Genomic DNA, 144,179 nt, shown 5'->3' with positions numbered 1-144,179 from the left:
GGTCTTTCCTCTACCATCCTGACTTTCCTTCTGGGCAGTCTTCCTCTATGGTTAGAGAGTGGGGGCCAAGGGGTCTATTTTGCTGGGCGGATGTTGTTGATCCTCTCTCCCATTCTCTCCTACCCTTTGACCATCTCCAGGCTCGTTGGGATCTCCCCTCGTCTGAATGCTTTCATTATCTGCAGTTGCAGCATTTTTTGCCTTCTTCCACTGGTTCTACAGCAGAGATTGTGTCGCGGTGGGCCTCAGGCGAGGGGCCTTCTCTCCGATATTTATTCCCTGCTTCTCCCACCTTCTGAGGGCGTCCCAATCTCCCATCGCTATATGGTCCGCTGGGAAACTGCTCTCAATACTACTGTTACATACCCCCAGTGGCTGGTCATCTGGGAAAGAAGGGCCTCTAAGGCTTCTATCTGTACCGCCTATAAAGAGACCCAATATAAACTGCTATTGGGGTGGTATCATATGCCAGAGTTGTTAAATAAACTCAACCCCAACATCCCCCCTCAGTGCTGGTGTTGTGGGGTGGGTTTGGGTACGGTGTTTCATGCGATCGGCTTCATCATTATCAACAAGTGTCTGCACGTTACTGATGTCCTCCTCAGGTTCCTCAACAGTGTCTGCTTCAGGACCCTGAACCCTGGCAACACCGCCTCCCACGTCACTCTCCTCATCACTACTTGGCCGCCTAGTGGAGGAAGCGGCGCATGTATCCTCCCCTTCTTGGCTGGGCAGTAGCTGCTGACTGTCCTCTATTAGATCATCCTCAGTGAATAGTGGGGCTGAACCCACAGCATAAGATACTTCTGTAGGAGAGGGAACAGCATGGGACACAGGCAATGGGAGGACAGGGACTGCTCCCGGGCCATGCCAACTGAGGGTTGTGTCTGAGGAACCCACTGACTGTTGACTGGGGGTGTCAGATGTCACTTGTGATCAAGTGGATGACCGTGTTAACCAATCAACGATGACAGATGGGTTGCTGGTCGAGACACGACCGTTAGCTGATAACGGGAGCTCAGGCATCTCGCTGTGACTCCTGCTGTCACTCGCCCCTAGTCTGCTGCGACCTCTGCCTGAAGTATTTAGACCATTGCCACTCCTCTGTGCACGTCCTGGCACTTCTCTGCCTGACATACTTAGTGCGTATAAGAGGGTATTGCAATACGCTTCACTACTCTTAAAACAGTATTTGTCCAGGACAGCAGCAGGTGATTACTTTTGTATGTCCTTTCACAGTATGTAGGCCCTTGACAGATTAACAGGTACAAAATGGTACACTACTTAGATGTGTGTATGGGGTATGCACGTATGAGGGCAAAAAAATACGGTACAGTACACTTGGAAAATGTATTTTCGTAAAACACCAGCTGGTGATTACTTTTGCCAGGACTTTCCCAGTATCTAGACTTGTTACAGATTTACAGATACAAAATAGTAGACTGCTTTCATGTAGGTATGTGTTATGCACGTATGAGGGCAGACAAATGTACTACAGTCCGCTGAAAAAACATATTTTTGCACATCAGCAGGACACAACAATGCAGCACCACAAAAAAAAGGGGGGATTAAACCCTAAATTGGACTCTGTCAAAGAGTGTTAAGAATGGTGTGAACTGATTTTTATACCATCTACAGAATAGCATAAGCAGCAGATACTTTTTTGTGGAAAAAATACACAGAATTGTGCTGAAAAATCATTCCTGCCTCCTGTGATAAAATTCATGAAGTTCAGGCAGCTTCTTGATATATATGAGGAAACGAAAAGCTATCTGCCCTCTCTGATAAAATACTGAATGAAGTGACTGGGAGCTAAATGGCTGCCGTCAAAATCCTTCTCAGTGAGATCAAGCAAAGCACTGCACTGCTCTCTGTCCACAACGCTGATGTAAATAGCAGTTGGCTGTGGAACACTGCGGTATATTCAAGTCAGCATCTCTGTGTAACAGACACACAGTCCGTCCTAACTCTGCAGTGTATATGGCATGAAATGAGCAGCCGCAAGATGGCTGTCGATTATATAGGGCTGTGACGTCACAGGGGTCAATGAATTCTCATAGGCTGCATCCCACATGTGATTCAGGGTCATTAGGCCTACCTCACTTCCCGCCTCACATTCCCACCTTCCCATCATCCCCTGCCCCATGTAATGACATGTGGATCCGTCATTTTAGGTGTCCTGGAGCCTGGAGTGCTGTAAAATGGAGTTTAATGAAGCGATTCAAGCGATAGAATCACAGCGATATTCGCATTCGTTGCGAATCGAATAAATCCTGAAATTCTATATGCGCTCATCTCTAATAATAATAATGAAAGCTATAATTCAATTAAAATAAACAGATATTATAAAAAATTATAAAAAATATAGTGGCTATATATATATATATATATATATATATATATATATATATATATATATGTACATATCCAATACAATGGTCCCGCAGCACACCAAAGAGGTTACAAACAGGGTGTTTTATTATCTCATGTTCAGATACAACATTTCAGCAGTATCACACTGCCTTTCTCAAGCATGATGCTTGAGAAAAGCAGTGTGATACTGCTGAAACGTTGTTTCTGAACATGGGATAATAAAACACCCTGTTTGTAACCTCTTTGGTGTGCTGCGGGACCATTGTATTGGATACCTCTATACAATCAGCGACTGGGACTGTTTTTACCGGCTTGTACCCATCAACTGCACTTTATTCCAACTGTGCTGCCTTGAACTTTTCCTTGCTATATATATATATATATATATATATATATATATATATATATATATACATATATATATATATATATATATATATATTCATTCAGAAGGCTGGATTGTGAGTCGCTCACCCTGTGCATGCCCACCTCACCACCTGTGCCGCAGACCGGCCGGTACCGCCTCCGGCTACTCACTTGTAAAGGAAAGAACAAGGTCCGGCACTAGGTTGGTTGCAGGTAAAAACGTCTTATTTCTTTATATGAAGATTCTGCAGTACAAGGTAGAAAGTCTGACGCGTTTCGCTAAAGAGCTTATTCGTAGACTGCCGTACAATCACAGAAAACAACTTAAAATACCCCAGGTGTAAGTCACATGACTAACCTCGTCATTATTAGTAAAATGTACATATAAAACCTGGAATTGGAATCCATTTGGAACATTGCATATGGTGTATGTTCACACTTGTCAAACACTATGCACTGCGTTAAAACTGTTTCATATTTATCATTTGCAGGACTGAGCTTTCATAACAATACATTATATTATGTTGTTAACATGGATTTTAACTTCTACTAATTCTATTTTTTTGGAAACCGCAGTGCATATAATTGAGGTGTGAACTAGACATACAAATTATCATATATATAGGAAAACCAAAAGGAGGAGGGAGGGAGGAAAGGAGAAGGGGAAAAGAATCGACTTAGATAGAGGAAGGGGAGGTTTTTTTTATGCACACGGGAAAGGCATACATTGCGATTAATACATGATGTTACATGTTATTGCACATTATGTGAGAAGATATCAATATTTGTGCATGTAATAGAAAGAAACCTCTATGATAATGAACAGTTTTTTTATATAAATATATTATATTATACCGTTTGTATCATTAATAGTATTATTTTTCACTATTATTTTTATTATTTTTTATTATTATTTTTATTATTTATATATTTTAAATTTTTTATTATTATTATTATTACTTGTTATTATAATTTGTTATTGTTATTATCACCACATTATATACTTATAATTTCTCATTTTTATTGTTGTTTCCTCATTACTAGTAATATCTAAATATAAATACTATTATTACTGTTCAATAACATGGGGTTAACCCATAGTTGCCCTGCATTGTTGGGTATATTTTGTCAATAATTACAGTATCAGACTATTACATTATTAATCTATTCTGTATTTTAAAACCTATTAATATTTAGCTTAGTTATGAATACTGTTTTGCAAAACATAACCTGGCAACAATGCAGTTCTATGGACAAGTTAACATCATATCCATTCTTTTATTTAAACCCTCTGGGTACTTAGTTCCCAAAAGTAACATCCAGTAGGTCTCGCGTTTGTACATCCTGTACTTGAGATCTCCGCCTCTTGGCCCCAGAGATATTTTCTCTAATCCCGAGACACGGAGGTTATTTGCCTCCCCCCCATGTGTTTCCCTAAAATGACGGGATAACATGGAGATGCCCGGTAGATTACTCCTGATATCCGACACATGTTTTCTGAATCTCATTTTTAGTGAGTTGCCAGAGCAACCCACATATTGCAATTTGCAAGTTGTGCATGTCGCCACATACACAATATTTTTAGTATTACAATTTATGTAACTCTGTATATTGTGTGCCTTTCCCGTAGTGCATGATGTCACTTGATTTGAAACATTCATATAATCACAAGTTAAACACCTGTTGTGCCCACATTTCCAATTGCCTTTAGCGTTGAGCCAATTCTGGCTATTTGTTTTGTTGTTACTTTTACTTTCGAAAAGGCTTGGAGATATTTTAGACCCTATGGAGGGGCCCCTCCTAGATACAATGCAATGCATTCCGCTACAATATTTCTTAAGGCTGGATCAGTTTCAAGAACTGGGATGTATCTATTTATTATATTCTTTATTTTATTAAACTGGACACTATAGGGTGTAACAAAAAAGGGTCTCTTAGATTTAAATTTGCTAATTTTGCCTCCCGCATTGTGTGATTCTTCCTGTTCTTGTTTCCTCCTAGAATATGCAACTAGGTCTCTCCGATCGATCTCATTGATTTTCCTGTGTGACTGGTTCAGGATTTTAGCATTATAACCTCTGATCTTCAACCTGTCACACAGGTCTTCTGCTGCCACTTTAAACTCCTCATCTCTAGAGCAGTTGCGCCTAATCCTACATAGCTCCCCAAACGGGATATTATCAAGAACATGCTTTGGGTGGCAAGAGGATGCCCGTAATATGGAGTTGGTCGCCGTTTCCTTCCTATAAGGAAGGACTTCTATAACATCCTCTCCTCCCACCAATGTAAGGTCTAGGAAATTAATGCCATCTTTATAAAAAAAAATTATGTAAACCCGAAATTGAGATCATTAGACCCAATATACTTAACTTATTCTTAAATTCATCTTCTGAGCCCTTCCAGATTATTAGAATATCGTCAATAAAATGCCCTAGCCAATGAATACCATTCAGGTATGGGTTATCAATATTGAATATAAACTGTGATTCCCAATGGAACATAAAAATGTTCGCGAACGAGGGGGAGTATTTCGCCCACATCGAAGCTCCCCTGGTCTGAAGGAAATAATCACCATCGAACATGAAATAATTGTAATATAAATATATATATATATATATATATATACACACCGCAAGCATATTATATTAGCAGTGAATACTTTAAAGACCTTTCCAAGTGGTCACTGGGATGTTAAAGTTCCCCTAATAATTCTATAAATATATTAAGACCAGATTAGTGGATTCATTTAGTGGCCTCATTAAAGGGGTACTCCCCTGGTGCCATAAAGTTAAACAGATTTGTAAATGACTTCTATTAAAAAATCTTAACCCCCTCCAGTACTTATCAGCAACTGTATGCTCCTCAGGAAGTTCTTTTCTTTTTGAATTTCCTTTCTGCCTGACCACAGTGCTCTCTGCTGACACCTCTGTCCATGTCATGAACTGTCCAGAGCAGGAGAGGTTTGCTATGGAGATTTTCTCCTGCTCTGGACAGTTCCTGCAATGGACAGAGGTGTCAGAACAGAGCAGTGTGGTCAGGCAGAAAAGAAATTCAAAAAGAAAAGAACTTCCTGTGGAGCATACAGCAGCTGATAAGTACTGGAAGGATTAAGATTTTTTAATAGAAGTAATTTACAAATCTGTTTAACTTTCTGGCACCAGTTTATAAAAAAAAAAAATATATATATATAGTTTTCCACTGGATTACCACTTTAAGACCATATGGTTGTAGGGAATGTAGAGTGTATATCCAGTACATCTCTTTTCCAGCCATTGTTTCAAACCTGTTGGTGGTAGATGGAGGAATATGATCTATCGTTATAACTGAAATGGTATTTGGTTCTCCTTTGTGTGATATGGTGATGTGCCTAGAGAGGACATGGTGCAAGAAACCTTTTTTGATGTTGCTCCGATGATGGTACAGGTTCCGACGGAGTTGCTGGGTCGTGCACCCCACATACTGTTTGCCACACTTGCAATTTATAATATAAATGATATATGAAGATTGACAGGTCATATTAAATTTAATTGTATACATTTCTACCATGTATTTAATTTTAAAGGTGGTGCTTTGATGTTCTATTGTAAAACAGCACAAGCATCTAGTTTTTTTTACATTTAAAAACGCCCTTCTTCAGAGGTGTAGGGATGATCTATATTTGTTTTTCAATACGACTGGGTGCAATGATATTGCACAAGGATTGAGCTCTCCAGTAGTTTAGGCCAGGTTTCTCAGGTAGTACATTTTTTAAATAGGAGTCAGATCTAAGAATGCCCCAGTGTTTTATGAGAATTTTCTGGATAGATTTATGACCCCCTGAATAGGCTGTTATAAAGTTTGTATTTTAATTATGTTGGGGCTGCTCTGGCAGTGGGTCATTCCCCCTGTGGGCACTGGTGTTGCGGCGGTGGTGGTCACCGCCCAGTGCTACGCCATTTTATGCTAGGGACGTTAGGGATCAACTCTAAATAGGTGGCCTTGACGTGGCGAGTGGGCTTGTACTTTTTGATCAAAATGTATACTAACAACCTGTTTTTGAATTTATGCTGAGAAGCAAGTAGATCAAAATACAAATTGTGGATGTGCGACCATGTCTGTTTTCTCTACTTGAATTCACATTGTGTCTTCTATCCCCTTCTTTTGTTGTTGTTTTTACTTGGTCTGCACTCCGTCCCACCCCCTCAGCCCAACCCTATATAACTTAGCAGGAAGCTGCTCAGGGCCCTTTCTTTTCTGGTAGCCTCCCAGTCTGACATGGTAAGTGAGCTTTTACACCTTGTTCCCACTGGTGTGGTGCTGTGCGGCATCCAATGATGCCGTGGCACCATGTCTGTGGGGAGGCGCGGCCCTGGGACTGGTTTGAGAGGTATTGGGGCTTCTCTGCAAGTGGGTCGTTCCCCCTCTGGGCACTGGTGTTGCGGAGGTTGTGGTCGCCGCCCAGTGCTATGCCATTTTATGCTAGGAATGTTAGGGACCCAATCTAAATAGGTGGCCTTGACGTGGCGAGTGGGCTTGTACTTTTTGATCAAAATGTATACTAACAACCTGTTAGTTTTTGAATTTATGCTGAGAAGCAAGTAGATCCAAATACAAATTGTGGATGTGTGACCATGTCTGTTTTCTCTACTTGAATTCTAATAATGTTTTAGATGTTTTGCTTTTTTATGTTTTTATTAAATTTCCTTTATCCTTCTCTTTCAGATCTTCAGATCCCCGTAGTGCGGAGGGCAAGAACACCTCTTAGTTTGAAGAAAAGCATTATAATTGAGCTTTTTTAGGTAGCCTTTATCTGTGAAAGGGTTTTTCAGAACTTCAGCTTGTTCAATGAAGGTGGACTACTTTGTGCAGTTTTTCCTGACCCTGCAAAATTGGCAATACGGAATATTCTCTTTCCATTTCTGATAATGCCCACTTAGAAAGAGGACAAAACTATTTGAGTCCACTGGTTTAAAATAAGTGGATGTAAAAATCTTGTTGTCCTCATGAGCGATAAGCAGATCCAAAAACTCAATGGAAATACTAGAATGATTAGGAATAAGATATATACCCCCAATCATTCGCGTTAATCTGTTGGGTTAACATAATCTGTTCCACAGTTCCCCTCCATAAGACGAAAATATTGTTAATGTATCATTTATACACAATCGCATGATTGCAAAATATTGGATTGTTGGTGATGAATTGGTCCTTAAAAAAGAGGTTTTCATAGGATGGAGCCTAAGGGGAACTCCCATTTTTTACCTACGTTGCGAAACAATGCACCACTTACACCGGTCACAGTATCTACGATGATCCCCAAACAACATCAAGATATCAACAATGTAAATAAAAATAAGAATTACAAAAATGGAGGCAAGCACCATCACAACTGGCGAAATTCTAAATACACGTGATATCGGAAATAGATGGCTCACATGAAGTATACTAAGAGGTCGTTTATGTCACACTTACGGCCCCGACATCCGCCCTCAAGCCCACCAAGAGCACCCCCAGCACGATCAGATGCTTCACCACGTACACCCAGAGTAACTTACCCTAATATTGCAGATCCTCTGTGTGACCCATAGGCGTGCGCAGCCTATTGCATTAGGGTGTGCACCCTAAAGCACAAACTCCCGCCGCGCGCGTGCATATATATATATGTATATATATATATATATATATATATATATATATATATACGCACACATACACACAGTTAGTATAGTTCCCCCACATTAGGTGCAGTATAGTTCCCCCACATTAGGTGCAGTATAAGTCCCCCCACATTAGGGGCAGTATAGTTCCCCCACATTAGGGGCAGTATAAGTCCCGCTACATTAGGTGCAGTATAAGTCCCCCACATTAGGTGCAGTATAAGTCCCCCCACATTAGGTTGGCAGTATAAGTCCCCGCACACTAGGTTGGCAGTACAGTTCCCCCACATTAGGTTTGCAGTACAATTCCCCCACATTAGGTTGGCAGTACAGTTCCCCCACATTAGGTGCAGTATAGTTCCCCACATTAGGTGCAGTATAGTTCCCCACATTAGGCGCAGTATAGTTCCCCACATTAGGTGCAGTATAGTTTCCCCACATTAGGTGCAGTACAGTTCCCCCACATTAGGTGCAGTACAGTTCCCCCACATTAGGTGCAGTACAGTTCCCCCACATTAGGTGCAGTACAGTTCCCCCACATTAGGTGCAGTACAGTTCCCCCACATTAGGTGCAGTACAGTTCCCCCACATTAGGTTTGCAGTACAGTTCCCCCACATTAGGTTGGGAGTACAGTTCCCCCACATTAGGTTGGCAGTACAGTTCCCCCACATTAGGTTGGCAGTACAGTTCCCCCACATTAGATGCAGTTCAGTTCCCCCACATTAGGTGCCACCTAATGTAGGGGAACTGTACCGCACCTAATGTGGGGGAACTGTACTGCACCTAATGAAGGGGAACTGTACTGCACCTAATGTGGGGGAACTGTACTGCACCTAATGTGGGGGAACTGTACTGCACCTAATGTGGGGGAACTGTACTGCACCTAATGTGGGGGAACTGTACTGCACCTAATGTGGGGGAACTATACTGCACCTAATGTGGGGGTACTGTACTGCACCCGTACAGTTCCCCCACATTAAGTGCCGTATAGTTCCCCCACATTAGGTGCAGTATAGTTCCCCACATTAGGCGCAGTATAGTTCCCCACATTAGGTGCAGTATAGTTTCCCCACATTAGGTGCAGTATAGTTTCCCCACATTAGGTGCAGTACAGTCCCCCACATTAGGTGCAGTACAGTCCCCCACATTAGGTGCAGTATAGTTCCCCCACATTAGGTGCAGTATAATTCCCCCACATTAGGTGCAGTATAGTTCCCCCACATTAGGTGCAGTATAGTTCCCCCACATTAGGTGCAGTACAGTGCCCCACATTAGGTGCAGTATAGTCCCCCACATTAGGTGTAGTATAGTTATTTACATTAGGTGCTGTATAGTTCCCCACATTAGGTGCAGTATAGTCCCCCACATTAGGTGCAGTATAGTTTTCTCCACATTAGGTGCAGTATATCTCTCCACATTAGGTGCAGTATATCTCTCCACATTAGGTGCAGTATAGTTCCCCCACATTAGGTGCAGTATAGTTCCCCCACATTAGGTGCAGTATATTTCCCCCACATTAGGTGCAGTATATTTCCCCCACATTAGGTGCAGTATAGCTCCCCACATTAGGTGCAGTATAGTTCCCTCACATTAGGTGCAGTATAGTTTCCCCACATTAGGTGCAGTATAGTTCCCCCACATTAGGTGCAGTATAGTTCCCCACATTAGGTGCAGTATGTTCCCCACAGACATACAGCCTTCAGCCATATACAGTGTATGGCTGGAGGCTGTATGTCTGTGTACTGCCCCACTTCAGTGTTCCGACCACCGGTCCTCCGGTCCGGGGTCACGATCTACTGCTATGGCCTATAGACCATAGCAGTAGGTCCCGGGACTGGAGGACCGGTGGTCGGAACACTGAAGACGACGTGCTGCCAGCTCGTGTTGGTCACTTACCATTCCGGCCGGCGCGCGCGCATCCTCTTGCTTGAATCTCCGCTCCTCCGTTGCTATGGGCGCACGCACGGGACGTCAATGACGTCCCTGCGTGCGCTACTTCCCGGCGGCCCCTGTGTTTTTAAAGTTAACGCGGGGGCCGCTGTAGAAAGGTAACCGGGACATCCTTGTGTGACGGGGGGTCCTCTGTGGGCTGTTCAGTGGTGGCCTCGGATGCCCCCCTGGGCTTGATTAGGGTGTGCCTGGGCACACCCGGCACACCCCGTGCGCACGCCTATGGTGTGACCTCAGAAGTACCTTCACTCCCCTAAAAGAAAAATGTAAAAATAACATTTTATTTCATGTGGAAGATATAACACCCACTTCCCTATATCACTCCCCTTCGCCTATTAAACAACCGGACGCTGTTCTAGAAAACTCCCCTCTTACCATTCATGATATTCTTCTCCCGAATAAACATATCATCACAACAAGGGCGCTAGTAAATTACACTACTGAACCTACCATACCAGCTGTATATTCGACCCTAAGTCCATTCCTCGTAAAGGTTACTACTGCATGTCCCCTAGCACAGGAAACTGAGCAGGATTTCATAGCTTTCTCACCACTATCGGAATCTCTATCTTTTTTAGGGACAGAACCCCCAGTACCAGTGAAACTAAAAACTATAACAGTTTTATTTCACCACACAAAAGCTACAAAAAGAAAACATTTCCTGAAGTCATTCCACGAGATAGTGGCTAATGAATTTAGAAGTCTTCCAGAATCCTTCTCTTATTACTCAAAAGAGGGAAGCCTTACTAAGGAGGAACACCAGGCTTTAAGATTTCTAAAAAAAGAATGAAAATATTGTAATCCACCGATAAGGGGGGCAGGATTGTGATCCAAGATTACTGTGATTACGACGGTGAAGCCTGGAAAATATTGGGCGACACTGACTATTAAAGACAGGTTGAGAATGATCCTTTTCCCCAACTGTAACATGACATCCTATCCCTCCTAAATGAAGGTTTTTCTAACCACATTATTTCAAAAAAAGAAAAGTTTTTATTTATCTCCAATCCAACTGTTCCTTTTTATTATCACATGCCAAAGATTCACAAAAATGAAAAATGCTACCCCGGACAACCAATTATTTTGGGGATAAATAGTGCCACTTTTAATATCTCTCAGTATTTAAACATGATATTACAGACATATGTACAACAACTGACAAGTTATCTGAAAAATTCAGATGAGTTAATCTCCATTTAAAAAAATGTCAAATGGGAAGAAGGCATGGTGTTATTCACCATGGACGTAATGGCACTCAATGCAAATATAAAGCATGACCTTAAAATCAAGAGTACACAGTCTTTCCTACAAATGGACCCACGCATTCCTCCAGAACAGACCGATTTTTTGATCTGCTGTTTAAGACCAATTTTGGAGAATAACTTTTTTGTATATAATGGGGTGACTTTCCATAAAACAAGAGGAACAGTGATGGGGACCCATCCTACGCGAACCTCTTTATGGGGTGTTTTGAGGACAAATTAATCACCAACAATCCAATATTTCGCGATCATGCGATTGTGTATAAAAGATATATTGACAATCTTTTCATTTTATAAAGGGGAACTGTGGAACAGATTAATATGTTAATCCAACAGATTAATGTGAATGATTGGGGTATATTTCTTACTACTAATCATTCCAGTATTTCCATTGAGTTTTTTGATCTGCTTATCGCTCATGAGGACAACGTGATTATTACATCCACTTGTTTTAAACCAGTGGACTCAAATAGGTTATGTCCCCTTTCTAAGTGGGCATTATCAGAAATGGAAAGAGAATATTCCATATAGTCAATTTTGCAGGGTCAGGAAAAACTGCACAAAGGAGTCCACCTTCGATGAACAAGCTGAAGTTCTAAAAAAAAACATTTTGCAGACAAAGGCTACCCAAAAAGCTAATTGATAATGCTTTTCTTCAAACTATAGGTACTTACCCAAGAGGCGTGCTTGCCCTCTGCACTACGGGGATCTGAAGATCTGAAAGAGAAGGATAAAGGAATGTAATAAGAACACAAAAAGCAAAACATCTAAACATAATTATAATACAAACTTTATAACAACCTATTCAGGGGGTCATCAAACTATCCAGAAAATTCTCATAAAATACTGGGGCATTCTTAGATCTGACCCCTATTTAAAAAAATTTACTACCTGAGAAACCTGGCCTAAACTACCAGAGCGCTCCCTCCTTGCGCAATATCATTGCACCAAATCTTATTAAAAAACAAATAAAGATCATCCCTACCCCTCATAAAAAGGGCGTTTTTAAATGTAAAAAAACGAGATGCCTGTGCTGTTTAACAATAGAACATCAAAGCACCACCTTTAAAAGTACATACCGTATATACTCGAGTATAAGCCGACCCGAGTATAAGCCGAGACCCCTAATTTCAACCCAAAATCCCAGGAAAAGTTATTGACTCGAGTATAAGCCTAGGGTGGGAAATACCTCATCCCCCCCTGTCATCATCCAGACCCGTCATTAACATCCTCATCATCCCCTTGTCATCATCCCACACATCCCCCCTTCATCATCCCCTTGTCATCATCCCACACATCCCCTTATCATCCCACACATCCCCCCTTCATCATCCCCTTGTCATCATCCCACACATCCCCTTATCATCCCACACATCCCCCCTTCATCATCCCCTTGTCATCATCCCACACATCCCCCCTTCATCATCCCCTTGTCATCATCCCACACATCCCCTTATCATCCCACACATCCCCCCTTCATCATCCCCTTGTCATCATCCCACACATCCCCTTATCATCCCACACATCCCCCCTTCATCATCCCCTTGTCATCATCCCACACATCCCCTTATCATCCCACACATCCCCCCTTCATCATCCCCTTGTCATCATCCCACACATCCCCTTATCATCCCACACATCCCCCCTTCATCATCCCCTTGTCATCATCCCACACATCCCCTTATCATCCCACACATCCCCCCTTCATCATCCCCTTGTCATCATCCCACACATCCCCCCTTCATCATCCCCTTGTCATCATCCCACACATCCCCTTATCCCACACATCCCCCCTTCATCATCCCCTTGTCATCATCCCACACATCCCCTTATCCCACACATCCCCCCTTCATCATCCCCTTGTCATCATCCCACACATCCCCCCTTCATCATCCCCTTGTCATCATCCCACACATCCCCTTATCATCCCACACATCCCCCCTTCATCATCCCCTTGTAATCATCCCACACCCCCCCCCTTCATCATCCCCACCCCCCTTCATCATCCCCACACCCCCCCCCCTTCATCATCCTCTTCTCATCATTCGCCCTCAGTGGTCTTCAACCTGCGGACCTCCAGAGGTTTCAAAACTACAACTCCCAGCAAGCCCGGGCAGCCATCGGCTGTCCGGGCTTGCTGGGAGTTGTAGTTTTGAAACCTCCGGAGGTCCGCAGGTTGAAGACCACTGCGGCCTTCAACATGCGGACCTCCAGAGGTTTCAAAACTACAACTCCCAGCAAGCCCGGGCAGCCATCGGCTGTCCGGGCTTGCTGGGAGTTGTAGTTTTGAAACCTCCGGAGGTCCGCAGGTTGAAGACCACTGCGGCCTTCAACATCATCCAGCCCCCTCTCACCCCCTTTAGTTCTGAGTACTCACCTCCGCTCGGCGCTGGTTCGGTCCTGCAGGGCTGTCCGGTAAGGAGGTGGTCCGGTGAGGAGGTGGTCCGGGCTGCTATCTTCACCGGGGGCGCCTCTTCTCCGCGCTTCCGGCCCGGAATAGAGCCGTTGCCTTGACAACGACGTATCTGCGTCGTTGTCAAGGCAACGTGACTATTCTGAGGCCGGGCCCGAAGCGCTTAGAAGAGGCCTCCCCGGTGAAGATAGCAGCCCGGACCACCTCCTCACCGGACCACCTCCTTACCGGACAGCCCTGCAGGACCGGACCAGCGCCGAGCGGAGGTGAGTACTCAGAACTAAAGGGGGTGAGAGGGGGCTGGATGATGTTGAAGGCCGCAGTGGTCTTCAACCTGCGGACCTCCGGAGGTTTCAAAACTACAACTCCCAGCAAGCCCGGACAGCCGATGGCTGCCCGGGCTTGCTGGGAGTTGTAGTTTTGAAACCTCTGGAGGTCCGCAGGTTGAAGACCACTGCGGGTGGGGGAGTTCACTCGAGTATAAGCCGAGGGGGGTGTTTTCAGCACGAAAAATCGTGCTGAAAAACTCGGCTTATACTCGAGTATATACGGTACATTGTAGAAACTTATCCAATTAAATTTAATATCGGAGCAACATCAAAAAAGGTTTTTCGCACCATGACCTCTCTAGGCACATCACCATATCACACAAAGGAGAACCAAATACAATTTCAGTTATACTGATAGATCATATTCCTCCATCTGCCACCCACAGCTTTGAAACATTGGCTAGAAAAGAGATGTACTGGATATACACTCTACATTCCCTACAACCATATGGTCTTAATGAGACCACTGAATTAATCTGGTCTTAATATATTTATAGAATTATTAGGAGAATTTTAACATCCCAGTGACCACTTGGAAAGGACTTCTATATATATATATATAGAACAAGAGGGATGACCGCAGAACTCCATGAAGTGATAAAGAAACATGTCTTTATTCCATGAACAAAACTTGGTGCGACGTTTCGGTGTCCTCACAACACCATTCTCATTCACCATTGAGAATGGTGTTGTGAGGACACCGAAACGTCGCACCAAGTTTTGTTCATGGAATAAAGACATTTTTCTTTTTCACTTCATGGAGTGCTGCGGTCATCCCTTTTGTTCTATGCTGTGAATTTGGACCCAGGACCAGGGTCCCAGTGACTGACGCGCACCCCTACTATTTTTCCTATTTTTATTGAGGTGCTGCTCTACCCTTTTTCTATATATATATATATATATATATATATATATATATATATATATATATATAGCCACTATATTTTTTATAATTGATAAGGCTAGCTTTATATTTTTATATTATACCCCTATACTATTTATTATCAGCCCATCTGTTTTTGCATATTGTATCCCATATATTTATTTTACTCTGCCCACACTGTTAATCGGCATCATTTTATATTTGAGCTATATTACTTTGTTTGGAATAACTATCCCCTTTCATTTCATTTGCATGTACTGTCTCCCATAGCGATCTCAGCCAGGTTGGTAGTTGCCCAGCTTCCCATACACTGACAGCGTACGGCCCCGGTTTTCTGACTTTCCATCTGATGGACAAGATGGCAAACATATAAGCACCTGGAGTTTTCTTTCTGTTTATTTTAACTGAATTATAGCTTTATATTATCATTATGATAATCCGGAATATCGTTTTACCATTGTACCCATCTGTGTATTAGTTTTTATTCAATGCCGATAATTGTTTATTATTTTATTTGTCTGCAGCGGCATATTTCATCTTTCTCCTCCGGTGAGCGCCAAGAAGATTTTTTTTTTTTCCTGCATGCGCAGGATATTGCAAGCATTTTCAGACCATCCAGAGGATTTCCTGGGACGTGACCGATCCAGGCAGCAAACCTGGCTATCTAACCATAAAATTGGGTCACTCAAGCTCTACAAGGTGTTGTGCTCTTAGCATAACACCTACAGGTTAGCAAAACCATATCATTGCGGCACTATACCAACTATATCTCAGAGTAATGGCACATGTTTGCGCTTTTGTCTGTTTCTCTTTTTACTATATATATATATATATATATATATATATATATTGAAGCCTTTAATTACATAGGCACTCCATCTAGTGGATGACTTTGCCTGTCAGTGTTTTGTCCCTCTGCAGTCCCATCCCTCCTCAGTGAAGTGAGGCATCCTGGAGAACCCCATTACAGGCTGTGCAAAGATGGGAAAAACTGCATCACCGGTAAGCTTAGGGACTTGCCCCGTAATTATTCTCAGCCACAGCTGCCACCAGCTCCACAGATTCTTATGTTCAGGAGCAGCAGCTGCATTGTCTTTAGTTGTACCCAGCAGACCAGCTCTCCACACGTCATCCATGTTATTACATGTTATATTTCAGCCATCTTGTAATATGCGGATATGTTAGTTGTATATAAATGTCTTTATTCATGTTTCTGCACTATTGTTTACTAGTTTCACGGTACGCTTACATATTTCCTATAATTCAATAAATCTAGACTTCACCATACAGTCTTGTCTATAAAGGGTGGTTTATCTGCATGTCTACCTACACACACACACCAAGGTGTAACATGTAGCGAGGACAGAACACTAATCATCATAATAATGAAAACAAAAATCCCCTCATATCAGTTTTACCTATTTCGTTGGCTCACCCTGCAATAAAAGCCATTGTCAGTGTTGTGTGATGATTAAAGGGGTACTACCGTGCTGACAACTTATCCCCTATCTAAAGGATAGGGGATAAGTTGCCTGATCGCGCAGGTCCCGCAGCTGGTGACCCCCGCGATCTCGCATGCAGCACCCCGCTCTCATCAGGCCCCGGAGCAAACATCGCTCCAGGTCTGATGAATGCCGATCATGGGGCCAGAGTATCGTGATGTCACGGCTCCACCCCCATGTAACATCACGATCCGCCCCTTAATGTAAGTCTATGGCAGGGGGCGAGACAGTTGTCTTGCCCCCTGCCGTAGACTTGCATTGAGGGGCAGAGCGTGACGTCACATGGGGGCGGAGCTGTGACATCACGATCACCGACCCGTCATCAGACCCGGAGCGTGCGAGATCGCACACGATCAGGCAACTTATCCTCTATCCTTTAGATAGGGGATAAGTTGTCAGCACGGTAGTACCCCTTTAAAGAAAATGTCTTTCAAACTGGCAAAAAAAATCTAATATTAGAAAGTTTCTTATTACACAGTATTTTGAGACATTTTACTATAGTTCATAAAAATAACATGGGCTCCCTTTGTCTGATAATATTGGAAAGGATCCCTCAAAATGTCCGCAACCGATACCAACGTCTGATTAATTGTGAATCCTTTTGGATTTTCAAACTAGCTACACTATACAACGTTTAACCCCTTAAGGACGCAGGGTTTTTTCATTTTTGCATTTACATTTTTTCCTCATCACCTTCTAAAAATCATAATGCTTTAAATTTTGCACATAAAATTCCATATGATGGCTAATTTTTTGCACCACCAATTCTACTTTGCAGTGAGATTAGTCATTTTACCCAAACATTCACGGCGAAACGGAAAAAAAATTAATTGTGCGACAAAATTGAAGAAAAAATTTCATTTTGTAACTTTTGGGGGGGATAGTCCAGATAGTGGATAAGCAGCCCCAAACAAGTTCCAAAGATATTCAAACTGTCCTGCAGGCTCAGGGAGCATCAGTGTCAGCGCGAACTATCCTTTCGACATTTAAATGAAATAAAACTCTATGACAGGAGACCCAGGAGGACCCCACTGCTGACACAGAGACATATAAAAGCAAGACTACATTTTGCCAAAATGAACTTGAGTAAGCCAAAATCCTTCTTAGAAAACATCTTGTGAACAGATGAGACCAATATAGAGCTTTTTGGTAAAGCACATCATTCTACTGTTTACCGAAAATGGAATGAGGCCTACAAAGTAAAGAACACAGTACCTACAGTGAAATATGGTGGAGGTTCAATGATGTTTTAGGTTTGTTTTGCTGCCTCTGGCACTGGGTGCCTTGAATGTGTGCAAGGTATCATGAAATCTGAGGATTAACAATGGATTTTGGGTCGTATTGTACAGCCCAGTGTCAGAAAGCTGGATTTGTGTCCGAAATCTTGGGTCTTCCAGCAGGACAATGACCCCAAACATATGTCAAGAAGCACCCAAAAATGGATGTCAACAAAGCGCTGGAGAGTTCTGAAGTGGCCAGCAATGAGTCCAGATCTAAATCCCACTGAACACCTGTGTAGAGATCTTAAAATAGTTGTTGGGAAAAGTCCAATAATGCCCTTCCAATAAGAGAGACCTGGAGCAGTTTGCAAAGGAAGAGTGGTCCAACATTTCGGCTGAGAGGTGCAAGAAGCTGATTGATGGTTATAGGAAGCGACTGATTTCAATTATTTTTCCCAAAGGGTATGCAGCCAAATATTAAGTTAAGGGTGGCAATAATTTTGTCCAGCCCATTTTTGGAGTTTGGTGTGACATTATGTCCAATTTGCTTTTTTCCTCCCTTTTTTGGTTTAGTTCCCATACACACAAAGGAAATAAACATGTTTCCCTTACGTCCTAACTAGCAGCACAAGTGGGGTGTTCTGCCCCTGTGAAGCTGGCAGGACGGTGGAATTTTTAATTCTGCCCAAGTAATGAAATCTTTAATTAGTCCCCCATATAAGGCCTCCTCCCGCAGGCCACATTGCTTTTCTTCTGTCATGTGCGGACAGCAGGACGGTGCAGGCTCTGTATTTTATTATTTTTTTTTTCAATCTTTTATTAAAGTTTTCCATATTAACATACAAACATTGCCTTACATCTGGGCAAATCATAAGTCAAATGCTTCCTTTCGGAAGAGAAAAAGAGTACAAACATATTCAAACATAGAAAGTACCCAGGGAATCACCTGGGAGACACAAATTAAACAACGCTTCAGTACTATGTGAGAACGCAAGGGATACGTCTAAGACACAATCCATGCATCTCAATATGCAGTGTAGTCTCAGCACAAAGAACAGACTAAGTCATTGCATAGTCATATGTCAGTAAAAGGTAGTTAACCAGGAGATAGAGAAAGGGGGAAGAAATTGGGGGAGAGAGTAGGGAGGAGAGAGAGAGGTGCTATGGTGGTAAGTCCCTTAGGGGGAGGCGTAGTGTGGGGAATGTCGCCACAAGTTCCATTGGGCTTCAAATTTTGTGTATTGATGCTGGGCCAAGGCATAAGAGCGTTCATATTCACAGGTTAGATTCACGTGGTGTAGCACATCGGTCAGGCTGGGGATTTTTATAGTTTTCCAACTTCTGGTAATTAACAATTTAGTGGATACGAGGAGATGAGCGATCACAGTGCGGGAGGGTACTGGGAATTCCTCCGAGTCAATGAGTAGCAAGGCCGTTTGAGGGGTAAGAGTAGTCTGATAGCCAAGTAACCTACTAATTATCAGTTCAATACCTCTCCAGAGCGGGCGTAACATTTGACAGTACCAAAGAACATGCGAAAGCGTGCCCAAAGCTCCACATTCCCTCCAGCAATTTTGTGAACATGATGAGTTGACATGGTGTAATCTCATAGGCGTGTAATACCATCTAAACACTGTCTTAGATACTGCCTCTTGGTGGTTAGTGCACCTAAATATTTTCTTCACCCAAAGAAATGATAACTGCCATTGGTTATCAGTGAGTATGGTCGCTAGTTCCTTTTCCCATCTTTTCATGTATTCAAAATGTAGCAACAACTGCTTGTCATTAAGATAATTATAAAAGAAAGTTATACCCTTAATTATTTTACCATCCCTGTGTAGATAGTTCAGTAATTTCGTAGGAATCTTTATAGTGCTGAGAATATTAGTGTTAATCAGACTTCTAATTTGTAGGCTCTTGTAAAATTCTCTATGTGGGATCTGACTCCTCCCTCTAAGTGACGGAAAGTGTATATTCCCATCTGGTTCTAGAACGTCTCCGATTGATGTAAGCCCTAACTGCATCCACTGCAGTAGGTCCAAGTCAGGAATACATAGGGACAAAAAATCAAGGGGTATGTCTGCAGGCTGACAGGTACTTAGGGGGCTGGGTTGTTGGAGAACCTTTTTCCAGATAGATTCTGACACCGACACTGCAGATAAGTAGGACTTTGGAACCGATTTGTTAGCAGCAATGGCTATCAATCTCGATTTCAATGAGTACTCTGGGTTGCACTGCTGTTCCAGAGATATCCATGTCTTATCTGGTGTAGGTTTCCACCAATACTGTATTTGGTCTAATATGCACGCTTTGTAGTAGTCCTCTATGTGAGGTAAGCCTAGTCCCCCAGAGAGCTTATGATGTGTCATGACTCTTTTCTGAATTCTCGGACGTTTGTCCTGCCAAACAAAGCTGTTTATCAATTTATTGATGTCTTTAAAGAAGGAGGTAGGTACGTGTATGGGGAGAGTCCTAAATAAATATAGAAGTTTGGGAAGTAATAGCATCTTGAAGGACGCCATCCTCCCAAACCATGACAGAATGGCTTTAGCATAAGCTTGCATAGACATGGACAGTGACTGTAGTAGTGGTAAAAAGTTAGTGTGGAACATGCGTGAGGACGGATGAGTAAGTTGTATGCCCAAGTAAGTGATGGATGTGTCTTGCCAGTCTAGTGTAAATGTGTTCTGTAAGGAGGATAACAGCAGCTGTGGAAGGCCCACGGGAAGGATCTGTGATTTGGCTACGTTCAATCTGTAGTATGAAATTTGGCTAAACGCGTGAATAGTTTGGAACAGTGCTGGTAAAGATTTTTGGACATTAGTAAGTGAGAGGAGTATGTCATCTGCAAAGAGTGCGAGCTTGTGTTCAGTTGCTTTAATTTGTACTCCCATAATATCTGTGTTTAGGCGGATAGCCTGCGCTAGGGGTTCGATAGACAATAGGAAAATTAGGGACGACAGGGGGCAGCCCTGACGCGTGCCGTTTGACAGTGTGAACCGGCGGGAAAGTGCTCCATTGGTAAAAACTCTTGCCACGGGGTTAGAGTAAAGGGCCTTTATTGCTAATAATATCGGTCCAGAGAATCCAAAACTCTGAAGTGCCGAAAATGTATATTGCCAGTTCACCCTGTCAAAGGCCTTTTCAGCGTCTAATGCCAAAAAAAACGAGGGAATTTTATAAACTTCACAATGCTGGAGTAATGATATAACTTTGCGAGTGTTATCCGGTGCTTGCCTGCATAGCGTGAAGCCCACTTGGTCCGTGTGTAGAATGGTGGGCAATAGCACTTGCAGTCTCGCAGCGAGCACTTTAGCATAAATTTTGACGTCACTATTTAATAGTGAGATTGGGCGGTAATTAGAAACTATTTCTCTATCCTTGCCTGGTTTTGGGATAGTTGTGATTAGGGCCTCCAACATGTCAGGAGGAAAGGAACCTGTAGACATAGCTATATTTAAAACTAAGTGTAAATGGGGCAGGATGTAGGGAGAAATCGTTTATAATATTCATTTGGGAGTCCATCCGGACCAGGGGCTTTATGTGAAGGGAGGGAGCGAACTGCCAACCTAATTTCCTGAGGGGTGATAGCAGCGTTTAAGTCGGTGAGGGATTCCGGGTCTAATTTAGGCAGATGGAGAGAGGAGAGGAAGGTATTAATAGCCAATTGAGACGGTTGTGGGCATAGAGGATCTTCCTTAAGGTTATACAGTTCTGTATAATAATCACTAAAGGCATTGGCAATATCTCTTGGTGTCATTTGAGGGGTTTTATGCTTGTGGTGTTGAAGTGTAGCAATGCGTTGTTTAATCAGAGTCGCTTTCAGTTTCCTCGCCAGAAATGCTCCCGGTTTGTTATCCTGGGAATAGAACTTCAGTTTAGATTTAGCAATGGCCTTTTCATAGTCAAAAAGTAGCAATTTACGCAGGCGCAGTCTCTCTAGTCTAAGTCGGGTGTCTATAGTTCGATCGTATTGAGTTTTCTGTAAGGCCTCCAAAGTGGCAATATTGTTGAGGGCTTCAGTCATATCTTGTTGTCTACGCCTTTTCAGGGTGGCACCCAGCTGGATAAAAGAGCCTCTCATCACCGCTTTGTGTGCCTGCCAGATTGTAGCTGGAGTCACATCCTCAGTAGCATTAAGCTGAAAGTATTCCTCCATTTGTTTTCCTATCGTCAATGAATGGTCTGTGTGTGCTATTATGTGGCAATTGGCTCTCCATACAAAGTCACTATGCATGTCTCGATTGCAGTGGATGGTCAGACTGACAGGCGCATGATCCGACCACGTGGGTACTCCAATGTTGGTGTCCCGTACTTTAGTTATCATACCCCTGTCAACTAAGATTAAATCTATCCTGGAATATGTGTGAAATCTAGGTGAACAGTAGGTATAATCTCGTTCAGTTGCGTGTTGAATGCGCCAGATATCAAATAGATCATTCTCAATAAATGTCTTTGTCAAATAAAAAGATCTGTGACCTGATAACGCTGAGAGGTCTAAGCCAGGGTTTGCCACAGCGTTAAAGTCCCCACACACCATCAACGCTCCCCTCCTCACGGTGCTCACCTTCCTGAAGACTTTCTCTAAAAAGCGGTTCTGGCGTACATTTGGGGCATACAGATTTACCAGCGTTTACTGAACATTGTTTATAAGGCATACCACAATGATATATCTACTTTGGGGATCAATAATCTGTTTCTCTATAGTTAGTGCAATCCTATCACTAAATGCTATCATGACCCCCCTCTTCTTTTTCTTAAAAGAAGAGCATATGACAGTGGGATACTTCTTATGAGTCAGATAAGGGGGATTTTTGTCACCTACATGAGTCTCTTGTATACAGGCTATATCTGCCTTGGCTCGTGTCAACTCTCGCCACATAAAATTACGTTTAGGGGGGCTATTTAGCCCGTTTACATTTAGGGAAAATACCTCCACACTCATGGCGGCTGCGATATATAGATATCAGAGAGGGGGTAGGGGGGGTAGGGACACGGGAGGAAAAGATGAATAGAACGATAAGATAAACAAGTATATAAATATACATACAACTTGAAGCCTATAACAACAGGTTCCCCGTAGCTAAGTAGTTCCAGGTACTAACACTGGTGAAATAGTGTATAATATGACTCAAATAATAAGAAAATATCAACACAGTGTACCGCCAATGGGTGTACACTTCAAATGGGGTAACATGGAGCAAAAATAGAATAGAAGTTAAATGAAAAACAGAACAGTCACAAATGCCAAGTCACATCCAAGGCACCAGTAGTAATTTCAGAGTGGAGTCACAAATATTACCATCTCATCCGTCAAACCGGTTCTGATCGGTTCCTCTGAGCCAAATCTGGAGAGGGCTCCGGAGGGTCTCTGGCTGCTAGGCCCCAGGTTAGGAGGGTCTTCATTCCCTCTGCTACAGAATTTAGTGCAAACATTTTATTCTGTCTCAGAACCAGGACTTTGGTGGGGAATCCCCATCTATAGGGGATGCCTAGTCTGAGCAGTTCCAGTGTCAAAGGGTGAAAGTCTCTTCTTGCTTGCAATGTGGCCGCCGACAGGTCTGCAAACATCAGGATGTCCTCATATGGTTCAGGCATAGATTTGTGTTTTCTGGAGAATCTCAGTAGCATATCTTTAGTATTAAAGAAAGTAAATCTAGCGAGCACATCCCTGGGAACATCGTCAGGTAGATTCCTAGGCTTAGGTATCCTATGCGCTCGGTCGATGCTATATTCATAGCCATCTAGATCAGGCAGTAGAGAGTGGGTTAACTCTTTAATGTATGGAGAAAGCTGGGAGCCAGGAATTGATTCCGGGATGCCACGGAACTTTACATTATTTCTCCTGTTTCTATCTTCAGCATCCACTAGTTTAGCCTGTACTGCTTCCATTTTATTGTCCAAGACGTTGTGAGCGTCAACTAGCTCGTTATGAGCCTGAGCAAAAGACCCCATTTTGTTTTCTACATGGAGGATCTTAGTGTCCATTACTTGTAGGGAAGCTCGGACTGGTTGCAGTAGCATGGTAAAGTCCTTATGGATGGATGAGCGCAGCAGTAACAGCATGTCTTTCAATGTTGACTCAGACACTGTCTTGTCAGAGGTTTGATATGCTGCAAAGATGTCGGACTCTCTTTCGGCCCCCTCTGCACTGTTGTCTCCTCTCTCACTATCTGCACAGCCCCCGTCCAAGTCCATTCTGGGCTTCTGCTTAATAGGGCTAATTTGGGGCGAGTGCCCTGTATTATCTCTAGGGATACAATCCCGGCCGCTGCCGCTGCTGTCTGCCCCATCCTGCAGTGAGGCAGAGAGGGATAGAGGCAATGTGTCATCCGCCATGTCTGGATCTCGGGCGTCCGCTTCCCCCAGGGACACAGGTGAGCTATGGATTCTCGGCAGTTCACAAGACTTAGGGGCTCTAGAGGAGGGCATATCGTATCCTACCTTGAGCCTTTGTTGTTTTGGGAGATGTGCTGCGTCCGCCTCATGGCGTTGGGCAGTAATCGCCAGCGGGTCCCGCTCAGTCAGTGAGGGAGAAGACGCTCCGGCGCCATCTTTATTTCGCCGCTTCCCCGACTTGTCCGGCTGAAAAAAGTGCTTTAAGGACTTCACTTCTCTCTGTTTATCGGTCCTGGTCCTGCCCCAAGTCGCCATCTCGGATCTATGATCCAGTAAGCCGCTGTAGCAGTCGCTGGTGGGCAGTTGTATCAGCTTTTACCGGTGCCTCTAACGGAGCTACTCACTCACGCGGCCATTCAGTGCAGCGGCCAAACCACGCCCCCCCAGGCTCTGTATTTTTCAAACAGAGCCTGCATGGATCTTTTCCCCCCTTTTTTTGTGTTTTTTTTTTCCATATATTTACATTTTTGTATGTTTTGCAGCCTTTGTTTGCTGCCTTATCTACTAGCCTGGGCAGCATCTCTGCACTGCTCCAGGCTGTGTTATCAGTCTCCGGCTGCCTCCTATGCTCTGCAGGGCTTCGATCTGGAGCTGTGGAAACAGCCGGAGCTTTGTTGGGCGACGCTGCCTACTATTCGGCTGGGGGGTCCAGCGTTCCCCCCCCCCCCTGCTTTTATGGGCAAAACCACCCTTACCTTATTCGCCAGGCAGCAGCACTGCCTGTGTCTCTCCAGTCCCTCTGCGTTATGCAGAGCCGCAGACTGGAAGTGCGTCATCTGATGACTTCCGGTCCGGCGTCTGCGCTTTCTAAGCGCAGATTGCATTTGTTTTTAAAGTTTCTTCCCAGAATCTGATGAATTATGCCCCTTCCAGTGTATTGGAAGGGGCACATCAGAAATATATTATATCAGAAATATATTATATATTCATATATTATATATTCATAAAATTATAAAGTCTGTACAGCAGGGTTGAGTCACATCCTATTTTGAATTGTGGCGCCCACTCCCCTATAAAAGGCAGCTTTGGCCATCATTAGGCCTCTTGCTGCTGTCCTGGATAGAGTATATACACTTGTGGCGTTCTACTCCTGCTGTGCTTTGGGTTTTTTGCTAAGAGCAATTCTATTTTCTAATAGGTATTGCTATTTACGTTGCATTGCAACAAATCGGTTAAGGTTCTTTCTAACCTATTATTTTTTTCCAATTCTAGAGGTATGTCTACTCCTCCTTTGAGTGACCATTTTTCTGGGGGTCGCAAGTCTGCCTATAAGAGGCGCCAATTGACCTGTACCGATTGCGGTACCCCTCTGCCAGACGCCTATGAATTTAATAGATGTCCTGGATGTCGTCCACCTGCTAACCCAGCTGAGCCCACGTCCCATGATATGTTTGTGTGGATGAAGGAGTTCATGGGGAACTCTATAACCAAAATAAAGAATTCCCTGTCCACCAAGAGGCCTAGAACCTCGTCCAGTCCTCCTTCGGTTGTGGAAGATTCTGCCATGTTCGTGGGAGATCATTCAGAGCAATCTGTAGAGGAAGTAATCTCTCAGCCTCTTTTTCCCATGGAAAAGACTCAGAGATTGCTTAGATCCATCCGGTTGGGGGACCAGGATGTTGATCAGGGGGAAGTCTCAACATCCACCGCTAGAGGACCTTGGGTTTTCAAGGTGGATGATACACTTAAAAAATTGATGAAGGCTGAATGGAAACATCCGGACAAGCCTGCAGTCCTCACCCGGAGGTTCAAACTGATGTACTCTCTACCGGAGGCTGAGTCAGAATCCTGGGTTCCACCCCCAAAAGTGGATATGGCGGTTAATAAGTTATCTAAAAGGGTCCTAGTTCCAGCTGACGACGGCAGTAACCTTCAAGATCCACTTGACAGGAAGGTGGACTCTTTGTTGAGGGCGTAACTACTCTGCAGCTTCAGCATCTGCTTCGGTGGCTGTAGCCTCTAGCAAGGTCGCTAATTTCGTTAAGGAGAGGATTCTTCGGATCCAGTCTGAAATCGAGAGTAATGTTGCCAGGGAGGATATCCTGGACAGCTTCAAAACCCTGCTTCTAGGAATGGACTTTCTCTGCGAGTCGGCTCAACAACATCTCTCCTCTGCTAGTAGGTGCCCCTTATGGTTACCCCTCTGGGTGGCGGATAATACTTCCACGTTCAATTTGTGCGGTATGCCCTTTGAGCCCAATTGGCTCTTTGGGTCTGAATTGGACCGCATAATGGAAGGATTTGCTGACAAGAAGGGTAAATATCTACCTGTGCAATCTTTTCGTGGCAAGGGCAGAGCCAGAGGGTGTAAGTACCAGGGCCCTTCCAGATCACAAAGACGTCAGTCCAACCAGAAGCGAGGGAGAGGTCGTGGCCGTGGGAAAGATTGCAAAGCCGACCTATGACTCTCCTCTAAGGTCCACCAACATTTTCCCTCTCCCTTCCCTTCTAAGTTGTCAGGTAGAGAGGTTATCTACCGATCACCCTCCCGTAGGAGGTCGTTTAAGTTTATTTCTGTTAACTTGGATGAAAGAAATCCAAGATCCTTGGGTACTGGACGTTATCCAGTCAGGGAACAAGATAGAGTTCATGTCCCCTCCTCCAAGAAAATTTGTGTTGACAAAAATACTTCCTCTGCCAAAGCAGGCTATTCTAGAGGACTCTGTCCTCCAGTACATAGGAAAGTATGCTTTGGAGGAAGTTTCCCCCCAACCAAAGGGGTTCAGGGGTAAATTCCCCGATCTTTCTGGTGCCAAAACCATCGGGCGACTGGCGTATGATCATAGATCTTCGCTATCTAAATCGCTTCATAAGGAAAAGACGGTTCAGGATGGAAACCATTCGCTCTGTCATCAGCATTCTGGACCCTCAAGATCTTATGGTCATCATCGACTTGAAGGATGCTTACCTTCATGTCCCTATATTTCCTGCCCACAGGAAATTCTTGAGGGTTGCTGTCTCCATAAAAGGTATGGTAAGGCATCTCCAGTTTGCCGTTCTGCCATTCGGCATCACTTCCACTCCCACACCTTCACGAAGGTGGTGGCTCTGGTAGTCTCTGCCCTCAAACTAAGAGGTCTAGAGATCATTCCTTGCCTAGATGACTGGCTTCTAAAAGCCGCTACTCCAGACGTGCTACAATCTCATCTTCATCTGGCTCTAGATTTTCTCCAGCGTCTGGTCTTGATTATAAATTGGGAAAAGTCTGAAATCATTCCTTCCACCTCCAGGAAGTTCCTGGGCTTTGTACTCAATTCTTCTCAGATGACTTTGTCCCTAACTACAGAAAGGAGAGAACGGGTCATAAGAGCCGCCGAGTTTCTGATGGTCCCTCACAAGATATCCATCAGAACTCTGATGAAGATGTTGGGTCACATGTCAGCGTCTGCAGAGGCAGTTCCCTGGGCCCTATGACATCTCCGACCACTTCAAGATCAGGTCTTGACTGTCTGGAACTGCAACCCCAAAGGGTTGGACAGAAAGTGCACCCTGTCTCCTGAAGTCCGGGCATCCCACAAATGGTGGAGGGATCTGACAGATGTGAAGTCCTTGATTCAACCTCGTTGGAGCACTTTGACCACAGATGCCTCCCTTCTGGGTTGGGGAGCCCATCTGGATGAGAATCTTGTACAGGGTACTTGTACCCTGAGGAGAGACTTCTCTCCTCCAACATGAGAGAGCTGAGAGCAGTTCGTCTAACTCTCCTCCACTCAGCACCTCTTATTCTAGGGAAAGTGATAAGAGTTCGGTCAGACAACACCACTGTGGTGGCTTACATCAGCAGACACGGTGGCACGAAGTCCCAAGTGCTCCACAAGGAGACCGGACTAATTCTCTCTTGGGCAGAGCTCAATCTAACCCACCGTTCACATCAAGGGGGATCTCAACATAGTGACAGATCGTCTAAGTCGTAGAAGATAACTCTAAGGTGGGGTATGCCAGAGATAGATCTCATGGCAACTCGTCCGAATGCCAAGGTGAACAGGTTTTGCTCTCTTTACAAAGAGGACAATCCAGTGGTGATAGATGCTCTGTCCATTCCATGGAGGTTCAGGCTGGCCTACATATTCCCTCCACTTTCCATGATACCGAAGGTATTGATGAAAGTCAGGCAAGACCAGACCTCAGTGATTGCCATCATACCATTCTGGTTCACCCAGCTCATGAGGATGAGTCAGGGGTGTTATTTGAGGCTTCCCCCCATGCAGAACCATGTGTCTCACAACACAGGCTCCGGCCTAGATCTGAGGAGACTCAATGTGACAGCCTGGAGATTGACAGGACCCTACTAAGTAGTGGCCTTCCTGTGGAGGTCTTGAGAACCATTGCACACTCTAGAGCAGAGTCTACATGCAAGGTTTATTCCAGGATAAAGCGGATTTTCCTTCAATGGTGTGCTACGAAAGAGGTAGTAACCTCAGATCCTCCTCTTTCTGCAATACTTCGGTTTCTTCAGGATGGCCTTGACAAGGGTCTTAGCCCATCCACTTAAAAGGTTCAAGTTTCAGCACTCTTTGCCTTCTTAGGCAGATCTTTGTCACGAGAACGCCTAATCAGAAGATTCCTCAGGGGAGCTGAAAGACTTAAACCTAGAGTTCTCAGACCTATTCCCAAATGGGATGTGTCTACTGTTCTTAACCTCTTAAGGACTCACCTGTACGCCCTGAGCCCGGTGTTTAAAACAGGGTCACGCCATGACCCCGCATCACACCGGCTGCTAGTCATAACCAGGGCCCTGGGCTAATAGCGTGCGACACTGATCGTTGTGCCGCGCGCTATTAACCCTTCAGATGCGGCGATCAAAGTTGACCGCTACGTCTGAAAATGAAATTAAACGCTTTCTGGCAGCTCAGTCGGGCTGAACGGGACATCGCGATAAAATCGCGATGTCCCGATCAGCTAGGACGCGAGCGGAGACCCCCTTACCTTGCTCCGTCGCGTCTGATCTGGGTTTGATTGCTCCAAACCTGAGCTACAGGCTTGAGCAATCGAGCCCCTGTCTCGCTGATCCATGCAAAGCTATGGCTTTGCAGGGATCAGGGTAAAAGATCAGTGTGTGCAGTGATATAGTCCCCTATGGGAGCTATAATACTGCAAAAAAAAAGTAAGAAAAAAAAAAAGTTAACAAAGGTCATTTAACCCCTTCCCTAATAAAAGTTTGAATCACCCCCTTTTTCCCATAAAAAAAAACTGTGTTAATAAAAATAAACATATGTGGTATCGCCGCATGCGTAAATGTCTGAACTATAATAATATATTGTTAATTAAACCACACGGTTAATGGCGTATGCGCAAAAAAATCCCAAAGTCCAACATAGCGTATTTTTGGTCACTTTTTATATCATAAAAAAATTTATAAAAAGCGATCAAAAAAGTCTGATCAATGCAAATGGTACCGATAAAAACTTCAGAACACGGCGCAAAAAATTAGCCCTCTTACCGGCCCGTACGCGGAAAAATAAAAAAGTTATAGGGGTCAGAAAATGACAATTTTAAACATATAAATTTTCCTGCATGTAGTTAGGATTTATTTCAGAAGTATGACAAAAATCAAACCTATATAAGTAGGATATCATTTTAACCATATGGACCTACACAATAAAGATATGGTGTCATTTTTACCAAAAAATGCACTGCGTAGAAACGGAAGCCCCAAAAATTTACAAAATGACATTTTTTCTTAAATTTTGTCGCACAATGAATTTATTTTCAGTTTTTCTGTGGATTTTTTGGTAAAATTACTAATGTCACTGCAAAGTAGAATTGGTGGCGCAAAAAATAATGTATCATATGGAATTTTATGTGCAAAATTAAAAGCGTTATGATTTTTAGAAGGTGATGAGGAAAAAATGAAAATGCAAAAACAGAAAAACGCTGAGTCCTTAAGGGGTTAAGCTCTCCCCCTTTTGAACCTCTGGAAGAAGTCGACTTTAGGTATTTATCCCATCGCATAGGTTCTTTAAATACCTCTCTATAGAGGTGCTGATCTCCTGAATCAGTCTGGCGGTTCTCCCGCTGCAGCCCGCGGTAATTTGGCTTACTTCCGGGTACTGTACGTCTTAATCTGACGTCAGCAATCACGTTACCCAGCATTCATTGCGCCTAATCTTTTGCCCACAAGCCCTCCCTCACTCTTTCTCCCCACCCCTAATAATATTCATCACTACGCCCCTCTCTGCCTCCTCCAATAATGTAACAATTGCTGCAGCCGGATCACGCTTTGTTCCTAAGGTCCCAACTTTCTCCAACACTAATCAAGTCATATCCCTTCCAGTTCTGTGTCCTAATCCATCCTCTCCCAAGGAAGTTGCAGATCATACCCTGGACATTTCAAGAATCCTCTGAATCTACATCTCAAGAACTGGAGAATTCAGAAGATCAGAACTCCTTCTTGTTTCTTTTTCAGGGAAGAACAAAGTTCTTAAAGCCTCTAAACCCTCTCTGAGTAGATTAAAGAGGCAATCCGGGAGGCCTTTGTAGCCCAGGAGTTGACTCCTCCTGCCTTTGTCACTGCCCATTCTACCTGGGCAGTATCTACCTCTTTTGCTGAGAGAAAATCTGTTCCTTTAGAACAAATCTGTGCTGCTGTCTCCTGGGGGCACCCATAACACTTTTGTTAGTCATTACCGGGTTAATGCCAAACATTCGAAAGAGTTGGCTTTTGGGCAATCCATCCTAAATGCCACTCTTTCATAGTCCCTCCCTATTTGTGTTGTTACTTGCTAAGTCCCCACTTTTGCTGCTGGTTAGGACGTAAGGCAAGCTTTAATTTTTAACGTAAATTTGTTTTCTCTTAGTCCTAACAGCAGCACACAAATTTCCCACCCTTAGTTTTATTTTGTTTACTTGTTATTAAGCAATGTGGCCTGTGGGAGGAGGCCTTATATGGGGGGCTAATTAAAGATTTAATTACTTGGTCGGAATTAAAAATTCCACCGTCCTGTCAGTTTCACTGGGGCAGAACACCGCACTTGTGCTGCTGTTAGGACTAAGGGAAAACAAATTTATGTAAAAAATTAACACGTATAGCAAAACATGTGTTACTGCAATCCTTTTCTGTGAGAAATACTTAACTTTCTTGAAAAATTTCAGTGGTGCCAATATTTACGGCCATAACTGTATGTATGCATATACCTTTTATATTTTTTCTGTTGCATGTGCACATATACGGTATATGTACACATTCTTCTGTCTGCATGTGTATATTATTTGCATGTACATATGTGTGTGTGTGTATATATATATATTTTTTTTTCTCTGATATATGTACTGTAGATGTATATTTTTTTTTGTATTCTTTACATTATATGTAGTATGCTAAATGCACATTTATTTCCTATGTTTGATAAAGGAGAAATGTGGCACTAAACTTTTAACTCTCCCTGTTCCTGGGCTGCAAAAAACTAGAAAAAAAAAAGAACTTTCACCTTCCTACGTTCCCTGGTTGCGCTGATATCAGCGTCCTGATCTTCCGTTGCTGCTTAGCCTCAGAACGTCACACTGCAGTCAGTGTATCACCGGCCGCAGGGATGTCCCGCCTTGGACGGTGATAGGCTGAGCACACTGTCATGTAAGGAGCCTGGGCCCTGTCTTCTCCCTGCTGCCCGGGATCCTTACATTATATACCGCTCAGCCTATCACCGCCCGAGGCGGTCCGAGCCTACAAAGCATAGAGCTGAGCAGCAGCGGAGGAGGAACGGGATGCCGATATCGGAGAAATGGGGGGGAACGTAGGAAGGTGAGTTAAAGTTTGTTTTGAGAGTTTTTTGCAGCCTGGGCACAGGGAGTTAAAAGTTTAGTGACGCATTTTTCCTTGAAATTTGTATGGATACTTAAGAGTTAATTTGTATGGACATTGAAAGAGTAAACTTCCCACTATATAATGGATTCTAGCACACCTGTCATGCCTGAGGAAGCTATGTAAGCACAGTGAAACGTTTTGAATTTTTACCACTAAACCTTTGTTACCGTTGATGCCATGGTGGGTCCTTCCAGTGCCGTGTGAATCCTGCCCTCTGCTTTGAAGTCTACATTTCCTACTGCATTGTAATGCTGACAGCCAATATACTTGGCTGATTACCTTCACAAGGACCCTGGCTGCCAAGAAAGTTGTTTACGAAGACAGTAGGAGAGGTTCATCAAAACCCGTGCAGAGGAAAAGTTGACCAATTGCCCACAGCAACCAATCAGATTGCTTCTTTTATTTCTCAAATGCATTTAAAAAAAATAAAAGAAGCAATCTGGTTGCTATGGGCAACTGGTCAACTTTTCCTCTGCACAGGTTTTGATAAATCGCCAGTGACCAATTAAAGTGTTCCTGTCAATTATAAAAAAAAATAAAAAAAAACTGTTGACATGTCTCATTTATGAATGTAAATAATTTTTAACATGTTCTATTTGAATGAAGCAAATCAATCACGCTTAAGCTTGTCTGTTGTTGCATTACCTGCTATGTAAATTAATATAGCTTGTAGCATATTAGGTCATTTGCATAGTCTGCAACTAATTTAAGCATTTGCTTTGTAGCGGTCTAGTCAAGTTAAAGGGGTTATCCAGGAAAAAACCTTTTTTATATATCAATTGGCTCTAGAAAGTTTAACAGATTTGTAAATTACGTCTATTAAAAAATCTTAATCCTTTCAGTACTTATGAGCTGCTGAAGTTAAATTGTTCTTTTTTGTCTAAGTGCTCTCTGATGACACGTGTCTCGGGAGCTGTCCAGAGTAGAAGCAAATTCCCATAGGAACTGCACAGAGCAGAATAGGTTTGCTATGGGAATTTGCTTCTACTCTGGACAGCTCCCGAGACATGTATCATCAGAGAGCACTTGGACAGAAAAGAACAACTCAACTTCAGCGGTTGATAATTATTGGAAGGATTAAGATTTTTTTAATAGAAGTAATTTACAAATCTGTAACTTTCTGGAGCCAGTTGATCTTAAAAAAAAAAAATTTTTTTTTCCTGAAATACCCCTTTAAGCTACCTTTGTATTTGACCATCGGCATGCCACCTGTTTCTCCAGTCAATATCTACTCCAACTTGGATGTGTTTTTGAGAAATGCCTATGTATCAATTGATTTATCCAAAAAATAAAATAAATGAAACATATTTTATAGCAACTTTTGTGGAACATTTTTGTATGTTTATATGTTGGTACCTTCATGTGTCTATGTAAAATACGTTGCCTTTGCATGTAGCATACACAAGTGTCTGTTAGGTCATACCTAATATTTTTCTTAACCTAGAATTACCGTATATTTGACAGCTTTGATAAAGTTTATAGGTCCACACTGACAAAATATACATAGATCTTAATGCTGGGGCCGGCAGTCATATCTCCATAGTACAGCCTCCAGGGCCTAAATTAATGTTGTGGGGATACTAAAACTTTTTACGTTATCACCCACCTTCCACCAATCAGCCACGCTGTGTACTTGTTATAAGGATGTAATATTTGTAATTGATGAATAATCCATAGAACAATAAAAAAAAAAATAATAATAATAATAAAAGGTTGCAATTGAATTCAATATTCTGATACACGTAGCCAGCATATCTGGAGAGGAAAAAAAAAAAAAAAAAACAGAAAAACATTGTCCAGTAAGTTAGATCATTTATGCTCTGCCAGATAAAAATTATTCTGGATCACAGTAGTTTAATATACAGCTTAAACAACAAGACCCACAAAATAATACCTGAGCTCCATGTCTGTGAATGATAAGCAGAAGTTAGCATAACATGAAGTATGACTGAAAATTAAAATTTCACCTGATTAGAGAAGCTAATGTAAAACAAATGTGCTATGAGATTGACCATGCAGACCACTAGGTATAAAGGCTATATAAAAATTTAGTAATTTGAAAATAAACTGCATGACCTCTCCCTTTCTGAGCTAAAGTAATAGAATGTATTACAGTTTAGAGCAGCATTTACAATTTAAAGTAGTAGTCCGGGAAAACTAAACTCATTCCCTATCCTCACTTGCCCCTCCTCAGAGCGCTCTAGCCCCTACAGTCAGAAAAGCAGACTGAGCGGGTCATCACTCCTGCTTGTCTCCAATGGTGGAGGCTGAAGTGCTCGGAGGTCTGGTCTGAGGACAGGAAAGTAGCTGGGCGCTATAGAGGAGATTCGGTTTGGGGGCGGGTCCATTTGGTCGGATCTCATGCTATCAGACACTTTCCCAAATCCTGTGGATAGGGGATAAGTTTAGTTCCCCCAGACTACCCCTTTAAAGGGGTACTCTGCCCTTAGACATCTTATCCCCTATCCAAAGGATCTCCTTCTCTCCTGCAGCACTGCAGTCAGCTGGTGCACGGGAGCGAACTTCGCTCAGTGCCTGATGACTAGCGAAGCAAGCACGATGTCATGGCCACGCTCATCACAACCCCTCCCATAGACTTGCATTGAGGTGGCATAGCCATGACTGCACGAGGGGGCGTGGCCATGACATCGAGAGCCTCCGGTGCTGCAACCGGCGTTCTAAATGAGCGCCGGGTGCTGCAGGGAGATTGAGGGGATCCCAGCTGCGGGACCACCGCTATCAGACATCTTATCCACTATCCCTTGGACAGGGGATAAGATGTCTAGGGGTGGAGTACCCCATTACTGCAGTGTTCCTATTGTAGGAAGCTCTATGCAAACATTAAGGCAGCAAGGCATGCTAGGACATTTTAGCTATGATGTCTACAGGACTTTACCCCTAGAGGACGCAGGACATACCTGTACACCCTGATTGCCTGGCATTTGGCACACCAGCACGTATATATACATCCTGTGAGACATCTGAAGCAAGAGGGGGACCTACAGAGACTCATCGGACCACATGCAGCGTGATTGCAGGGGTCCAATGAGTCAAGATGGGAGCCTAAGCTCTATTTAACATCTCCTGTCAGATTATATAAATGAATTGCTGATATCACTAAAAAAATAAAAAAATAAAAAAAGGAATGAAAAGTGATCAGAAAGTGACCCCAAAATGGTACCGATAAAAAACTACAGATGCTGATGCAAGAAATGAGCCCTTATGCATTCCAGTAAATGGAAAAATAAGAAAGTTGTAGTGGTCTTAACTTAGTTAAAAAAGCTGTACAATAAATAGACAAACATGTAACCATGGATAGTTTTAATTGTACTGAACATGCCTGTTTTACCGTAAAGTGCACTGCATAAAAACCCCAAAAGTTGCAAGAGTGTGGTTTCTTTAATTTCTGGCCACTAATAATATTTCCGGTATATATTTTATGGTAAAAAGGCATCATTACAAAGTACAATTGGTCGCGCAAAAAACAAGCCCTCATCTGGACCTGTGAATGGAAAAAAATAGTTATGGCTCTTAAAGGCAAGGAGGAAGAAAAGGCAGAAAAAAAAGGAGATTTTTGTACTCGCCGTAAAATCTCTTTCTCGAAGCTCTCATTGGTGGACACCTAACTGATGGGAATATGCTCTTGCCACTAGGAGGCGCTGACACTAGGGGGAAAAAAGTCGGCTCCTCCCTGGCTCACCTGCAGTGAAGTAATCAGTTTTGTCACAAAGCAGTAGGAGAAGCCAACAAGAAACACATCCGACAGGACCCTAGAAAAGAATCCCGGAGAGACAACGCAAGAACCGGAAAGAATCATCCGGAAAAAAGACAAAGAAATGGGTGGGTTCGGTGTCCCCCAATGAGAGGTTTGAAAAAGAGATTTCACGGTGAGTACAAAAATCTCCTTTTCTCTGACGCACTTCATTGGGGACACCTAACTGATGGGACGTACCAAAGCAGTCCACTAGGGTGGGGAAAAAACAACCACCAGAGAAAAGGAATCAGTCCCAAGACTGAACTCACGTGTCCACAAGGCCTGCAGACGAGCCCCCAGGTCAGAACCAAACTAAGACCAGGAGTTGGGCTCCCAGAAGATCGCCCGTCTAGGAAGATGGACTAGGACGCCAAGGAAAAGGCAGACCTCTGGGGAGACCCAGAAAAGAAAATAGATATGTCAGGGTCACCTGAAAGAAGTCTTCAGCCAGCTTTTTAGTCACCTGCATCACATCATGCTGAGACAGACAGGACGAGCAGGGAAAAGAGGGGGACCCGGACCCATGAGGTACAACCCCAGGCGGGAAGGGGTTAACAGTACATCCACGATGCCTGTGCCCCTTAACCCCAAATGGGGGAGCAGTGAACGCTGTGTTCCTGAACCCCCACCTGAAAAAGAGGAAATAAAAGGGAGTAAAAGAATCTAACTAAACAGCCCTCACTAGAAAATAATAAAAAAAGACCAGGTCTGGGGAGCACCCAGACATGTGTCTTGCCTCCTTGCTGATACCAGATAAAACTGATTACCTCACTGCAGGTGGGCGTGCATATCCTGCCAGGGAGGAGCCAACTTTTTTTTCCCTAGTGTCAGCTCCTCCTAGTGGCAAGAGCATATACCCATCAGTTAGGTGTCCCCCAATGAAGAGCGTCAGAGAAAAAGCCCAACGCAAAATTTTTATTAGCTGTGTCTTCAAGGCCACAATAGGCTGTGTTCTGACACTCCCCCTCCATGTATCTCTATTGGAGAGACTGGGAGGCAGCGTTCGTGCCACCCCGCCTCTCCCATAGACCTGTATGGAGGGGGGAGTGTCCGTTAAGCTCAGTGAGCTCGACCCTACGCGCATTAGCTGGCGCATCACATAGGGGTCAGACCCCTCGCGATCAGACACTTATCCCCCATCCTGTGGATAGGGGATAAGTTTTTATTGCTGCAGATGTCCTCTAAGAGAGAAGTACATTTTAGAGTGCGGGGGGAATATGTTTTAGAGTACGGGGGGGGAGGGGGGGGGGGTCCGACTGAGGAGGCACGATCTCCTTAAGGGGCCATGGGAGCATGGCATATAGGAGCTTTGGCCTTCCCTTTGAACAGAGTTGGTTGACCCCTGCATGAAGCAGCGGTCGACACGCACCCTCCATATCTCTATGGGAGAGCCGAAGATAGCCGAACGGCTCTCCTCTGGAGATACATGGAGGGGGTGTGTCGGCCACCGCTTCATGCTGGGGTTGACACGTCTCATTCCTGGCAAGAGCCAGGGGCTCTGTTTAGAAAATCGCAGGGGTTGGAAGGCCGACCAGAGAAGAAGACCCGTGATGAGCCTGAGAAAGGTAAGGACACCTTCTACCATCTTGGCTGAACAGATGCCTGCTGTTGTGCCACAGGCGATCCGATCAGCCATAAAAAAAGGCTGCATTGCAGCAAATGCTGTGATCAGTATTGATCACAGCATTTGAGGGGTTAATGGTGGGCATCAGTGCGATTGCTGATGTTTGCCATTGCCGGCAGGTCCCTGACTGCTGATAGCAGCCAGGACCTGCAGTGCATCAAGCTCGCCTGTGCTCGCTTCATGTATAGGATGTAAATACACATCTTGTGCGTTAAGTACCAGCGCACCAGGATGTACATTTCCGTCTGATGTCTTTAAAGGGGTTAAAAAAAAAAAAAAAAAAAAAAAAAAAAAAAAAGGATAAATGCTTATGGCCTCATTAACATTTAAGAGTAAAGATACTAAGTACATAATCACTTCGTCTGCAGTCAGCTTAACCTCTTCAGGACATAGGGCGTATGGATACGCCCTGCATCCCGAGTCCTTAAGGACCGAGGGCGTATCCATACGCCCGTGGGAATTCCGGCCCCCACCGCTAGCCGGTTGGGGACCGGAGCTGGATGCCTGCTGAAATCGTTCAGCAGGCATCCCGGCATATCGCCCAGGGGGGTCATTATGCCCCCCCATGTCGGCGATCGCCGCAGATCGCTGGACAATTCAGTCCAGCGATCTGCGGCGATTCCGGGTCAATCGGGTCTCCAGTGACCCGATGACCCGGAATTACTGGCTGTTCGAACAGCCAGAGCATGCAGGGGTGTGGTGCCACCTCACGATCGCCCTGATTTGTCGGCCGGATTACCGGCCGACCAATCAGGGTGCCTGCTGCGGGTGTCACTCCCGCACCCGCTCCGCCCCTCTTCTGGAGGACGTGAGCGGGTGCGGGACGTGCACCCCGGGTGCTGGGGACCCCGATCCCCGGCGTTAATGTTGGGATCGGGGCCCCAGGAGCAGCGGCGGCGGCGGGACTGACCTGCAGCGTCTGGATCGTTGGAAATGAGTGACAGCCTCCTGCTGTTGCTTAGCAACAGCTCCCAGCATGCAAAAAGGGCATGCTGGGAGCTGTAGTTATGCAACAGCAGGAGGCAGACCACCACAACTCCCAGCATTCCCTTATGGGCATGCTGGGACTTATGGTTTTGCAACAGCTGGAGGCACATTCTTTCTATGGAAAAGTGTACCTTCAGCTGTTGTATAACTACAACTCCCAGCTTGCACAAACAGCTAAAGTGCATGCTGGGAGTTGTAGTGGTGCATCTGCTGGTTGCATAACTACAACTCCCAGCATGCCCGTTGGCTGTCGGTGACTGCTGAGAGTTGTAGTTTTGCAACAGCTGAAGGCACACTGGTTGTGAAACTGAGTTTTTTTTTTTACCTAACTCAGTGTTTCACGACCGGTGTGCCTCCAGCTGTTGCAAACTCCAACTCTCAGCAGTCAATGTACACCATGCACCGTACATGCTGGGAGTTGTAGTTTTGCAACAGCTGGAGGCACACTGGTTGTGAAACACTGAGTTAGGTCACAAACTCAGTGATACATAACCAGTGTGCCTACAGTTGTTGCAAAACTGCAACTCTCAGCAGTCACCGACAGCCAACGGGCATGCTGGGAGTTGTAGTTATGCAACAGCTGGATGTCCCCCCCCCCCCCCCCCCCCCCCAATGTGAACGTACAGGGTACACTCACATGGGCGGAGGATTACAGTAAGTATCTGGCTGCAAATTTGAGCTGCCGCAAACTTTCTGCTGCAGCTCAAATTGCCAGCGAGAAACTACTGTGAACCCCCCGCCCATGCGACTGTACCCAAAAAACAATACACTACACTACCACAAAAAATAAAATAAAAAGTAAAAAACACTACGTATACACATGCCCCCCTCCCCTTCCCAATAAAAATGACAAACGTCTGGTACGCCACTGTTTCCAGAACGGAGCCTCCAGCTGTTGCAAAACAACTCCCAGTATTGTCGGACAGCCGTTGACTGTCCAGGCATGCTGGGAGTTTTGCAACAGCTGGAGGCACCCTGTTTGGGAATCACTGGCGTAAAATACCCCTATGTCCACCCCTATGCAAGTCCCTAATTTAGGCCTCAAATGCGCATGGCGCTCTCACTTTGGAGCCCTGTCGTATTTCAAGGCAACAGTTTAGGGTCACATATGGGGTATCGCCGTACTCGGGAGAAATTGTGTTACAAATTTTGGGGGGTATTTTCTGCTTTTACCCTTTTTAAAAAATGTAAAATTTTTGGGAAAACGAAGCATTTTAGGTAAAAAAAAAATTTTTTTTTTCATATGCAAAAGTCGTGAAACACCTGTGGGGTATAAAGGTTCACTTAACCCCTTGTTACGTTCCCCGAGGGGTCTAGTTTCCAAAATGGTATGCCATGTGGGGTTTTTTTTTTGCTGTCCTGGCACCATAGGGGCTTCCTAAATGCGGCATGCCCCCAGAGCAAAATTTGCTTTCAAAAAGCCAAATGTGACTCCTTCTCTTCCTAGACCTGTAGTGCGCCAGCAGAGCACTTTTCACCCCCATATGGGGTGTTTTCTGAATCGGGAGAAATTGGGCTTCAAATTTTTAGGGGTATTTTCTGCTAATACCCTTTTTAAAAATAAAAAAATGTTGGGAAAACAAGCATTTTAGGTAAAAAAAATTTTTATTTTTTTTTACATTTGCAAAAGTCGTGAAACACCTGTGGGGTATTAAGGTTCACTTTATGCCATGTTACATTCCCCGAGGGGTCTAGTTTCCAAAATGGTATGCCATGTGTTTTTTTTTTTTTTTGCTGTTCTGGCACCATAAGGGCTTCCTAAAGGTAACATGCCCCCCAAAAACCATTTCAGAAAAACGTACTCTCCAAAATCCCCTTGTCGCTCCTTCCCTTCTGAGCCCGCCGAACACTTTACATAGACATATGAGGTATGTCCTTACTCGAGAGAAATTGGGCTACAAACACAAGTAAAAATTTTGTCCTTTTACCCCTTGTAAAAATTCAAAAATTGGGTCTACAAGAACATGCGAGTGTAAAAAATGAAGATTGTGAATTTTCTCCTTCACTTTGCTGCTATTCGTGTGAAACACCTAAAGGGTGTCATTTTGTCATTCTGAATGTCATTTTGAATACTTTGGGGGGTGTAGTTTTTATAATGGGGTCATTTATGGGGTATTTCTAATATGAAGACCCTTCAAATCCACTTCAAACCTGAACTGGTCCCCGAAAAATACCGAGTTTGAAAATTTTGTGAAAAATTGGAAAATTGCTGCTGACCGTTGAAGCCCTCTGGTGTCTTCCAAAAGTAAAAACTCGTCACTTTTATGATGCAAACATAAAGTAGACATATTGTATATGTGAACCAAAAAAAAATGTATTCGTAATATCCATTTTCCTTACAAGCAGAGAGCTTCAAAGTTAGAAAAATGCAAAATTTTCAAATTTTTCATCAAATTTACGGATTTTTCACCAAGAAAGGATGCAAGTATCGACAAAAATTTACCACTATGTTAAAGTAGAATATGTCACGAAAAAACTATCTCGGAATCAGAATGATAACTAAAAGCATTCCAGAGTTATTAATGTTTAAAGTGACAGTGGTCAGATGTGCAAAAAACGCTCCGGTCCTTAAGGCCAAAATGGGCTCCGTCCTGAAGGGGTTAAAAGAAAAGAATGTGTGTAGAAATAGCAAATACACCGACCCCTTGTTAAGGACCTATTTTGTACAAAAACAACACAGATTATGGTATTTTTTATAACACAGACATCCTATCTAAATCATTTGGAACACATACCTTGGTTTAGGATTTGCAACTGTACTCACAATGGCCATGCGCAGCTCACTGTCTCAAACGATGTGGCTTACAAAATGTCTGGAATTTCGTATAAGGCACAAGTTACACTTTAAACCACTCTACAGCATAAGCGAAGAAGCACCCCTCTAAGGTTGTGTTTCAGTAAAACAACAGAGCTGGACCATCCATTGCAAAAATGACACCAACTGGTCATATTTACTTTGAATGGGGTCCATCGGGTTTTTGTCTAGTGTGTTTTGCAGGAGTTAAGCAAAGAGAGAAAAAAAAGTGAGACCTGCTGTTTTTTTTTTTTGCACCCAGCTCAACTCTAGTCATTTGAACAAACCGCGAATGGAGCTCAACGCCAGCCACATGTCAATTAGACCTATTTCTGATAATATAAAAGGACAACCTATCATGCAATACCAATGAAAAGACACAGATATCATGCAGTTTTTGCATGTGTTTAAATGATTTGTCCCGTTCAGACTGCCCATTTTCAGATACCCTTTTTAACACTTAGTTAATGGAAGGAAATCCCTTGTGCAGGACCTGCAACTATTTGTTGGAGCAAAGAATGGTTACAACGGGAATCTTTCAATCTAGATGGCAACTGATGTGGATAGACATAGAAAATGCTTAGTTTCCACTGCTGTGGTGCTGCAGAAAAATAGAACTCTAAGGCTATGTTCACAAGGGGGGAATTCTGGACCTTGCAAAAAATAAAAAAAATAAAAAATAAAAAAATGAACATGTTATTTTTTCTGAGCAATTCTGAGTGGACTGCATTGCCGTCAATGAGTAAGGTGCAGGCCCACAAGGGCCTAGCACCCTAGGATATAGCCAGTGGTCCCTGCACTTGGAAATGTAATCTGAAACTGCTGGAAACAGGGTGTAGGTCATTAAAAATGTGTTAGAAACATACTGGTGCTAAGGTCTGATTAACAGTTGCCCTGCTGAAGTCATCAGAGCAGTCTCCAGGCATCCTCAAGTCAGGGAGTCTGTGCTACAAGTCTGCCAAGTACAGCTCTAAAACCTTTCTCTTGCTCGACGATTGACATCCATCCTACTTGTTTTTAGCACTGCATTGGCTGACGTCATATGTAGAGGATTTCATCCACTAGCAAGTCCCCACCACTGATCATAGCTGATTGTTAGCAGCCAAGCAGGGGCACATTCATCAGCTTATAGGTAAAAAGACCCTTTTAATAAGTATAGTTTAAAGTCAACAGCCCATTATAAAGAAAGAAGGAACGATTTGTGCTCTTTTCACAACCACAGCATGGTTTCAGTTTATAATGGCACCATGACAGCTATGCCAGATCTGCTTTCAAACAGGTATCTCTGTACTCTAACACACTTCATTGACTACAATGGGTTCATCCAAGTCCCTGTATTGTATACAGCTATCATAACACTGCAGAATGCACAAGTCTCCTTCACAAGTACCAGAAAGTAAAACAGACCCAATAAAACTATTTTGAGCAGACTTCCATTTTTTCAGTTTTTGTCTCTAAACATATTCCATTAAAAAAAAACTGTAGAGTGTTAAACTGTGTTCATTTAGTCTACACTGAACTCTGCAGCAGAAAATCTTCAGCTTCAAATTTGCACAGGATACTGTATGTGTGAATACACCCTTACATTATTAACATGCTTTTTTCAGTTTTTTTCAGTGAAATGGAACCCACCGACCCCAAACTTCACATGGAGAATGTTCCAAAAAATTTTTAAAAAATAATGCGAAAAACAATGTAATGCAAAATACAACAAAAATTTGTTCCAATGGAAATGCATTTCCCCATTATTAGCTGGTTAACATGAAAACAGCAACCTTCACAACACATACAATCATCCACACTAATGAAGGACGATCAATGGCCATATTCCCATTAAAAAAAAATTCAATTTATGTCACTGAATCCCATGGTCTGGCAGATATAGCTACTAAACATTTTAACTCCTTAAGAAGAAGAAGGTGCCATAAAAAAAGCTTTATAATAAAAGACAAACTTAGTGGAGTTAGAGTGAAAGTAGATCTAATTTTACGGATTGTTAAAACCACTTGACATATACAAAACTTAAACTGTACATATTGCATGTGGGTTATAGCCTATTGTCCAGAAAGGGAAAAAAACTTTTCTTTCGGTGGTGAAAGGCGAGTTCTGTCTGGCCTCCATTTGCAAGGGATTGATTCCTATTGGACTGACAATCCAGGTGCCTACAATGAAATTGTGGACATTGAGAGGAGTGCTCCTAAGCAGTGTAGAAAGTACCCTGCATTCCCTAGTGCAGAAGATTGGCTACTGGGATCTATAGAGCATTAATACAGAGCAATTGGTGTTTATCAAAAAATGTCACCTAGGAGGTCCAGGTTTTGTTTCAGTTTTTTTTTATCATAGCCCACAATGGTGGCCAGCACAAAAGCAACAACTTCTGTGTAAAAGGACTCTGCTTTCTTTTCCCATTACATAATAGTCTGCATTTGTCTTTTAGATAAGGGGTGTAGGCTTTTTCCCAGGCCATGCTTCCTTTGCATACTTCTTTTTCTTAGGCTCATTAACAGTATCTGCAGGGAAGCTGGATGAAGTAGGGGCAGCCGTGATGGGGGCAGCTGTGGGTGTGGTTGGTGCTATATCCACTTCTGGTGCCAAGTTAGGGAAAGGCATGCCACCCATCAGAGCTGTGCCATGGCCACCAGCTGTCTGTGCTCCTGATTCTGCATGAGTAGGAGGAAGACCTCCATACAAGCCTCCAGAAAACGGGAAATTCTGCACACGTCGTCCCACAGAGTCTTCCAAGCTAAGGGAGCCAGATGTTTCCATTTTCTTTTTCTGTGGGATTATCAAAACAGATTTGTAAGGTAAAATTGCATTATATATATATAAGAGTGAGAGGCAGACAGAGACTGTGTAGAGGAGAAACTAAAATCTGGCTAACATACCTTGACTGGAACTACAGCTATCTGCACCATGTTCCTGAAGCGACCAACTGAAGGATCCACATCCTCTGTTAGAAAAGAGCAGTTGTTTAAGAGTTTGTATATAGTTTAAAGTGAGAGTAAGTTTATTTGGGAAATGTGTTTTTGGAGGAGACTCTAGTTTGGCGTATGCAAGATTGTTTTCGAAACACGAGAGGCAATTTATGTCCATAAAGCAGATGAGAATAAAATCACCAGCATATACTCGTACTATAAAAGCTCATAATTCATTTCATTTACTACTTCAGAAAAGCAAAACCTAAAAAGAAAACCTTGTGAGAGTTGACAGAAACCACAACATTAAGATGGGAAATGACAAATCATCAAGGGCCCTGAATGGTATCCTGTAATGTTTATAAGGCCTGCCATGCATCTGTTCACCTGGATTTATAATTTCATCATCTTCACTAAAGCTGACTCTGTAACTCCTCTTTTTTCTCCGAGATCTCTGGATGTCCAAATTTCCCTCTTCTATGGTAAGTGTGGATATTCTCTTGTTGTGAGCTGTGTTGAACTCTGTAAGATTCTGCAAAGGACAAAGTAGGAAAGTAAAAAGTAGGAACTGACATTTCACATTTAAAATGACTTCTCAATCTAATGTGCATAACTTCCACCTCAAACCCTGTATAGCATAGTCATGTATTTATTACAGTGTAGGATGTAATAGTAAACATGTTGTCTAGTTCAGTTTTTGGAGTAATCTGTTTACTAAAGGCTCAGGTAGGGAATGGCATGGTTTGTCTACTGCTTATTGTGACTGTCAGCTCATGTTCTCTTCAGCTATTATATTACTTTAAACAGTCTGGTTGCTAAGATTAGCTTGACAAACCGCTGCAGCAACTAGTGTATTGCTTCATTTACCAAAAATGACACCTTAGCCCAGAAAAACAGCCCTACATTTTGGCTACTAGGCATCTGCCTTTCTTTCCCGCAATCTGCTGTCCATGGCCTGTTGTCAGGTGAAATCTGACTAGTAAGCCCAGGACAGAACAAAGGACTTGAAGCTGGGCATCTGTTATGGGCAGGAAAGAGAGAGAGCCTGAGAAAGCCTGGGCGGCTTACAGTCTGCCTGTAAATTAAGCTTTCCCTCTCAGCTCTAACCACAATTCAGCCGGAGAATCCGCCAAAATGTACTGCCCATTAATTACAATGGGATTCCACAGTCCTATTCAGACAGTGGAAATTCCACTTTCAGCAAACATGTAACACCAGTCTTATATTTTGCGGAATTATGCAGCAGAATCCCATTAAAGTCAATGGGGCTTCAATTTTGGGGGACTTCCTTTGGATAGGGGATAAGATGTCTAGGGGTGGAGTACCACTTTAAGGGGGTATTCTCTCTCTCACACACACACACACACACACACACACTGGATGCGCAATTACTGATATGCAGTTGAGGATTTTACAAAGCAGTCAAAAGTACATGAGAATTGTCTAGTAAAATCTGCAGTTGGGGATCCACAAATGCAGATTTGATAACTTCAAATCCGTAGCAGATTCTGTGTGTGTGAATGCACCCTAACAAGACATTTGGAGCCCCTGAAAAGAGTGAGTTAATACACCTATGAAGTTATAATAACCACAATAAAATACATTTTCCTAACATTAGCCTAATTTATTAATCTAGTGGATGTGCCCTGTGTGATGACCTAACGCAAAATGACCAACTTAATGACCAAACACAAAAAGAAAAGAAAAAAAAAACATAAAATGCTGAATACCTTTTTAAATCTATTGCTGTATTACTTTAAAACAGCACCCTACCTTGAACATAGACGTAAATAAGCAATAACACCCAGCTATGTTAGATATAAACAAACTTACATCCAATTCTGTCTCCTCCTCTGGAAGGCCCAAAAGCCCTTTCAACTCATCATCCTCCCCAGCTTTATCATCTCCTTTCAATGCAGATGGAAGAGTTTGAGGCTTCTCCCTAAGTGTGTACATTCGTGTTGAAGCACCAAACGAAACAGTGGAGTCAATAGGGATCTGTTGGGGCTTGTGGGGTTCTAAGCGGATATGGCCAAGGAAAGTTCCATGAGCTGAAAAAAAATGAGGAAAAAAAAACAAAACACAAAACGTTTCTTTATTGGACAGTGAAATAAAGATGTTCAAAATTTAGTTTATCCAAATTATTCAGAACATAATCTTATACAGTATGTACTCACTGCTGTTGAGATCTATTAGAAAGACTCGCTTCAAATGCTTGTGATAGACTAGTGCTGAATGAACTCTGGAGCAAGACTGATGGTCGATCGTAAAGTCGCACATATCTGGGTTCCTTCCAAACAAGTAGAATTTCTTCTCATCAATAATAAGTTTCTGTAGGAAGTTTGAGAAATATAAAGTTTAAGAACAAAAAAATAAAACAAAAACAGAAAATAAGATTAACAAATCCCATGCCAATTGGCATTAAAAAGTAAGGGTATTTTAAGAAAGAAAATTATTTAAAAGACAAAACCATGTACACCTGACTATGCATACACAATATAGAGGTATGTATCCTTTTTTTACAAATTAAAGAAGCAATCTGATTGGTTGCTATGGGCAACCTATTTCACTCTTCCTCAGGTTTTGATAAACCACCTACTACGTCTTCAGGGGCCTTCAGACAGTCACTATAATATGACATTGGTATGATTAGTGATATAATATACATGCTCAAAAGAGATAAAAGCTCACAATTATGAAGGTCGAGTGTTTGGGGGCCCACTGTGGTGTTAGCTTATTACTGTCCTATGCATGACAGCTGCCTAATGCCTGTGATTACTTCTAATCAGTTATGATTAAAAAAAAAAATTATGTAAAGGAATGATAAAAATAGTCCAAAGTAAACAATTAGGCATCAGATAAAGCCTTAAAAAATTCCATTTATAGTATAGAGAAATATTACAATAATATCTGTACAATAAGTTATAACCCAGAGTGTCACTCCACACACTGAGCTTAAATTCTTACGGCATTTACTATAGCACTTCTAGGACCCAGATACCACGGATACCCTGGAGATGAACCAGAGCAGATATCTAGGTAAGTATCAAGTGCACTGGAAAAATTTTTGGAAAACTTCTTAGTGCTATCTAGAAAAATCACTGAAATGATATAGAAGAGGAAATTTTGTTAGCACTTTACAATAAAGGGAAATGGTACACACAAACGTCAGACAACAAAATAAAAGGTTCTGTGTTCCTGAGATAAGGAGGTGATACATGGATTTATGTGATGACAACAAAGTGCTTGCCTTATCCTGTAAACCAGCTGCCAGTACTGTGGGGATGGGGAAATAGAACTAAAGCTGATTACATGCATTAGATTACTATAGGTGGTGAAAACTGGCATGGTCTAACAGCAATCTAATGTGTATACGGGTCTTCCAACTGTTCCCTGGAGGCAGCTGTAGGGAGAAAGGGGATTGGTCATTAGACATTTCAATATGCCAGGCTTTTTTGGTGGATCGCCGGCTGTGGTCATATAATATAATAAATCTGCACTTACTGAAATCTTAAATTCCGATTTGCATAATCCTGTATTTTTACAGCTGAAAGGGAATCTGTCAGCTTTAGATCACACTCAGAGCTCAAGTGTCAAAGAGGCTGTGCTAAAGCTTCTGCCCTCCCCTCTCTGCCCTATACGTTAATCAGTCAAGAAAGAGGGTGAAAAAGGAACCCTGCAACGTGGTGATAGTGTAAGGTACTAAAGCACTTTCCTGTTCTCACACACTCACACACACACACACACATATAAATATAGACAAAAAACAGCACTCCCAAGAATAAAATGAACTGTTGTAGGGTGGTCTCAACGTGGAGTTCAAGATCACACCTAACATGCTGTGAAAGATCTTGTGGGTATGTGATATATATATATATATATATATATATATATATATATATATATATATATATATATATGTATATATATATATATATATATATATATGGACTACCCTATTTATTGATTATGGTTTTCATATTTTACAGGTACGACGTACAACAAAACCAGAGGAATATATCTACATTTTATTTATACGATTATGGATGGACTATATCACATGGTGTATAAGCGGATGGATAGTTGTCTTTTAAAAAAATAAAAAACACATTTTTATAATAATGAATTGTTTGTACTTTATATTAATTCCCTTATGAGGCATACAGTAACTGTATGTAGTGAGCATGCATATCCTTGATAAGCAATTTCGGTTTTTTTCATTATTTATATTATTTAAAATAGGAAGGTGGGCCCTGTATGAATGTAATGCAGTGACATTGGAACTAAAGTAACGGTTCGCCACGCTGGTTCTAATACTGTTTAAATACAGTTACCAGGACATTTGATTAGGGACCTTTTGCCTTTCAGTGACCCCAAGAGTTTGGGGTTCACTGGTTTGGCACTCAAAGTGTGTACCGGAATTGCAATCGTGCAGCCAGAGACACACTCAAGTTGATCCTTTCTTATGTCTAGTAATATGCTCTTGTTCCGTATGACCGTAGTTCCTGTGATGGACCCATATATTTCCTCCCATATTTTTCATATACTTTTCATTTAGTGGAAGTTGGTCTGCTCCTGAAGCTGAGCACCCAAATGGATCTGGAATCTTGCCACACAGTGCTTCTCCTCCTGACCCCCATATCCCCTCCTCCTATCCTGATCCCATATCCCCCTCCTCCTATCCTGACCCCCAAATCCCCTCTTCATATTCCGACCTCATATCCTGTCCTCATATCTTGTTCTCATATTTCAACCCCATAGCTAATCCTCATTTCTAATCCTCATATTCCATCCTCAGGTGAGGCTGCGTAGTGGTAAAGATGTTGTAAGCTGAAAATAAAAGGGGTGTGGCCTAAAGGGGGACATGCCTGTGAGATGGGACATGGCATGCAGGGAGGGAGTGGCTTGCCAGCCGGACTGACAAACTCACCAGGAGATGCAGAGTGGAGCTTGTGGAGTAAGGCAACAGAAATCCTATACACTTGCATGGGACTTGAAACAAAAACCCCATCCTTCACATATGGCGGCAGGTTAGGGGTTAATTTAACTATTATATATATATATATATATATATATATATATATATATATATATATATATATATAAAGCAAAATCATCGGTAGTTGCAGTATCTTGTAATACCTTCTTTATTGGACTAACAAGATTTTGTAGAGACAAGCTTTCGGGATTCCTCCCTTTATCAAGTCATAAGCATTTCTGAGCTCACAAGGAGAAAACACAGGTTCTATCTCACAAAATATGCAGGGGTTAAAACAACATTAGTGGAGAATGGACATTAAGTTGGGCCATAAATTGTATAGCAATAGGACGATAGATACAGATAAGGATGAGGGGGGGGGGGGGGGGGCTGGAGAGCAGAGGTGAGAATAGTGGTTACGCTGGACAGACAATTTTACTATAGAGCCATAGACTGAAGATAAGACTAGACAGGGGAGGGGGAGCAGGGGTGTATCATCGGTAGTTGCAGTATCTTGTAATACCTTTTTTATTGGACTAATACGGCTATTCCTAACTAATTATATATATATATATATATATATATATATATATATATATATATATATGTGTAACATGTGACCAAGTATTATCGAAATATCTCCAGCTGTTTGGAAGTAATGCAGTAACATATTTCCCATAGACTTGTACGGGACCTTTAATAAAATCTCGACTCTCGCAAATGGGGGTGGGTAAGGGTTAAATTAACTATCCTATGTTTGTTGTGGACATAAGTAACATGTGTACCAAACTTCAAGTTAATATCTTTAGCGGTTTTGCAGTGATGCTGGAACATACACACACGTTGAGATATAATATTATATATATATATATATATATATATATATATATATATATATATATATATATATATATATATACACACACACACACACACACACACACACACATATACATACATACACACACTAGCTGAGTACCCGGCGTTGCCCGTTTTTTTTTCCCCCTTCCTAATCCTTGTTGGGGAGGAAAATCAACAAAGGAGGAAGCTTTTGACTTCATATCCTGTCCTCATATATTGTTGTCATATCCCATCCTGCCATCCCGACGCAAAAAAAAAAAAAGTAGATAATAAAAGGGGTGGGGCTTAAAATGTGGGCGTGTCTGAGATAGGGTGTGACTTGCAAGCCGGATTGACACATTCACCAGGAGATGCAGAGTGGGGCTTGTAGAGTAAGGTACTGGAAGTCCCATATACTTGCATGGGACTTTAAAAAAAACAAAAAACATCTTTTATATAAGGGTGTAGGTAACGGTTAATTTAACTATCATATCTTTTATTTGACATATAAGTAATATATGTGTATCAGGTATTATTGAAATATCTCCAGCCGTACGGAAGGTATGTGGGAACATACATTTCTCATTGATTTGCATGGGACTTTAACCCCTTGGGGACGGAGCCCATTATAACCCTAAGGACGGGAGCATTTTTTGCAATTCTGACCACTGTCACTTTAAGCATTAATAACTCTGGGATGCTTTTACTTTTCATTTGGATTCAGAGACTGTTTTTTGTGACATATTCTACTTTATGTTAGTGGTAAATTTTTGTTGATACTTGCATCCTTTCTTGGTGAAAAATTCCAAAATTTGATGAACAAAATAAAAAAAATAGCATTTTTCTAACTTTGAAGCTCTCTGCTTGTAAGGAAAACAGCCCAAATAAATAATATATTGATTCACAAATACAATATGTCTACTTTATGTTGACATCATAAAGTTGAGATGTTTTTACTTTTTGAAGACATCAGAGAGAAGGAGTTCAGCAGCAATTTTCCAATTTTTCCCAAAATTTTCAAAATCGGAATTTTTCAGCGACCAGTTCAGTTTTGAAGTGGATTTGAAGGGCCTTCATATTAGAAATACCCCATAAATGACCCTATTATAAAAACTGCACCCCTCAACGTATTCAAAATGACAATCAGAAAGTTTGTTAACCCTTTAGGTGTTTCACAGGAATAGCAGCAAAGTGAAGGAGAAAATTCAAAATGTTCCTTTTTTACACTCGCATGTTCTTGAAGACCCAGTTTTTGAATTTTTACAAAGGGGTAATAGGAGAAAAAGACCCCCAAAATTTGTAACCCAATTTCTCTCGGGTAAGGAAAAACCTCATATGTGTATGTCAAGTGTTCGGCGGGCGCAGTAGAGGGCTCAGAAGGGAAGGAGCAACAATGGCATTTTGGAGAGAATTTTTCTGAAATGGTTTTTGAGGGGCATGTCACATTTAGGAAGCCCCTATGGTGCAAGAACCGCAAAAAAAAACAAAAAAAAATAACAAAAACACATGGCTTACTATTTTAGAAACTACACCCCTCAAGGCACGTAACAAGGGGTACAGTGAGCCTTAACACCCCACAGGTGTTTGACGACTTTTTCATGTGTGTAACCCCATCTCTTCCGAGTATGGAAATACCCCATGTTAGGACGTAAAATGCTCTGGCAGTGAACTACAATGCTCAGAAGAGAAGAAGTCACATTTGGGTTTTGTAAAGCAAATTTTGCTGAAATTTTTTTTTTTTTGGGGGGGGGGGGGGGGGGGGCCCATGTCGCATTTAGGAAGCCCCTATGGTGCCAGAACAGAAAAAAAAAAGAAATTACTATTTTGGAAACTACACCCCTCAAGGACGTAACAAGGGGTACAGTGAGCCTTAACACCCCACAGGTGATTGACGAACTTTCGTTAAAGTGGGACGTAAAAATGAAATATTTGATTTTTAAACACTAAAATGCTGGTGTTACCCCAAACTTTTCATTTTCACAAGGAGTAACAGGAGAAAATGCCTCACAAAATTTGTAACCCCCTTTTCTCTCGAGTAAGGAAATACCTCATGTGTGGATGTAAAGTGATCTGCAGGTGCACTTGAGGGCTCAGAAGAGAAGGAGCGACATTGGGCTTTTGGAGAGTGAATTTTGCTGAAATGGTTTTTGGGGGCATGTTGCATTTAGGAAGCCCCCATGATGCTAGAACAGTAAAAACCATGGCAAACTATTTTGAAAACTACACCCCTCACAGAATTTAATAAGGGTGCAGTGAGCATTTACACCCCACTGGCATTTGACAGATCTTTGGAACAGTGGGCTGTGCAAATGAAAAATTAAATTTTTCATTTTTACGGACGACTGCTCAAAAAATCTGTCAAGACACCTGTGGGGTGTAAATGCTCACTGTACTTCTTATTACATTACGTGAGGGGTGTAGTTTCCAAAATGAGGTCACATGTAGGGGGGGGGGGTACACTGTTCTGGCATCATGGGGGCTTTGTAAACACACATGGCCTTCAATTCCAGCCTAATTCTCTTTCAAAAAGCCCAATGGCGCCCCTTCTCTTCCGAGCATTGTAGTTCGCTCACAGAGCACTTTACATCCACGTATGGGGTATTTATATACTCAGAACAAATGGGGTTCCAAAATGTTGGGGGCTTTTGTCCTATTGCCCCTTGTGAAAATGCAAAATTTGGGGTAACGCCAGCAATTCAGGAAAAAAAATATATATATTTCATGTCCAACTTTAACGAAAATTTGTCAAAGACCTGTGGGTTGTTAAGGCTCACTATACCCCTTGTTACGTTCCATGAGGGGTGTAGTTTCCAAAATGGGGTCACATGTGGGTGTTTTTTTTTTAGTGTTCATGTCAGAACCGCTGTAACGATCAGCCACCCCTGTGCAAATCACCAATTTAGGCCTCAAATGTACATGGCGCACTCTCACTCCTGAGCCATGTAGTTCGTCCGCAGAGCATTTTACGTCCACATATGGGGTATTTCCGTACTCAGAAGAAATTGCGTTAGGAATTTTTGGGGTCTTTTTCTCCTTTTATCAGTATGTTAGCGTAAAAATGTAAATTTTTTTACACTAACATGCTGGTGTAGCCCCCAACTTTACCTTTTCATAAGGGGAAAAAGGGAGAAAATCCCCCCAAAATGTACCCCATATTTGGCCCTAAACTGTTGCCTTGAAATATGATAGGGCTCTGAAGTGAGAGAGCGCCTTGTGCATTTGAGGCCTAAATAAGGAATTTGCAATAGGGGCGGACCTGGTTACAAGGATGGGGCTTGTCTCCACCAAAACCCTAAAGCAGTGTTTCCCAAACAGGGTGCCTCCAGCTGTTGCAAGACTCCTAGCCTGCCAGGACAGTCTATGGCTGTCCGGCAATACTGGGAGTTGTGGTTTTGCAACAGCTGGAGGCTCCGTTTAGGAAACACTGTCGTATGAGACGTTTTTATTTTTATTGGGGGGGGGGGGGGACGTGAAAGGGGGTGTATATGTAGTGTTTTACTTTTTATTATTTCTTAGTGTAGTGTTTTTAGGGTACATTCACACAGGTGGGGGTTCACAGTAAGTTTGAGCTGCAGCGGAAAATTTGCCGCAGCTCAAACTTGTAGAAGGAAACCCACTGTAAGCCTGCCCATGTGAATGTACCCTGTACATTCACATGGGGGGGGGGGCATCCCAAACCTTTAGCTGTGGCAAAATGACAACTCCCAGAATGCACCAACAGACCGTACATGCTGGAAGTTGTAGTTTTACAACAGCTGTAGGCACACTGGTGGGGAACCACTGAGTTAGGAAACTGACTAGCTTAGTGATTCCAACCCATGTGCCTCCAGCTATTGCAAAACTACAACTCCCAGCATGTACGGTCTGTCAGTCCATTCTGGGAATTGTAGTTTTGCAACAGCTTGAGGCACACGGGTTGAAATCACTGAGTTAGGAAACAGACTCTAGCTCAGTGTTTCCCAACCAGTGTGCCTACAGCTGTTGCAAAACTACAAATCCCAGCATGGCCAGACAGTCAGGGATGCTGGGCGTGTTGTTCTGCAATATCTGGCCCTTCAGATGTTGCAGAACTACAACTCCCAGCATGCCTGGACGGTCTGGGCATGCTAGGAGTTGTAGTTATGCAACAACTGGGGAAGAACAGTTTAGAGACCGCTAAGTAGTGGTCTCCAAACTGTAGCCCACCAGATGTTGCAAAACTACAACTCCAAGCATGCCCAGACTGTCCAGGCATGCTGGGAGTTGTAGTTCTGCAACACATGAAGGGCCAGATATTGCAGAACTACACGCCCAGCATCCCTGACTGTCTGGCCATGCTGGAAATTGTAGTTTTGCAACATCTGGAGGGCTACAGTTTGGAGACCACCGTATAGTGGTCTCCAAACTGTGCCACTTCAGATGTTGCAAAACTACAACTCCCAGCATGCCCAGACAGTCAGTGCATGCTGAAAGTTGTAGTTTTGCAACATCTGGAGGACCACAGTTAACAGACCACTACTTGGCTGTGTGGGCATGCTGGGAGTTGTAGTTTTGCAGCTTTTAGAAGGCCACAGAGAAGATCACTTACCGTGATCTTCACTGCAACCTTCTCCATGCCACACTCCGCCCGCGTCGATGCAGCCTCCGCCGGTGCTGGTAAGCCGGCCATGCTCCCACCTCGCCACCAGTGTTCCCCCCGCTCTGCCCTGACTTCGATCGGAGTGCAGAGCAGGGGAAATGTAATCTAACACCCCCCCCCCCCCCCGCCCCCTACTGCCATTGGTCGTCAGCCTGATTGATCAATGGCAGGGGATAGGAGGAGGTGGCAACACTGCCACCTCGCTCCTATCCTTTAGGATGGTCGGCTCCGATCATTCTTATTTACCGGGCGATCGGGTCACCAGTGACCCGATTGGACCGGATCGCGGCAAATCGCCTGTCTGAATTGACCGACTATTTGCGGCGATCGCCAACATGGGGGATCTCAGGACCCTCCTAGGCATTGCCACTGGATGCCTGCTGATAGATATCAGCAGTCATCCCGGTCCGATCGCCTCCCAGCGAGCTGCGGTGATCGGAAATACGGAGGGCGTATGGATACACCCTCCGTCCTTAAGTGACGGGACGTGAGAGAGTATGCATACGCCCTCCGTCCCCAAGGAGTTAAACAAAAACCCAGACTTTCGCAAATGGGGGTAATTAAAGGTTAAATTAACTATCCTATATTTTAAATGGACATATAAGTAACATGTGACCCAGTATTACTGAAATATCTCCAGACGTTTGGAAGTTATGCAGTAACATATTTCCCATAGACTTGTATGGGACTTTTGTTGTTTATATATAAGTAACATATGTTCCAAGTTTCATGTTAATATCTTTAGCTGTTTGGACGTGATGCTGGAACATACACACATTTATATATATTCTTTTTAATTCATTAGATAGGATTAGTGAGTTGGAGTCCCTGCCAACTCTTAAGAGTAGATGTAAAGTCAAAAGTAGTATAAAACAAGTACCCTACATAAATGACATGTTGCTGGGTGGGCTGCCTCCAATAACATAAACTCAGACACATAAGTTGACACCCCAGTTGGCTACCTACTTACCTCTATGAGTTTATCTCCTTTAACAACATCAAGATGAAGTCCTGGGGGAGGTTTTCCTGCCCTATAGTGAGAGAAACATTTATTATTTTTGTTATTTGTATATACACACTAGCTGAGTACCCGGCACTGCCCGGTTTTTCCTACCTTATCCTTGTGTGGGAGGAAAAGCAACAAAGGAGGAAGCTTTTGTCCTCATATCCTGTCCTTAAATCCTGACCCCCATGTCCCCTCCTCATATCCTGACCCCAAATCCCCTCATATTACAACCTCATATCTCGACCTCATATCCCGTCCCCATATCTAATCCTCATATCCCATCCTCAGGTGGGGCTGCGATGTGGTTAAGATATTGTAAGCTGAAAATAAAAGGGGTGTGGCTTAAAGAGTGGGCGTGTCTTTGCAAGATGGGGCATGGGATGCGGAGAGGGTGTGGCTTGTCAGCCAGACTGACGCATTCACCAGGATGCAGGATGCAGAGCAGAGCTTGTGGAGTAAGGTACCAGAAGTCCTATATACTTGCATGGGACACGAAACAAAAACACCATTCTTAACATATTGGGGTAGGTTAGGAGTTAATTTAACTATTATATATTCTTATTTGACATATAAGTAACACGTGACCAAGTATTAGCGAAATATCTCCAGCCGTATGGAAGTTATGCTGGAACATACATTTCCCATAGACTTGTATGGGACTTTGAATAAAAACCCCAACCCTTGCAAATGGGGGTGGGTAAGGGTTAAATTACTTATAATATGTTTGTTGGTGACATGTGTGCCAAGTTTCATGTTAATATCTTTAGCCGTTAGGAAGTGATGCTGGAACATACACACAAAACTCAATCTATATATATCAATGGCCGTCACATGGTCAGCTAGTGATTATATTCAGGCCACTTCCCACAATACACTTTATTTTGCTGCACTCAATAGTGTGGTCTGCTTCTCTACTGAGTTTAGCAAAATAAATATGTAGAGGCGTGAAGCGGCACAAACGTAGTCACTAGCTAACTACATTGAGGCTTTTAAATGGGCACGGTCATTAAAATTATTTTTTTGCATATGATACAGCAGGTAATAAATAGATAAGATTTGTAATTTACTCCCTGAAAAAAAAAAAATCTTTTTAGGTCACTTTCATGGTATTATAAATCTGGCCACTAGGGGTCTCCCTTCTGGTCCAGACCGCATTCAGTCTGCTCAAAAGCACAGACTTTGGTCTCCTGCTGGACACCAAACTGCCATAGGCAGTGAATAACACTCGCTCTCTGCTTGCGTATGAAAAAGGGAGAGTGAGTGCTATTATTCACTGCCTATGAACAGACCGCACTTCCTGAGTTTGGTCTCCTGCCAGTCCAGCAGGAGACCAAAGGCTGTGCTTTTGAGCAGACGGAATGCTTTCTGGACCAGAAGGGAGACCCCTAGTGGCCAGATTTATAAGGTTATCACAGACTGGGATCAATTATCATTAATGCGCAGTCCCTGCGTCAGGTTAAACCGAGGTTATAGGAAAACAAAATCACCGAACAAGCTAAACCTCTGTTCCTGACAATAGCGGGCTAAAACATAACCTTTATTATTTTGGATAAAATTCCAATGACAAAACAAAAAATCACCACCAAACCCACAATAGTTAATAAAAGCATGTGCTACTAAGTGAGGGGGTAGGGACTCTAAATGGTAGAGTATAGATCAGGGGTCTCAAACTGGTGGCCCTCCAAATGCTGCAAAACTTCAACTCCCACCATTCCTGGACATGCCCAGACCGCCATACGCTGCAGCTAATGGCTGTTGGAAATGCTGGGAGTTGAAGTTTTGCAACATCTGGAAGGCCACCAGTTTGAGACCCCTGGTATAGATGGTAATAGATATTGCTGGAAGGGGAAGATAGAGAGGCAAAGATATTGCTGGTAGTACCCCTAGGATGCTTTAGCTTGAAAATTGCCATCTTTTGAAGCTAAAACATCCTAGGGGTACTACCAGCAACACCTTTGGCTCTCTATCTTCCACTTCCAGCAATAACGATTACCATCTATACTCTACCATTTAGAGTCCCTAGCACGTGCTTTTATTAACTATTGTGGTTTTGGTAGTGTGCACACGGTTTGGAGGTGATTTTTTGTCATTGGAATTTTATCCAAAATAATAAAGGTTATGTTTTAGCCCGCTATTGTCAGGAACAGAGGTTTAGCTTGTTTGGTAATTGTTTTCCAGATTTAAAAGGCCATGAAAGTGACATAAAGACTTTTTTTTTATTTTTTTTTTTAAACAAGGAATAAATTACAAATCTTATTTTACCTGCTGTATCAGATGCAAAAAAATAATTTTATTGACAGTGCCCATTTAAACCCTTAGGGCAGAATGCAGCTTCACCACAAAGGGCTAGGAAGAAGGCTTAGAAGCAAAACCGAAAATAGGTCTGATTGTTAAGGTGGATGCATCACAGTATATGTTGGCATCCCTTATTTGACAGGATGCTGACATACAGCCGTAAATGTCGGCACCCCTGAAGTTTTTCTACAAAAGGAAGTATTTCTCACAGAAAAGGATTGCAGTAACACATGTTTTGCTATACATGTGTTTATTCTCTTTGTGTGTATAAGAACTAAACCAAAAAAGGGAGAAGAAAAAGCAAATTGGACAAAATGTCACCCCAAATAATGCGGACGGCAGAACGGGGCAGCGGCAGTGATGAGAACGGGGCAGCAGAGCGATGACACCGGAAAGTGAGCAACTACAAAGGAAGGCTGCTGTCTATAAGGGGGGGACCCTGCTGGCTACAGAGAGGGGGTGGGGGTCCGACTGGCTACAAGGGGGGTTCTGCTGTCCAATGTCTGCAACTATCTATACTACCTACAAGGGGATACTACCTACTATAAAAGGCAATCTTACAGCAGAGTCACCTGCACTAACTTGAATTTATAGGTAGATAGTGCAGGTGACCCGGTTTCTACCACTGCTCACCATGTGAACATCAGCGTAATTGCTCCGGAGACATCGGTCTCGCTGCCAATGCAAATTCCCTGTTCTGCCCAATGGAGAAGAGAAATCTTGGTTCATACTAGGGCTGGGCGGTATGGCCAAATATGTGCATCGCAGTATTTTTGTAACTTATGGCAGTTCCACGGTACATAACAGTATTCCCCCCTCTCCTCCCCCAAAAAAAAAAATGATTAGCCCAGCGCTGCGCTGTCCACATCAGGGTACTACTCACGTCACCCGCAAACGCTGCCTCTTCATCCTCCTGTTTGTTGCGGCCGCCAGCGCTGACACTCTATAGCTGTATCCCTATGCCCGGGCTGCAAAAGGTAAACAAAAATAAACTAACGCATAATCCGACATCGGCCTTACGCTGGGGACGTGAACGTCCCACAGCCGTCAGGCTATCACCAGCCGCAGCGATGTTCCACCTCGGCCGGTAATAGGCTGAGCCCACTGTCATGTAAGAACCCGGCTTCTTACATGACAGTGCGCTCAACCTATCACCGGCTGAGGCGGAACATCGCTGCGGACGGTGATAAGCTGACGGCTGTCAGAAGTTCCATTCCCTAGGAAGCTGGTCCGGACCGACGGGGAAAGTGAGTTAAAGTTTATTTTGTTTACCTTTTGCAGCCCGGGCACAGGGATACAGTATAGAGCAGTGGTCTTCAACCTGCGGTCCTCCAGATGTTGCAAAACTACAACTCCCAGCATGCCCGGTGTGCTCGCCATCAGACCTCACAGAATGGCTATCAGGTATCCTATGGCTGTGGGCCTTAATAAAGGCCATAAAGTTACCAAGAATGTCTCAAAGCACAGGCACTCACGCAGGAGAGGGCGCCTGACCAAACATCTGGAGGTTGAAGACCACTGGTATAGAACAATGTCAGTACCGGCGGCCGCAACATACAGGAGGACAAGGAGGGCAGCACTTGCAGGTGACATGTGAATAGTACCTCATTGGGGACAGCACAGTGCTGGGCATATAATTGGGGGGGGGGGGGCAGAACAGCACTTGCGGGTCACATATTAGTTCGCTGATGTGGGGACAGCGCGCAGTGGCTGATAATTCATTCATTCCCGAGGGGGAGGGGCCAAACCGGTATTGCGGTATGGGTTAAAATTCATATCGTGCAGCACAAAAATTTCGGTATTCGGTATGAACCGGTATACCACCCAGCCCTAGCTCATACTACAGTAGCCGCCTCCAATGCACACGACAAGGAAGCCACATATCAGCACGATAAGCAGCGCCAGAAACCGGGTCACCCTGGTGTAAGATACCCTTTAAAATGAAAGCACTCGTACTTGGTATCGGCAAGTACTAGAATTAAAGTATCGGTACTCTGTCTTAAAAAAAAATAAAATGGTATCGGAACATCCCTAATCACATGCTTGAAACAATCTTACGTCCTGATCAGCTGAGACGACAGGCAGAGGATCTCTACCTGCCTCAGTCCAGATTGGTGCTCAGAAGGGGACAATTTTAAGCATTCTAATTTTTGACCAAAAAGTTATAATATTTTTTTTCAAATAAGTAAAATAAAACAAAAACAGGGCTGTGGAGTCGGTAGATAAATGTTCCGACTCCGGAGTTTTCTGTATTTCCAACTCCGACTCCTCTGTATTAATATGTGAATGTATTTTATACATTCCTTGAAGGAAAGAAAGGCAACATACATGTCATTACCACAGGACTACTGGCTGGGAAGCCAACAGTCTACTGTATTGAACAGTTTGTGTGCTGATCTGCTGCTGAAGATAGGGCAGTGGGAGGATCCAGGAAGGGGCATTTATTATAAAACATGATTTCCCTAGTAGAATCCCATAGTCATGTTTAAAGTTTAAAGGGGTACTCCGCCCCTAGACATCTTATCCCCGGGGATCCGCTGCTGGCGACCCCCGGGATCGCCGCTCTTTCATTACTACACAGAGCGAGTTCGGGGGACGGATACAGAGCGATACAGTGGACGGAACAGCGTAATGTCATAGCTCCGCACCTCGTGACATCACGGCCCGCCCCCTTAATGCAAGTCTATGGCAGGGGGCGTGAAGACCGCCACGCCCCCTCCCATAGACTTGTATTGAGGGGGCTGGCCGTGACATCACGAGGGGCAGAGCCATGACGTAACGGTGCCTCCAACCCCTGTATCGCCCGTCATTACGCACAGAGCGAACTCGCTCAGTGCAGTAATGATAGCGTGGTGCCGTAGCGGTAATCCCGGGGGTCCCCAGCGATCTGACATCTTATCCCCTATCCTTTGGATAGGGGATAAGATGTCTAGGTGCGGAGTACCCCTTTAAGCTAACAATAGATTTTACAAGTTTTTATAGCCTTAGCTGAATGGCAGCAGTTTTTCCAATGGTTTACAGCTTCAGTCTTGAACTATTGACCCTCCATTCCCTTCACTTATACAAGTGTCTCTAGTCCTGCAAAAAAAATATTTCCTTAACCCCTTATCAGTGAGAGGCTAGGTTACCCATGGGTTCCCTGTAACAGCAGAACACAACACTATGGAAAGTAGAAGTATTGCCGCTCCTAATTGTGCGTTGTGTGCCATATAGCAAAGCACATGAAAAGCGGTTACGTGAGGCACTGCATGCATTGGTCTTTATTCTGAAAGTAGAGAAGTCATTAATTATAACTTTTTGTGAATTGGGACATTTAAACTTGGCTTTTTTTTTTTTTATATTCCAATCTAAATTTAGTAGGAGTCGGAGTCGGTGCATTGTTTGCCGACTCCGACTCCAGGTACCCAAAATTTCGTTCGACTCCTCGACTCCGACTCTACAGCCCTGAACAAAACAGATATATTTTTACCAATCAATGCACTGAATAGAAGCAGAAGCACCCAAAATGACACTTTTTTTATGTTTGTTTTTGTTTTTGTCTTTTTTTGTTTTTTTTATAGTGTTTTTATTTTGCACAATAATGTTGACACTTGCTTTTCACCAAGGAAATACAGGGAAAGGATTACAGCCTGGAATAGAAGTCATCAATGCATGATGGGAACTGTAGTCCTATCCATATGAGCTGCTGATGAAGCCATTTCTACTCCGCTGTGCTAAGAAGGAGCATACAAAGCAACAGAGTAACAAAAAGGTGGTGATTAGATTAGCAAGTGGGATAGTCTGCTGCTTTGTACAAGTAGACATGGTTTAGCATCAGTGCAGTTACCAAAATGCCTGTATTTTCACAACCTTCATACATAACACTGTGTAATCTTTAAAGTCTTACTGTCGATCAGACATGTCAAAAGTTGTTGATTGCATCGGGTCTCACCCCTAAGACCCACCGCGATCAGGAGTTATAAGAGGTGGAAGCGGGTAGAATAGCGTTGTGCTCCCTGGCAGGCCGGGAGATCCATTCATTTTTCTACATAAAAGTCTATGCAGAGAAATATACTGATCACTGGGCTGGCGATACCGGCTGCTTCCCCAGCTTATAACTCATGATCACAATGGATCTCAGGAGTGAGTCTCTGTGTGGTCCACAACTTTGACATGTCGAAATTATTATTTTTATGACAGTAATACTTTAAAACTCTGCCCCCTCTATTTACAGACATGTTTCTAATTTCTGTGCACTGACCCTGCAGCCTTACTTCAAAATTTTCACCACGCCGTCAGAGTACCCCATAAGTCTCAATTTAAAAAAAACAGATGGCGCATAACTAAGGTGCATTGTCTATTTTAACCCCTTAGTACCAAAACTGATGTTCGCTTTAAACAGAATCTGTAAGCTCTACATCACGCTCAGAGGCTGTGCTGAGCTGCAAGATGGCCACTTTCTCCCTCACCCCTCCTTTTCTTGACTGATTGATATACAGGGCTTGTCTTCCAGCACTGAGCAGTGCACGTCTGTCAGTCACGGCAGGAAGGAGGCTCAGCAGTGCCTCTTTGACACTTCAGCTTTACGTATGATTGCCTTTAGGGTTAAGTCACATGTGCCGTATTTTTCTGCTGCGAATTTCCTACCCATTGAAGTGATTGCGTAGCAAAATAAGGCACGGGTGACCCTACCCTTAAGGCTAAACGGATGATGGATATAACAGTCTTCACCTTTAGCTTGCATCTTGTCCATAGAGGCAGTTCTGACCATAGGCTACCTAATAAATGTTGGATGTTGTTGTAGCTATCTGTGATCATGTGCTAAGGGTAGCTGCGGTATCCCTTAATCAGTATAAAACTCTGGGCCATGTGACTGCCCTCTATGGCCAACATGATCATTATTGACCTCTGCATGTAAGGCCTTAATCTGTCAATAATGGACTCCCTCTCCGTGCCTACATGATCAGCACTGGAAAAACTGCAAGGGAATTATAGGGGTTAAACAGCACATACACTGGAACCCCTGGTGATGTCACTGTACAATGCAGCCAATCACAGGCCCCTGTGAGTACACGTAAGAGGCAAGTTCGGCTGCTAAGTGTATGGGGCCATCATCAGAGTAGTTTTGCCGAGAACTCAAGAATGTCAGTGGGGCTCGACCAAAGTAAGCAGATGCCTCTTATAGCGTCCTGGGCACTGATATCACAGGTGTCTAGGAGGCGGACCATTCATGGCACCAAGTAAAACAGCTCTAGCACTATCCTGATTGGACACTAATGTTGTCACTCAAGAGCTAAGAGGGGGCTGGGCATTCTGGATGTTACATTGTTTCAACTAGAACTTCAGGTGCGTTTAACTCTTCTATGCCCATTGCTTATTATATTTTGGGGGGTATGGGAGAAAACTGGAGCAGCAAGCATGCAGAGGAAGTGCAATCCCCTGCAGATGGTCAGAATCATGCCCAGGACCCCAGCACTGCAGAATACCATGCCAACCACGGTGCCCCCTGCTGTTCCAGTACCATGACTACTAGAGGAGCCAGAATTGCACATGGCATCCCCCTAGTGTAACCCCCACTAAAGCTGTATGCAGTCTGCACACAACATGGCTCCAACTCTAGACCACACCTCCCACGGATCTCACTCCTGCCGCTTTATAGGGTGACACCTGATATAATACGCATCACTACAATATGCACGGCCACCAATACACCTTCTCCCCACAACCCCAGCTCACCAGCTCGGACACTCAAATATGGGTTGAATAGAGTTCGGATTCGCCGCCATCTTTGCTCCCGCTCCTCCTCCTGTAACATTCTAGGTTAATGCAAGCACTACATCCGCTGCTAAGACTGCGCATGCGTGTTCGCCAACCACCTGTATGTTGCCAGCCAGCAGTGTATACTTCCGGTATGGGCGTGTTCGCCAACCACCTGTATGTTGCCAGCCAGCAGTGTATACTTCCGGTATGTACGTGTTCGTTATACGTTTCTACAGCAGGGGTTTTTCCAACGGTGTATCTCCAGCTGTTGCAAAACTATAACTTCCAGCATGCTGTGAGTTGTTGCAATAGCTGGCGACACACTGCTTGGAAAACACTGCTCTGCAGAGTGTACATGGCTTTTTACCCGGTCTGTGATGGGATCGCGCGATCTCTGAACTTTAACAGGATGAAACGTCCCAGCGACAGCTCTGCAAACTGTATCATCCTGAGGGGATGTATAGGGCAATACTGTGCCACCCATAATGTGTCATCCTGAGGAGATATATAGGGCAATACTGTGCCCCCCATAATGTGTCATCCTGAGGGGATGTATAGGGCAATACTGTGCCACCCATAATGTGTCATCCTGAGGGGATGTATAGGGCAATACTGTGCCACCCATAATGTGTCATCCTGAGGGGATGTATAGGGCAATACTGTGCCACCCATAATGTGTCATCCTGAGGGGATGTATAGGGCAATACTGTGCCACCCATAATGTGTCATCCTGAGGGGATGTATAGGGCAATATCGTGCCACCCATAATGTGCCATCCTAAGGGGATGTATAGGGCAATACTGTGCCACCCATAATGTGTCATCCTGAGGGGATGTATAGGGCAATACCGTGCCACCCATAATGTGTCATCCTGAGGGGATGTATAGGGCAATACCGTGCCACCCATAATGTGTCATCCTGGGGGGATGTATAGGGCAATACCGTGCCACCCATAATGTGTAATCCTGAGGGGATGTATAGGTCAATACCGTGCCACCCATAATGTGTCATCCTGAGGGGATGTATAGGTCAATACTGTGCCACCCATAATGTGTCATCCTGAGGGGATGTATAGGGCAATACCGTGCCACCCATAATGTGTCATCCTGAGGGGATGTATAGGTCAATACTGTGCCACCCATAATGTGTCATCCTGAGGGGATGTATAGGGCAATACCGTGCCACCCATAATGTGTCATCCTGAGGCGATGTATAGGTCAATACTGTGCCACCCATAATGTGTCATCCTGAGGAGATGTGTAGGTCAATACCGTGCCACCCATAATGTGCCATCCTGAGGAGATGTATAGGTCAATACCGTGCCACCCATAATGTGTAATCCTGAGGGGATGTATAGGTCAATACCGTGCCACCCATAATGTGTAATCCTGAGGGGATGTATAGGTCAATATTGTGCCACCATAATGTGCCATCCTGAGGAGATGTATAGGTCAATACCGTGCCACCCATAATGTGTCCTCCTGAGGGGATGTATAGGTCAATACCGTGCCACCCATAATGTGTCATCCTGAGGGGATGTATAAGGCAATACTGTGCCACCCATAATGTGTCATCCTGAGGGGATGTATAAGGCAATACCGTGTCACCCATAATGTGTCATCCTGAGGGGATGTATAGGTCAATACTGTGCCACCCATAATGTGTCATCCTGAGGGGATGTATAAGGCAATACTGTGCCACCCATAATGTGTCATCCTGAGGGGATGTATAGGGCAATACTGTGCCACCCATAATGTGTCATCCTGAGGGGATGTATAGGGCAATACTGTGCCACCCATAATGTGTCATCCTGAGGGGATGTATAGGGCAATATCGTGCCACCCATAATGTGCCATCCTAAGGGGATGTATAGGGCAATACTGTGCCACCCATAATGTGTCATCCTGAGGGGATGTATAGGGCAATACCGTGCCACCCATAATGTGTCATCCTGAGGGGATGTATAGGGCAATACTGTGCCACCCATAATGTGTCATCCTGAGGGGATGTATAGGGCAATACTGTGCCACCCATAATGTGTCATCCTGAGGGGATGTATAGGGCAATATCGTGCCACCCATAATGTGCCATCCTAAGGGGATGTATAGGGCAATACTGTGCCACCCATAATGTGTCATCCTGAGGGGATGTATAGGGCAATACCGTGCCACCCATAATGTGTCATCCTGAGGGGATGTATAGGGCAATACCGTGCCACCCATAATGTGTCATCCTGGGGGGATGTATAGGGCAATACCGTGCCACCCATAATGTGTAATCCTGAGGGGATGTATAGGTCAATACCGTGCCACCCATAATGTGTCATCCTGAGGGGATGTATAGGTCAATACTGTGCCACCCATAATGTGTCATCCTGAGGGGATGTATAGGGCAATACCGTGCCACCCATAATGTGTCATCCTGAGGGGATGTATAGGTCAATACTGTGCCACCCATAATGTGTCATCCTGAGGGGATGTATAGGGCAATACCGTGCCACCCATAATGTGTCATCCTGAGGCGATGTATAGGTCAATACTGTGCCACCCATAATGTGTCATCCTGAGGAGATGTGTAGGTCAATACCGTGCCACCCATAATGTGCCATCCTGAGGAGATGTATAGGTCAATACCGTGCCACCCATAATGTGTAATCCTGAGGGGATGTATAGGTCAATACCGTGCCACCCATAATGTGTAATCCTGAGGGGATGTATAGGTCAATATTGTGCCACCATAATGTGCCATCCTGAGGAGATGTATAGGTCAATACCGTGCCACCCATAATGTGTCCTCCTGAGGGGATGTATAGGTCAATACCGTGCCACCCATAATGTGTCATCCTGAGGGGATGTATAAGGCAATACTGTGCCACCCATAATGTGTCATCCTGAGGGGATGTATAAGGCAATACCGTGTCACCCATAATGTGTCATCCTGAGGGGATGTATAGGTCAATACTGTGCCACCCATAATGTGTCATCCTGAGGGGATGTATAAGGCAATACTGTGCCACCCATAATGTGTCATCCTGAGGGGATGTATAGGGCAATACTGTGCCACCCATAATGTGTCATCCTGAGGGGATGTATAGGGCAATACTGTGCCACCCATAATGTGTCATCCTGAGGGGATGTATAGGGCAATATCGTGCCACCCATAATGTGCCATCCTAAGGGGATGTATAGGGCAATACTGTGCCACCCATAATGTGTCATCCTGAGGGGATGTATAGGGCAATACCGTGCCACCCATAATGTGTCATCCTGAGGGGATGTATAGGGCAATACCGTGCCACCCATAATGTGTCATCCTGGGGGGATGTATAGGGCAATACCGTGCCACCCATAATGTGTAATCCTGAGGGGATGTATAGGTCAATACCGTGCCACCCATAATGTGTCATCCTGAGGGGATGTATAGGTCAATACTGTGCCACCCATAATGTGTCATCCTGAGGGGATGTATAGGGCAATACCGTGCCACCCATAATGTGTCATCCTGAGGGGATGTATAGGTCAATACTGTGCCACCCATAATGTGTCATCCTGAGGGGATGTATAGGGCAATACCGTGCCACCCATAATGTGTCATCCTGAGGCGATGTATAGGTCAATACTGTGCCACCCATAATGTGTCATCCTGAGGAGATGTGTAGGTCAATACCGTGCCACCCATAATGTGCCATCCTGAGGAGATGTATAGGTCAATACCGTGCCACCCATAATGTGTAATCCTGAGGGGATGTATAGGTCAATACCGTGCCACCCATAATGTGTAATCCTGAGGGGATGTATAGGTCAATATTGTGCCACCATAATGTGCCATCCTGAGGAGATGTATAGGTCAATACCGTGCCACCCATAATGTGTCCTCCTGAGGGGATGTATAGGTCAATACCGTGCCACCCATAATGTGTCATCCTGAGGGGATGTATAGGTCAATACTGTGCCACCATAATGTGCCATCCTGAGGAGATGTATAGGTCAATACCGTGCCACCCATAATGTGTCATCCTGAGGGGATGTATAAGGCAATACCGTGCCACCCATAATGTGTCATCCTGAGGGGATGTATAAGGCAATACCGTGTCACCCATAATGTGTCATCCTGAGGGGATGTATAGGTCAATACTGTGCCACCCATAATGTGTCATCCTGAGGGGATGTATAAGGCAATACTGTGCCACCCATAATGTGTCATCCTGAGGGGATGTATAGGGCAATACCGTGCCACCCATAATGTGTCATCCTGAGGGGATGTATAGGGCAATACTGTGCCACCCATAATGTGTCATCCTGAGGGGATGTATAGGGCAATATCGTGCCACCCATAATGTGCCATCCTAAGGGGATGTATAGGGCAATACTGTGCCACCCATAATGTGTCATCCTGAGGGGATGTATAGGGCAATACCGTGCCACCCATAATGTGTCATCCTGAGGGGATGTATAGGGCAATACCGTGCCACCCATAATGTGTCATCCTGAGGGGATGTATAGGGCAATACCGTGCCACCCATAATGTGTCATCCTGAGGGGATGTATAGGGCAATACCGTGCCACCCATAATGTGTCATCCTGAGGGGATGTATAGGTCAATACTGTGCCACCCATAATGTGTCATCCTGAGGGGATGTATAGGGCAATACCGTGCCACCCATAATGTGTCATCCTGAGGGGATGTATAGGTCAATACCGTGCCACCCATAATGTGTAATCCTGAGGGGATGTATAGGTCAATATTGTGCCACCATAATGTGCCATCCTGAGGAGATGTATAGGTCAATACCGTGCCACCCATAATGTGTCCTCCTGAGGGGATGTATAGGTCAATACCGTGCCACCCATAATGTGTCATCCTGAGGGGATGTATAAGGCAATACTGTGCCACCCATAATGTGTCATCCTGAGGGGATGTATAAGGCAATACCGTGTCACCCATAATGTGTCATCCTGAGGGGATGTATAGGTCAATACTGTGCCACCCATAATGTGTCATCCTGAGGGGATGTATAAGGCAATACTGTGCCACCCATAATGTGTCATCCTGAGGGGATGTATAGGGCAATACTGTGCCACCCATAATGTGTCATCCTGAGGGGATGTATAGGGCAATATCGTGCCACCCATAATGTGCCATCCTAAGGGGATGTATAGGGCAATACTGTGCCACCCATAATGTGTCATCCTGAGGGGATGTATAGGGCAATACCGTGCCACCCATAATGTGTCATCCTGAGGGGATGTATAGGGCAATACCGTGCCACCCATAATGTGTCATCCTGGGGGGATGTATAGGGCAATACCGTGCCACCCATAATGTGTAATCCTGAGGGGATGTATAGGTCAATACCGTGCCACCCATAATGTGTCATCCTGAGGGGATGTATAGGTCAATACTGTGCCACCCATAATGTGTCATCCTGAGGGGATGTATAGGGCAATACCGTGCCACCCATAATGTGTCATCCTGAGGGGATGTATAGGTCAATACTGTGCCACCCATAATGTGTCATCCTGAGGGGATGTATAGGGCAATACCGTGCCACCCATAATGTGTCATCCTGAGGCGATGTATAGGTCAATACTGTGCCACCCATAATGTGTCATCCTGAGGAGATGTGTAGGTCAATACCGTGCCACCCATAATGTGCCATCCTGAGGAGATGTATAGGTCAATACCGTGCCACCCATAATGTGTAATCCTGAGGGGATGTATAGGTCAATACCGTGCCACCCATAATGTGTAATCCTGAGGGGATGTATAGGTCAATATTGTGCCACCATAATGTGCCATCCTGAGGAGATGTATAGGTCAATACCGTGCCACCCATAATGTGTCCTCCTGAGGGGATGTATAGGTCAATACCGTGCCACCCATAATGTGTCATCCTGAGGGGATGTATAAGGCAATACTGTGCCACCCATAATGTGTCATCCTGAGGGGATGTATAAGGCAATACCGTGTCACCCATAATGTGTCATCCTGAGGGGATGTATAGGTCAATACTGTGCCACCCATAATGTGTCATCCTGAGGGGATGTATAAGGCAATACTGTGCCACCCATAATGTGTCATCCTGAGGGGATGTATAGGGCAATACTGTGCCACCCATAATGTGTCATCCTGAGGGGATGTATAGGGCAATACTGTGCCACCCATAATGTGTCATCCTGAGGGGATGTATAGGGCAATATCGTGCCACCCATAATGTGCCATCCTAAGGGGATGTATAGGGCAATACTGTGCCACCCATAATGTGTCATCCTGAGGGGATGTATAGGGCAATACCGTGCCACCCATAATGTGTCATCCTGAGGGGATGTATAGGGCAATACCGTGCCACCCATAATGTGTCATCCTGGGGGGATGTATAGGGCAATACCGTGCCACCCATAATGTGTAATCCTGAGGGGATGTATAGGTCAATACCGTGCCACCCATAATGTGTCATCCTGAGGGGATGTATAGGTCAATACTGTGCCACCCATAATGTGTCATCCTGAGGGGATGTATAGGGCAATACCGTGCCACCCATAATGTGTCATCCTGAGGGGATGTATAGGTCAATACTGTGCCACCCATAATGTGTCATCCTGAGGGGATGTATAGGGCAATACCGTGCCACCCATAATGTGTCATCCTGAGGCGATGTATAGGTCAATACTGTGCCACCCATAATGTGTCATCCTGAGGAGATGTGTAGGTCAATACCGTGCCACCCATAATGTGCCATCCTGAGGAGATGTATAGGTCAATACCGTGCCACCCATAATGTGTAATCCTGAGGGGATGTATAGGTCAATACCGTGCCACCCATAATGTGTAATCCTGAGGGGATGTATAGGTCAATATTGTGCCACCATAATGTGCCATCCTGAGGAGATGTATAGGTCAATACCGTGCCACCCATAATGTGTCCTCCTGAGGGGATGTATAGGTCAATACCGTGCCACCCATAATGTGTCATCCTGAGGGGATGTATAGGTCAATACTGTGCCACCATAATGTGCCATCCTGAGGAGATGTATAGGTCAATACCGTGCCACCCATAATGTGTCATCCTGAGGGGATGTATAAGGCAATACCGTGCCACCCATAATGTGTCATCCTGAGGGGATGTATAAGGCAATACCGTGTCACCCATAATGTGTCATCCTGAGGGGATGTATAGGTCAATACTGTGCCACCCATAATGTGTCATCCTGAGGGGATGTATAAGGCAATACTGTGCCACCCATAATGTGTCATCCTGAGGGGATGTATAGGGCAATACCGTGCCACCCATAATGTGTCATCCTGAGGGGATGTATAGGGCAATACTGTGCCACCCATAATGTGTCATCCTGAGGGGATGTATAGGGCAATATCGTGCCACCCATAATGTGCCATCCTAAGGGGATGTATAGGGCAATACTGTGCCACCCATAATGTGTCATCCTGAGGGGATGTATAGGGCAATACCGTGCCACCCATAATGTGTCATCCTGAGGGGATGTATAGGGCAATACCGTGCCACCCATAATGTGTCATCCTGAGGGGATGTATAGGGCAATACCGTGCCACCCATAATGTGTCATCCTGAGGGGATGTATAGGGCAATACCGTGCCACCCATAATGTGTCATCCTGAGGGGATGTATAGGTCAATACTGTGCCACCCATAATGTGTCATCCTGAGGGGATGTATAGGGCAATACCGTGCCACCCATAATGTGTCATCCTGAGGGGATGTATAGGTCAATACCGTGCCACCCATAATGTGTAATCCTGAGGGGATGTATAGGTCAATATTGTGCCACCATAATGTGCCATCCTGAGGAGATGTATAGGTCAATACCGTGCCACCCATAATGTGTCCTCCTGAGGGGATGTATAGGTCAATACCGTGCCACCCATAATGTGTCATCCTGAGGGGATGTATAAGGCAATACTGTGCCACCCATAATGTGTCATCCTGAGGGGATGTATAAGGCAATACCGTGTCACCCATAATGTGTCATCCTGAGGGGATGTATAGGTCAATACTGTGCCACCCATAATGTGTCATCCTGAGGGGATGTATAAGGCAATACTGTGCCACCCATAATGTGTCATCCTGAGGGGATGTATAGGGCAATACTGTGCCACCCATAATGTGTCATCCTGAGGGGATGTATAGGGCAATATCGTGCCACCCATAATGTGCCATCCTAAGGGGATGTATAGGGCAATACTGTGCCACCCATAATGTGTCATCCTGAGGGGATGTATAGGGCAATACCGTGCCACCCATAATGTGTCATCCTGAGGGGATGTATAGGGCAATACCGTGCCACCCATAATGTGTCATCCTGGGGGGATGTATAGGGCAATACCGTGCCACCCATAATGTGTAATCCTGAGGGGATGTATAGGTCAATACCGTGCCACCCATAATGTGTCATCCTGAGGGGATGTATAGGTCAATACTGTGCCACCCATAATGTGTCATCCTGAGGGGATGTATAGGGCAATACCGTGCCACCCATAATGTGTCATCCTGAGGGGATGTATAGGTCAATACTGTGCCACCCATAATGTGTCATCCTGAGGGGATGTATAGGGCAATACCGTGCCACCCATAATGTGTCATCCTGAGGCGATGTATAGGTCAATACTGTGCCACCCATAATGTGTCATCCTGAGGAGATGTGTAGGTCAATACCGTGCCACCCATAATGTGCCATCCTGAGGAGATGTATAGGTCAATACCGTGCCACCCATAATGTGTAATCCTGAGGGGATGTATAGGTCAATACCGTGCCACCCATAATGTGTAATCCTGAGGGGATGTATAGGTCAATATTGTGCCACCATAATGTGCCATCCTGAGGAGATGTATAGGTCAATACCGTGCCACCCATAATGTGTCCTCCTGAGGGGATGTATAGGTCAATACCGTGCCACCCATAATGTGTCATCCTGAGGGGATGTATAAGGCAATACTGTGCCACCCATAATGTGTCATCCTGAGGGGATGTATAAGGCAATACCGTGTCACCCATAATGTGTCATCCTGAGGGGATGTATAGGTCAATACTGTGCCACCCATAATGTGTCATCCTGAGGGGATGTATAAGGCAATACTGTGCCACCCATAATGTGTCATCCTGAGGGGATGTATAGGGCAATACTGTGCCACCCATAATGTGTCATCCTGAGGGGATGTATAGGGCAATACTGTGCCACCCATAATGTGTCATCCTGAGGGGATGTATAGGGCAATATCGTGCCACCCATAATGTGCCATCCTAAGGGGATGTATAGGGCAATACTGTGCCACCCATAATGTGTCATCCTGAGGGGATGTATAGGGCAATACCGTGCCACCCATAATGTGTCATCCTGAGGGGATGTATAGGGCAATACCGTGCCACCCATAATGTGTCATCCTGGGGGGATGTATAGGGCAATACCGTGCCACCCATAATGTGTAATCCTGAGGGGATGTATAGGTCAATACCGTGCCACCCATAATGTGTCATCCTGAGGGGATGTATAGGTCAATACTGTGCCACCCATAATGTGTCATCCTGAGGGGATGTATAGGGCAATACCGTGCCACCCATAATGTGTCATCCTGAGGGGATGTATAGGTCAATACTGTGCCACCCATAATGTGTCATCCTGAGGGGATGTATAGGGCAATACCGTGCCACCCATAATGTGTCATCCTGAGGCGATGTATAGGTCAATACTGTGCCACCCATAATGTGTCATCCTGAGGAGATGTGTAGGTCAATACCGTGCCACCCATAATGTGCCATCCTGAGGAGATGTATAGGTCAATACCGTGCCACCCATAATGTGTAATCCTGAGGGGATGTATAGGTCAATACCGTGCCACCCATAATGTGTAATCCTGAGGGGATGTATAGGTCAATATTGTGCCACCATAATGTGCCATCCTGAGGAGATGTATAGGTCAATACCGTGCCACCCATAATGTGTCCTCCTGAGGGGATGTATAGGTCAATACCGTGCCACCCATAATGTGTCATCCTGAGGGGATGTATAGGTCAATACTGTGCCACCATAATGTGCCATCCTGAGGAGATGTATAGGTCAATACCGTGCCACCCATAATGTGTCATCCTGAGGGGATGTATAAGGCAATACCGTGCCACCCATAATGTGTCATCCTGAGGGGATGTATAAGGCAATATCGTGTCACCCATAATGTGTCATCCTGAGGGGATGTATAGGTCAATACTGTGCCACCCATAATGTGTCATCCTGAGGGGATGTATAAGGCAATACTGTGCCACCCATAATGTGTCATCCTGAGGGGATGTATAGGGCAATACCGTGCCACCCATAATGTGTCATCCTGAGGGGATGTATAGGGCAATACTGTGCCACCCATAATGTGTCATCCTGAGGGGATGTATAGGGCAATATCGTGCCACCCATAATGTGCCATCCTAAGGGGATGTATAGGGCAATACTGTGCCACCCATAATGTGTCATCCTGAGGGGATGTATAGGGCAATACCGTGCCACCCATAATGTGTCATCCTGAGGGGATGTATAGGGCAATACCGTGCCACCCATAATGTGTCATCCTGAGGGGATGTATAGGGCAATACCGTGCCACCCATAATGTGTCATCCTGAGGGGATGTATAGGGCAATACCGTGCCACCCATAATGTGTCATCCTGAGGGGATGTATAGGTCAATACTGTGCCACCCATAATGTGTCATCCTGAGGGGATGTATAGGGCAATACCGTGCCACCCATAATGTGTCATCCTGAGGGGATGTATAGGTCAATACCGTGCCACCCATAATGTGTAATCCTGAGGGGATGTATAGGTCAATATTGTGCCACCATAATGTGCCATCCTGAGGAGATGTATAGGTCAATACCGTGCCACCCATAATGTGTCCTCCTGAGGGGATGTATAGGTCAATACCGTGCCACCCATAATGTGTCATCCTGAGGGGATGTATAAGGCAATACTGTGCCACCCATAATGTGTCATCCTGAGGGGATGTATAAGGCAATACCGTGTCACCCATAATGTGTCATCCTGAGGGGATGTATAGGTCAATACTGTGCCACCCATAATGTGTCATCCTGAGGGGATGTATAAGGCAATACTGTGCCACCCATAATGTGTCATCCTGAGGGGATGTATAGGGCAATACTGTGCCACCCATAATGTGTCATCCTGAGGGGATGTATAGGGCAATACTGTGCCACCCATAATGTGTCATCCTGAGGGGATGTATAGGGCAATACTGTGCCACCCATAATGTGTCATCCTGAGGGGATGTATAGGGCAATACTGTGCCACCCATAATGTGTCATCCTGAGGGGATGTATAGGGCAATACTGTGCCACCCATAATGTGTCATCCTGAGGGGATGTATAGGGCAATACTGTGCCACCCATAATGTGTCATCCTGAGGGGATGTATAGGGCAATATCGTGCCACCCATAATGTGCCATCCTAAGGGGATGTATAGGGCAATACTGTGCCACCCATAATGTGTCATCCTGAGGGGATGTATAGGGCAATACCGTGCCACCCATAATGTGTCATCCTGAGGGGATGTATAGGGCAATACCGTGCCACCCATAATGTGTCATCCTGGGGGGATGTATAGGGCAATACCGTGCCACCCATAATGTGTAATCCTGAGGGGATGTATAGGTCAATACCGTGCCACCCATAATGTGTCATCCTGAGGGGATGTATAGGTCAATACTGTGCCACCCATAATGTGTCATCCTGAGGGGATGTATAGGGCAATACCGTGCCACCCATAATGTGTCATCCTGAGGGGATGTATAGGTCAATACTGTGCCACCCATAATGTGTCATCCTGAGGGGATGTATAGGGCAATACCGTGCCACCCATAATGTGTCATCCTGAGGCGATGTATAGGTCAATACTGTGCCACCCATAATGTGTCATCCTGAGGAGATGTGTAGGTCAATACCGTGCCACCCATAATGTGCCATCCTGAGGAGATGTATAGGTCAATACCGTGCCACCCATAATGTGTAATCCTGAGGGGATGTATAGGTCAATACCGTGCCACCCATAATGTGTAATCCTGAGGGGATGTATAGGTCAATATTGTGCCACCATAATGTGCCATCCTGAGGAGATGTATAGGTCAATACCGTGCCACCCATAATGTGTCCTCCTGAGGGGATGTATAGGTCAATACCGTGCCACCCATAATGTGTCATCCTGAGGGGATGTATAAGGCAATACTGTGCCACCCATAATGTGTCATCCTGAGGGGATGTATAAGGCAATACCGTGTCACCCATAATGTGTCATCCTGAGGGGATGTATAGGTCAATACTGTGCCACCCATAATGTGTCATCCTGAGGGGATGTATAAGGCAATACTGTGCCACCCATAATGTGTCATCCTGAGGGGATGTATAGGGCAATACTGTGCCACCCATAATGTGTCATCCTGAGGGGATGTATAGGGCAATACTGTGCCACCCATAATGTGTCATCCTGAGGGGATGTATAGGGCAATATCGTGCCACCCATAATGTGCCATCCTAAGGGGATGTATAGGGCAATACTGTGCCACCCATAATGTGTCATCCTGAGGGGATGTATAGGGCAATACCGTGCCACCCATAATGTGTCATCCTGAGGGGATGTATAGGGCAATACCGTGCCACCCATAATGTGTCATCCTGGGGGGATGTATAGGGCAATACCGTGCCACCCATAATGTGTAATCCTGAGGGGATGTATAGGTCAATACCGTGCCACCCATAATGTGTCATCCTGAGGGGATGTATAGGTCAATACTGTGCCACCCATAATGTGTCATCCTGAGGGGATGTATAGGGCAATACCGTGCCACCCATAATGTGTCATCCTGAGGGGATGTATAGGTCAATACTGTGCCACCCATAATGTGTCATCCTGAGGGGATGTATAGGGCAATACCGTGCCACCCATAATGTGTCATCCTGAGGCGATGTATAGGTCAATACTGTGCCACCCATAATGTGTCATCCTGAGGAGATGTGTAGGTCAATACCGTGCCACCCATAATGTGCCATCCTGAGGAGATGTATAGGTCAATACCGTGCCACCCATAATGTGTAATCCTGAGGGGATGTATAGGTCAATACCGTGCCACCCATAATGTGTAATCCTGAGGGGATGTATAGGTCAATATTGTGCCACCATAATGTGCCATCCTGAGGAGATGTATAGGTCAATACCGTGCCACCCATAATGTGTCCTCCTGAGGGGATGTATAGGTCAATACCGTGCCACCCATAATGTGTCATCCTGAGGGGATGTATAGGTCAATACTGTGCCACCATAATGTGCCATCCTGAGGAGATGTATAGGTCAATACCGTGCCACCCATAATGTGTCATCCTGAGGGGATGTATAAGGCAATACCGTGCCACCCATAATGTGTCATCCTGAGGGGATGTATAAGGCAATACCGTGTCACCCATAATGTGTCATCCTGAGGGGATGTATAGGTCAATACTGTGCCACCCATAATGTGTCATCCTGAGGGGATGTATAAGGCAATACTGTGCCACCCATAATGTGTCATCCTGAGGGGATGTATAGGGCAATACCGTGCCACCCATAATGTGTCATCCTGAGGGGATGTATAGGGCAATACTGTGCCACCCATAATGTGTCATCCTGAGGGGATGTATAGGGCAATATCGTGCCACCCATAATGTGCCATCCTAAGGGGATGTATAGGGCAATACTGTGCCACCCATAATGTGTCATCCTGAGGGGATGTATAGGGCAATACCGTGCCACCCATAATGTGTCATCCTGAGGGGATGTATAGGGCAATACCGTGCCACCCATAATGTGTCATCCTGAGGGGATGTATAGGGCAATACCGTTCCACCCATAATGTGTCATCCTGAGGGGATGTATAGGGCAATACCGTGCCACCCATAATGTGTCATCCTGAGGGGATGTATAGGTCAATACTGTGCCACCCATAATGTGTCATCCTGAGGGGATGTATAGGGCAATACCGTGCCACCCATAATGTGTCATCCTGAGGGGATGTATAGGTCAATACCGTGCCACCCATAATGTGTAATCCTGAGGGGATGTATAGGTCAATATTGTGCCACCATAATGTGCCATCCTGAGGAGATGTATAGGTCAATACCGTGCCACCCATAATGTGTCCTCCTGAGGGGATGTATAGGTCAATACCGTGCCACCCATAATGTGTCATCCTGAGGGGATGTATAAGGCAATACTGTGCCACCCATAATGTGTCATCCTGAGGGGATGTATAAGGCAATACCGTGTCACCCATAATGTGTCATCCTGAGGGGATGTATAGGTCAATACTGTGCCACCCATAATGTGTCATCCTGAGGGGATGTATAAGGCAATACTGTGCCACCCATAATGTGTCATCCTGAGGGGATGTATAGGGCAATACTGTGCCACCCATAATGTGTCATCCTGAGGGGATGTATAGGGCAATACTGTGCCACCCATAATGTGTCATCCTGAGGGGATGTATAGGGCAATATCGTGCCACCCATAATGTGCCATCCTAAGGGGATGTATAGGGCAATACTGTGCCACCCATAATGTGTCATCCTGAGGGGATGTATAGGGCAATACCGTGCCACCCATAATGTGTCATCCTGAGGGGATGTATAGGGCAATACCGTGCCACCCATAATGTGTCATCCTGGGGGGATGTATAGGGCAATACCGTGCCACCCATAATGTGTAATCCTGAGGGGATGTATAGGTCAATACCGTGCCACCCATAATGTGTCATCCTGAGGGGATGTATAGGTCAATACTGTGCCACCCATAATGTGTCATCCTGAGGGGATGTATAGGGCAATACCGTGCCACCCATAATGTGTCATCCTGAGGGGATGTATAGGTCAATACTGTGCCACCCATAATGTGTCATCCTGAGGGGATGTATAGGGCAATACCGTGCCACCCATAATGTGTCATCCTGAGGCGATGTATAGGTCAATACTGTGCCACCCATAATGTGTCATCCTGAGGAGATGTGTAGGTCAATACCGTGCCACCCATAATGTGCCATCCTGAGGAGATGTATAGGTCAATACCGTGCCACCCATAATGTGTAATCCTGAGGGGATGTATAGGTCAATACCGTGCCACCCATAATGTGTAATCCTGAGGGGATGTATAGGTCAATATTGTGCCACCATAATGTGCCATCCTGAGGAGATGTATAGGTCAATACCGTGCCACCCATAATGTGTCCTCCTGAGGGGATGTATAGGTCAATACCGTGCCACCCATAATGTGTCATCCTGAGGGGATGTATAGGTCAATACTGTGCCACCATAATGTGCCATCCTGAGGAGATGTATAGGTCAATACCGTGCCACCCATAATGTGTCATCCTGAGGGGATGTATAAGGCAATACCGTGCCACCCATAATGTGTCATCCTGAGGGGATGTATAAGGCAATACCGTGTCACCCATAATGTGTCATCCTGAGGGGATGTATAGGTCAATACTGTGCCACCCATAATGTGTCATCCTGAGGGGATGTATAAGGCAATACTGTGCCACCCATAATGTGTCATCCTGAGGGGATGTATAGGGCAATACCGTGCCACCCATAATGTGTCATCCTGAGGGGATGTATAGGGCAATACTGTGCCACCCATAATGTGTCATCCTGAGGGGATGTATAGGGCAATATCGTGCCACCCATAATGTGCCATCCTAAGGGGATGTATAGGGCAATACTGTGCCACCCATAATGTGTCATCCTGAGGGGATGTATAGGGCAATACCGTGCCACCCATAATGTGTCATCCTGAGGGGATGTATAGGGCAATACCGTGCCACCCATAATGTGTCATCCTGAGGGGATGTATAGGGCAATACCGTGCCACCCATAATGTGTCATCCTGAGGGGATGTATAGGGCAATACCGTGCCACCCATAATGTGTCATCCTGAGGGGATGTATAGGTCAATACTGTGCCACCCATAATGTGTCATCCTGAGGGGATGTATAGGGCAATACCGTGCCACCCATAATGTGTCATCCTGAGGGGATGTATAGGTCAATACCGTGCCACCCATAATGTGTCATCCTGAGGGGATGTATAGGGCAATACCGTGCCACCCATAATGTGTCATCCTGAGGCGATGTATAGGTCAATACTGTGCCACCCATAATGTGTCATCCTGAGGAGATGTATAGGTCAATACCGTGCCACCCATAATGTGCCATCCTGAGGAGATGTATAGGTCAATACCGTGCCACCCATAATGTGTAATCCTGAGGGGATGTATAGGTCAATACCGTGCCACCCATAATGTGTAATCCTGAGGGGATGTATAGGTCAATATTGTGCCACCATAATGTGCCATCCTGAGGAGATGTATAGGTCAATACCGTGCCACCCATAATGTGTCCTCCTGAGGGGATGTATAGGTCAATACCGTGCCACCCATAATGTGTCATCCTGAGGGGATGTATAAGGCAATACTGTGCCACCCATAATGTGTTATCCTGAGGGGATGTATAAGGCAATACCGTGTCACCCATAATGTGTCATCCTGAGGGGATGTATAGGTCAATACTGTGCCACCCATAATGTGTCATCCTGAGGGGATGTATAAGGCAATACTGTGCCACCCATAATGTGTCATCCTGAGGGGATGTATAGGGCAATACCGTGCCACCCATAATGTGTCATCCTGAGGGGATGTATAGGGCAATACCGTGCCACCCATAATGTGTAATCCTGAGGGGATGTATAGGTCAATACCGTGCCACCCATAATGTGTCATCCTGAGGGGATGTATAGGTCAATACTGTGCCACCCATAATGTGTCATCCTGAGGGGATGTATAGGTCAATACTGTGCCACCCATAATGTGTCATCCTGAGGGGATGTATAGGGCAATACCGTGCCACCCATAATGTGTCATCCTGAGGGGATGTATAGGTCAATACTGTGCCACCCATAATGTGTCATCCTGAGGGGATGTATAGGGCAATACCGTGCCACCCATAATGTGTCATCCTGAGGGGATGTATAGGTCAATACTGTGCCACCCATAATGTGTCATCCTGAGGAGATGTATAGGTCAATACCGTGCCACCCATAATGTGCCATCCTGAGGAGATGTATAGGTCAATACCGTGCCACCCATAATGTGTAATCCTGAGGGGATGTATAGGTCAATACCGTGCCACCCATAATGTGTCATCCTGAGGGGATGTATAGGTCAATACCGTGCCACCCATAATGTGTCATCCTGAGGGGATGTATAAGGCAATACTGTGCCACCCATAATGTGTCATCCTGAGGGGATGTATAAGGCAATACCGTGTCACCCATAATGTGTCATCCTGAGGGGATGTATAGGTCAATACTGTGCCACCCATAATGTGTCATCCTGAGGGGATGTATAAGGCAATACTGTGCCACCCATAATGTGTCATCCTGAGGGGATGTATAAGGCAATACCGTGTCACCCATAATGTGTCATCCTGAGGGGATGTATAGGTCAATACCGTGCCACCCATAATGTGTCATCCTGAGGGGATGTATAGGTCAATACTGTGCCACCCATAATGTGTCATCCTGAGGGGATGTATAGGTCAATGCCGTGCCACCCATAATGTGTCATCCTGAGGGGATGTATAGGGCAATACCGTGCCACCCATAATGTGTCATCCTGAGGGGGATGTATAGGTCAATACCGTGCCACCCATAATGTGTCATCCTGAGGGGATGTATAGGGCAATACTGTGCCACCATAATGTGTCATCCTGAGGGGATGTATAGGTCAATACTGTGCCACCCATAATGTGTCATCCTGAGGGGATGTATAGGTCAATACTGTGCCACCCATAATGTGTCATCCTGAGGGGATGTATAGGTCAATACCGTGCCACCCATAATGTGTCATCCTGAGGGGATGTATAGGTCAATACTGTGCCACCATAATGTGCCATCCTGAGGAGATGTATAGGGGAATAATGTGCCATCCAGAGGAGATGTATAGGGAAATAATGTGCCATCCTGAGGAGATGTATAGGGAAATAATGTGCCATCCTGAGGAGATGTATAGGGAAATAATGTGCCATCCTGAGGAGATGTATAGGGAAATAATGTGCCATCCTGAGGGGATGTACAGGGGAATAATGTGCCATCCTGAGGAGATGTATAGGGAAATAATGTGCCATCCTGAGGAGATGTATAGGGAAATAATGTGCCATCCTGAGGGGATGTACAGGGGAATAATGTGTCATCCTGAGGAGATGTATAGGGAAATAATGTGCCATCCTGAGGAGATGTATAGGGGAATAATGTGTCATCCTGAGGAGATGTATAGGGAAATAATGTGCCATCCTGAGGGGATGTACAGGGGAATAATGTGTCATCCTGAGGAAATGTATAGGGGAATAATGTGCCATCCTGAGATGTAAAGGGGAATAATGTGCCATCCTGAGGAGATGTATAGGGGAATAATGTTTTTTCCTGACCGACCAATCACAGGCACTGGCTGGAGAGGTTGCCCTGCCATTGTCCGCTCTGCCCACCAACACCTTCTAGTTGGTGAGCAGAGCGGAGCTAGTGCGGGCACTACCTTATCCCCCTCCATCTGTGCCATCCTTGTCCCAGATTGTGGCATCCGGCACTCTTCTTATCAGGGACAGTTAGTCTGTAGGCAGGGACAGCTAAAGTGTATATAAAAAATAATAATAATTTTTGCAGCGAGCTCATTGTCTGGGATCTTAGTGTGCACAGCACCTCTCGCTTTGTGCCCCAGACCTTACAGGGGTGCTGCGGCTTGCCCCCATCTTTTTTTTGGGGTGTAAGCTTTTTTTATTCGTTAACTTGGTGGCCGGACCCTCTTCCCTATAAGAGAGTGGCCGGCCACTGTTAGGCCCAGTTCACACTACGGAATTCTCACGGCTGAATTCCGCGAGCGAAGGTTCCGCCTGGCGGCTGCCACCGGAGGCACGAGGGCGCTAGGACCGCGGGGCACTGAGCCGTCACCATTGAGGGCTATGCAGTGCTCGCGGAATCCGCGCAAAGAATGAACAATTTCAGCGGCGGAAATTCTGCAGTGTGAACGGGTCTCGCGGCGACCCATTCACACTAATGTTAAGTTCACACCACGGAATTCCACTGGTGGAATTCTGCGAGAATTCCGTAGTGTGAACGCACCCTTAGCGAATCACCCACCCCATCGCTGATCAGTGCCATCCTGCGTTTTTTTTTGGGGGGGGGGGGGGGGTACTAGGGCTTTTTTGGGGATAAGTATTTTTTTTTTCTTTCTTATTTTAGCATCTTGTTTTGGGGCTTTCCGGTCTGTGCCACCAGTAGTAGGTCTGTGCTTTGTGGTCGGACCATACCAGTGTGTGGCCTGCCCTGACTGCTGACATTGATTTATCACTGATCAGCGTTTTTTTGCAGGAAAGGTAAAAGGTGATAAAATGGTGAAATCTACAATTGCTATCTGAATAAGAAAATATATCCTTTTTTGCTTCCAGAAGGAAGGTTTTGACCTGCCTGAAAGCGCATTTAACCAGGTCCACAGCTACAGCATGGGCTGTATACATTTCACTTCAAGAGATCTGCAGTGCAGCTACATGGTCATCTCCGTCCACCTTCATAAGACATTATAGACTGGACATAGCAAGAAGCCCAGCCCTTGGTAAGGTGGTGCTAAAGAAATTAGTGTTAACATCAGTCCACCCTAATGAAGATATCCTACTCAAGTCTAATGCTGTGCTGGCAGAGGGCATCCAGGAAGGGACAAAATGTTGTATTTAATCTGAATATTCTGATTCCTGGAGTTCATAAGGCAGCACAAGGTACCCACCCTTCCGTATGTATTGCAAATAAATATTGTTTGCTGCTTGGTATCATCAGGGGACATTTAAGGGGTATGGCCAATTATGCTTATTATTTATTTAATGCTGATTATTTCTTCTACTTGCATCCAGTCATCTAAACTTAACCTATCCTGTGCTGCCTACAGACTCCAGGAATCTGAACCTTGCCATTACAACTGCACTGCTCTGATCATTAAGAAGCCCACTCCCCCAATGTTATACTCATCACATGCTTTCACAGAATACGTAAAGTGTAACTGTCATTTAAAAAAAATATTTTTAACATGTCTATGTTGTCCATCTTGATCCTCACTGCTTGCCTCTGGAAAAGATGAACTGTGTGGAGAACAAGGCTCTTTCTGTAGATGACCAGATCCTGGAAACTGCGAGTACTGATAGATGAGATGAGCAGTCCAGCCTGTCCCTGAGGTGTCTAGTAAGAATGCGCCAAGAATCTTTCAAGAAAGCTCCATCCTTCACAGAGCTCCCCCAATTAGGGATCAACGGATGTTTACTGATTAAACTCAACCTGTCTAGATGAAACAAAAACTGCCTATTCCAGAATTTGAAGACCCTCCTCTTAAGGGGTCCTAAAACGCCAGAAGGCCAAAGAACCTCATCAAGTGTAATTTGGACCCGAGCCATCTGTCTTCTTGGATATGATTCTTTCTCTCTGGAATGACGAACAACCTCATATCCTGGGCATCCATGACAAATTCCAGGAATCTTCTCACAATGGCAGGAGAGAGTTGTGATTTATCCAAATAGATGATCCAGGAAATTACAGAAGAGCATTCAGATCTAGGCCTCATGATAATGGTTAATACCTATTGATATCTGTTGGACTCCCAGGAGTGCACTTATAGCGTCAAAAGTCCTGATGATTAGAGGTGGAGCTCTTCTGAAGTTGTTAGTGCCCGTTCCCTAGTAACAAATCTGCCTGGACCTGATAGGATCTTTCCTCCCTCTGGTGCCTCCAAAAGGAAACTAGAATAGGGTTTCCCAAGCAGGGTGCCTCTAGCTGTTGCAAAACTACCTTTGGCTGCCCAGGCATGCTAGGAGTTGTAGTTTTGTAACAGCTCTAGGCACCCTGGTTGGTAAACATGGACCTAGGAGATTGAGGAAAGAACATGCCCTTCTTGTCAGCACCTAAAGTAAAGAGTCAAGTTCCAGGCAAAGTCTCCTAGTGACATCACTCTAGATCAGACCTGCTTAAAGGAAAACGGTCACCCGTTTACCCACCCTAAACCCAATACACTGGGTTATAGTGCAGGTGAACAGGAGACTGATGCAGGGTCTGACATATACTGTACATACCTGCAATCCAGCACCTGCTCCTCTGAAGATCCTCTTCTTTCTTCTCTAAATTGTGTGCTGGAGGCGGGCCCGTCGGCTGGATTTGAATAATCATGATCGCAGGTCAAATAAGCACTCACGTGACCATCCACACTAGGAGCATGGGGACGACTGACTTAGTCTAGCTCTCTACCTTGGTTTTACAGCCAAGGAGTATGTTACCAATTTAATAGAGGACTGAACTAATTAATTGATAAGGAGTTGCTCCAAGTCAGAAAACTTATGGCGACAGGCAGTATCGGTGGTGAAGGGTCATATTCCCTGCAGGTCAAATACTTCCACTTAAAGGTCGCCTTACAACCACCAGAGCCCTGACCACCAAAATCCAGAGAAGACACTTGGAAGAAAAATCTATATTAGAATGGAGCAAGCCAAAAAAGGAAGTGAGGAGGAGAAACCCCAGCTTGCCTTAAAGTCAACTGGTGCCAGAAAGTTAAACAGATTTGTAAATGACTTCTATTTAACCCTTCTTAACCCTTCCAGTATTTATCAGCTGCTGTATGCTCCACAGGAAGTTCTTTTCTTTTTTTAATTTCTTTTCTGTCTGAACACAGTGTTCTCTGCTGACACTTCTGTCCATTTCAGGAACTGTCCAGAGCAGGATATGTTTGCTATGGGGATTTGCTCCTACTCTGGACATACATTGACCTGCAGTGCATTTTGTAATATTTCTTGATTTGAGCTTAAATGGGCACTGTCAGATACAAAAACTTTTGATATGTTGTAAAGCATGTAGAACCAATAGGTGTGGCAATTGCTTTCATCAGAAATTTTTCAGTATTTCATACTGAAAAAGCCAGTCAAACAACTGCCCCCGTGCCGGCTTGGACACATACTAGTCCTGCTGTGTCCATGCATCATCACCTACATCATGGACCCACTTCCTTGATTGACAGCTGTGAGCACAGGGCTCACAGCTCGAGGTAAAATCCTCCCACTGTCAGCTTGTGTCCCGCTACTGTCAGTGAGGACAAGCTGGGAGTTGTAGTTTTGCTAATGCTAGGTGAGATGCGAGTAGACAGCATACTGAGGGAGGTGGCGGAGACCTGCACAGTGAGGCCACGCCCCCTCTTTGAGAGGAATTCTGACTAGTGAGCTATTTAAATTGTGATATATTAAAAAAATGTTTTTTGTTGGATCTGACAGGTACGCTTTAAGCTTTTCAGATTTAAAGGGGTACTCCTTTGAAAAACTTTTTTTTTAAATCAACTGGTGCCAGAAAGTTAAACAGATTTGTTAATTACTTTCATTTAAAAATCTTAATCCTTTCAGTACTTAGCTGCTGTATGCTCCACATGAAGTTCTTTTCTTTTTGAATTTCTTTTCTGTCTGACCACAGTGCTCTCTGCTGACACCTCTGTCAATGTCAGGAACTGTTCAGAGCAGAATAGGTTTGCTATGGGGATTTGCTCCTGCTCTGGACTGTTCCTGACATGGACAGAGGTTCCATAAATACCTGTGGGTGAGGATATTTCAATTGGTTAGTCATATTAAAAGTTTCATGGAGGGGCATTTACTAAGGGGTTTAGTCAGTTTTTTCTGACTATTTTTGGCGCAAAATTGTCGCAATTGCGCCTACCCTATAAATTGTGCGACTTTCCCTAGCAAGAGCTAGAAAGTCAAATTTTTTTTCCCGCTTAATTTATGCAAGTTTTCAGTTTTTACTTGCAGTGGTCAGGAATTTATTAACTGAGACAGTCGCAGTTGCGCAATAAACTGTCGCAAAAGCCGTAAAAATTGACTAAATTTACTCCAGCTCCAACATGGAGCAGGAAAAGCTACTGCCGCCCGGGCTCCGACATACTTTCTCCCCGCTACCCTCAATGCGCTACCGGGACACTACAGTGATTCATATCCCCCCCTCTCACCTGCCAGCGCCACACAACTCCCATCTATCTGCTGTTGCAAGACTACAAGTCCCAGCATGGCCTTACAGTGAGGACACGCTGGGAGTTGTAGTCTTGTAGCAGCGGGAGTTGAGCGCCGCGGGCGGGAGACAAGGGGGGGGGGGGGGCAGCGGGGAGGCCGTATGAGCAGCCCGGGCGGGAGACAAGGGGGGGGGGTAGCGGGGAGGCCGTATGAGGAGCCCGGGCAGCTGCACTGTAATGTCAGCCCGGGCTCCTGCCCTGAGAGCCATAGGCTTTGGCTGTCAGGGCTTGCTGGGTGTTGTAGTTTTGCAACAGCTGGAGGGCCACAGTTTGCAGACCACTGGTGTGTGGTCTGTAAACTGTAGTCCTCCAGCTGTTGCAAAACTAAACAGCTGAAGGGGACCGGCGAAGAAGTTCACTTACCCTTCCGAGGCTCCAGCGATGATCGCTGACGGAGATTGTTGTGCAGCGCTGGATCTTACGGAAGCCGGTAAGTTGCGCAAGCTTCCCAACCAGGGTGCCTCCAAATGTTGCAATACTACAACTCCCAGCATGCCTGGACACCCTTTGGCTGTCCAGGCATGCTGGGAGTTTTAGTTTTGCAACAGCTGGAGGCACCCTTGTTGGGAAACACTGGCCTAAAACAGTGTTTCCCAACCAGGGTGCCTCCAGATGTTGCAAGACTACAACTCCCAGCATGCCTGGACAGCCATTGGCTGTCCAGGCATGCTGGGAGTTGTAGTTTTGGAACAGCTGGAGGGCCACAGTTTGCAGACCACTGGTTTGTGGTCTGTAAACTGTAGTCCTCCAGCTGTTGCAAAACTAAACAGCTGAAGGGGACCGGCGAAGAAGTTCACTTACCCTTCCGAGGCTCCAGCGACGATCGCTGTCGGAGATCGTCGCGCAGCAGTGTTGTGCAGCGCTGGATCCTACGGAAGCCGGTAAGTTGCGCAAACTTCCCAACCAGGGTGCCTCCAGTTGTTGCAAGACTACAACTCCCAGCATGCCTGGACAGCCTTTGGCAGCCAAACCTATTCAGACAGCAGGAAAAAGGAACAGACTATTTTTTCTACTACATGAAGTAAATTTCCCACTTTTGCCTATGTGTGCCAAATTTATTAATGCCATGCAACAATTTAGTAAATTTGTCGCACATAGTCAAAAATGAAGTAGAAAAAAACAGGGTAAAAAACAGACTACATAGTAAAAGATTAGTAAATGCCCCTCATTGTCCTGCTAGCTTACAGGGGCAAGACCCCTCCATTATTGTGCTGCAGTGGGACATAAAGAAAGCCCACATACTGAAGCCGCTATCGCTTCTGTGTACTTAGTTCACACAGAAATCAAACTAAATAAAAGATAAACAATGTAGATAGAAAAAGCAGAGCACTCACCACATTAGGCTTCTTGATTGCGATCAGACTTTATTCATGTAGTCTTCAGGGGATACAAGCAGGGGTGTGCAGACGGGGGTGCAGGGGTGCCCTCTCTTTACCTCTGCTTGTATCCCCTGAAGACTACATGATTAAAGTTTGATCGCAATCAAGAAGCCTAATGTGGTGAGTCCTCCGCTTTTTCTATCTACATTGTTTGGAAGTGATTCATCTCTTACTACAAGCGTGGTAGCACCATTATTGGCATCTCCAGCGGTTGCAAGGGGACAGTACTATTTTCCGGTAGTTTTCCACCATACAGCGTTAATTCAGTAGTGCCGAGCATATTCTTTGTTTTATGTAAATAAAAGACAACACGCAAGGATATTTGTAATGTATATTGTAATGCCTATCCATACATTATATATATTACTTATCTTCTGTGTGGCCCATCAACATCAAAAAGTAGAAAGAATGTTAAAATGAGAGAGTATATACAGGAAGATCACATAATGTGTATACATATAGGACACACGTCATAAGAATAATCCATTGTTGTCCAGTGAGTAGAAAATATTGCAGGATTCCTTTTATTTGCTATTGATACTAGCTAATGAACATTATAGCACAAAAAAGCTGTATACTATATATACAGGCTAAGGGCAGGCACCATAAGGAAACAAAGTTAGGATACTTGTGCAGATTAACAATAGTCATTAGGTGAGACAGTATCTACAAAGGGCTGGTCGACAGCCCAGAGTGCACAGCAGCTGAATGAGAGATCAGTGTAGTGTTAGAAAGACCCAAGTCCTAATATGCTATGGTATGCCAAAAACATTACAAATCCTGGATGAGAAGCTTCATAAGGGCCAGTTAGAAGTCAGCTGCATAGATAACCCCGTGATATAAGCGGTGTACCCCATCATCATACCATCTATACTGCTCAACATATTCTGTACATAATAAAAGTTTTCTCTGTATCCCACTTCTGAACTTTTTAGAATTCTGCATCTAGATGCTTACTTTAGGCAGATTTTTTGCACACCAGGAAGTCAATATTTACAGACAGACAGGTATGAGACATGATCAAAAGACTTGGGCCCTTGTGCAGTATGTCAGATTAAGAAATATGGATCACGACTTTATAGAGAAATATATAATAAGAGCCAGGATAACTGCTACTATAGCAAGGACCAGGGTTAGGATGCAAATCTTCTTCCGTGATTTTTTCTGAAAAAATAAAAATGAAAATAGAGGTTATTAAGTGCACTCTAACCCCTTAAAGGACCAGACCAATTAGATTTTTGTATTTTCGTTTTTTCCTCCTTGCCTTCTAAAAACCATAACTCTTATATTTTTATCTACAGACATATATGAGGGTTTGTCTTTTGCGCGACCAGTTGTCCTTTGTAATGACATCACTCATTTTACCATAAAATTTATGGCGCAACCAAAAAAATACTATTTGTGTGGCGAAATTTAAAAGGAAACCGGAATTTTGCAAATTTTGGAAGGTTTCGTTTTCACGCTGTACAATTTATGGTAAAAATGACGTGTGTTCTTTATTCTGAGGGTCAATACGATTAAAATGATACCCATGATAACATACTCTTCTATTATTGTACTGCTTAAAAAAAAAAATCTCAAACTTTTTAACCAAATTAGTACGTTTAAAATCCCTCTATTTTGACGACCTATAACTTTTTCATTTTGTTTCATATAAGCGGCGGTATGAGGGCTCATTTTTTTGCACTGTGATCTGTACTTTTTATTGATACCCCATTTGTGTATATAAAACTTTTAGTACATTTTTATATAGATTTTTTTGGGGAATATGATGTGACAAAAAGAAAGCAGCATTTTTTTTTTAACGTTTACACCGTTCACCATACAGGATAGTTAACCTTATATTTTAATAGTTTGGACATTTACGCACGCGGTGATACTCATTTTTTTAATTTTTTAATGCTTTTTGGGGGTAAAATGGGAAAAACTGACTTTTACCTTTTTTATTGGGGAGATTTCTTTTTACATTTGTATTTATTTATTTTATTATTTTTTTTTTTTTTACACTTTAATATTCCCCATAGGGGACTACCGTATTTATCGGCATATAACACGCATTTTTTAGCCTAAAGTCTATCTGCGTGTTATACGCTGATAAGCTGCTGCAGTTCAATGATTTAAAGTGGGCGCTTTAAATCAATGAACTGCAGCGGCTTTTGCAGGTCCAGAGACCACCGCCGCTGCCGGCTTCTCTGCCCCTGCCTATCCTGGGGTCCAGAGACTGCCGGCGCCGCTGCCCCATTGCCTCCACCATCCCCCAACCCCCCCCCCCGGTTTTTCTGAACCCGCAGAAGCCCCCAGGAAAGGCAGGGGGAGAGAGGCCGTCGCTGCCCGCTTCTCTCCCCCCTGCCTTTCCTGGAGTCTGGAGCCCTGCTGCCGCAGCTTCTTTCCCCCTGGCTATCGGCGCCGCTGCCCCATTGCCTCCCCCATCCCCAGTTTTATGATTTCCTGTTGCCGGGGTCGGGTCCGCGCTGCTTCTGGCTCCGGTGTGGCGTCTATGCGTCGTTGCTATGCGCTGCGAGGCGCAATGACGAGTGACGCAACATCACTCGTCATTGCGTAACGCAGCGCATAGCAACGATGCATAGACGTCACACCGGAGCCAGAAGCACTGCGGACCAGAGCCAGAAGCAGCGCGGACCCGACCCCGGCAACAGGTAATCATAAAACAGGGAATGGGGGAGGCAATGGGGCAGCGGCGCCGATAGCCAGGGGGAGAGAAGCGGCGACAGCAGGGCTCTAGACCCCAGGAAAGGCAGGGGGAGAGAAGCGGGCAGCGACGGCCTCTCTACCCCTGCCTTTCCTGGGGGCTTCTGTGGGGTCAGAAACAGTGTATCGGTGTATACACATGCACACACCCTCATTATACCAAGGATATTTGGGTAAAAAACTTTTTTTACCCAAATATCCTTGGTAAAATGAGGGTGCGTGTTATAGGCCGGTGCGTGGTATACCCCGATAAATACGGTATTTATTGCATTCACTTGATTACTATTACTGTTCAGTGCCACGCTTAGGGCATAGCACTAATTAGTGTTATTGGTCTTCTTCTGCAGTGGTCTGCTTGATCTCAGACCAGAGCAGAAGACCCCAGGAGACGGACAAAGGCAGGTGAGGGGACCTCCGGCCACCATTACTGGTAATCGGATCCACGCGGCAGAGCTGCGGACGATCCAATCATCCGTATTAAGTGCCGCACTGCCGCAGATGCCGTGATCTGCATTGATCACGGCATCTGAGGGGTTAATGGCAGACATCGGCACGATCGCTGATGTCCGCCACTAATGGCAGGTCCTCAGCTGCTGATAGCAGCTGCGACCTGCCGCGAGCTCTGGTCCGGTGCTCGCGGTCATGTCCATGACATAAATGTACATCATGGTGCGTTAAGTACCACCGCACTATGATGTACATTTACGTCCAAAGTCGTTAAGGGGTTAAACAACTGCCAATGTCATGTACTGTCAACCTATGTGCCAATATGTCCTGAAAGGTGTAGTAAATGAAACCTTTCTGCAACTGAATCAGCAGTTCAGTGTTCAGTCCTGGTTTCCATCTTGCTTATTCAAGCCATCTATTACAAGATCCTAGGCTAGTACGGTTTATTAGATAATCTGATTAACCCCTAAGGACATAATTATTATTTAAATTTTTTACTGTGCACTTTTGTTTTTTCCTTCTCGTCTTCTGAAAGTCATAGCGCTTTCAATTTTCCACCTACAAACCTATATAAGGGATTGTTTATTTTTTTTTTGCACCACCTATTGTGTTGCATCAATCATTTTAACACAAAATATACGGTCCAAAAAACTAATTTATTTTTGGGGTAAAAAAAACCCTAACATTTTGAACATTTTGGGTGCTTCCGTTTCTACGCATTGCACTTTCGGTAAAAATTGCACTTTTACTTTTTACTTTTATTCTGTAGGTCCATACAATTATAATGATAGCCAATTTATATGGGCTTTGTTTTATTGTATTACTTTTAAAAAATTATAACTTTTTTTGTACGAAAAGTAGCATGCTTAAAATTGTTCTCTTCTGATCGCCATCACTCTTATTTTTCCGTATACAGGAATGTATGAGTTTTGCACCATGATCCTTAGTTTTTATCGGTACCATTTTTGTTTTGATGGGACTTTGTAATTGCTCTTTATTCATTTTCTGCTGCATATGAAGAGACCAAAAATTTTATTTTTTATGTGTACGCCATTTACCATGTGGTTTTATCAATATTATATTATTTTAATAGTTTGGACAGTTACGCATGCAGCGATATCACACGTTTGTTAAATTATTTTACATAATTTTATTTAAAAAATTGCTATAAACACAGCACTGATCAGTGTTAATGTCACTCCTTAGCTCCAGGCTGCCATGTCTTCCTGAAGCATCGGAGTGCCGGCTGGATGGCGAGGAGGCAAGTAGGGCCCTCCCGCCAATTTTTTTAGCTGATCGGGAGCCTTGCTCCTCTGATTATGCTCCTTCCCGTTAAAGATGTTATCAACTTCAATTGCAGCGTCTAAAGGGTTAATGCTGGGCATTGGCCTGATCGGTGATACCCAGCATTAGCCGTGGGTCCTGGTTGCTCACAGCAACCGGGACCCACCGGGTACAAAGCGTGCTCAACTCCTGAGTGTGCTTCATATAAAGAGAACAGGACTAGGGCATACATGTATGCCTGTTGTCCTTAAGGGGTTAACATTCATGGTGATGACAGAACAACATTGGGCAGAGCAAGACAAATTGCATAATAGAAAAACTTTCTTTGTTGCCCAAAAAAAACAGTCACAGCTCAGCATTTAACTCGTTGCTGCAAGCAACAGAGGCAGATTTTCTTTTAGACAGTTTTAGACATTATAGACTTCAGAGAAAGGGAAAAAAAAATACTCAAAATGTTAGGTAGTGACATCAAATTTCTACAGGCTTCTGGGGTTTCTTTAAACCCTGAGTATTAGAGAACCATAAAAATAAAGCCAAAAAAGGGCCACTTTGGTTAAACTTAAAGGAGAACTCCAGAATATAAAAATTGTCCCCCATACTGCCGGCAGTAAAAAAAATAAAAGAGGTACATACCTTCCTCCACTCCCCCGGGGCCTCCGGTAACCGGCTCCGTTCTCCACCACGATCCTCTTCCTGGTTGCTGGTGGTCGGCGAGTCATACTGCGCTCAGCCAAGTCCCGACTCGGACAGCGATAGGCTGAGCGGCAGTGTGACGCTTTTTGGCCTCGGCAGAAGGTGCCGGTGTAGTGAAGAATTTTGTGTCTTGAAGCGTTCTCACACTGCCACTCAGCTTATCGCTTATCGGGACTTCACAGCGGCCGGTGATTGGCTGAGTGCAGTATGACTCGCCGACCACCAACAACCAGGAAGAGGATCGCAGCGGAGACTGGAGGCGGTTACCGGAGGCCCCGGGGGAGCGGAAGAAGGGATGTACAAAATTTTTTTTTTACTGCCGGCAGTATGGGCGAGAATTTTTATATTCTGGAGTTCTCCTTGAATGTATTTTTTTTAACTATACTATGTAAGGCTCTCTTCACAAATATAAAAATAGGGAGTACCATGGTGAATGAAGATGGGTACATGATCAGGCCACCAAATATGATAGAGCATATTGACTTTACTGAGTAGGGTGGTTCGGTAGCTGCCATACTAATAACATGACCACTATAGAATTCTACATTTTAACAGTATCGGCCACTGTAAAGGAAATCCAAGGCCAACCTATGTTTTACCTGCTAACCAAAAAAGGGGCGGGATGCAGTTCAGGCTTATAGTACATAGTGCTTACTTGATAATACGCTGCTCTTTGTAGTTGTTCAGTTCCTCTTTCCACATGGACTTCTGAACTCTCAACATTGGCTTCTATACTATCTGTAGTAAAATACATAATGGGTTTCATTTTAAAATAATTAAAATGGGTATTTCCACCTTATATATTTAAGTCTAAATGTCTATCTTTTCGACCCAAACTTATCTCCAGAGGTCCCGCCAATGTCTATCCCAGGAATAGTTGGGAATGGCTGTTTCTATACCTTCCACAAAAGGAAATGGAGATACCTGGACCTGTGCATAACCACCTCTATTTATTCTCCAACTGCACTTAAAGGAAATCTGTCAGTAGTATCACCCGCACTAAACCTTTCACACAGGCTTGTAATGCGGATGATGCTGATTAAAACGGTACTCACATTGTCCAGATTTGCCCAACCGTTCCGCCGCAAATCGCGTTTTTCTATTTATGCTTATGAGGGCCTTGGGGCACGGGCGGAGCTCCGATCCAAGCTTGGGGCATACTGATGTCATATTCGCCAGGCAGCCGCTCCACCCGGCTCATCAATATTCATAACCCCTCTCCATGCTCCTTCGCCTGTGTTAGTGTACAGCGCATGCGCCGCTTCCGGGAGTACACAGTACACTAACACGGGCGAAGGAGCAGGGGGGGTGTTTATGAATATTGATGAGTCGGGCTGAGCGGCTGCCCAACGAAGATGACGTCAGCGTGCCCCTAGCTCGGTTCAGAGCTCCGCCCGTGCCCCAAGGCCCTCATTAGCATAAATAGAAAAACGCGATTTGTGGCAGAACGGCTGGGCGAATCTGGACAATGTGAGTACCGTTTTAATCAGCATTAAAAGCCTGTGTGACAGGTTTAGTGTGGGTGATACTACTGACAGATTTCCTTTAAAAAAAAATCTGAACAGGGTGTAAAAGAACTCCACTAATGTTACATTATAGAAACCTCTATAACCAATGAAACAGTATTATAATGTCACATGGTTACGTATCAATTTTAGTATCTACAGAGGACACTAAACTGGGTAATGTGATCATCACAGAGAAGAATAACCCTAAAGACAATAGGTGAAACTGCTACCGAAAAGGACTTTGAAATCTTGTTGGACAGTAAGCTCAACTTTAGTTATCCGTGCCAGGCAGCTGCTGCCAAGGCTAATAAAGTTATGGGATGTATCAAGAGAGGCATAGTGGCTTGCGACAGGGACACAGTTTTGTCTCTATATAAATCATTTGCCAGACATGGCTGAGGGTGCAGAGGAGGGAGACAAAGATAATTAAAATAATAAATGGTATGGGAGGACCAAGACAGGACCAAGGACAAAGACAGGTTATCAAGTTTGAGGTTATTTAGTATGGAGGAAAGGCATCTTAGGGGAGATTTGATTACAATGTACAAATATATAAATGGACCATACAGAGACCTTTCTAGTGATCTTTTTATACTTAGGCCGCTAACCATGACAAGGGGGCATCCTTTATGTCCAGAGGAAAGGAGGTTTCACCTTCTTCAAAGATGGGGATTCTTTAATCTAAGAGCAGTGAGACTATGGAACTCTCTGCCACATGATGTTGTGTATCAATAAACAAGTTCAGGTGGGGCCTGAATGCTTTTCTGGAAAAATATAACATTACAGGTTATGGATTATAGATTTATGGGGATAGAACTTTGATTCAGGGATTTATTCTGATTGCATATTTTTTTCCTCCTCCGGGGGGGGGGGGGGGGGGGGGATTATTGCATGGACTGCCTTCCTCTGAAACAACACAGTAGGGTTTTAGGTTGAACTCGATGGACCCTTGTTTTTTTTTTTTTTTTCAACCTTACAAACTAGGTTACTATGTTATTAGTGGTGTAAAAGGATTATTACCTATCATCTCTCCTTGGTCATGTATCATTACTGCCAAGTCTTTAAAAATCTGATTCACATCAAGAATATCTGCCTGTAAGACAGAAGCATAAAAAAGGATACATTTATAATATATAATTATAAATAAATTAAGATCAAATATCACATTCACAAAAAATGAACAATAATCATTGTTAAATTATAGTGTAAGGGCATCTTACCTCTAACTTTTGTATTGCACTCTCTCTCTCTTTTATAAGTTCCAAGTCTTGTTCTGTGATTCCAAGATCTTCCTCTTGACTTTGCATTTGGTTCCAATCTTCATTACTTAAAAGTAAAAAGAAAAAAACCCACAATATTTTTCTCTCTGTAAAAGCACGGGAGCTATTATTTGAATCATCTTTTGCAGACTGTAGTCTTGGGATGAACATTTGTCTAGAAAGGACCCTGGGAGCATTCAAAGAAAAAAATACTAACCTGCCCTGATCTCCTGTTGATGTTGTTCAAAAGGCTCAGAGTCCGAATTCATCAAAAGACAACCCTACCCCAAATGAACTTCTGCTATGTATGTGATATGTCATTGGGAGGTAAGAATGTCAGCACACAATTTTGTAATTTTTTTTTTTCATATTTTTAACTCTTTAACCCCTTCCCGACCCATGACATACATGTACGTCATGGGTCAGGTCTGTGTCATAAATAATCGGGAGAGGCCTGCTGCTATCAGCAGCTGACATCAGCTAGTAATGATGGACATCGGAGATCACTCTGATGTCTGTCATTTAACTGGTTAAAGAGTAGCTCCCACCATCTTTTTTTCTGTCCCTGCCTATTGCCCATCTATCCCTAACCCCCTCCCTGCCTTTACATTTTTTTTTTTTTTTTTTTTTTTACTACTGTACAACAGCTCCCCCCTAGTGTCTAGTGCACAAAACATGCAGTACCAGGTTTAGGACACATGGGGGAGCTGTTGTACAACTAAAGAGGTCCTTTACAAAAAAAATAAAAAAATAAAAGTGAAAGTAAAGAATGCTGGCGGGACACAGAGTCGGCAGCTCGGGACGGGTAAGGGATGCCGGGGAAGGGGGACAGATAAGGGACACTGGGGCCTCCTAGTAGAGCAGTGCGTGTCCTGATCCCTGTGATTGGGACACACACACTGCGCTGCTCAGGATTTTTCTGTGCAAAACGATGGCATCAGCTGGTCAGATTTGACTAGCTGATAGGAGCGATCGCTGTGAGGGGGGGGGGGGGGGAACTAAACCCCCCTAGGTCCCGAGGCAAGAAGGCTGGCTAACAGTGATAGCCACCATCTTACCGGGCGCAGCGGGATGCCGCGAGTAGCAGCCAGTATCTGCATGACGTACTGATCACAGGTCGGGAAAACCTTCCTGGTCATGACGTACATGTAGATCATGGGTCAGGAAGGGGTTAAATACCATGATCTATAGAGATCACGGCATTTAAACATCCCTGGTATCTAGTGGTAACATTCTCTCCCCCCCCCCCCCCCCCCCCCCCCTGTGATGTAATCGTGGGAAGACAATAGCCCTGATTTACTATTGTAAACCAGACATGTTTTGTCGGGTTGCGCGCCAGAAATTCTTTCTGTGCTGGAGTTTGCACCAGAATTCTGTCTCAGTGCCCCAGAATTCTGTCTGCGCCAGACATGAAAAACCCGTCCAACTCTCCATTTTACTGAGAAAATCCAAAAAAGGGGCGTGTCTGTTGGGAAAAGGGGGCATGTATGTCGGGGGGCATGGTCACAGAAAAGGGGCATGTTCCTGACATTTCACAAAAACCCAACATATTTACTAAGGTTTCCACAGAAAATGTGGTGGATTTGAGCTGAGGAAAACCAGACAGATCAGAGCAGGTGTAAAAAAAAGCAAAAATGTAGGGAAACCTTAGTAAATACCGTGGAAAATAAATTGTAGGGAGTTAAAACCCACAAAGAAGCCTACACAACACTCTTGTAAAATCAGGGCCAATGTGTTGTTGGGGAAGCCCAGAGACTAACCTCTGCTCCTTGGGCTTTCCTGGTTTCAGGATTGCTGAAGGCTGCCTTTATCAGTCCTTAGCAATCGAGCACAGATAGTGATAGTATTGCCGCGTGCATAATTGTCTGAACGATTACATTATGATGTTACTGATCCTGCACGGTGGACGGCGCAAATGATAAAAAATTCCAAATGGAAAATTGCAGAAAAAATGTAATAAAAAGTGATCAAAGAGACATATATACGCAAATGTGGTACTGTTAAAAACTACAGATCATGACACATAAAAATAAACCCTAACACAGCACCGTAGGTGGAAAAAATAAAAAAGTTATAGGGGGGAGATCAAAACCTGTGTAGAGGATGAGTGGTGTAGTTGCCAATAGCAACCAGATTGCTTCTTTCATTTTTCAGAGGACTTTAAAAAATTAAGGGAGTGATTTGATTGGTTGCTATGGGCAACTGCACCACTCATCCTCTACACAGGTTTTGATAAATCTCCCCGATAGAGGTCAGAACATGCCATTAAACAAACTTTTTGTTTCTTTTTTCAAGTTTCAAATTTTTTTTTGCCATAAAAACGAAGGAAAAACAAAACAGAACAAAACAAAAAAACACTGTACTGTGAACGCCGAAAAAAATTATTGCCACACAAAATTGAGCAATTCAAAACTGTCACCCTGATCACCCACACTAAAACCCCACTAAAACCTAATACACAGGGTTATAGTGTGGGTGACCAGCAGTGCAAAGAGCTCCTGTGATTCCTGTGATATTGCCCTAACGAAAGTCTCATTCTAAATTCGGTTACCGTCCCCTGCTTCTATCTGCCTTCAGAAACAATCTGCCTCTAGTAGTATATTGAAATTCTGTGCTGGGCTTTGAGGCAGGAGCGCAAGCACAGTTCGTTTACAAACAGCTCTCACGTCCTAGTGACGCGAGTCGCATGTCACATGAGCACTGCGCTCCAAGGCCAGAGCGCATGCGCTCTAGCACAGTAGCAGAGCGCTCTGGCAAGAAGAGCTTTAATGTCACTAGGACATGAGAGCTGTTTGTAAACTAATTGTGCTTGTGCTCCTGCCTCAGAGCGCAGCACAGAATTTGAATATACTAATAGAGGCAGATTGTTTCAGGAGGCAGGAAAAAACAGGAGTAAAAAAAAAAAGAAAAATTGCTTGGTCATGAAGGGGTTAAAGGAGTACTCCACTGGAAAACATTTTCTTTTAAATCAACTGGTGCCAGAAAGTTTAAAAACAGATTTATAAATTACTTCCATTAAAAAAATCCCAATCCTTCCAGTACTTATTAGCTGCAGTATACTACACAGGAAGTTCTTTTCTTTTTCAATTTCCAGGAACTGTCCTGACAGGGATAGAGGTGTCGGCAGAGAGCACGTGTGGTCAGGCAGAAAGGAAATTCAAAAAGTAAAGAACTTCCTGTGTATTATACAGCAGCTGATAAGTACTGGAAGGATTGGGATTTTTTTTAATAGAAGTAATTTGCAAATCTGTTGAACTTTTTGGTACCAGTTTATTTAAAGGAGATATCCAGTGCTGAAATACTTATCCCCTGTCCTAAGGATAGGGGATAAGTTTCAGATCGCGGGGTGTCCGACCGCTGAGGCCCCCCGCAATATCCTGTACAGTGGCTGACACGACCCCTCAATACAACTCTATGGCAGAGCCGGAGTGCTGCCTTCGGCAATCTCCGGCTTTGCCATAGGGCTGTATTGAGAGGGCGTGTCGGCCCCCACTTTGTGCGGTGGTCGACACCTGCTATCTGGCCAGCGAGCCAGGGCCCCGTACAGGAGATCGCGCGGGGGGGTTGAACTCTGCCTAAGAGCTCTAACACTGAGTTTTTAATTATCAAATTTGACCTCCAAGATGTCGATTTGCAATCAACCACTGGATATGCAACTCTGCTAAGTCCATGGGACACTAAATTATAGTGAGAAATTCCACCTTTTAACCCCTTAACGACGCAGGATGTATATTTACGTCCTGCGCCGGCTCCCGCGATATGAAGCGGGATCGCGCCGCGATCCCACATCATATCGCGTGGGTCCCGGCGCTAATCAACGGCCGGGACCCGCGGCTAATACCACACATCGCCGATCGCGGTGATGTGCGGTATTAACCCTTTAGAAGCGGCGGTCAAAGCTGACCGCCGCTTCTAAAGTGAAACTGAAAGTATCCCGGCTGCTCAGTCGGGCTGTTCGGGACCGCCGCGGTGAAATCGCGGCGTCCCGAACAGCTGATCGGACACCGGGAGGGCTCTTACCTGCCTCCTCGGTGTCCGATCGACGAATGACTGCTCCGTGCCTGAGATCCAGGCAGGAGCAGTCAAGCGCCGATAATGCTGATCCCAGGCGTGTTAATACACGCCTGTGATCAGGATGAGAGATCAGTGTGTGCAGTGTTATAGGTCCCTATGGGACCTATAACACTGCAAAAAAAAAAGTAAAAAAAAAGTGTTAATAAAGGTCATTTAACCCTTCCCTAATAAAAGTTTGAATCACCCCCCTTTTCCCATAAAAAAAATAAAACAGTGTAAAAAATAAATAAAAATAAACATATGTGGTATCGCCGCGTGCGTAAATGTCCGAACTATAAAAATATATCATTAATTAAGCCGTACGGTCAATGGCGTACGCGCAAAAAAATTCCAAAGTCCAAAAAAGCGTATTTTGGTAACTTTTTATAACATTAAAAAATGAATAAAAAGTGATCAAAAAGTCAGATCAAAACAAAAATCATACCGATAAAAACTTCAGATCACGGCGCAAAAAATGAGTCCTCATACCGCCCCGTACGTGGAAAAATAAAAAAAGTTATAGGGGTCAGAAGATGACATTTTTAAACGTATAAATTTTCCTGCATGTAGTTATGATTTTTTCCAGAAGTGCGACAAAATCAAACCTATATAAGTAGGGTACCATTTTAACCGTATGGACCTACAGAATAATGATAAGGTGTAATTTTTACCGAAATATGCACTGCGTAGAAACGGAAGCCCCCAAAAATTACAAAATGGCGTTTTTTTTTCGATTTTGTCGCACAATGATTTTTTTTTCCGTTTCGCAGTGCATTTTTGGGTAAAATGACTAATGTCGTTGCAAAGTAGAATTGGCGACGCAAAAAATAAGCCATAATATGGATTTTTAGGTGGAAAATTGAAAGGGTTATGATTTTTAAAAGGTAAGGAGGAAAAAATGAAAGTGCAAAAACGGAAAAACCCTGAGTCCTTAAGGGGTTAAACTATATTGCCCCACCTGGATATCCCCTCTATAAATACCCACTATATAGAAAGCCTGATCGGTAATTTCATAATTTTCAACGTTCCAAACTTACTTATCAAACGAAACAAGTGGCTCTTCCTTCTGTCTCTCATCACCCTAAAGAAAGAAAAAATTGAAAGGGCATGAATATATAAATGTAGCTATGAACAGTTTAATAAAGCTTTGACTGGTGGGACATTGTTTTTCTTAGACACATATGACTAATAATAACCCACGATAGGATAAGCAAAATACCCTACACATTACAAAAATCATTATATAGTGTGTAACATCATGATACATTTGGTGTAATAGGTACCATCTCTCTATCAGGTGTTATTCTTCGGATGCTATGGATAAATGTGCCAAACTATGTCCCTAACATGGGTTTTCAAATGTCAAACCTATGTGAACATGTTGTAATATGAAAATATACTGTGCATTTATTATGTCTTGTTTTAATGGGAGCCTATGGCCAATGTATGCACCGTTGGGGAGATTTAACAAAACCTGTGCAGAAGAAAAGTGGACCAGTTGCCCATAGCAACCATTTGGATTGCTTGTTTTATTTTTCAAAGTCCATTTAAAAAATGCAAGAAGCCATCCGATTGGTTGCTATAGGCAAAAACTTTTTATATCTTCTACATCTTGGCAAAACATTAACTTTTCTAATATACTTCATAAGAACATTTTATTTCCTTTTTATAGAAATCATGGTTTTGTCCAAGCCAAAGCGCAGGCAAATTGTGGTCAACCACGGTTTGAGGTCCGGTTGTAAAAGCGCATACGGCGCAAAAATGAGCCGACCGGACCAAACGTTTCAATCCGGCCGGCTCATTGAAATGAATGACATACGGGAGCGCATACGAAGGCATACGGGAGCGCGAGGTTTTAGCTCCCCCCTGCCGTATGCGCTCCCGTATGGGAGAAAACGTAGTGTGAACCCAGCCTAAGTGAGGGTGTGCCCTCTCCTGGCCGACGCCGCTCCTCTGCCCCCTCTCCTGGCCGACGCCGCTCCTCTGCCCCCTCTCCTGGCCGACGCCGCTCCTCTGCCCCCTCTCCTGGCCGACGCCGCTCCTCTGCCCCCTCTCCTGGCCGACGCCGCTCCTCTGCCCCCTCTCCTGGCCGACGCCGCTCCTCTGCGCTTTCTCCTTTCCGATAGCGCTCCTCTGTGCTCTATTCCTGATAGCACTCCTCTGTGCTCTATTCCTGATAGCACTCCTCTGTGCTCTATTCCTGATAGCACTCCTCTGTGCTCTATTCCTGATAGCACTCCTCTGTGCTCTATTCCTGATAGCACTCCTCTGTGCTCTATTCCTGATAGCACTCCTCTGTGCTCTATTCCTGATAGCACTCCTCTGTGCTCTATTCCTGATAGCACTCCTCTGTGCTCTATTCCTGATAGCACTCCTCTGTGCTCTATTCCTGATAGCACTCCTCTGTGCTCTATTCCTGATAGCACTCCTCTGTGCTCTATTCCTGATAGCACTCCTCTGTGCTCTATTCCTGATAGCACTCCTCTGTGCTCTATTCCTGATAGCACTCCTCTGTGCTCTATTCCTGATAGCACTCCTCTGTGCTCTATTCCTGATAGCACTCCTCTGTGCTCTATTCCTGATAGCACTCCTCTGTGCTCTATTCCTGATAGCACTCCTCTGTGCTCTATTCCTGATAGCACTCCTCTGTGCTCTATTCCTGATAGCACTCCTCTGTGCTCTATTCCTGATAGCACTCCTCTGTGCTCTATTCCTGATAGCACTCCTCTGTGCTCTATTCCTGATAACACTCCTCTGTGCTCTATTCCTGATAACACTCCTCTGTGCTCTATTCCTGATAACACTCCTCTGTGCTCTATTCCTGATAACACTCCTCTGTGCTTTCTCCTTTCCGATAGCACTCCTCTGTGATCTATTCCCGTCTGATAGAACTCCTCTGTGCTTTCTCATGTCTGATACGACTCCAAAAGGTCATGGACATGAGATAGTAGTGAAAAGTCGACTTCCGAACAGCAGGAAATTATAAACGGCGCTGACCAGGATCAGAAGCATCGAGTAAAAAGCAGCAGGTTTATTCAGAATTTCCAGTAATGCAACGCATTTCACCGCGCGTGCATGGCTTCATCAAGCATCGAATGGACATGAGATGGCTGATTGACAAGGCTGCAGGAGGAACACTGTACCTCCAACTATTCCAATACTACAAGTCCCAGCATTACAGAACTGCCTAAGGATGACACACATGAATGACAGGGAGATCTAGGTTATACACTCACCAAATTGTCTTTGGTGGTAGAGTACAGGAAATCTTCAATAATCACTGTGTGTGTGTGTGTGTACACGTGTGTACAGCATGAAACCAGAGACTAGAGGGTTACAGAAAAGGGCTGCCTGATCACTCTCAAAAGCAGTGAGTCAGCAGAGTGAGGGAAAGGGAGGAGTCATCACAGTGCAGACAAGAGAAGGACACTCCCCCTCCCTTTGTGACAATTGAAAAGACATTGAGCAGCTGTGATATGCTGTTTTATAGTGAAATATGGGTGATCGAGACATAAATAATTACATGTACATGATCAGGATGAGGTACTGAGTAACAAATAAAAGTTTAGTTTTTTTGTGGGATCTAACAGGTATGCTTTAAGGAGAATTTATTAAAACATGCCAGTCCTAACTGATAATAAGTTGGAGTAAGAAGCCCCATGTTTATTAAGAGGTGAAGGCTTCCTAATAAATTTGTCACATCTTTGACCGTATCTTTTCACAATCTGCACCTGCTAGGAGCCATTGCACTTTCTTACATACTTCTCAACACTTTTTTGGCATGTACTATAGTATGTGTGTCGGGCTGAAGAAGGCCACAACGTCTCTGCCAAGCCCCAGCCTCATTTTAGGGAAGTGTTGTGAGCTGACGCACAGAGCCATCAGAGCTCAGTGACACGACCAGCTCTCTAAAAATCGCAAAAAATTCTATGTATGAGACAAAATAACTTTTTGTGTGTCCATTGTGATATCTAGCTACATGTAAACTTACGGACAGACGGGACCCAGCTCGGACACGAGCTACTGACTCCTTCTCCTTTTCTGACACTTGTCTCTGAACAGCTTGAAAATGGTTAAGTGCAGCGGAAAAATCATTCATAAGACGCTCCTTCTGCAGTTTTTGCTGACGCTGTAAGAAAGGACAAACAGTGACCAATCCAAAATATTACCAAAAAACATTACCATTGAAAAGATGCACCAAAAAGATGGGGTGTAGAGTACCCTTAGATGATATGTAAAATGTGTATGGGATTTGGCAACTTTACATTACTACACTTTAGGGAATGTTCACACGGCAGAATGTCCGACATTGTGCAGGCAGCTAGGACCCCCACCCACGTCTCCATAGAAGGCAATGCATTTCCGAGCAGATTCAGCTGAAAGATTTCATGTCAATTCTTTTGTTGTAAGCTGGAATCAGGATTTTCGGAAATTCCACCATGTGCGGCAGAATCCCACAAAAAGCAATGGGATTTTGCAGCAATAGAGTTTCCAAGCTGAATTTTTCCGGCAGATTCCAATCGGAAATTCTATCAAGTTAACATACCCTTAGAGGCTCAGTTTACTTGCCATTTGCTATACTGCAGCTTAGGGATGTCCCGATACCAGTATCAGTATCTGGATCGATACCGGACATTTGCATGAGTTCTAGTGCTTGTGCAAATTTCACAGATACCTTTACCGATAACGCTCCTGTCGCTCCATCTTTAGCACTATGTGCCGCTTGCGTGCCTAAGCGCTGGCTGCTCAGTTTCTCTCCGGACCTCATGACTCCTTACATTCCGCGTCTTTCTGGTCCCAGAAACCACCATATGTTTCAGGCTCCCTATGTTTGGTAGAGCGCCGCTGTTCAGTGCGGCGCCCTAGAGTATGGGAGGCTGCAGAACAAATGTAGCGGAGAGTGCTTCTGTGAAGATGATCAGAGTGCCAGGACTGAGGAGACAGGCAGCTGCAGCAGGTAGTGTCATGTGTCTATTCTATATATTCTCCACTACATACTCAGCATACTGTCTGCATTATAGGGGAGAAGTGGCTTCACTACTGCATCACCCTGCATGTATCTAAGCCTAGCCAGTCAGTACTTAGATACAATGTACTGCATGCATCTCCGCCTTCTATAATAGTGCTTAGATACAATCTACTGCAGTTGCCTGGTGTAGTCTATAGACTTTTTATCACCAACTAGAATGCTCTCCAACTCTTGCAAAACTATAACTCCCATTGTGCCCTGACAGAAGAAGCCTGTACTTGAACAATGTTATAGTTCTGTTTACTGGACTTTTGGTTGGTTAAGACTTTTTCCAAGTGTTATTTTTTGTATTGTTATAATAGGTATCGGTGAGTACTTAAATAAAAGTATCGGTACTCGTACTTGGTCTTAAAGGGGTACTCCGGTGCTTAGACATCTTATCCCCTATCCAAAGGATAGGGGATAAGATGCCTGATCCCGGGGGTCCCGCCGCTTGCACGCCACACCCCGTTAAAATCAGTTCCCGGAGCGTGTTCGCTCCGGGTCTGATTACTGTCGATCACGGGGCCGGAGCATTGTTACATCACGGCTCCACCCCCGCGTGACCAGGGCTGTGGAATCGGTAGATAAATGTTCCGACTCCGGAGTTTTCTGTACTTCCAACTGCGACTCCCCGACTCAGACTCCTCTGTATTAATATGTGAATGTATTTTATACATTCCTTGAAGGAAAGAAAGGGAAGCCAACAGTCTACTGTATTGAACAGTTTGTGTGCTGATCTGCTGCTGAAGATAGGGCAGTGGGAGGATCCAGGAAGGGGCATTTATTATAAAACATAATTTCCCTAGTAGAATCCCATTGTCATGTTTAAAGTTTAAAGGGGTACTCCGCCCCTAGACATCTTATCCCCTGTAAGATGTCAGATCGCCAGGGGCCTGCTGCTGGGGACCCCCGGGATCGCCGCTGCGGCACCGCGCTTTCATTACTACACAGAGCTAATTGGCTCTGTGCATAATGATGGGCGATACAGGGGACGGTGCAGCGTGACGTCATGGCTCCGCCCCTCGTGACATCACAGCCCGCCCCCTTAATGCAAGTCTATGGCAGGGGGAGTGACGACCGCCACGCCCCCTCCCATAGACTTGTATTGAGGGGGCTGGCCGTGAAATCATGAGGGGCGGAGCCGTGATGTAACGATGCTCCGGCCCCTGTATCGCCCGTCATTACGCACACAACAAACTATCAGTAATGATAGCGCGGTGCTGCAGCGGCAATCCCGGGGGTCCCCAGCAGCGGGCCCCCGGCGATCTGAAATCTTATCCTTTGGATAGGGGATAAGATGTCTAGGGGTGGAGTACCCCTTTAAGCTAACAATCGAGTTTACAAGTTTTTATAGCCTTAGCTGAATGGCAGCAGTTTTTCCAATGGTTTACAGCTTCAGTCTTGAACTATTGACCCTCCATTCCCTTCACTTATACAAGTGTCTCTAGTCCTGCAAAAAACATATTTACTTAATCACTTATCAGTGAGAGGCTAGGTTACCCATGGGTTCCCTGTAACAGCAGAACACAACACTATGGAAAGTATAAGTATTACCGCTCCTAATTGTGCTTTGTGTGCCATATAGTAAAGCACATGAAAAGCATGCTTCTTCACGGTCACTTAACGTGTTCGTTTTGCGGTTACGTGAGGCACTGCATGCATTGATCTTTAGTCATTAATTATAACTTTTTGTGAATTGGGACATTTAAACTTGGCTTTTTTTTTTTTTTCCCATTCCAATCTAAATTTAGTAGGAGTCGGTGCATTGTTTGCTGACTCCGACTCCAGGTAGCCAAAATTTAGCCCGACTCCCCAGCCCTGCGTGTGACGTCATGCCCCGCCCCCTCAATGCAAGTCTTTGGGAGGGGGTGTGACAGAAATGCAGGTATAATAAAAATAATTTGTTACCTGCTCTGTGGGAGACAATGGAGTAGGTACAGATGCGAGATCTTTTAAGTAGGTGTTGGTTTCCTTGGCCAAGACATTAGTGGAATGATGAATCTGTTGACTAAAAAATTGGGATTAACCTGTAAGATCTTAAGAATGGACTGCACACATTCTCTGAAATTAGTCATTGTTACAATCATTAACTTACAGGTTTTGCTGAAGTTTACTAGAATCTTTACTGGTTCCAAGTTGATTCAACAAGGTCCGGATCTGCGCAGCTAAAAGAGTTAAGAAGAATAGATGGTTTAAAGAGAATGTATTACCCAGTTCTGTTTATTTTATTTTACTTTTTTTCTGATACTGAAACATGATCTTTTTTTCTAATATGTTTTTATTTTCTGATTGTAATTTTTTTAATTTAATTTCTTAAATATGGGGCATCTATCTTGCATCAGCCGTTTTTAACAGCATTTAGACATATGCTTTACAGCAGGATCCATGAACATGGGCAACAAGACTGAAGCTTTCCCGCCCACATGAACTGGCAACTACTGGGCCTTCTCTGAGGCCTTTTTAGAGGTCATTCTACAGGGAGGGGATGCTTATCTGTGAGCAACAGCTATTGTGTGTACAATTTTATTACAAGTTAAAGGAGTACTCCAGTAAAATAAAATGTATCCCCTATCCAAAGGATGGGGGATTACCTTTTAGATCGTGGGGGGTCCGACTGCTGGGACCTTCCACAATCTCTTGTACGGCGCTCCACAGCCCCCAGGAAAGGGGCGTGCAACCACCTGCAGGAAGCCGCGGCCGACACGCCCCTTTCCTGCAGACTGCCAGGGCGCCGTGCAGTAGCCACATTGTTGACCAGCTGATTACCACAAGTCAGGCTGTAGCAGCCAATATGGGTGTCTGTGTAATTCTTAACCACTGTGCCTGGTGCTTAGGGCTACTGGCTTGGCTCTTACAGCGATTCCTATAGACTACAATGGAGAGAGCTGCACTGTTATCTATCCATTGACTTTGAAGGGGTACTCCACTGGCCATCATTCGGAAGTAAACGTTTCGAATGCTGCTTTCGTGCTGTGGAAGTCTGCCATGGCCATCATGACATCACAACCATGCCACCTCAATGCAAGTCAACGGAAGGGGCGTGACGGCCTCTCCCATAGACTTGCATTGAGGGGACATGGCCATGATGTCACGAGGGGTGTGGCCGACCCCCGCAGCGTGAAAACAGCGTTCGGGACATTTACTTCCGAACGCTGGCCAGTGGGGTACCCCTTTAATGGTAAATGAACCTGCTTATGACTATCATAGCAGACCTGCTTTCCCAACAAATGAGGATCCTAAAAGTGGGTTCCCATCTATCAGGCATTTATGGCATATCTTGTGGAAATGTCATAAATGCTTAAGATGGACTCATGTCTTTAATATGTGGCTGACTCATTTCCTGGTGCGAGATGGGATGTAATGGGATGACTGGCACATGCTTCTACTGGAAAAGTGACTACGGGGAGCAGAGAACACATACAAAAACAACTTTTCATTTTTGGGACTCCCTAAGCTTTAATAACAAAAGGATCATGGACCCAAATGCGCAGACTACACATAATATTACCAACAGAGTTTATTTCAGACATCATGTATCCCAATTCACACAACAATCGTGAATCTCACCGGTCATCAACTTTCATGCTGTGTGAACTGCGAGTCATCGGGGAGGCCCCCTACTTCTTCTCTCCCCACTAGCCTTGTTCAAGCAGCATGAAAGAGATGACAGGTTCCCTTTAAATGTCAATATGAAGTCAGACTGCATTGTCCACCTTCTCATTCACAAATCCAACACAAACTAGAAAAGTGCAACAATGTTATCGGTGCTCAGCTCCTATCTGAACAGTCACATGGAGGTCAGAAAGTTTCCATCATAAAACCTTGTTCTTCCTGAGCACTACAAACACGAGACTCCAATTCTGGTCATACAAGACTCAGCCGTGACTGGGACCAACGATCAAAGGCTAATAAGGAAGAATGGGCTGTAGATTATAATAGTCTAGAATTTAGGGGACATCAACCATGGAAACAACAAGACCTCATTTATAATGGCCAAATACTCAGCTGTGACAGGAACCCTGACCTGAGGTCATCAGAAATATAGGCAAAAGAGGCCTCTAATGGTCTATAATATAGAAATAATCACTCATGGGAAGTCCCCAAATAAGGGTATGTTCACACTAAGGAAGTCAAAAGACATCATTTTGGTCAATAAATTGTTTACCTCTGTCATTTTATCCATCGTGCAGAATTTGTGTGGAATTTGCATGGAAATTGTGGAAATAAAGAAGGATGAAGAAGGAGGCTATTAACGGTGTATTCCAGGGGAAAACTTTTTTTCCCCTGACACATCAACTGGCTCCAGAAAGTTAAACAGATATGTAAGTTACTTCTATTAATAAATCTTAATCCTTTCAATAAATAAGTTGAGTTGTTCTTTTCTGTCTGGCAGCAGTGCTCTCTGCTGACATCTCTGCTTGTCTCAGGAACTGCACAGAGTAGAAGAGGTTTGCTATGGGGATTTCCTTCTACTCTGGAGAGTTCCCAGGACAAATGTCATAAGAGAGCACCTAGACAGAAAAGAACAACTCAACTTCAGCAGCTCATAAGTACTAAAAGGATTACGTTTTTTAATAAAAGTAATTTACAAATATGTTTAACTTTCTGGAGCCAGTTGAGATATATATATATATAGATATATATATATATATATATATATATATATACACATACATATATATATATATATATATATATATATATATATATATATACATATATATATATACATACATATACACACACACACACACACATATACAGTCCAGACCAAAAGTTTGGACACACCTTCTCATTCAGAGTTTTCTTTATTTTCATGACTATAAAAATTGTAGATTCACATTGAAGGCATTAAAACTATGAATTAACACATGTGGAATTATAGACATAACAAAAAAGTGTGAAACAACTGAAAATATGTCATATTCTAGGTTCTTCAAAGTAGCCACCTTTTGCTTTGATTATTGCTTTGCACACTCATTCTCTTGTTGAGTTCAAGAGGTAGTCACCTGAAATGGTTTTCACTTCACAGGTGTGCTGATGTGGAGGAGGAGGTGTGATGGTGTGGGGGTGCTTTGCTGGTGACACTGTTGGGGATTTATTCAAAATTTAAGGCATACTGAACCAGCATGGCTACCATAGCATCTTGCAGCGGCATGCTATTCCATCCAGTTTGCGTTTAGTTGGACCATCATTTATTTTTCAACAGGACAATGACCCCAAACACACCTCCAGGCTGTGTAAGGGCTATTTGACCAAGAAGGAGAGTGATGGGGTGCTGCGCCAGATGACCTGGTCTCCACAGTCACCAGACCTGAACCCAATGAAGGCAAAAAGGGCCAACAAGTGCTAAGCATCTCTGGGAACTCCTTCAAGACTGTTGGAAGACCATTTCAGGTGACTACCTCTTGAAGCTCAACAAGAGAATGCCAAGAGTGTGCAAAGCAGTAATCAAAGCAAAAGGTGGCTACTTTGAAGAACCTAGAATATGACATATTTTCAGTTGTTTCACACATTTTTATTATGTCTATAATTCCACATGTGTTAATTCATAGTTTTGATGCCTTCAATGTGAATCTACAATTTTCATAGTCATGAAAATAAAGAAAACTCCTTGAATGAGAAAGTGTGTCCAAACTTTTGGTCTGTACTGTGTGTGTGTGTGTATATATATTAGTTTTTTTTTCCTGGATAACCCTTTTAAATTCAACTTTTCTGAATTCAGCACAAAACGGATTTTGTCAAGAAAAAAAAAATCCCATTGACTTCAATAAGCTTCTACTCGAATATTCCGCCTGAAGAATGGACATGTTCTATCTTCAGACGGAACAGAATGCAGAGTCGGAATTCGGCTAGCAGAAATTTCTCAGTAACAACAGAGCAGCGGAAAGTCCATTTAAGTCAATTGAAAAAGACTTGATGAATAAATTGGAGCAGAAAAAGCAGGCGGAATACTGGAGTAAATTCCTCTTGAATGTGTGAACATTCCCTAAGTATAAATACAAGAAAACTATAATCCACAATACTCAGCTGCGACCAAAGCCCTGACCTGAAGCCATCAGAAATATAGGCAGAATGTGCCGGAGATTATAATAGTCTATATAGAAATATCCCCTCACAGGAAGTATATTATCCCCAATACTCTAATATAATGTGGACAGGAGCCCTGACCTGTAGTCAGAAGAAACACAGGCAGAATGTGCCCGAGATTATATAATATACTGTAAAAGGAATCACTCATGGGAAGTGTGTATATATATACACACACACACACATACACACACACACACACACAAAGACTATTATTCCCAATACTCCGTACACAGGATCTGTGATCAGAAACATACTGTGGTGCCCAATCTGTGGCCCTCCAGCTGTTGCAAAACTACAACTCCCATCCAAGCTTTTGTAACAGCTGGAGGGCCGCAGCTTGGACACCCTTGAGGCAGACTGTGTTGTGTATTAGAATGGAGGGAGGTCTAGGTATACATACAAGATTCAGCAGTGACAGGAGCCCTGACCTGTGATCAGACACATGATAATATACAGGTCCTCACTCTTTCCATACATCCTGATGTGCAGCCTGTCCTGCCCCTTAGCTATGTAATGTGCTGGACATAGGTGTGGCCATCCCGGCAGTACATACACCTCTGCGGCCGCACTGACAGCCATCACACAATACACCGGCAGCCCCGGTGACAGGTGACAAGCGGAGGCGACCACATCCCCGCCCGCCATGCTCACTGTTGTTAGTGATCCTCTGGATGTTGCCGCTGCATGTCTGGATGATGCTGTTGAACTCTCGCCCTCGGGCTGCGCTGTGTGGCCACTGGCCGGACATGATGCTGTCTGTTCGGCCTGGATCTCCTCCGTCTACCGTGCCGGTCACTGGAACACTGCGCAGCCGCTGAGCAACGCCCCAGACTGGGATGACGTCACGAGGAGGTGGGACTTGTAGTCTTCTTCGAGACAAGCAGCGAGAGTGGGCGTGGCTCCGGATCAGCGCGAGAGTGGGCGTGGCTCCGGATCAGTTGGTCTTTAGCTCCTTACACGTCGTTCGCCCGCATCTTGTACCACACAATTGTCTGTGGAGGATGTACCCGATGTAACAGTTCTTCATTACACTGGCTGTGTACAGGCCTGGGCTAGGGGAGGTTAGCTGCTGCCTATATACACTGGAGGGGAGCTGCTGCCTATATACTCTGGAGGGGAGCTGCTGACTATATACGCTGGAGAAAAACTGCTGCCTATATACGCTGGAGGGGAGCTGCTGACTATATGCACTAGAGGGGAGCTGCTGACTATATACACTAGAGGGGAGCTGCTGACTATATACACTAGAGGGGAGCTGCTGACTATATGCACTGGAGGGGAGCTGCTGCCTATATGCACTGGAGGAAAGCTGCTGCCTATATGCACTGGAGGAAAGCTGCTGCCTATATGCACTGGAGGAAAGCTGCTGCCTATATACACTGGAGGAAAGCTGCTGACTATATGCACTGGAGGAAAGCTGCTGACTATATACACTGGAGGAAAGCGGCTGACTATATACACTGGAGGGGAGCTTTCCTCCAGTGTATATAGTCAGCAGCTTTCCTCAGTGCATATAGTCAGCAGCTTTCCTCCATTGTATATAGTCAGCAGCTTTCGTCCTCTTTATATAGTCAGCAGCTCCCCTCCAGTGTATATAGTCAGCAGCTTCTCTCCAGTGCTTTTGGTCAGCAGCTTTCCTGCAGTGTATATAGTCAGCAGCTTTCCTTCAGTGTATATAGTCAGCAGCTTTCCTCCAGTGTATATAGTAAGCAGCTTTCCTCCAGTGTATATAGTAAGCAGCTCCCCTCCAGTGTATATAGTAAGCAGCTCCCCTCCAGTGTATATAGTCAGCAGCTCCCCTCTAGTGTATATAGTCAGCAGCTCCCCTCTAGTGTATATAGTCAGCAGCTCCCCTCCAGTGTATATAGTCAGCAGCTTCTCTCCAGTGTTTGTGGTCAGCAGCTTTCCTGCAGTGTATATAGTCAGCATCTTTCCTCCAGTGTATTTAGTCAGAAGCTTTCCTCCAGTGTCTATAGTCAGCAGCTTTCCTCCAGTGTCTATAGTCAGCAGCTTTCCTCCAGTGTCTATAGTCAGCAGCTTTCCTCCAGTGTCTATAGTCAGCAGCTTTCCTCCAGTGTCTATAGTCAGCAGCTCCCCTCCAGTGTCTATAGTCAGCAGCTCCCCTCCAGTGTCTATAGTCAGCAGCTCCCCCCCAGTGTCTATAGTCAGCAGCTCCCCTCCAGTGTCTATAGTCAGCAGCTTTCCTCCAGTGTCTATAGTCAGCAGCTTTCCTCCAGTGTATATAGTAAGCAGCTTTCCTCCAGTGTATGTAGTCAGCAGCTTTCCTCCAGTGTATATAGTCAGCAGCTTTCCTCCAGGGTGTATAGTCAGCAGCTTTCCTCCAGTGTATATAGTCAGCAGCTTTCCTCTGACTATATACACTGCTGACTATATACACTGGAGGAAAGCTGCTTCCTATATACACTGGAGGGAAGCTGCTTGCTATAAACACTGGATGGAAGCTGCTGACTATATACACTGGAGGAGAGCTGCTGACTATATACACTGGAGGAAAGCTGCTGACTATATACACTGGAGGAAAGCTGCTGACCACAAGCACTGGAGAGAAGCTGCTGACCACATGCACTGGAGGAAAGCTGCTGACCACATGCACTGGAGGAAAGCTGCTGACCATATGCACTGGAGGAAAGCTGCAGACCACATGTACTGGAGGAAAGCTGCAGACCACATGCACTGGAGGAAAGCTGCTGACCAAATGCACTGGAGGAAAGCTGCTGATTACTTGCACTGGAGGAAAGCTGCTGACCACATGCACTGGAGGAACCTGATGACTACATACATTGGAGAGAAGCTGCTGACCACATGCACTGGAGGAAAGCTACTGACCACATGCACTGGAGGAAAGCTATTGACCACATGCACTGGAGGAAAGCTGCTGACCACATGCACTGGAGGAAAGCTGCTGATTACTTGCACTGGAGGAAAGCTGCTAATTACTTGCACTGGAGGAAAGCTGCTGACCACATGCACTGGAGGAAAGCTGCTGATTACTTGCACTGGAGGAAAGCTGCTAATTACTTGCACTGGAGGAAAGCTGCAGACCACATGCACTGGAGGAAAGCTGCTGACCACATGCACTGGAGGAAAGCTGCTGATTACTTGCACTGGAAGAAAGCTACTGACCACATGCACTGGAGGAACCTGATGACTACATACATTGGAGAGAAGCTGTTGACCACATGCACTGGAGGGCTGCTGCTTTTTATAAATTTTTAAGGGCATACAAACTGACCAAAAATACGCAATTTTGGACTTTGGTAATTATTTACATATACGCTATTGACCTTGGTTGTATGCCCTGGTCCCGTTACTGGGGTTTGAAGTGTGCTCACGAGCTCAGTACGCTTCATACCCGACAGGTCCCTGTTGCTATGAGCAGCCAGTCCCCAGAGTTAATGCTGGGCATTGCCATTTGGGCCGATGCCTGACATTAACCCTTTAGACGCTGTGATCAAAGTTGATTGTGGCATCTGAATTGTTAAAAAAAAACAATCCCGGCTGCTCAGTAGAGCTGATCGGTACTATCACTCTGAAATCACGATGTCCCGTTCATCTGAGAGGACGGCAGGAGGGCCTTTACCTGCCTCCTCACTGTCCGATTGGTGATATGATGCTCCCAGTCAGCCATGGTAGACTTGAGCAGCAGAGCACCAATAACACTGATCAAAAAAGAAAAACACAGATCACGATGCAAAAAATGAGCTCTCAAATAACCTCATGTGCAGAAAAATAAAAAAGTTATAGGGGTCAGAAGATGACAATTTTTAAGCATATTAATTTTGGTGCATGTAGTTATAATTTTTTTTAAAGTAGTAAAATAAAATAAAATCTACATAAATTGAGTATCCTTGTAACCGTATGAACCTACGGAATAAAAATAAAGTGTCAATTTTATCGAAAAATGCACTGCGTGGAAACGGAAGCCCCCAAAATTTACATATTGGCAGGGATTTTTTCAATTTCACCTGACAAATATACATTTGTTTTGTTTCTCTGTAGATTTTGTTATGAAATGATTTATGTCATTACAAAGTACAATTGAGGACGCAAAAAAACAAGCCCTCATATAGGTCTGTAGGTGCAAAATTGAAAGTGTTATGATTTTTAGAAGGAGAGGAAAATAAGAGAGGAAAAAACAAAAGTGCAAAAATGAAAATGGGCTTGGTCCTTAAAGGAGTACTCTTAACCAAAACTTTTACCTGCCATTATTACTGATTCCCCAAGTTATATAATTTTGTCAATTACCTCAGTAGCATTCCATGAATGAATCCATGTTTTCTAGCCAAACCGGAACGGCAGCCTCACCCAGTGAATGATGACTTTCGTTCCGCACTATCTGGCAATCCGCGGCCATCTTTGAAACGAAACGTCATAATTCCTTTGTTCCTCCCCGCATTTAGCCTGCCCCACAAATGCGTTTCGGTCACTCCCCCAGTTGAATATTCAACAGCCCCCTCGTTTACTCAGCCGGCATTCGCTCGACTGAGTAAATGCCTCTGCAGCCTCCCTCCTATCATGAACCGAGTCGCGCGCATGCGCAGTAACCAGCAACCTCGGACCTGGCATGTGATTACGTTCAACCAGTAATATAACTGATTGTTACGCCCCCGTAACTATCAGTTATATTCACAAAGCAAGTTACGCAACTAACATACTATACTCGCATGCGCACCCTGCAATAGGAGCAAATGGAAACCGTAGCTATTCCATTAGAAAAGTGTGTTTAAAAGTTATTTTATGCATGTAAATAGCTAATAGCTATTCTCCGGTACACGTGTGCTACAGCGATGTGAGCAGAATATGTGTTACGCCGAGCGCTCCGGGTCCCTGCTCCTCCCCGAAGCGCTTGCGGCGTTTCTCTCCCTGCAGCGCCCCGGTCAGACCCGCTGACCGGGAGCGCTGCACTGACATTGCCGGCGGGGATGCGATTCGCATAGCGGGACGTGCCCGCCTGCGAATCGCATCCCAAGTCACTTACCTGTCCCGGTCCCCGGCTGTCATGCTCTGGCGCGCGCAGCTCCGCTCTCTAGGGCGCGCGCGCCAGCTCTCTGAGATTTAAAGGGCCAGTGCACCAATGATGGTGCCTGGCCCAATCACCCTGATTAGCTTGCACCTGTTCCATGCTCATATAACCTCACTTCCTCTGCACTTCCTTGCCGGATCTTGTTGCCCTTGTGCCTAGAGAAAGCTACTCTGTGTTTACCACTACTGCGTTCCTGACCATCTGCTATCACCATTGACTACGAACCTAGCCGCCTGCCCCGACCTTCTGCTACGTCTGACCTTGCTCTTGTCTACTCCCTTGTACCGCGCTTATCTCAGCAGTCAGAGAGGTTGAGCCGTTGCCAGTGGATACGACCTGGTTGCTACCGCCGCTGCAAGACCATCCCGCTTTGCGGCGGGCTCTGGTGAATACCAGTAGCAACTTAGAACCGGTCCACCGACACGGTCCACGCCAATCCCTCTCTGGCACAGAGGATCCACCTCCAGCCTGCCGAATCGTGACAATATGCTTACATAGCTGTAGCCAGCATGATCCGGCTGCAGCAATTGTTACATTATTGGAGGAGGCAGAGAGGGACATAGTGAGGAATATTATTAGGGGTGGGGAGAAAGAGTGAGGGAGGGCTTGTGGGCAAAAGGATAGGTGCAATGAATGCTGGGTAACGTGATTGCTGACATCAGATTCAACGTACAGTACCCGGAAGTAAGCCAAATTACCGCGGGCTGCAGCGGGAGAACCGCCGGACCGATTCCAGAGATCAGCACCTCTATTGAGAGGTATTTAAAGAACCTATGCAATGGTGACATTTTTTTCTGTATCATAGTACACCTTTAAGGGGTTAAATGAGAAAAGGGGGGTGATTCAAACTTTTATTAGGAAAGGGGTTAATTCACACTTATTAACATTTTATTTGATTTTTTTTACACTATTTTACATGCAATCCTTGGATTGCATACACTGCTCAATACTATGCTGTAGCATAGCATTGATCAGTGTTATCAGTGCTTGGTTTCTTCAGCCTGCCATGGCTGGCTGAGGCATCCGATCACTGTTCAGATGGTGAGGAGGCAGATAAGGGCCCTCCTGCGGTCCTCTCAGCTGATCGGGACTCTGCGGTTTTACCACGGTGGGCTCAATCAGCTCCGCTGAGCTACCAGGACTGTTTATTTTATACACCGTAATCAGCTTTTATTTGATTGGGTGTTAATGATGAGCATCACCGCGATCGGTGAGCTTGCGTCATAGAAGGGGAGGAAGAGCAGAGTGTACAGGTATGCCCTGTGTCCTTAAAGCTTACCCATCAGATCCAACTAAAAAACATTTTTTTCACATCTCCCCTAGCAATAGCAAAACTACAACTCCCAGCTTGTCCTCACAGACAATAATGGGACACAAGCTGACAGTGGGAGGATTTTTCCTCTAGCTGTGAGCCCTGCACTCACAGCTGTCAATCAAGGAAGTGTGTCCATGACATAGGTGATGATGCATGGACACAGCAGGACTAGTATGTGTACAAGCAGGCAGGGGGGTCAGTTGTTTAATTGGCTTTTTCAATATGAAATACTGAAAATTTGGTAATGAAAGCAATTGCAAAACCTATTGGTTCTACATGCTTTACAACATATCAAACGTTTGACAATGCCCATTTAAGGGTTAAAGGAAATCTGTCACCAGTGTCACCTGCACTAACCTGTCGGTACTGGTGTGTGGTGGGAAGGGGCGTGTCCCTTCCTTGTGGTGGTGGGAGGTGATTGCTGTGTGGTGGGAAGGGGCGTGTCCCTTCCTTGTGGTTGTATGAGGTGATTGCTGTGTCTTTTCATGCAGCCTTGTTTATGGGTCATCTCTTGTCCATGAATCATGGACAAGTCTACTGCTGCAGGACTGGTTAGTGTCCCAGTAGATATGGGGACCCCAAGAAGCGAGATTTTCAGGAGCCGTTTTCTTTATTAAATATTCCAATAGTTTTAAACAACCATATTACAAAAGGTCTTTAATTTTCATCAGTAACAACATATAAAACATTTTTGGATTTGACAGTGCCCATCTAAGACCCTGAAGTATAGATGTTTCGAGCTTTAAACTGCAACAGGCCTGCCTTGACAGTAAAAAATGCTGCCAATCTGCTCCTATAGTGGGGCAACATACCTTCTAAATAGCTGAAAAGGCCATCTAAGCTTAGTGGACACAAGTTCTTGGTAGCTTATGACACAATCACCAGTTTGTATTGAAGCAACAAGAGACAGTACCTCGATTTCTTGGATGGTGCATAGTTCAACACCTTAGGGTCAATAGCACTTGGGGGGACATCATCACCTTCTACCATCTACAGTGTATCTTCCTTCATTGCATCAGTCTACAGCAGTGATGGTGAACCTTTTTGAGCACGAGTGCCCAAACCGTAATGCACGCCCACTTTTTTTCCCTCAAAGTGCCAGCACAGCAATTAAATCAAAATACTGAGGTTTAAGTTTAGAAAAAACAACGCATACAGTTGCCATAACTAATTAACATATTTTGTTTTAAAAGAAGAACACAACAAAAGAGTTCAATGATCCAAACTTGTTTTTTTTTTAAATTGATAGTTTATAGTTCCCCCACATTAGATTGGCAGCACAGTTCCCCCACATTAGGCTGGCAGTATAGTTCCCCCACATTAGGTTGGCAGTATACTTCCCCCACATTAGGTTGGCAGTATACTTCCCCCACATTAGGTTGGCAGTATAGTTCCCCCACATTAGGTGCAGTATAGTCCCCCCACATTAGGTGCAGTATAGTCCCCACCACATTAGGTGCAGTATAGTCCCCCCACATTAGGTTGGCAGTATAGTTCCCCTACATTAGGCGCAGTATAGTTCCCCACATTAGGTGCATTATAGTTCCCCCACATTACGTGCATTATAGTTCCCCCACATTAGGTGCAGTATAGTCCCCCCACATTAGGTGCAGTATAGTCCCCCCACATTAGGTTGGCAGTATAGTTCCCCCACATTAGGTTGGCAGTATAGTTCCCCCACATTAGGTGCAGTATAGTTCCCCACATTAGGTGCAGTATAGTTCCCCCACATAAGGTGCAGTATAGTTCCCCCACATTAGGTGCAGTATAGTTCCTTCACATTAGGTGCAGTATAGTTCCCCCACATTAGGTGCAGTATAGTTCCCCCACATAAGGTGCAGTATAGTTCCCCCACATTAGGTGCAGTATAGTTCCCCCACATTAGGTGCAGTATAGTTCCCCCACATTAAGTGCAGTATAGTTCCCCACATTAGGTGCAGAATAGTTCCCCACATTAGGTGCAGTATAGTTCCCCACATTAGGTGGAGTACAGTTCCCCCACAAACATACAGCCTCCAGCCATATACAGTGTACGGCTGGAGGCTGTATGCCTGTGTACTGCCCCACTTCAGTGTTCTGACCACCGATCCGCCGGTCAGGGGTCACAATGTAAGCCATAGCAGTTGGTCCCAGGATCGGGGTAGCGCTGGTCGGAACACTGAAGATGACGCGCAGGTAACTTACCATGCCCGCGCGTCCTCCTCCTCGATGCTCCGCTCCGCTGTTGCTATGGGCGCATGCACGGGATGTCAGTGACGTCCCTGCGTGCGCTACCTCCCGGCAGCCCTGCTTAGTTAACGCGGGGCCGCAGAAAGGTAACAGGTACCCGCAGATCTTTCGGGACACAGGGATGTCCCGAATGGGCTGATGGCGAACTATGGCCGCGTGCCCGCAGAGGGGGCTTGGCGTGCCACCTGTGGCACGCGTGCCATAGGTCCGCCATCACTGGTCTACAGAGTGAAGGACTAACTTGTGGTAGGTGTGACAAGGCTGTGGAACCTGCCATCCCACATTGAATCCAATCAGTACCATCTGTGTACCCTCTGGTCTTGCTGCGTGTTTAGTAATGTTCAGAGGACCCATAGAGAATAAATTCAGTCCTGGCCACACATGTGCATTACACTTTGTTCATTCTTGTGAAAAGTGTGTTCTTGTTATGGTCGGTGGGAGTTCCAGCAGTTGGGCTGATCAGCACGTTATTTCATATTCTGTAGATAGGGGATAACTTCTTTAGATAGGAATACCCCTTTAATAACCCCGTATTAACGCCACATTGGCACTTGCAGGAGAAAACGTTTCAATGCTGTCAGCAGTCACATGCTTTAGCAATAATGCCAGTAATAAAGTGACCAGCAGCATGTGACTACTGAGGCAAGTTTTTAAGACATGCAAAATACTGTTCTTACACTCATTCATAAAAAACAAAAGAAGAGTTGTTGGAATCAAATGAAACTTTATTACAATATGTATGATACAAGTTGTCATATAGGTTCCACATGGCATCTTGAGAATATATAGGACAAAAGGCTTAATGTTAAAGCTGCACTCCAAGGAGCGGGGAAGCACTTTTACGCCCTCTTGTGGCAAGACCCAGTATCTAATCAGACCACCTGTAAACATTTACATATCTGCCTGAGACATAACTGCATGGCGATTTTTGCATCAATTTGACATTTCTATCTAGATGCACTATTATTTTTTTTGTCAATAAGTGTATTTTAGGACATTGCCACAACTAATCATGGATCTGTCAGATATTAACTGACAGTGCAGGTAAAATACACCGTTATTTTAGCCAAGCAAAGTCACAGTACACTAAGATGGACATAGAATCCTCATGAGTATACCAGTCATGTCTGTGCTTCTCTTTCAATGCAGCCTGTGATGAATTTTAGCCTCACATTGAGGACACACAAGTCTTTTGTTTTACAAGGTAGCTAAATATCCACCCATCAAAGCAGGCAGTCACTGACTCTGTTAGAATGTAGCTTTAATATCTGTCACATGTTGTCTGCGGACTGCCATTCAGTTTAACAGAAATCTGGAATTCCTACCAAATTCCTTCATTAAACTGAAGCTTTCTTGGGTTTGGTAGAACATCACAAGATCACACAGTGTATACCTTCTGAACATAGTACCGTGTAATTGGCAGGGGCACTGGCTACAGTCAGATCTTCATGCATTATTTCCCCACTTCACTTTAGCACTAGTTCAGATTGATCACTAGTTTGGTTGTGTTCAATGCTAGTAATGTGCACTACAGGCATCAGCATGTCCAGGGATGCAAATCTGCCAAATTTGGAAACTTTCATATTAACATCTACCTTAATGTGGTTATCAACAAATCCACAATAAGGTGATTTTAGTAAGTACCTGCCAGATAGTAACGGACATGCTTAGGAAGGATCTGCGCTTGTCTTGGGGCAAAATGGCTATGTCATGAGATTACATAACGCTGTGGCTGGCTTTTTGTGAACTGGGTATTTCCTGTTGGAGTTTGCTTTCTCAAACTACAAATCCCATAGTTCCTTGTTTGTAAGTGTGAGGTCACTTTGCTCCCTACCACACATCAGCCACCCCACCAAATTAAACACTGCATTCCATTCAAAAGACCTGTGGTTTCTAACTAAAGTGCCTACAGCTGTTGCAAAAATACAAAAGTTGCAGAATGATCTCTCTCCCACACAGTGGTCACACCAACCATTAAAGCAGGACAGGCTCCCTTTGCACACCTGACTAGTGAGTCAGGTCTCGGCCGCATTGCAATCTGGGAAAAATCTGAGACAACAGTCATTTTGTATGTTGATAAAAATAAACATTGGGGGGAAAATCACAGAAGAATTGTGAGAAAACCGTCACACACAGGTACAGGCACTATATTATGAACTACACTAACTTTACAGCCCTTGTAGCACAGTCAAATGAAATAAAAAAAAAAATCCTGGAATACCCCTTTAAGAAGTACATGGGGAAGGGTTTGTTTCTCAGGCTAGCCTATGAGGGGGGACTTTTAATTACCCCTGACTGCATTACCAACCTCTGCAGCTACTCCATGGTATCCTAGTGTTTTTTCACCTAAGAGGAACATGTTTTACAAATGTGTTTTTCTTCAAACCTGTCTACATATCCCCCCTTGTGCTGCAATCAGGAAGTCTAAAACTAATGTGTGCTGGTCGACCACTACTATAATATGACTTTTCACCACATTTATCTGGTTTAATATCCTGAGGACATTTAGAGTATTCACTTATAAGCAGAGTTTTCACAAACAATATATAAGTTAGAGGGAAATTGATACCCTGGATTTATCCCAGTTATCCCCAAAATGTAATCAGCAAATACTAGAGCATTGTAAGATACCTTCCATTGGTGTTGAGCATCCAAAATGTCTGCAACAATTTGATGACAAGAAAATTGTCCATTTCAGCAGTCATAGCAGGATTGTCATGTGTTGGGTATAAGTGATTCAAGCTCCATACGGAGCCCCAAACATGGGGTGGTGGTATTGAAGGGTCCTTGGGACATTAGGGGGATCATCGGTTGCACCCCTAACTGAAATTGGAGATTTACATGGTAGTCTCTTAAATAGAGATATATTTGCAATGGCCGGTGTGTATTCATGTAGATTTGCCTTCTAGCTTTACTGATGGATCGGTTAGATGTACCTAAAAGGAACCATTATGTCTAGGATCCAAATTTTTTCCCCACTTTCTTGACACAAACTCAATCATCAGGGTTTTCATGTCACCACACAAGGCATACAAGTTTCTTGGCTGTATTCTTGTCTGTAGCTGTGACAGGCCATGTTTCTGATCGATCTAAAAAGAAATCAGTACAGACAGACAAGGGCATATTGGTCCCCTTTAAGCTGTTGGATAAAGTCCACATGTAGTCTCCAGAAAGGAAAAGATGGTCATGGAAAGGGTCAGACTTGTACCTTTAATGTTTCTGCTAACAAGATGGTGTTAATGCAAACTTGTGCAAACCTTAATTCTGTATTGTTATATCTTGAGGACAAACAATGTAACGGTACAACACTACACATGGCTCCCTTTGCTTAGTGTATGGGGGCTGTATGAGAAATGATTTACCACAAGGTCCTTTGGTCTCTCTCAGCATGCAGTGCTGTAAAAGACCCAAAACAGACAGAGTCACTTGTCCACTTTCACCTGTACACAACAGTTACCGCAGGTAGGGACAGAAGCACTGCAGCCTTGGCAGGCTCGTCTACCATCTGGTTCACTTTGGCTTTGGGGTTGTTTACTTCATGTGGGCCTGAACTTGTATGATGGCCACCTTCTTAGGCAGATCTAGGAATTGGATAGTTCAACTATAGATTCTACGTCTTAACAAAACTTTTACCAGAACACCTTTCTTATGCTTAAAAAGAAACCTATCAAACTGAGACAGTGCTGTAGTTACACCTTTGTGCAGAGGAAATTAAAACAATAACACAGATATTGTTTTGTTACATATATGTGCACATTAGCATAATATTTCTGTTGCATAGCAGTTGCGAAAGTTTTTTACATGCATTTTCGAAGGCAAAGGCGAGAGCTGCTCCTCAGAATGTTCTCTGCCTTGAGCATTTCAAGATATATAACTTTACAGTACAGGCTAATACTTTTTAATTTACTGCAGCAGAAAAAACATAGTAATACATAATGCAGAGAGGTCCTTGTTCAGTGTTTTCCTCTCATAGACAATATAGACTTTTATCCACAGGCAAGAACAAGAGATGAATCAGTGTTTTGATTGTAGACAGATTATACCCAGATATAAGACATGCAGCCTAGATGTAGTTATGCCTAGAAATAGCAGGGCTAGAAGATACACATGTGGCACTGGTTACGCCCTGAGCCAGACTAACTAACTGGTTGTAACAGGTTTAGGTCCATCCCTGGGACAGAGAGGTTTGACTAGGGACTCTCTCCTACAACCATTGATTAGATGGATCATATGATTAAAGCACCAATCGTCTATGTAAAGTAAATGCAAGCATTATTATTGCATTTGCATTACCAGTTCCTCATACATATTTATACATATATATATATACCTTTGACTCTCACACAGCAATTTCTTGTAGAAAGTAGCTGGAACAATCATACTAGAACCCTAATGAGAAACAATTAGCATTCCTGTACGAAACAGACATAAGATATAATCATGTTGTTGTCGATTATACTCCAGAATTATTTGTTGTTGAGCTGGTATAACAACTCTCTACATGATACTATCTTGGTGGGTCTTCAAATGCTTTGATTCTAGCACATTACTAAGCAAAATGGGAAATGCATGTTCCAATGAAGCCTTTTGTAAGCTGAAAGGGGTACTCCGGTAGAAACCTTTTTTGGTTTTTTAATCAACTGGTGCCAGAAAGTTAAACAGATTTGTAAATTACTTCTATAAAAAAATTGTAATCCTTCCAGTACATATTAGTGGCTGTATACTACAGAGGAAATTCTTTGCTTTTTTGATTTCTCTTCTGTCATGATCACAGTGCTCTCTGCTGACCTCTGCTGTCTATTGTAGGAGCTGTCCAGAGCAGGAGAAAATCCCCATAGAAAACATATGCTGCTCTGGACAGTTCCTAAAATGGACAGCAGAGATCAGCAGAGAGCACTGTGGTAGTGACAGAAGAGAAATCCAAAAAGAAAAGCATTTCCTCTGTAGTATACAGCCCCTAAAAAGTACTGGAAGGATTAAGATTTTTTTTAATAGAAGTAATTTACCAATCTGTATAACTTTCTGGCACCAGTTGATTAAAAAAAAAAAAAAAAGTTTTCCACCGGAGTACCCCTTTAAATGGGTTTTCCAGGATTAGAAAAGCAGAGCTGATTTCTTAAAAAAAAAAAAAAAAAACATAGTTACATAGTTAGTATGGTTGAAAAAAGACATACGTCCATCAAGTTCAACCAGGGAATTGAAGGGAAGGGTGTAAGGGGATAAGGGAAAGGGATGTAGTTTTATAATTCTGCATAAACATTAATGTTATTTTGTTCCAGGAATGTATCTAACCCTGTTTTAAAGCTGTTAATTGTTCCTGCTGTGACCAGTTCCTGAGGTAGACTGTTCCATAAATTCACAGTTCTCATGGTAAAGAAGGCGTGTCGCCGCTTTAGACTAAACCTTTTCTTCTCCAGATGGAGGGAGTGCCCCCTTGTCCTTTGAGGGGGCTTAACCTGGAACTGTTTTTCGCCATATTTTTTGTATGGGCCATTTATATACTTATATACGTTTATCATATCCCCCCTTAAACGTCTTGTAACTCCTTTAATCGTTCCTCGTAGCTAAAATGTTCCATGCCCCATATTAGTTTAGTCGCGCGTCTCTGCACCCTTTCCAACTCCGCAGTGTCCCTTTTATGGACTGGTGCCCAAAACTGAACAGCATATTCCAGGTGAGGCTGTACCAATGCTTTATAAAGGGGGAGTATTATGTCCCTGTCCCTTGAGTCCATGCCTCTTTTGATACATGACAATATCCTGCCGGCTTTGGAAGCAGCAGCCTGACATTGCATGCTATTCTGTAGTCTGTGATCTACAAGTACACCCAGATCCTTCTCTACCAGTGACTCTGCCAGTTTAATCCCCCCTAAGACATACGACGCATGCAGGTTATTAGTACCCAGATGCATAACTTTACATTTATCCACATTGAACCTCATTTGCCAAGTGGATGCCCAGACACTTAGTCTATCCAAGTCATCTTGTAACCTATACACCTCCTCTATAGACTGTACCGTGCTACAAAGCTTGGTGTCATCTGCAAAGATAGAAACAGAGCTGTTAATACCATCCTCTATATCATTGATAAATAAATTAAACAACAGCGGTCCCAGTACTGAACCTTGGGGTACACCACTAATAACCGGGGACCAATCAGAGTACGAATCATTGACCACCACTCTCTGGGTACGATCCATGAGCCAGTGTTCAATCCAGTTACAAACTAAAGTTTCCAAGCCCAAAGACCTTAACTTACCTGTCAGACGTCTATGGGTATGTTCACACTACAGAATGAATTCAGCGAGCGGAGATTCAGACTGGCAGCCGGCGGTAGCGGAAGGCCCGCGCGGCACTGCGCCGTCACCATTGACGGCTATGCAGTGCTCGCGGACTTGCGCGCAAAGAATGAACATGTTCTTTCTTTGCGCGGAACAATTTCAGCGGCGGAATTGTCCGCCGCTGAAATTCCGCAGTGTGAACGAGTCTCGCGGAGACCCATTCACACTAATGTTAAGTTCACACTGCGGAATTCCACGGGGAACTCCGTAGTGTGAACATACCCTATGAGGGACAGTATCAAATGCTTTAGCAAAATCCAGAAACACTATATCCACAGCCATTCCTCTGTCAAGGCTTCTACTCACCTCTTCATAAACAGCAACACACTTATCCAGGTTGTATGTGGCATCACAGCTCAGTTCCATTAAAGTGAATGGAGCGAAGTTGTAATACCACACACAACCTATGGACAGGTGTGGTGCTGTTTTTGAGAGAAATCCCCTCTGTTTTTCTAATCCTGGTTAACTACTTTAAAATCACTTTAATAAAGGTTCCTACTAATAGAAAATGTTGGTACTAAAACAAAGGAGGCCTTCACTTGTACACTAATCTCTTTATCAGGAAGACTTCCCTAGATATGACCTTCCAGGTATCGTGTCATGTGACCATTGTTATGTAAAGAAGAGTCTAAATATTACACCCCAGTAAGCCACCCCGGTGAAGATCCTCTTTAGAAGTTTCAATAATATTTGACTTAGAACTTGAGAACCTGGAAACTCATTACACATACACATGCTAAGAAGCCCCTCAAGATTGATAAATTCAATAAAGCTGTTATAAAAACATAATTTAAAGGGACAGTGACCAAATAACCATTCTTCTGGCTATAACGTTTTAACATTCCAAGTTTGCAGAAAAAGTTTATCACCTCACCTGGACAGTGCAAGGCAGCACTCAGCAGACAATCATAATAATAAAAAAAATTCCAGCACAGAATACATGCAATGCTTGTGTTATTTATTGAATTAAAACCACTTACCCCCTATCCCAGCGTTCGGACCCCCCACGATCAGCTACTTATCTCTTGGCCTTTGGATAGCGGATAAGTTAATTTTCACCTGAGATCTCCTTTATACGAGAAAACATTGGCACAGGTGTGATCCGCGGTGGTCATGTGTTAAAGGGGTACTCCGGTGAAAAATTTTTTATTTATTTTTTTTAAATCAACTGGTGCCAGAAAGTTAAACAGATTTGTAAATTACTTCTATTAAAAAATCTTTATCCTTCCAGTACTTATTAGCTGCTGAATACTACAGAGGTAATTCTTTTTTTTTTTGGAACACAGAGCTCTCGGCTGACATCATGACCACAGTGCTCTCTGCTGACATCTCTGTCCATTTTAGGAACTGTCCAGAACAGCATATGTTTGCTATGGGGATTTCCTTTTACCCTGGACAGTTCCCAAAAATGGACAGAGATGTCCGCAGAGAGCACTGTGCTCGTAATTCAGCAGACAGTTCTGTATTTCAAACGGAAAAGAATTTCCACTGTAGTATTCAGCAGCTAATAAGTACAGGAAGGATTAAGATTTTTTAATAGAAGTAATTTACAAATCTGTTTAACTTTCTGGCACCAGTTGATTTAAAAAAAAAAAAGTTTTTCACCGGAGTACCCCTTTAACTCTTCACCTACAATTAAATCATGACAGTGTAATCAGTGTATAAGTGTAATCTCTTATAGAAGTGTACAAACTATATCACATTTTATAGATAAGGGCATAATACGTAGATTCATATAATATATATTTACATCAAAGTGCATGATAGCCTATTATGGAAACAACATATACAGTATAATACTCCCTATCTACCAATACCTCTGAGGGAATTTTTATTCTCCCTGGTGCCTCCAAAGGAAATTAGCATAGGGTTTCCCAACCAGGGTTCCTCCAGCTGTTGCAAAACTACAACTCCCAGCCAGATAGCCGTATAATTAAGCAACAGCTGGAGGCTCCCTGAATGGGAAAGCTTGCCCTATCATTTTACATATAGTATCTCACAAAAGTGAGTAAACCTCTAACATTTTTGTGAATATACTATATCTTTTCATATGACAAGACTGAAGAAATGACACCCTGCTACAATGTAGAGTAAAAGAGTGCACAGCCTGTATAGCAGTGTTTGAGGTTGTGTACACGCAAAATAACTGAACACACAGCCAATGAAATCTAAACCTTCTAAACAAAAATAAGCGCCCCTCTAAGTAGAAAAGTAGAGTATCCAATAAATGTGTGGTTTTAGTAACCCCTCAAATACAGAGATGCAACGTTTCAACTATACCATAAGGTCTTTATTAAGCATAATGTTTACAAAGAGCAGTAATAAGTACACTGCTCAAAAAAATTATGGGAACACTTAAAGGGGTACTCCGGTGGAAAACTTTTATTTTTTTATTTTATTTTTTTAAATCAACTGGTGCCAGAAAGTTAAACAGATTTGTAAATTACTTCTATTAAAAAATATTAACCCTTCCAGTTAGCTGCTGAATACTACAGAGGAAATTATTTTCTTTTTGGAACACAGAGCTCTCTGCTGAATCACAAGCACAGTGCTCTCTGCTGACATCTCTGTCCATTTTAAGAACTGTTCAGAGTAGGAGAAAATCCCCATAGCAAACATATGCTGCTCTGGACAGTTCCTAAAATGGACAGATATGTCAGCAGAGAGCACTGTGCTCATGATGTCAGCAGAGAGCTCTGTGTTCCAAAAAGAAAACCATTTCCGCTATAGTATTCAGCAGCTAATAAGTACTGAAAGGATTAAGATTTTTTAATCAAAGTAATTTACAAATCTGTTTAACTTTCTGGCACCAGTTGATTTAAAAAGAAAAAAAGATTTAAAAAGAAACAACACAATGTAACTCCTAGTCAATCACACTTCTGTGAATCACACTGTCCACTCAGGAAGCAACACTGATTGACAATACATTTCACATTCTGTTGTGCAAATGGAACAGACAACAGGTGGAAATTATAGGCAATTAGTAAGACACTCCCAATAAAGGATTGGTTCTGCAGGTAGTGACCACATACCACTTCTTCTTTCTATGCTTCCTGGCTGAAGTTTTGGTTACTTTTGAATGCTGGCAGTGCTTTCACTCTAGTGGTAGCATGAGTGAAGGATAAAAATAATAATAATTTTATTTATTTATAATTATTAGAGATATATTGGCATAGAAGGGGTCAAATAATGAAAGAAGAATTCTCTCCAAAGGAAATAAAAATATTTCCTCCCCTTTCCCACTCCCCTCCTCCTCCCCCCTCTACACCTCCCCCCTCCCCCCTACTTTATATCCTTCTCTCCCTTCCCTAAAGTAATGTCGAAACCTGGGACATGACTTGCCCTACTTAATGAATTCTTACTTCTCTTTTATAGAGACGTTTGGAATAACAATAAAGAATATATAAGAAGTGAATATCAAGTGCGCCTGTGCAGATATTCAGAGAGCAGGAAAGCTAAGAGGGAGATGTGCTCATGCGTTACCCGAGGAATGAAATACAGAGAGACATCGATGGCTACGGTGCAGACGCAGGGACGTCGTAATAACGTGCCCGCGCACACATCAAGGTGAACGGAGAAGAGATCACATGAGAGGAATGTGACACGAAATCATGTGACATGATGCACGGAACTAAAGAGCTAAAAAGGAGATAAAATGAGCGAGAAAAAGGTGATGTGGAACCAAATAAATGTAAAATCAATAAGTTAAATGTCATAAAATAGATACTGAATAAATAATGATAGTAAATGAAAGTAAATAAATACTATAATGATAATAAAAGCCCTGAATCAAGGATAATGCAGTAAAATAATACAATATAACATTTATTCACCAGATGTTAATAAGATATTGATATTAAAATAGATGTAATATTAAAAAGTCATTTATAAAGCAACCACCTAAAATAAGGCAAAAACATTTGGAAATATCCAAAAATAAAATGGTCCAGTAATATAGTTCAGAAATAAAGTGGTCCGGTAATGCAGTTCATGAAATGATATAATGGAGCAGTTCAGCAAGCGATAGTGCAGATAATGTAGGTTTGATAATATTAGGTAGCACCTGTATGCCGATTTGAGTGGTGTCACTTACTGGCGAAGTGCAGCCGGCATCCTCAGGAGTAGCAGTCTCGCGGTGAGGGTTTCTGTCGGTGCTGGCACGGCATGGTGGCCGGCCTTTGTGATCGATGGTGATCCCAGTAAAGTGAATTGGATGGGTCCGGCAGAGACAGGTTGGCACGGGATAGCGTCCGGCCACAAATGGAGTATCGTGGATGAAGAGGTGATCGCTGACCCTGGCGTCCTCGTGTCCTAAGGAGAGAGGATCATGCGTGCAGTCCACAGAGGTCCCAGAATAAGGGGTCTGCAGCGCAGGCCAAAGCCGAGGTGGGCTTTAAAAGTAGTATAAGGTGGTTGCCATAGGTAATGGGTATAAGACCAAGGCTATACGCGTTTCAAAACGGCTGTCTTATTCTTCAGTAGCAATAGATAATGAATATCTAAATATTTATTTTTGGACATTTCAACATTTTTTTGCCTTATTTTAGGTGGTTGCTTTATAAATGACTTTTTAATATTACATCTATTTTAATATCAATATCTTATTAACATCTGGTGCAAGGGCCCTGCCCAGATGTAAGTTGTTATCTTGTGAATAAATGTTATATTGTATTATTTTACTGCATTATCCTTGATTCAGGGCTTTTATTATCATTATAGTATTTTTTTTTACTTTCATTTACTATCATTATTTATTCAGTATCTATTTTATGACATTTAACTTATTGATTTTACATTTATTTGGTTCCACATCACCTTTTTCTCGCTCATTTTATCTCTTTTTTATCTCTTTATTTCACTATTCTTGAGGACTGGTTTTATATAATTTATTATAAATACCTATCCACTTTACTAGGTCTTTTTGGGATTTAGACCATTCCAGTTAACCTCGGAATAGTATACCCCAGTGAGCTACACATACCCTTTTCCTTCTCCATGATGAACTGAACGCCAGGGAAAGAAACAACATATGGGGAGGTGATGTGGCATACCCCCATAGGCCAATCCTGACATCTGTAGTGGAAACGCCCATAAACAGAGGATTTATAAATCTATGGGAATGTCCAAACCCTGCATTAGTATCCTGTACCTTGATAAAGCTGGTTGTCACCAACAAAACGTTGGGGGATGCAAGGGAGCTTTGTATTTTAATTAGCAACCAATAGAGAAGGAAGAATTAGAGGATCAGATATAGGGGACATTACATTGCCCCAGAAACAAAGACAATAAATGTGATATGATCCTCTGACAACACTCCTAAGTTGATATTGGTCCAAACAGGACATTATTCCATCACCTTGGTTGTACTTTTAATATATAGTTTTTGTATTATTTATGCAAATTATTGGGATTATTTTAGTGAGAATAAATAAAAGTGATATTTTAAAGGGGTAACCCTAGTGAAGACATTAGTCCCTGATGGGCCTTGTGCCCTGGAGGGAATTGATTTGAGGAGTCTACAACCCACACAAGTGGCTCAGGTAGTGCAGCTCATCCAGGATGGCACATCAATGGGAGCTGTGGCAAGAAGGTTTGCTGTATCTGTCAGCGTAGTTTCCAGAGCATGGAGGCGCTACCAGGAGACAGGCCAGTACATCAGGAAATGTGGAGGAGGCTATAGGTGGGCAATAACCCAGCAGCAGGACCGCTCCCTCCGCCTTTGTGCAAGGAGAAGCAGGAGGAGCACTACCAGAGCCCTGCAAAATGACCTCCAGCAGGCCACAAATGTACATGTGTCCACTCAAATGGTCAGAAACAGACTCCATAAGGGTGGTATGAGGGCCTGACGTCCACAGGTGGGGGTTGTGCTTACGGCCCAACACCGTGCAGGACGTTTGGCATTTGCCAGAGAACACCTAGATTGGCAAATTCGCCACTGGTGCCCTGTGCTCTTCACAGATGAAAGCAGGTTCACACTAAGCACATGTGACAGACGTGACTGGAGACACCGTGTAGAACGTTCTGCTGCCTGCAACATCCTCCAGCATGACCGGTTTGCCAGTGGGTCAGTAATGGTGTGGGGTGGCATTTCTTTGGGGACACCTCATCAGGAGCATGCCCAGGCATTGTAGGAAGCTCATATGGGCATGTGGAGGCCACACACACTACTGAGCCTATTTTTGACTTGTTTTAAGGACATTACAGCAGTTTAAGTTGGATCAGCCTGTAGTGTGGTTTTCCACTTTGATTTTGAGTGTTACTCTACATCCAGACCTCCATGGGTTGAGAAATTTGATATCCATTGATCATTTTTGTGTGATTTTGTTGTCAGCACATTCAACTATGTAAAGACGAAAGTATTTCATACAATTAGTTCATTCATTCAGATCTAGGATGTGTTATCTTAGTGTTCCCTTTATTTTTTTTGATCAGTGTATATAGGGACATCAGTTAATTAAAAGGTTTGGTCAGGCTTTGAAGACTGGCACCTAGCACCCTTCAGTCCTTTTTCACAATGCACAATCCAGTATATTGTGGGAACCATGAATGCCCTGATGTACTATGGCAGACTAGAGCAGTGCACGATCCCCTCCATTTGGAGCCTGGGCTGCAGGATAGGATTTCAAAATGATAATGACCCTAAACACATCTCCAAGATGACCACTGCCTTGCTAAAGAAGCTGAGGGTGAAGTTGATGGACTGGCCAAGCATGTCTCCAGACCTAAACCCTATTAAGCATCTGTTCCATCCTTATTGGAAGGTAGGGAAGCACATGGTCTCTAACACCTACCAGCTCTGTGATGCCATCATGGAGGAGTGGAAGAGGACTCTAGGGGCTACCTGTAAAGCTCTGTGAACTCCATGCCCAAGAGGCTTAAAGCAGTGCTGAAAAATAATGGTGGGCACACAAAATATTGACACTGCGTACAATTTTGTGATTTTAAATTAGGGGTATACTCACTTTTGTTGCCAAGGTTTAGACATTAATAGCTGTGTGTTGAGTTATTTTGAGGGGACACTACACTAAACACTGTTATATAGGCTGTGCACTTACTATTTTACATTGCAGCACAGTGTCATTTCTCCAGTATTGTCACATGAAAAGATATAATAAAATATTTGCAAAAATGAGAGGGGTTTACTCACTTATGTGTGGTACTGAATATGTAAGTAGCAGATCATACATAAAAATGACTGATAAATGACGATGAGTTTGCACAGCATGTCCAATTAATCTAGTCCAATAATGTATTAGTTTTTTGGTATGTAATTCTCTTTGGTTCAGTTTTAGACTTGATTTTTTTGTATATGCTTTGCAAATTCATATTGTATGCGGTATTGTACTGATAAAACCTATACATCATGGCCCCATACAGACTGGTATATGAAAAAATAAAAAGTTAATAGGGTCAGAAGTGGACAATTTTATAATGCTCATTTTGTAATGAAAAAAAAAAAAACAGTTTGACTGTTTTTAAAAGAAGTACAATCATGGACAAGCAGGTAACAAGGGTATCCTTTTAATCATATTTACCCACAGAATATAGATCGTCATTTTTACTTGTTTTGTACTGTAAAGTGCACTAGGTACAAATGAATTCCCTCCCCCTCAAAAAAGTTTCAAAATAGTTTTTTTTCCCCAATTTCCTCTTATATATTTTTGCTTTGCCATACATTTTATCATACAATAAATGCGTCATTGTGAAGTTCAATTGGCCCCGCAAAAAAAAAGCCCTAATATGGTTCTGTGGGTGGAAAAATGAAACCACAAAAATGAAAATGGGCTGTGTCCTTCATGGGTTAAGTGTTCATTACATGTTTGTTATCATGTCTGGCAAATGAACTAGAGTGGCTTAGAAATACGTTGCATGTGTTTTATTTATTTACTAGCTGAGTACCCAGCGTTGCCCGGTTTTTCCTTCCTCGTCTTTGTTGGGGAGGAAAATTAACAAAGGAGGAAGCTTTTGACTTCATATCCCCATATATTGTTGTCATATTCCAACCCCATATCCTGTCCTGATAACCCAACCTCCTATCCCGTCCTCCAATCCAGTCCTCCTATCCTGTCCTCATATCACAACCTCTTCATACCCCCATATACTGTTGTCATATCCCAACCCCATATCCTGTCCTGATAACCCGACCTCCTACCCCAACCTCTTATCCCATCCTCCTATCCTGTCCTCCTATCCCGTCCTCCTATCACATCCTTCTACCCCGACCTCCTATCTCGACTTCCTATCCCGACCTCCTATCCCGTCCTCCTATCCCATCCTCCTATCCCGTCCTCCTATCTCGAACTCCTATCCCGACCTCCTATCCCATCCTCCTATCCTGTCCTCCTATCTCAACCTACTATCCCGACCTCCTATCCCAACCTTCTATCCCGACCTCCTATCCTGTCCTCATATCCCGTCCTCATATCCCGTCCTCCTATCTCGACCTCCCATCTCGACCTCCTATCTCGACCTCCTATCCCATCCTCCAATCCCACCCTCCTATCTTGAGCACCTATCTTGACCTCCTATCCCGACCTCCTTTCCCGACCTATCTCGACCTCCTATCCCGTCCCTCCTATCCCGACCTCCTATCTTGACCTGCTATCCCGTCCTCCTATCCCATCCTCATATCACATCCTCCTATCTCAACCTCTTATCCCGTCCTCCTATCCTGTCCTCCTATCCCGTCCTTCTATCCCATCCTCCTATCCCGTCCTCCTATCACATCCTCCTACCTCGACCTCCTATCTCGACTTCCTATCCCGACCTCCTATCCCGTCCTCCTATCCCATCCTCCTACCCCGTCCTCCTATCTCGACCTCCTATCCCGACCTCCTATCCCGACCTCATATCCTGTCCTCATATCCCGTCCTCATATTCCGTCCTCCTATCTCGACCTCCTATCTCGACCTCCTATCCCGTCCTCCTATCCCGTCCTCCTATCTTGAGCACCTATCTTGACCTCCTATCCCGACCTCCTATCACGTCATGCCTTGTCATGTATCTGACCTTTGCTATGAATCCTGACCTTGCTCCTGTGCCGCCAGCCTTCTGACCTCTTGCTACATGAACTGACCTTGCTACAGTGCCGCCAGCCCTGACCTCCTGCCTGTCCTGACTACAAGTTGTCTCATCCTTCCTGCTCCACGTTACACCTCGGCAGCCTGTGTGGATGAGTCGTATCAGGGGTAGCGACCTGGGTGCTGCCTGCCACAGCAAGTCCATCCCACTTTGCGGCGGGCTCTGGTGAATACTAGCACCTTAGCCTCAGCTCCCTGGTACGGCCCATGCCATCATCCACACTGGTCCAGCGGATCCCCTTCTTTACCACCAGCCATTACAGGAACATTGGGTTAGTTGCACCATCCTGCCACGTGACAAATACCAAGGACTACTACACCCAGCATAAACTGAAGTATTCAGCAGAAGAGAGAAGGAAGCCGGCACATACGAGACTAAGCGTCAGGTGGAGCGCAGGGTAGCACACAAGACATGACTCACGAGAAGACTGTAGCGGAGGTGCAAAGCCAAGCAAGCAGCATGTAGCACATAGAACAAAGAACACAGAAGAAGGCCGCACTCACCAAGCAGGTCTTTTATTCAAGTCTTGCAGACATGGTGTAGGCAACAGGCTGGGAGCTGTGATAGAGGGCGGGGAGGACCGGAACAAGTTGTTTTGTGCGACTCGCGCACTTCCTCTAGCCGGAATGACGTCCTGCCTCGTTATACATAGCGGCGGCGCCTAGCGACCTGGTAAACAACATGGTCAGGTGACTGAATAATCAGTCACGTGACGGTAATGTGATACAAAGAATGCTTGTAAACAAAGCGTAAAATACAATAGTGACAGTGATGAGGAGAACACAATAATAATGAGACTTGAAACGAGGATTACTTACAGAAAAGAGCCAAACTCATTGCGGTCATTCAAACCAAGGTTGCCAGTGGCATTCAGGCGTACTATCCAGCGAGCTTCTCACTGGAGCAAGACTTTGCCGCGGTCTCCTCCATTTCGGAGAGGTGAAATTCTTTCCAGACCTAAAAATTTGAGACTGTTATGGCTTCCATTGTACACTTGGTTCATGTGGGCAATGAGCCTATGAGCCCCTATCCCAGTTCAAATGGAGCAGACGTGCTCCTGGAACCGGACTTGGAGCTGCCTAATGGTCTTGCCCACATAGAACCTACCGCAAGGGCAGATCAAAGCATAAACCACATACATTGACCTACATGTAATTAATTCTGTAATTTGGTGATAGCAACCTCCTATCCTCACAGTGTTCTCTGTATGTAAGTGAGCACAGTGTGAGCAGGACCTACAGGGATAATTGCCATTAAGAGAATACTGGGTTAGCCATTCCAGCTAGAGGAAGTGCACGAGTCGCACGAAACAACTTGTTCCGGTCCTCCTCGCCCTCCATCACAGCTCCCCGCCTGTTGCCTACACCATGTCTGCAAGACTTGAATAAAAGACCTGCTTGGTGAGTGCGGCCTTCTTCTGTGTTCTTTGTTCTATGTGCTATAAACTGAAGTATAATTGTCCCTGTGCTCTATATCTATCTGCTGCTGTTTACAGTCTATATCCATTATTTATACATCTGCCATGTGATAGCTCACACCAGAAGCTGGAGTCTGAGCTGTGGATATATAATGTATTTCTAAGCATGGAGAACAGACTCTCCAAAAAAACAGGAATGATTTATTGATTTACAATATCTGCTGTATAGCTACTCCTTATGTTAGACTAGGTTTTATAGCCACCATTTTTTACTTTACTAACACAAAAATCTGCTACTACCTTATCTCCAGGCGTATATCATGAAACCAAAGTTGGGAGGGTTTTGGAAGTTATGCCGGTAAAGGGAAATTTAAGAAAGTAAATTCTGTGGACTATGCACTTCTAGTTATTGGCTACTTCTACACTGGATGATACTGACCTATTGTACAACTTTGGTTCATACTACTGGTTAAAGAGGTTATACCAAGATTAAATGTTATCCCTACCCACAGTATAGGTGATAAGTAGATGATTAGTCGGTTTCATTCTGCTCAAAACCCCGCCGATCACTAGAATCGAGGTCGACTGTCCCCCCAAGTCCCCCCCCCCCAAGTAGCTGGTAGGATTAACCTGGCTCTAACCTGTCTCACTATGCAGATAGTTTTTGAGGTTAGTGTGTGGGGAGGACTTCTTTGCATTTGTTGGACTACTTCAATGACCAGTGTTTTAGTTATTTTTTTTAATAAAAAGGTTAACTGTGGCTGTGTTTTTTGATGTTTTCCTTATGTTGTGTTTTTTTAATGGAATTTTCTGGCTTAGTAGTCGAAAAAGTTGAGACCAATACTAAACTAGGGCTTAGTGTAAGCCCAAAAATAGCTTGCACTAACTACCAATTATAACCAATTATTACTCCGATACCCACACGGGTACGGGGAAGAGCCGGTACAAACAGACCCAGAGTGTCAAAAATGGTGCTCCTGGGCTCCAGCCTTTTTGTTAGGTGGAAAAAGGCTGCTGTTATTTAGACTGGGGAGGACCAATAACAATGGCCCTCGACCACCATGGTAATACCAGGCTGTTGCTGCTTGGTTAGTATCTGGCTGAGTAGGAAAATACAGGGAACCTCACACTTTTTTTTTTCATAAAAAAAAAAAACCTGTGAGGTTCTCCGTATTCTCATTCTCAGCCAGATACCAACTAAGCAGAAAAAAATTTCTTGAATGAATCCTGTAAAATCTACAGCCTACCACAACCTATGACCAAAGCTAACATCATTTTAAATCCAAAACCCATTAAAGTTGAGTCATTCTTTCCCATATCTCTACTCAATTCGGATGGGTAAGATCCTTGCCAAGGTTTTGACATGGATTTGTTAGTTGGATGATACTGCTATATAATTCTTTCAATGCACCATACAGGGAAAATGCAGTACTTCATACGCAGACTGAAGTATGGATTATTATCCCAGAGAGTATGTTTCAATTTCTTCTTTTTATTAATAAATATTGAATTCCAAACTTGTCATTAAACACAAAACATGTGGATCTGTAGCAGATACAGCAAGCTGCAGTCTTTGCTCATTTCAGATGCTCTCCACCATGGACCATAGTGGAGACCCCAAAATCCAAACAGCTTGGCGTATCTGCTTCAGATCCACATGTTCTGTGTTTAAAGGGGTACTCGGGTGTAAAACAATATTTTTTAAATCAACTGATGCTGAAAAGTTAAACAGATTTGTAAATTACTTCTATTTAAAAATCTTAATCCTTCCAGTACTTATCATATGCTGTATGCTCCACAGGAAGTTCTTTTCTTTTTTAATGTCCTTTCTGTTGGACCACAGTGCTCTCTGCTGACACCTCTGTCCATTTTAGGAACTGTCCAGAGCAGGAGAGGTTTTCTATGGGGATTTGCTCCCACTCTGGACAGTTCCTGACATGGACAGAGGTGTCAGCAGAGAGCACTCTGGTCAGACAGAAAAGAAATTCAAAAAGAAAAGAACTTCCTCTGTAGTAAACAGCAGCTGATAAGTACTGGAAGGATTAAGATTTTTAAATAGAAGTAATTTACAAATCTGTTTAACTTTTTGGCATCAGTTGATTTAAAAAATATTATTTTACACCTGAGTATGAGTGCTATATATTGGAAGAATCGTGTACCTAAAGAAAGCTTAGGCATTAAAGATTTTACACCAAGGTACTGGACGTTCTTTCTTCTTGGATAAAGATCGTATAGGAATATGGGAAGCTCTCTGGATTGAAAATAAATGAGGAGAAGTCCTCTCATCTACCGGTTATCCAGGGAATGGTCCCAAAGGTAAAAGGAGTGAGATTTCAAGGAAAGGAGGACATTTTGGATTACTTCAGTTCTTGATGGGCAAGAGCCCTAAGAAAAGGTCTAAATTATTTCATTTAACTTGGGGAGAGTGAGAGTGAGTTGGAAGAATAATCCTAACTCTCCCTTTTTTCCCACAGCCGTGAGCAAGGGGTATCTAAATTGAAAATTGTGGAATTCTTGCAGAGATCTTAATAATCTTTGATGTATATGTTTATTTGTGTTCGATAAATAAAGAGTTAAAGACAAAAATGTGGCCAAGGTGGCTACATCCAAAAAAACTGATGTTATGATCAAGTACCTGCTTAATCTCTTAATTAGATACTATTATCAGGTTCTAGGCTGAAGTTTAATATTTGTCCAGTCTATTACAACAATGCTGCCCCCTTTGTTGGCAGGCTTTTTAATGAGGACCCTATCCTGTATAAAAAAAATAAAAAATAAATAAACTTGTCTGTTCTTGTTGCCAAAGTTAGAATAATAACAATTTTACTTTAACCATAGCCAAATAAAAGTGTTACACTCCACGGTTACCATTCCTATAAAAGCTTCCGAGGTTTTATCCACAATCTTGTTAATTTTCGTCCCCATGTTAAACAACATCATAAACCTTCATAGGTTTGTGGTAAAAACACATGTTTTTAAATGCATTTTCCCGCCTATGAACTGAACCCAGTTTTAAAGTGGAGTCAGTTGTCATACTGAAACGTATAACAGATGGCATGCTCATTTCACATCTTTAAACAGCAGAGGGCAGCATACCATGCAAACATGTTGTATCTTATTAGTGAACTGAGTATGAGTTGCACTTCTTTTTGCAACTATTCCTCACATTTCACATAACAAAACTTATGATTATTATACTTTATTTATATTTTCTAAAAGTTTGGTGGCTAAAACTGATCATGACTATCATGATAGGGTCATAAATCTGCATTTGTTTGGGAACTTTAACAATATATATATATATATATATATATATATATATATGTGTGTGTGTGTGTGTGTGTGTGTGTGTGTGTGTGTCATGAAAACTAATTTCTAAAAAGGCTACTTAAAGGAGTAGTCCAGTGGTGACTCAGTGGTGAGCAACTTATCCCCTATCCTAAGGATAGGGGATAAGTTGCAGATCGCGGGGGGTCCGACCCCTGGGGCCCCCCGCGATCTCCTGTACGGAGCCCCGACAGCCCGCTGGAAGGGGGCGTGTCGACCTCCGCACGAGGCGGCGGCCGACACGCCCCCTCAATACAACTCTATGGCAGAGCCGAAGCGCTGCCTTCGGCAATCTCCGGCTCTGCCATAGAGATGTATTGAGGGGGCGTGTCGGCCGCCGCCTCGTGCGGGGGTCGACACCTGCTATCTCGGTGGAGAGCCGGGGCCCCGTACAGAGAGATCGCAGGGGGCCCCAGCGGTCGGACCCCCCGCGATCTCAAACTTATCCCCTATCCTTAGGATAGGGGATAAGTTTTTCACCACTGGACTACCCCTTTAATGTAGCACTGGTACACAACATGGAGCAGTGCTTCATACATTGTATATAGTAGCACTGAAGATACCTAAACGCTGTATCTCTGGCACTCCCATTGACAATACATAGAAGGCTTGCCAACCCACCACTTCATGCAGCGGGGAGAGTAGAGGCCCCATTCTGTAACTGTAGAAACTACAGCAATTGTTAATTCCCCTTAAAATTTCTTTTGTACAGCAATCCTTCGGTCCTTCACCCAAATTCTAATCAGACCTTCACCCACCTCTATTCATTCTGAGATCCACCACGTTTGTGTGCAATTAGTGTGATACTATGACACCATGTAACTTTTTTCACATGAGTTGGTATGTATGATAGAAATGTGTATGTATAAAAGATGTGTGTGTGTGTGTGTGTGTATGATATATGGGGGAGATTTATCAGAACCTGTCCAAAGGAAATGTTGCTGAGTTGCCCATAGCAAACAATCAGATCGCTTCTTTCATTTTTGAAAAGGCCTGTGAAAAATGAAAGAAATGATCTGACTGGTTGCTATGGGCAACTCAGAAACTTTTCCTCTGGACAGGTTTTGAAAAATCTCTCCCTATGTGTGTATAATAGGTGTGTATATGTATGATAAATGTTTGTATGTATGATAGATGTGTGCATGTGTGATGATAGATGTGTATGTATGATAGAAGTATGTCTGATAGATGTGCCAATGTATGATACATGTATGTATGATAGATATGTGTATGTATGATAGATGTGTATCTGTATGGATGATATGTGTGGATATATGATATGTGTCTTTAATAGATATGTGTATGTATAAAAGATGTGTGCATGTATGATAGATGTGTATATGTATGAAAGATATATGTATGATACACATATCTATCATACATACACACATCTATCATACACACAAACACACACATCTATCATACACGCAACTTTCATACATGCATACATATACTGCACATCAGTCCTACATCCATCATACATACATATATGGGGAGATTTAACCTGTGCAGTGGAAAAGTTAACCAGATGCTCATAGCAACCAATCAGATTGCTTCTTTCATTTTACAGAGGCCGTTTAAAAAAAAATGAAAGAAGGGATATGATTGATTGCTATGGGCAACTCAGCAACTTTTCCTCTTGACAGGTTTTGATAAATCTCCCTCATACTGTACATCAATGCAGAGGGGGGCAGGGATGAGGACAGAGAATGAGGATCTACTGACAAAGTGAAGGACCAATAATATCAGGGAGTAAGACTCTGCAGAGAAGATGTAGCTAGAAGAAGTCCTGGTTTCTGGACCAGATGGAGAAGAAAAGGAAAAGGAACAACAACAGAGAAGACATCACTCAGGTCACTAATATCATTGTGTATTCTGTCTGACTGTCCCATCAGAGCTGTAGTCACTTGTAAGGTCTGAAAGGATGATGGGTGAGAATGTATCCCAATTAGTGGCTATCCAGCTGTTACAAAACTACAACTCCCATCATGCCTGAGGGTCTCTAAGCGAGTTGTAGCTTTGCAACAGCTGGAAAGCCAGATGAACCAAGGTGATTGGTGGGGTCCCAGCAGTTGGGCCTATTTTTTGTCCCAGTCCGGCCCTGCTAATATAGTTCTATAAAACTAGGTATTTTTTTTTTGTTTAATGGAATGAAGACAAAAGATCAGACCGGCAGACTCACCACGATTCTCTTCTTCTTTATTTGCGTCAGCAATGCATGGACAAATACTCACAAACTTGGGGGGTTAGGACGTGCAGTGGGGGGACAAACTGGCAACAGACTCCGTTTCGCACGGACCACCGTGCTTCCTCCGGCCAGAGGAAGCACGGTGGTCCGTGCGAAACGGAGTCTGTTGCCAGTCTGTCCCCCCACTGCACGTCCTAACCCCCCAAGTTTGTGAGTATTTGTCCATGCATTGCTGACGCAAATAAAGAAGAAGAGAATCGTGGTGAGTCTGCCGGTCTGATCTTTTGTTTTCATTCCATTATATCAACTGTGTCTCAGTTTTGACCAGAGCACCACCACCCTCATTCACATTCATCCACCTATACCACATCAAGTCCATCAGTGAGAGCAGTGCCGTGCCACTCGCGCTATCTTCTACATTTATTTATTTTTTGCAACAGCAAATTGTTGGCAGAAGTGCACATACAACTCTTAAAATAGATTAAGTGGGTATTTTCATGATCAAAAGTTACCAATCTAAGTTAATAGAGCACACTGGAGAAGCATGGGCAGTGATCCATTCATTTTCCATGGGGCTTAAGATTTCATCAATGTTCAAATGCCCCATAGAAAATGAACGGAGCGCTGGTCACAGATATGTAGGTTCACTTTACCTCTGTTCTAATGATTGGTAGACTCAACAATCAGCTTGTTATCCCCTATTCTGTAAATAGGAGGTAGCTTTTGAAGATTTGAATACCCCTTTAAATAACTTTTCTAGGCATTTACACGTATGGCCTATTCTCAATACAGTAAATCCTTGTAGATGGATCCGACATATTTTAGATTTAACTTACGATGACCTTTCAGAGCCCATTATAAGTAAATACAGTAAAACCCCTGTCCTCTCCTGCCACCACTGCACATAGTAAATGCTATTATAGTGATATAGTGAGTCTCTGTTACTCACTGTGTCTGTGTATTCAGTGCCCGGCTCTATGCTCAGCGACATCCAATGGTTTGCAGCTTCTTGCTGCAGTCCAATCAGGTGCTGGACTGCCCGCCTCTTCCTACATCCTACAGACACTAGAGGTCCCAATGTTGTACCTCTAGTTTCAGGCAGCAGTCAGGATCCCTGCAGAAGTCTCAGTAGCAGTCCAGTCCCACAGTGCATACATCATATTACACACAGTACACCCCATACTGTTAAACTGTACTCCTTTATTGGAGAACTACAATTCCCAGTGTGTAATGACTGCTGCAGACATTTAACAACTGCTGGGATTTGTAGTTCTCCTGGCAGCTCTGTTAAAGGGTACCTCTCATCAAAAAAACTTTTTATATATTATAGATTAATGTATGCAGAATAACTTCACAGTTGCATGTTATTAAAAAATATGCTTCTTTCTATTTAATTTTCCACTTTGAAGAAATGACCACTAGGGGTCTCCCTACCAGTCCTGGCAGCAAGCATTTCAGACTCATGCTGGAGTCCTAAACACTACGAGCTGCCAGTCTGCTTTTTTCACAAAGGAGAACACTCAGAGCTGCCAGCCTGCTTTGTTCACAGCCTGTTTGGCTGTGAACAAAGCAGGCTGGCAGCTCTGAGTGTTTAGGACTCCAGCATGAGTCAGAAATGCTTGCTGACAGGACTGATCGGGAAAAATACAATAGAAAGAAGCATATTTTTCATTAACATGCTATTGGAAAGTTATTCAACCTTCATTAATCTAAAATATATCAAAAGTTTATTTGATGAGAGGTACCCTTTAAGCATTTCAGGGGCTTCTGAATCAATTACCAGTTTTCCATAGAGTTATGGACTCAATATACAATGGTTTCATTATACAATAGTCGTCTCTGAACCAGTTAATATTGCATGTTGAGGGTTGAGGTAGAAAAATGTCATAACCATGAGTATCCTGCATGGGGGATGGGTTTTACCTTTGTTCTCCACTTT

General features: G+C 43.9%; 2 protein-coding genes, 1 long non-coding RNA gene and 1 other non-coding gene across 5 annotated transcripts; 1 reads left to right on the top strand and 3 right to left on the bottom strand.

The window, feature by feature from the left end:
• Positions 1-43,257: 43,257 nt before the first annotated feature.
• Positions 43,258-63,806, bottom strand: PPP1R8 (protein phosphatase 1 regulatory subunit 8). Its single transcript, XM_056557285.1, has 7 exons — positions 63,662-63,806; positions 55,616-55,676; positions 46,387-46,540; positions 46,043-46,260; positions 44,597-44,741; positions 44,180-44,244; positions 43,258-44,069 (listed from the first exon to the last, which is right to left on the bottom strand). Exons 1-7 carry the CDS (start codon positions 63,709-63,711, stop codon positions 43,728-43,730), a joined length of 1,035 nt encoding a protein of 344 aa, XP_056413260.1. The 5' UTR covers positions 63,712-63,806; the 3' UTR covers positions 43,258-43,727.
• Positions 47,118-47,265, bottom strand: LOC130359776 (small Cajal body-specific RNA 1). Its single transcript, XR_008890458.1, has one exon. It is a non-coding gene; the product is annotated as a small Cajal body-specific RNA 1 (non-coding RNA).
• Positions 63,770-86,782, top strand: LOC130356164 (uncharacterized). 2 transcript variants are annotated; one of them, XR_008888801.1, is made up of 3 exons: positions 63,770-63,890; positions 83,235-83,398; positions 83,911-86,782. It is a non-coding gene; the product is annotated as an uncharacterized LOC130356164 (long non-coding RNA). The 2 variants fall into 2 exon arrangements; XR_008888802.1 differs by lacking the exon at positions 63,770-63,890 and adding an exon at positions 64,002-64,055.
• Positions 86,783-88,538: 1,756 nt separating this feature from the next.
• On the bottom strand, positions 88,539-112,136 carry STX12 (syntaxin 12). The gene is made up of 9 exons (XM_056557286.1): positions 111,951-112,136; positions 107,302-107,371; positions 107,115-107,214; positions 104,187-104,324; positions 101,233-101,276; positions 96,104-96,209; positions 95,904-95,976; positions 94,031-94,113; positions 88,539-89,406 (listed from the first exon to the last, which is right to left on the bottom strand). Exons 1-9 carry the CDS (start codon positions 112,045-112,047, stop codon positions 89,311-89,313), a joined length of 807 nt encoding a protein of 268 aa, XP_056413261.1. The 5' UTR covers positions 112,048-112,136; the 3' UTR covers positions 88,539-89,310.
• Positions 112,137-144,179: the final 32,043 nt, after the last annotated feature.

Source organism: Hyla sarda, chromosome 2 (assembly GCF_029499605.1).
Source record: "Hyla sarda isolate aHylSar1 chromosome 2, aHylSar1.hap1, whole genome shotgun sequence".
NCBI lineage: Eukaryota > Metazoa > Chordata > Amphibia > Anura > Hylidae > Hyla > Hyla sarda.
Note: the sequence above shows the minus strand (reverse complement) of the source record. Positions and strands in the feature narration are given on the sequence as shown.

Coding starts and splice junctions, on each gene's coding strand:
- PPP1R8 (XM_056557285.1), bottom strand. CDS start 63,711: ATGGCGGCGAATCCGAACTCTATTCAACCCATATTTGAGTGTCCGAGC. Junction 46,261..46,386: donor TCTAATAGATCTCAACAGCA/GTGAGTACATAC, acceptor ATTTTTTTTCAG/CTCATGGAACTTTCCTTGGC. Junction 44,742..46,042: donor AGGAGGAGACAGAATTGGAT/GTAAGTTTGTTT, acceptor TGTCCTTTGCAG/AATCTTACAGAGTTCAACAC.
- STX12 (XM_056557286.1), bottom strand. CDS start 112,047: ATGTCCGGCCAGTGGCCACACAGCGCAGCCCGAGGGCGAGAGTTCAAC. Junction 107,215..107,301: donor AGTAAACTTCAGCAAAACCT/GTAAGTTAATGA, acceptor CCAATTTTTTAG/TCAACAGATTCATCATTCCA. Junction 104,325..107,114: donor CATTGTCTCCCACAGAGCAG/GTAACAAATTAT, acceptor CCTTTCTTACAG/CGTCAGCAAAAACTGCAGAA.